Source organism: Rhipicephalus microplus, chromosome 5 (genome assembly GCF_043290135.1).
Source record: "Rhipicephalus microplus isolate Deutch F79 chromosome 5, USDA_Rmic, whole genome shotgun sequence".
Lineage (NCBI taxonomy): Eukaryota > Metazoa > Arthropoda > Arachnida > Ixodida > Ixodidae > Rhipicephalus > Rhipicephalus microplus.
Window position 1 is genome coordinate 42,348,218 of NC_134704.1, and position 121,118 is coordinate 42,469,335.

Sequence of the window (121,118 nt, forward strand, 5' to 3'; positions counted from 1 at the left end):
ACGAAATAAATTATCATTGAGGAGCTGGCTCGGAGAATATCGGGAAAACCTGCGAATCCTCCGTACAAATTCGTCTACCATAATATAAAGACGGCAACACGTTGTTATATTTACACATTATGTAAACAATGTTAAATTACATTAAAATGCACTATATGCGTGATCTTAATACCGTATACCTTAACACCCTTGGCATCACTTCATTTAATATCCGCCCATTTGTCTCCCAGCGAAGAGAAAGGAAGCGCACCAAGAGCGAGTGCTTTATGCGCGCCATCTAGCATTCGTGAAATCAGAATAACAGCTGCGCCTCTAGCGGTCGCCTCTGGAACTAAGGTTACGGGGTGGGACTTCGCCCCAGCCTGGTGAGCCAACTACTAAACGTCACGTGAGTGAGAACAACTTTATTATACTAAACGTCACGTGTTCCCTCATACGTTCGCCTGGGATGACTTAATGTCGAATGTCATTTTCTTTTTCTTATTTCACTGCTACTTTTTCTTCTGAGTCGCTTCAACTGATCCATCTGCACTCCCCCGAAAGCTTTCCGTAACTAACGTGTATCCGCACTGCCTGCAGGGTCGAAGGCATCATAGCTTTCTGCACCTCATGTGGTTTTCCAGCATTGCCACCAAAGTCGGCCACTGCAACCAAGTACCTAAAGGAGTATCGTTGCTCGTTTCTTTACGGAGGTTTTTGAGTTTGTTTAGAAAAACCTCCAGTTCCTTCGATTTTTTCTGGCGAAGTCATCACTGATGTTGACAGAATTGACCGAAGTTTGTCGTGAAGACAGTGCGTGACCACGATAGGACGTCACTACGTGGTCACCAAACAGCCTGTGAACAAGATTCTGTTCAAAGTTGGTGGCCAATTGCAGTCAGAGCGTTGACAGATTGTTGGTAAAGCAGTCTAAAGACAGTTGGTAGATACTTTTTTGACTCTTGGCAGGCTCTAGTAACAATCGTTTTTAGACAGTCAACTTAACGTTACTAAACTTTATTGTAAGGGTGGCCCGCTGCCGACAGGCGCTGCCAGTTTTCTACTGCCATCTTGATTACGCAACAGAGCCACCGAAAAAGCAGAAGAAAGAAAAAACACGTCATGTAGTGCAGCGGTATTGCGCACAGACATCTCTTGACAATTGGTGAGCGAGCGTGGATGCACGCCAACACGCATCAGAGATCCGCGCGTGCAGATGACGTTGGGTTGCGTCAAACCTACATTTAGAACTTGCGAGTCGCGCGCGTAAGCTCGTTCAGTTCGCTTTTATTACAATGTAGTACAAAGTGTCGCCAAGTGAACAGGATGTATCATTATGACCGGGAGATCTAGCCTTGTGAGATTTGAACGGTATTTATGCGAACCCAATTAGGCAACGTACTTCGTATAAAAACATAAAGAAAACGTCCATGGCATCGGTGTTTCCTCTCCATTCCTCAGTGCATCAAAGCCCAATGGGCCCTCTCTGTTGATGATACTGAGGATGATGACCCTTACTACGATGATCACGATGATGATGGCGCTCACACACTAAAGGGTTCGGTCCAAGAACCACGGGTGACAGGACGTTTAAGGCGGCGGTCTATCAAGCAAGCAAGCAATATAAATGGCTTAATCTTAGTGTCGTTTTTAAATCCCTTTGTTTATTCATATTGAAGTACGCAGTATCACTGCATTTTGTCTCCCTTTACTTTGATCTGGTTACTTCAATGTGGCACGAGAGATCGAGGCGTAGTCCGGAGAGCTCCGCACGCAAAAATAAGACAATAAAAATAAACAATACAATACAATCACCATTGGGATCATCAACACGAGTTAAAAAGAGGGATCATTGAAACAAATCTAATTAATGATGAACTTCCCCTTCACTTCACTTAACTATTGGCACATGATACATCTGAGCCTATGATATACACAGCTCTGGTCCTATTTTTTGAGTGGCTAGATGCCAATCATACCAGGAGCATAATGATCATTACTATTAGAGAGATATACTCTTTATTAGAAAAAAAACTGACTTTCGCTGGTATGTCATCACCACTGGACAGAGGGCTTGTTGGTTTGTTTGCAGCCTGGATACTATGGCACATACCCACAATGGGGGACTGGCCAAGAAAACATATAACTGATATCCTAGACATGGTAACTGCACTATTTCTTTCAAACAAAAATAGTGTAAAAAGAAAGAAAAAAAAACATTGGCGAAATGAAAAGCAATTAAAAAGTCTCGGTCGTTTTCGTTTTCTTTCTGTCCGCTCGGGCGCTCGTGCAGCTTCTCCCCACTGGCGTCGCTGATGTTCTGCAGAGAGGTCTTCTCTCTTGCAGGCGTCGTTTCGGCAAGCTCGGTGAGTCAGGCATGTCGGCACTTATCAATGCAGTAACGTCCGTCTCCTCTTCGTTCCTAAGGGCATCAGGTTACACGTATATACGCTCGATGCATCATAGCATTACGCACCCCGTGCTGGGCTGGGTATGCAGCGTTACTGACGCCCACTTAAACGGCATCTTTTTCGTTTAATGCGCAAATATGGACTATTTTACCGTTGGGTTTTGGTGCTGCCATATCTTCTGTTAAACCTTACGGCTTTTGTATCTTCAACAACCAAATGAACAGTGCTATATATGGTTGACGCCTACGCGAATGCAAACCATCGGGTCGGTGGACTCGGTGTTTCACGATCCTGTTAATACACGTCGTGGTACAAAGTGATAGGAAAACATTCGTCTAAACGCCCAAGTTGTTCGCGCCCTGTGTATTATGTGTAATCATTTACAGACGGACTCTGCTAGACAATTTCGCAGGGCACTTGCTTCAGCCTTCTAATCACGATCATGCACGATTAATGAATGTGCGAATGTCTGTGTATACGAAGAGCTGGAAGAGACAAACGAATTAGAAGTAACAACGTGGCTGGCACCAGGCTTTACAGGAAGATGAAACTTAAGTTGCAGATGAAGAATTTTACTTCTATATAGACCTGCTTGACGAACGATGCGTGTTTATTGTGATGAAGCTCACATGAACACGTTGAGTGCATTCGACTGAGGTGCTAAATGTTTTTGGTATACTTATTTCCGTCCGCCCTTGTTTGAGCAGTGATGATGATGTTCCGCGGCTAACGCAAAGGTTGCGGGTTCGATTCCGGCCATGGAGGTCGCATTTCGATCGAGGTGAAATGAAGTCCGTGTATTGTGCGATGTCAGGAGTGCCCGTTAAAGAACACCAGATGGTAGAAATTTCCAGAGCCTTCCACTACTACGTCTCTCATGGACATATCATGGTTTTGGAACGTAAAACCTCGGGTATTATTCTTATGCTTTTATTTCATGTGGAAAACCAGTGGGAGAGAAGGGAAGTGAGTTTGTCTAATATTGTGCGATGTTCAAGCCTTCTGGCGTCGCCGACACGATACGATAGCGCAGAGGAAATGGCTATACCACCTGAATACAAAATATTTTGTCGCGTCAACGTTTTGCATTTCTTTTACCCGCTTTTGTACCACCGCATTAAACCCTACCTGTCACAAGGCGCGACGTACAAAGTCGCAATGTTCACTTAACTTAGTCACCAGGTTCTGCTATAGCTGCCGCGTTGAATGGAGCTGGGTAACTGTAGCGCGTTCAGAAACTGCGTCATTCGGTGCATAGTACGTATACTGTAATTCTATCGCTGCTGTTGCAGTGCGCACAGACGCCAGTGGCTGTAATTCTATCGCAGCCGTCGTGATTCTAGCACGGGCGCCAGCGTCATCCCGACCGCGTGCCTCTGTGACCTAGAAGCAGGTGGCAGTGAATATGATACCCAGGCGTTATCCTGGCGGCCTTGTTATATCTCACGAAAAGCAGAGTGAGCAGCCACGAGCCGTGCAGTGCACGCAAAGCGTGTCAGTTAAATATAGACTGAACACGCGCGCGCCACGCAACAGTCAGGTTCATATGTTCGACGCGTGAGCGGTCACCAGCGATTGTTGGGGAGTATAGAGTGAATGATATAAGTGGCAAGCCAGAACTCTAAAAAAATTCAAGTGTTTCTTGTGTTGGGGAAGTCCTGCTCGGAACGAGAGACGGTACTCAGAACGATAAGCAGGACCATAATCCCTCAGCGGCAAGACTCGCGAGTCACGTGATCCCGTCCGTGTCTTGTTCGCCACTATAGTGTCGAACAAATAGACAGACAATGGAAAACACGCTGAAGCCTATCCGAGTACTTTTGGATGTTTTTGGTTGGAGTTCTGGCACCTTTTGAATTCCACCCAACTGCAACTCTGCATGCTGGGACTTTTAGGGGCGAAGTTCGTTAAGGCGTGGTTCTGTCCACGGATGGATGGTAAAACTTTATTTCGTCAGAAAGCAACTGCGGACGATTCCGTGTTAGATGGACATCAACCCAAAGTTTGCGGTGACCTGTGTGGCCCACTCCATGACCCTTAACTGGACGACTGGGTCTGAGCTGGTCAACACGGCCTCCCAGTGCTCAAGAGAGGGATCGCGCATAATATCCACCAGCGGCGGCACTATGCTGCATTCATCCTCTGTCGTTGTCGTACCTAGCCACCGGGATGCGAGATGGGAGATGGCGGTACTTGGAGTGTTCACTAGATGGACGCACGGGCGGACGGACTAGAATACGGATGGCTGCAGACGCATGAAGGCATGGGTGGACGCACGGATCGTCGCGCGAACGGACGGAAGCAAGAACGAACGGATGGACAAAGCACGGACGGGCTGACGGACGCTTCACCACACTCATCATCATTCACTCCGTGGATATGTTGTGACTTTTGAAGGATGCCCATGCAAGAGAACGTAGAAAAAAATCGAAAAAGAAATGCAAGCAGAGTGAGTCGGCTATTGCTTGGTATAAGAAAGAGGGCGTCAAAGAGAGAAAGGGGGGTTAACATTGCAAAGCAACCTGCTGGATAAAAAAGGTGCAATAATGTGGTGAGCCGGATTAATTTGAAATGCTTGCGAGGTTTATAATGTAAGCCCGAGTCAAGGTAGAGGAGCGTTTTTCATTCTCTCTCTTTTTTCCTCGTCTCATTCAACGGCACGAAATCACCGCAGCCGTAAATCAAGCCAACGATCTGTTAGCTTGGTGGCATGGTGTCACCAAGCCCCAAAACCACTGCCACCACGCAAGCTCTGGTAGCACTGTGGTTAGGGTGCTCGGTTGCAGACATGAAAGACACGGGTTCGATCTTTGCTGAGGTGATCGGATGGGGGTGGAAATACTTAAGGTCAATGCCACTTATTTAGGAGCACCTCAATGAACCGCAGATGGTCGAAATTTCTGGAAGCCTCCACGACGGCAGTCATCATAATCATATCGCGGTTTCGGTACACAAAACATCAGAAATTGTTGCTTTTTCCGCAAAGCTAGCGAGAACACAATGAATTTAGAGCAAATGTGTCAGGTTCATCCATCCATCAGTCATTCAATCATTCAATTGATCAGCGTTTATATTTCACCAAACCTCATACAATGGCGAAACATGTGCAGACTGCAAGAAAGCTGCAGTTTTTGCAGCTCGACTAAGCACCATCTATCCTCGGACAGTATTGACAGGGTGATAAAATGATGTAGAGGGATACTAAAATATTTAAATAACTGAATAAATGACAAGAGAGCATAAATATAGCAGGTTATAATACAAGCACAGGGCGAAAAAAATGGCAAGGCAAAGTTTACAAACGAAAAAAAAAAAGGATATTTGAGGTGATTGTCTGAGTTAAATAAGTGCTGGGGAGATCGCCTCCTCCCGAATTTTTTCCCGTTCCGCTTCAAATTTCCGAGTAAACAGTAAAAAAATCAAATATGGTAAACTTGTTGGCAAGTTTGGTGAACATCTTGGATCAGGAAACAGCTAAACACAAGGACGAAGCAGATAAACGATGACTTGTTTGGCGAGTTGTTCGTTCCTCTTCTTAGGCTTCGTTTTTACTGCACTGTTTCCTTATTCAAGATAGTCAAACCACAGTGCATGAGTAGACTTCCCCTCCTATCTTTAAGTAGATAAAATCCTGGCGCCACCCCAGGTTGAGTGGTGTGCTAACTTTATATAATTGATAATCGCATAGGAAAAGTTGCCTGAGAGCCCATAACTCCATACGGCTACGTAGTACTCGATTTGCAAACTTCGAGACTAGTTTGATCTGAGGCTGAGAAATTGAGAAAGCTAAACTATTGAAGCTGGAATTTCAAATCTTCAAGGTCTCTAACTTGGACAGTTATAATTATCTCAATATTAGCTACCTCAACCCCATGTATAACGCAGCTGCTCGAAAGTGGCTGTGAGCAGGTGCGTTCCGCTTGGCGGAGATTAAATGAGGGAAGAGGATTATTCCTAGCCGACTTCGCTGCTCATTAGGGATTTATACACGTGCATCAACTTTGCTCCCTCTTCCTTATCAAGTCTATTTGGCGTCACCACTTCTTTCGCTCAAATCTTAAATGGAAAAGTAACCTAACAGATTCTCTTCCAACCTTGGCTTCTTTGGTGATTGCGATTTGAACGCCTGCGTGATCCTGCTCCGAACTTATAGAATATATTCTAGTTCGTTTTGTGACGTCACAACAAATAGGCAAATCAATATTTCTGAGCGGACGCGAGAGATGTCTGTGCGTGTCCCCCCCCCCCCCTCGGTTGTTACTGTTTATGAATACACCCATAATACCCAGCATTGTTCCCTGAAACACGAACATGTTGACACTCATTACCATCAATATATATATATATATATATATATATATATATATATATATATATGAGATCTAACAGAAAATATTGCCAAGGAAGGTATAGGGAAAGTTATTAGGCCAATTGTAATGTAAATGAGAAGAAAGAAAAGTGGGTGAAAAGATAACTTGCCGTGGGCAGGATAGAGCTCAGTGGTAGAGCATCGAACGTGTTATTCGAAGGTTGCAGGTTCGGATCTTGCCCATGGCAAGTTATCTTTTTTATCCACAATATCTTTTATTTATCCACAATATATATATATATATATATACACACACACACATATATATATATATATATATATATATATATATATATATATATATATATATATATATATATATATATATATTGTGGCGAAGCCTTCGAACAGTCCTCTCCAGCGCTTTCTAGTGGGTCGCCCTTTAGCAAAAAAGAAGAGCAGCTCGTGCAGAGAGTCGGTACCCGCATTGCCTGTCGCTGTCAAGCATCATCGACAAGTGTCCGCCAATAAACGTCCCAACAATATATATATATATATATATATATATATATATATATATATATATATATATATATATATATATATATATATATATATATATATATATATATATAGCATGAGTTGTTGGCAATAACTTGCAGTTTTGTTCAGCTGAACTCCTGTTCAATTTGGTGTTGTGTACATAACAAACAAGTATTTTAGGGAGCTAGCCATGAATGACTGCATTCATTCCACAAAATCATGCTACCTGTGCAAAACATACAGTACGTCGTAATCATTCTATGAACCCTGTGTTCACTTGCAGATGAAGGTGTGCCCAGAAACTAAATTAACAGTGTGTCCAGCCAACAAAACTCTCCGTCAAACAACACAAATAACTCACATTCACAGGCACGCAGAACATGAATGAAATCCTCCATTGCTATATTTTGCAAGCAGGCGTCATGGCACAGCTGTGGTGTGGAACAATACAAACATCTAATGTATAGAATACGTAAGAACGCCTTGTTCGAAGGAAAATTGTTGTATTTTGACCACGGAATAAGATCTGTTGCCCTAATAGAGTGACGGATTGTTCTGTGGTGACTGTGCTGAAGCATGACTTCCGTGAAGAGGCTACGTCTTAAGGAGATAGTTGTATTCTTGCTCACAGAATTGCTCGGAACCGCTATACCTTCAGCATTCTCCGTGAAAGAGGGTTCTCATTTTTTACTGTGACGCTCTATTTCACACGTTGCGCCGGGTACATTTAACACCGGAATTGTTTAGGGCAGAGGTAAACTCCTTGGGATCCATAGTCCACGCTTCCTAGTCCAGCAGCGAGAGTTATGTCTGAGGAGAGGGAGATTATGGATGAAACTAAGCGGATGAGAGGGAAGCCGAGAAGGGAGTTGAGCCTGGTAGGCAAAGGGTATAGCGATGTGGCGACGGTGAGGCTGAGCATTGAGGACGAGAACTAAGGTGATGTTAGTGATGCTACGGCCGGAGCGAAGCAGGTATGCAGTGCGGAGAAGAGGACCACCTGATAACCACCATCCTGGAAAAGCTTACGGTCTCTCATTCGGTCTGGTATGTTCGTTAAGGGCCAAGATATAAGCGATGCCACCAGTTCCACCGCTTAATCAGCATTTGCGACGCTATTGAGTCAGTTGAAGCAATATTCATCCTGCTTCCTGTACGTGGGTTACCTCTTCTTTTTCCTCCCTTGAGGCAGGACGCTCGCTACAGTCTTTTCCTTAGACAGAGTGGTACATGTCTCAACTCGAGAGTCACAGACGACATAGTTCCCAATACGCAAACGCTGTGCCTACCCAGTTTTCCCGGCAATTTCTGATCGATGTGACATTGGATGGTGTCATAAAATATGTTCGTAGAGCTGAAATGCGCTGTGCATTGATTTAGCTTTGGGCCCAACGGGGCTTCGGAGGTGGAAGGGGGGTAATAAAGTTCGTACAACTGAATAGTTCGTGCAATTGGCGATCGGTCAACTGAGGTCCTAAATTTATAATATAGATACGCTATGCTGCGACTAGTTATCCTCTCCTTCATAAAATGGACGACGATACTCTGAATGAGCGGGCCCCACAGCTACCAGAGCGCGTGTCTCTCCTTCTTCCTTGCAGCTCAGAACTTTTCGCCGACGCCTCCCAGGCCTACGATGCTCGGCGAGCGCTGGCTTACCGCGTGGGTGCTGCTGGCCGCCGCTTTGTGGCCCCGGTACGCGGCGATACCGGAGGTAGACGACGCTGGGGTCGACCAGGGGGCTCCTAGTTTCCAGGAGATCGAGGACCTCCGTAGCCGCTACAGCGCCGTCCAGATATCCAGAGACTCAGAGTACGTCCACAGTCGGCATTAACCACTTGGCTCTAACTATACACGCTTGCGCTTGGACGGGGGTTCGGCACCCTCCCCAGTCATATATGGGGGCCGTGTATAAGCCGTGTTTTTGTTCAGCCAGACCTGTCCTGCCATTGTGTAATGTGCACGCTGCATGGTAATTATGGAAAGGCAGTGTTTTTTTTACGAGGATGTACGAATAGTGATATTTAGAACCGAATGGAATACGAATATCGTAGCGATCATAGCGAATCGAACACGACTATAGATAGAGTACAAGTCTAATAGTTTTCGAATATAAAACAGTAATTTTCAAGACGCGCCTAAAAATGTGTAACTTTTTAATTTGAAATACTGACAATTATTAATGGAATGTGGTGATATATGTTTGGGAATTTTTCTTCCCGAAAATTTTGTGCCTGTGTCCTTGAGGGAAGGGGACGTGTCCATGGTGAAACTCAACCCCTCCCCCTCTACGAAATGGCGAACCCTCCCATCCATCCCACTGCTCAAATTATCCGAGACTCGCGCTCAGTCTGTTGTCGAAGATACATCCGGAGTTCCTTCACCCCATTGGCTGCAGTGTTCATCTCATTCAAGACGCTTCCTGGCACTTAATCCCTCACTGAGTAAGAGTAGTATAGACTCCAGGCTACACAGGTCTTCCCGGCAATGAGGCGGCAAATGCTGCCCGCACTTCTCCCCTCCGGGTCGCTGCCCTTCCGTGTCCTGAGTCAGACTCTGGGAACTCCAGTCTCCAACGCTACCGTGATTTTCTATATTTTTTTCACAGTTCGCACCGACTTTACCCTGGCCCCGCACGCGGTCTGGCAAAAGCGGACGAACGACTGCTACGCCGTCTTCAGACTAACACTTTCCTTAGTCCAGCGGTCGCCCGGCACTTCATACCAGAAATATCTGGCACGCGTCCAGCTTGTCGTGTGTTAACTGACACCTTTCGCGTTGTGGCTTCGTGTCCTGCCACTCCACTCCCTTTCTCACCCCCTTTCCCATCCCAACTAGAGAGGCTTGGGAGGAGTACCTGCTCGGCTGCTCTACCTTGAATGCTCAATGCTCCTTGGTGGCGTGCGCCCAGCTAGCGGCGATTTCCAATGGCGTCCCGGACTAGGCACTGCCACTCAGGCTCACAGGAACTCTCTAGTATACTTCAGAATATGAAGTTACCAGCGCTGCCATGTCTATGGCTATAACCTCTGTTTCTTTCTCAAGGTGGGCTTTGATAGGAGTGCATATACAACTACATGGCACACAGGTGCCTTGGTGCAAGCGCACGGGTGCGTGGCCCGGCACCGAGATCGGCGGACGACGCACGTTGGTATATTTAAATCACAGCGCGCCATTTCCAAGCCACGATGAAAGCGTAGAGTTCTGTCTCAAAACAAAGCTGACTAAGGGAAATAATCACCCAAACGTTTTCGGGAGCTCGAAGAGGGGTGTCAAAAACATGTGTTTTGTGTTGCGTATCTACTTCCATATGCTTCCAGCACGAGCGGGTGGAAAAAAAAGCGTAGCCTTCGAGACCTGGCTGTACAATTCACAGTTACCTCTGGGGACTATTATACAGTCCCCTCTGTATAGTTCACTCTGCTTACCCGGTAACCATGGTATGGTTACCGAATAAGCAGGGAATTAAGGTATAGTTCTCAGGAAATTGCTTAAATTTAGCCCTTCCAACAACCAACGGCTTCGTAACTTTTTAACTTTACAACTTTTGCGTGTTTTTTAAGAATAATAATGATTTCGAACTTTAGAAACGGTGCTTTATAAGTCGGGGCATACGAATGTCAACAGATGCTCGCATGAAGGTTAAAGAAATGCCTGCAACAAAGATTGCCAAATCTTATGACACTTTTGTGGTGCAGCTGAACAATCACGTATTCTGCAGGTTTACTTCTGCCGGCGTTTTATTTTTATCTGTCGCTGAGAGTTCAAACGTGAAACAGCAAGACTCTCTAAGGAACAGACTGATGCAGTCACCAGCTGGACGTTAGCGTATACTTGACCAGCCCGAAAGACGAAGACGAAAAATGCATGTACAAAATGAAGGATGGGGACATAAATACGTAGAACAATACCAGTGTTCACACATATACTACATGAAGGACGAAGACGAAAGACGTATACAACATGAAGGACGAGGACGAAATGTATGTAGAACAGGACCAGTGTTCACACATATACAAGAAGAACGAAGACGAAAGACACATATACAACATGAAGGACGAGGACGAAATGTATGTAGAACAGGACCAGTGTTCACACATATACAACAAGAAGAACGAAGACGAAAGAAACGTACAATAGATCCAGTGTTCAGAGCTGGTTCTATTCTACATGTCTTTCATCTTCGTCCTTTGAGTTATACACGCGTCTTGCGTCATCGTCCTCCGTGTTCGTACTGGTTAACTTCGCAAGTGTCGCGCCAACTTTCCGAGACAAAAGCCCACCTAAAGCAGATGGTGGTAGCCGCGGACCAGGAAAAACAAAGTGTTTAAGCCCGGCGTCGTTGTGCGAGTGACGTCATACGGCATGTTCTTGTTTACATACTCCCAGCTTGTTTATGAAGCCCCACTCGTGCCAGTCTTGGAAAAATTAGTCAGCGGTGCGTCATAGGTCGCTAAGAACGCATCTATTTAATATGCTCACGGCGAAAACTATTTGTGGCTTGAAGTAGGGAGCTGCTGTAAACAGGTGTTTTCGCTTTCTCGCCGCTGGCAGCGTGGCATTAACCGGAGATGGAAATGGCGCGCGCTAACTGGACGAGCTTCTAGTCCTACGTTTTTCGTAGAGTGCAGACCTCGTCGTTTTATCACTTCAGTTTACGAACGTGGTGACGACAATAATAAAAAAAAATGACTAAACTTCAATAATAGGGTCCTGCCGTAACGGCAGGCTGTTTGCTTGTTCGTCTAATGCGTTCCCCACATTTGGTGTGTTTGGCGCTGCCGGATAAATATCGTCTGTAATGCACGAACCATGTTTCCCAAAGCTCTAAGTTGACTAACACCATTTGCTAATATACATTACGCGCCTTGCGGACAGGACTGAAGCGGTCTTAAATGCTTCCATCTTTAAACGGTTAATAATTAGGTCGTCTAAAAATTTGTGGTGATCTATTATCGAAGTGTAAGAATTTAATCGTATTATGAACATTTGCACGTAACTGTGTCAATTAAATGATCGAATATTTTTGTAATTCATGAGCAATATGAATATGTTGTTGGTGTGAGGTCATTTTGACAATAATAATGCGAAGGAGAGAGTTGCATACCGTGCGCATATAAAGCCCAGATAATTAAACAGGGCAGCGTGCAAAGACACTAACAAAGAAGAGCGGCACAGTGCGCTTTGTCCGTGTAATTAAGCGCTGACCTGCTATGTGTTCTCTAACGTATCAAGAGGCCCAAACAAGCGCGTTTCTGTATCTAATGGCATTCGTAGAATGTCTCATACGTAAGGAGTTTACAAGGAATAATCAGCCCCATTAAGTTATCGTAGGCGCCATGACAATATATAAGCTGAAGAAGTGCTTGTCAGTAAATAAACCAATTGATTGATTGATTTGTGGGGTTTAACGTCCCAAAACCACCATTTGATTATGAGAGACGCCGTAGTGGAGGGCTCCAGAACTTTTGACCACCTGGGGTTCTTTAACGTGCACCCAAATCTGAGTACACGGGCCTACAACATTTCCGCCTCCATCGGAAATGCAGCCGCCACAGCCGGGATTCGATCCCACGACCTGCGGGTCAGCAGCCGAGTACCTTAGCCACTAGACCACCATGGCGGGGCGGTAAATAAACCGAAATCGTTGCGTACCAGTAAGGGGATTGTCGTGTTGCTACAGGAAGTTCGGATTGCTTCAAGGTTTTCCAAACCTGGTGAGACTAGCCAACCTCAATGAGCTGCTTTGTCTCAACAGATGCAGCGCACGGGCATGTCCTAAAAGCAAAGTTTTGTTATTTATAGTGTTTATATTTTCTTTTTTTAGCAGATGTATAGTGTACCACGTTCAATATATTACCCAGAGACTTGCGCTAATGGGAAATAACGCCGTTTCTCTTGTGGGAAAATGAGTCTAATATTCGTGTCGGATATTTACGAAATAGGAGTGATGATTTGTTAAGTCGAATATTCGTGTCGGAAATTCGGGAACTTGCCATGGCGATTAGTCTAGTCTAACACGAATCACGTAGCTAGACGCATTCGAGTTGTATTCGAAACATTGAATATTCTCACTTTCCCTGCGGTTAAGAGCTATTGAAAGATGAGCAAGGGTTAATATATCTTTCCTGAAAGGTTAAACCTTTACAATGTTTTTTTTTTTTTCGCTCGAATTCCTTCTCTGTCCAGGCACATCAAGAGAGACCTGTCCCGTGTCCTGCTCTTTGCAAAGGAGGGCAATCTGGACACCGAGGAAACGACTTTTTACTTCATGAGGTTCGTCATTCTTGTGTTGTCGTGGTAATTTAAATTTTTGCTGTGAAAGAATTCGTATTTATATTTTTTGCAGCAAAATGATCGCAAGAGGCCCATTTTCTTTATTGTTTCGTGACTGCTAATTATAATTTGTTGGGTAGGGACTAGCCAGAACTTTTTTTCGGAAAGGGGGGGGGGGGGGGGGTAGAACGTTCAATGGTAGAATGCTATCTAGTGAGGCTAGTCTAGCCGTGATATTTGATGAATGAGGGAGTGTTAAATGGGATGTAATAGGACTTAGCGAAGTCAGGAGGGCAAGTGTGATTTATACAATGCTGAAGAACGGACAGGTCCTTTGCTACCATGGATTAGTTGACAGAAGAGAACTAGGAATGGGGTTTCTCATACAGAAGAATACCGCTGGAAACATAGAGGAATACTGTAGTATCAGTGAGAGGGTGGCAAGCATCGTAATTAAGCTTAACAAAATGTAAAAGATGAAAGTGGTACAGGCCTACGTCAAGCGATGATGATAATTTGGTTAAACGCTTCTACGAAGACGTAGAGAGAGCAATTAATTAAGTAGAGACACAGTGTGTTATACTTATGGGAGAATTTAATGCAAAAGTAGGCAAAAAACAGGCCAGAGACCATGCATTGGTGGAATATGGCATATCGACTCTAGAAATGCCAGAGGGGAGTTATTAGAAGAGTTCTTAGAACGTAATATTTTAGAGATCTCGAATACCTCCTACAGAAAATAGGCTAACCGCAAGTAGACATGCCGGAGTTGAAATGGCGAAGCTAAAAATGAAATATAAATCATTCTGTATGCAAACCCAGGCATCGTACAGGATGTAGAAGTAGTTGGCAAGGTTCGAGCTCTCACCATAGAATGGTGAGAGCTCGAATTCTCCTAGATTTAAAAATAAAAAGGAATAAATTGATACCTAAGAAGCCAATGAATGGGCTAGCGCTGAGAGGGAAAGGACGGGAATTCAGAGTTTTACTTCAGAATATATTCACAGCTCTAAGCGAGGTAATCTTACTTGTATCATCGAAGTATCAGATAATTTTACAAGTATAATTACCAAAGAGAGCGCAATGGAAGTTGGAGGTAGACAGGATACTGGCAAACTAGCCCAGGAAACGAAAAATCTCATTAAGGGATGACAAACCATGAAAGCCTCAAATTCAATCGAGAAAATTGAGTTACTGGAGCTTTCGAGGTTAATTAATAGGCGTAAGGTAGCCGACATTAGAAGGGCAATCACGACGAGCGAGTTCCTTCAGAGAGGCAAGGATGCGCAGACCTTGTGCGTTGTGTTTTAAATATATTTTCCTTTAGGGGAGCGGGGATGGGCGGAAATCTTGAAGAGGCTGCTTTCCCTTGTCCCCCTTCCCCCCCCCCTCCTTTTTTTTTTTTTTTTTGCAAGAGGTGAAATTGAATCTCCCGCTCTGCTGACAGTGGGAGCACGCAACTGTCGTGGTGGCGCCATCTGTTTTGCAGGATGCACGACTACGACGACAACAACCAACTGGACGGGCTGGAGCTCATGCAGGCGTTCGACCACCTTCTCGAGCACAACAACGAGACTTCGACCGAAACGAAGCTGGTCGGTAAGCGACATTAGCTTGACGGGGCACGATCTATTACGGGCACACAAGTCTCCGCCAGCGAAAACGTCACCCCAGTACCGGACAGACAAGTTATAGCTAAGTGGTCAGACCGTAGAGACCGAACAGTGTTACTTTGGCTGGAGTGACAATACCGGTCTCCGCCAACACCACCTAGATCCCTAGGGCCTTTCAGATGGTTGCGTGACGTCACCCCGGGACGTCACGCTGCGTCACGGTATTCCGGAGCGTCGCGCTCGCTTCTACTGGTGTTTTTATAGTCTGTGATGGGTGCGAAATACTCTGTCATGTATTTGTGAATTCTTCTCGGGCACAAGGGAAGCGTTCTGCATATAGTTTTACTCTCAAGAGAGTTTAAGAAACCATACCACTCCAGATAAGCTTTATTCTGTTAGAACATCACTTTTTTTCTTCATTGTTGCCGATTTCCGTGCTGTGGCTTTTTTCTGTGCATTAGAGAGTTTTAGAATAGCGCACCGCAAGCCCTTGCGGTGTGGTCGCTGCCTCTGCGCATGCGTCGTAACGCGAGTCGGCGTTCGCGGCCCGCGCGCAGAAAATCCGTAATGAAATAGCGTGCGGTGATCGCGGCCCGCATGTGGCCCGAAAACGCTGGTTTCGAGGCTACGGTGTCGCTCCGATCGTGCGTTGCGGTTCGCAGCAGGGCAAACGCTATTCTAAAATTCATATGGCAACCGCTACGCCCGCAACGCCCCCAGCGCTTGCAAACGGTGTTCTAAAACTCCCCATTGTCTTGGATGCTGTGATTTTTCAGTAAGCAAAAGTTGTTCAAGACAACGTTGGTTGCTGTGCGAACTACCAAGCGCAAGACAGTTTGTGCGGTGTATGTATCAGTGTTAGTTTGCGATTCCAGCAAGGAAAATGCCAGCGAAGCGATGATACCACGTTGGTCACTGCATGAGAGAGTGTTTGGCGCATCCTCCCAATGGCAGTTTCTGCACAACTACGTTACCGGAACCAAGCTGACGACAGGTGGTTGTGAAAATTTCAGCCCTCCTCCGGTTCGGTTGGCTATCATTGAACTATTTCTACCTAAATTTTCCTGTTTTCTATAACTAGTGCGCAGAAACAAGCGGAGCATGAAAATTTCTTGAAGGAAGCATGTGCAGCATATCCACGAAGTCTTCAAGAAGCATAATAATGAACCTCAGTATTTCTGTGTGTTTTGACTCTTTCCTTATTTCAAGTAGCTCGCTTGAGTGTCTATCGAGCTGCTCCAACGACAACGATAGGGGAGGAGTGTTGCACAATCGACTTGGTACAGTGCTTCCCCAAGAAAGCGATCGAAGTTGCACTCCTTTCAGAACAACAGTGAGAGATCTCGAAGAGCAGTCAATGAGCATTTAGCTTAAGCAGAGGGATTGTTTTCGATGACAAGACACCTCACGCACTCGTCACTGATAGTTACTGTCCAGAAATCATTATTGCAGATCTTTGACAGGTTCATCTTTGAAGTCCGTGTATGAAGTCATCTTGTTTCTCTTATGCTCAAGTTCACTAGACTGAAGTGATTTCTTTACAGCTTCTTGCAAATCAGAGCTCTCCCTCTGTCTCTTGCGTTCTTCTTCGCTAACGATTCACCGCGTTTCCTCGCTAGTGATTCACGACTTTGAGGACAAGTATTTTGGACAGTTTTGAAAGATAGGAGGTACACGTTTGCATCCCTCTCGTTATGCTTCTGTTTACCTTCCTGTTGGTTAATCTTAATGCCACAGCGTCGTTATAAAATCATCTGCATAAAAATGGAGTTCACAAATCTGCGTGCGCAAGAGAAAAAAAGACGGCTGTTATAATTTCGATACACATGAAACACACTACGCGTAAATATAACCTGCGATTAGCTTCTCCTTGTTAATTATTTAACTGTGGTATATGCACGAATCTGATCATAAAAAGAAGAAAAAAAAAACGTCACAGTGATACTGGTACCGTAGCAAACAGATTTTTTTTTTTTAACGTGACACTATGAAGTTTGAGATCAATGGGCCAGGCAAGTATTGCGCCTGCGAAGAATCTTTCAAATAAATAAAGGAAGCAAGCCAAGGAAAAATGAAATCGTCTTCGAAGGCGGGTTTTACATCCGCAATGAGAGAAAATTACATTTTTGTTTCTGACTACTTATGTTTCATTTCTTGCACCGCATCATGAGAATACCATTTTTATTGTCGCAATAATTTGCTACATAACACGCTTGGCATTGGAGGATGGTTGCACACATCAATATGCAGAAAAGAAAATACAGAGACCAAACCAGGTTTAGTTTATGGCAGTGAGAGCAAAATAGAAGTTATTTTAATTATAGTTCTCAGCGCTTTTAATGTATGCACCCCACTACTCAGCGAATATTCACGAGAAATGAACTCTTCTCCATCTTTATGTTGAATTATTCTCATTATGTTCGAAAAAAAGTATTACTTTGCGACAATTACAGCTGTTGCAGCTAAGAAAGAAGATTAACACACCCGATAAAGCAGTGTTAGGAATTCTTTACCTTCGAATACACTGTTGGCATGAAATTCTTCTGTGGGATAGCTCAAAAAGGCGCTTTTTTCTGTGCGTTATCACTTCGGAGGGATTTCGAGCGTACACTTATAACCCATCGTCATAGTTTTCACGGCAGCTGGAAACACAACACCGTTCCATGTTGCACGAATGATTGATTTGTTGGGTTTAACGTCCCAAAACCACTACATGATTATGAGAGACGTCGTAGTGGAGGGCTCCGGAAATTTCGACCACCTGGGGTTCTTTAACGTGCACCCAAATCTGAGTACACGGGCCTACAACATTTCCGCCTCCACCGGAAATGCAGCCGCCACAGCTGGGATTTGATCCCGCGACCTGCGGGTCAGCAGCCGAGTACCTTAGCCACTAGACCACCGTGGCGGGGCTCCATGTTGCACGAACTTGCAGTCGTTGCGATGCTGTACAATTCACACCAAACGTGTACGCCGAAAAGAGAACGCTCACAAGCGCGTCAAAAAAAAAAAAAACACTAAATTGGGCGAGAACGCATGGCACGGAGAACACAAATTGTGCCCTTACTTGCCTGGACAAGCACGCCGAGAACCCACTTGTAGGCAGACTGCAGTATGTTTAGTATGGAGAAATTTATTAAGGTCCTGAGGATGAGTCCAAGACTGATGCTGCTCCCACGTCGGGACAAGGAGATTAAGCCCTTCTGCAGCCAGCACACGGGCCCTCTGGACAGCCCTGAGTTGGTCCGCCAGCACATCACTGTGCGGCATTGGCCGCCGCCACTGTTCACCGTGAGAAGTCGCACCGGCCAATGCCGAGCAGCGCCAGAGCATGTGTTCAAAATCGAGCCAGCCCACAGACTTACTACAATAAATCGAAACCCCGCAGTCCGGATTAATTTTATTCATGACGAACGGGTTGGGGTACGTCCACGTCTGCGGAATTCCTAATGTAACCACACGTTTAGTCTAGAATGTGGCAAAGGTAATTCCCTGTACTCTAAGTAATTATGTTTGGTTATCTCGTTGCACGTTAACGGCTCGTCCCTAAACTCCGGAGCGGGAGGTTCAGCCACCTCAGGGATTGCACGGCACATTATTCCTCGTGCCTCCATGTGCGCCACCCTGTTGAGGTTACGCGGGGTTCCCTACTGACACCGTGTGTGCCGGAAACCAAGTAATGGCATGCGGAGTGATGTACTTACCCTGCAGCAGCGGTCTGTAAGCCGGTTCGGTAATAACTCCCCTCGAGAAGGTGTAATTAATCGTTTTTCCCGTTTTTCTGAGGGGCCTCTGGCGTGACATTGCACGAGGGGAAATCAAGATGTGAACAGGCCTGAAGAATTTTTAGAGGGTGTTGACACCACACTATAGGGTGTCCCGCTACCAGTGAGCGTCTAGTTCAAAACAAGAACATGCAACGACATACATATCTAATAAAAGACACAAAGAGCACAAACAGCTAGGGTAGCCTCTGGTCTTTTTTTTTTCTTTTTCCTCGCAGTTTCGGCGCTTTTTTCCGGATTAGTTCCTCTTCTTTTTTCGTGTGTCAATTAGACGGTCACGTTCCGGTACGTGACCACGTACACCGCTTCTCATGTGTTAAACACAATGTAGCAATGTGGTGAGCGCACTTTCCCACTGAAAATATGAATCTGAGTGGGGCATAGACGCACTCGTTCACGGTTCTCGTGGTTTTACAGGAAAACGGGTATAGAGGGGTGGCTGCATACGTGCGGTCAAACAACAACAACAACAACAACAACGACGACGACGACGACGACAACAACAACAACAATATAATAATAATAATAATAATAATAATAATAATAATAATAATAATAATAATAATAATAATAATAATAATAATAATAATAATAATAATAATAATAATAATAATAAACCCTTGACTTCAATCCTGCCCTCAACACGTTTTTTGGACAATGCAGTGCCGCCCAGCGCGGCTGGGCGGCCTTCCTACTTTTTTCTTCGTTTCTTCCATCGTTTCTTTGTTTTTGTATTTTTCATCTGTTCTTGCCTATGTACTTGTATTTTTCTTTGTACATATGTTTCTCTGCCTCTATCATTGTCGCTTTTAATTTCACTCTTTTTCTATCTTTGCTCTCACTCTCTCTTTCTCCTTATCTATCGTTTCTTGTTTTTTTTTCTATCTCAATGTCCCTATTTCTTCATTTTTCTTTCTTTATTTCTATCTCATTCTTTTACACAGGCGTGAATCCTTAGAATCGCTGCTCTAGGTCTTTCCAGAACGTCGAATAATCGCTGTGTTTGGTAGCGCACGGTTCCATAGTCTCAACTGATAACGGAATAAAAGCACAGTGCAGTGAATGGGTCATAAGGCTCTGTACACCTCCCTATTCTAAGGTTATAGCCTGAGAAGCCTAATGAGACGTCGACGTCGTCCCGTGGCGTCGGCTTCAATGCGAGTGATGAAAAAAAAATTCCGCCATATCCACGAAGTGAATGATGATGAGTGGGCGAAGCTCCGGAGGTAAACCTGGTAAACCATGAATCCTCTGTACATTTTGCCCACTCGATTTTATTACATCGCTCCCCCTAGCGTACGTCGTCGCACTAAATCGAACGATTGCCTTCAACCAATGACACGCGCCATATGTGACATCATTCCTATTTTATAAGATCTCGCGTCTTTCATCAACTACAAGTACCGCTTTCTAGTTTATAACATCTTGCATCTTTTCATCATCAGCTACAAGTACCACCATCTAGTAAACACTACAAGAACTAAACGAGAGGTGGCTACGATGGATGGATGGATGGATGTGGCTGTACCCTTTAGATCGGGCGGCGGCTAACGCCACCTAGCCGTAATACTTAGTGAACTAACCATTACATTTATCTTTTTTTTTCCCTTTAAATAATGAAGTTGAGGATTCGTACTTCGCAGTGAAGGGTTTAATTTTCACTCGTGCCTTGACTTTAGCCACCAATCAGATAACCTTCTTCTAGTTAAGTCTACCCGCTTAAAGTCTATTTTGCCCTCGCTGTCCCTAAATCCCAGTGCTTTGAAAAACTCTGCGCCATCATCCTGAACTATAGGGTGAAGCCCTTTACAGAACATTATCAAGTGTTCGGCAGTTTCTTCTTCCTCTCCACACGCACTGCATACTGTGTCGACCCCTTCGTATTTGGCCCGATATGTCTTGGTTCTCAGTACTCCCGTCCTGGCCTCAAACAGTAGAGAACTACCCCGAGTATTATCATAGATCCTTTCCTTGGCAATTTCCTGCTTAAAAGTTCGATAGATCTCTAGTGCGGACTTCTTAATCATGCCCATTCTCCACATGTCAGTCTCCGTTTCCTTCACTTTTTTCTTAACCGATAGTTCTTTTTGGTTTGGCCACCTGCTGTTTTCTAAGTATTTACCAGTCAACTTCCTGGTTCGCTTCCTCCATTTTGTATCGACATTCTTCATGTACAAGTAGCTGAAAACCTTCCTAGCCCAACGCTCTTCCCCCATTTCTCTCAATCGCTTCTCAAATTTTATCTTGCTGCTAGCTTCCCTGCCTTCAAATGATGTCCATCCCATATCACCTTGTACTCCCTGATTTGGTGTATTCCCGTGAGCTCCTAAAGCAAGCCTACCTATTCCACGTTGCTTAATTTCTAATCTTGCTTGAACTTCTGATCTCATGCACAAGACCGCATTGCTGAACGTCAGCCCAGGAACCATGACCCCTTTCCATATTCCTCTCACAACATCATACCTATTGTAATTCCACAGTGCCCTATTTTTCATGACTGCTGCATTCCTGTTACCTTTAGTCGTCACGTATATTTCGTGTTCCCTCAGATACTCGGTCCCATTGCTTATCCATACGCCCAGATATTTGTATTTATCTGTTATCTCTAGCGTGACCTCCTGTATTCTAAGCTCACTACCTTCGTTGTCATTGAAAATCATGACTGCTGATTTTTCCCTACTGAATCTAAAATCTAACCTATCTCCCTCATTACCGCAGATGTCCATCAATCTCTGCAAATCTTCCTTGTTGTTGGCCATTAGCACTATATCATCTGCGTACATTAATGCTGGTAGTGCCTGATCAATAAGTTTTCCTTGTTTGACTAAAGAGAGGTTGAAGCCCAGTCCACTTCCCTCTAATTTTGCCTCTAATCCTTGTAGGTACATCATGAATAATAAGGGTGACAGGGGGCACCCCTGCCTAAGCCCCCGTTTTACCTCTGCAGGCTTGGATACCTGTTTTTCTCACTTTATAACTACCTTGTTACCTTTATAGACACCCTTTAAAAGATTAGTGACTACATGTTCCACGCCTAGTGTGTCCAGTATTCCCCACAATTCCTCTTGAACCACGCTATCGTACGCTCCCTTGATATCCAAAAATGCTAGCCACAGGGGCCTGTGTTCTTTTTCTGCTATTTCGATGCACTGCGTCAGTGAGAACAGATTGTCTTCCAACCTCCTGTGTTTCCGAAACCCATTCTGCAGTTCCCCCAACACCCCCTCATCCTCTATCCACGCCTGCAGTCTTTCCTTTATAATCTGCATCACCAGCCTGTAGACCACTGATGTCACTGTTATAGGACGGTAGTTGTTTATGTCAGCTTTGTCCCCCTTTCCTTTATAGATCATGCTCATCCTGCTAAGTTTCCATCCATCGGGAACTTCACCATCGATCATTATTGTACTCACTGCCTCTCTCGAAGCCTGCTTAGACGTCGGACCTAATGTTTTTATCAGCCTAATTGGAATGCCATCTGGGCCTGTTGATGTACTACTAGGAACCCTTTTCTCAGCCCTTTCTCACTCTTGTTGTGAAAATGGAGCCATTGCACCACTTGATTCGTCTTTGTCTATTGTGGTGCATAAAGTACTTCTTTGTTGAAATTTTTCTGTCACCCTTGTTCTTATATATTCAATAGCTTTGTCCCCTTCTAGCCTAGCACCTTGGGCTGTAGTTATAAAGTTCTGCTCTAGGCTCGTCTCATTTCTTAGGGAGTTTAGATGGTTCCAAAATTTCGCAGCTGCCTTTCTATCTTTTTTATGTACTTCTGTCAGCCACTGAGCTCCCTTCCTTCTAATCTTTTCATTGATCAGAAGGGATGCATCCCTTCTACAGCTTAGAAAGGTTGCCCATTTTCTTTCCACATCATCTGTCGGTTCACCCCGCTGCTTATGTTAATATACCCTATGTCTGAATTGGCTCGGCGCTCGTGGCTACGTCTATTTATGCCCCGGACTCTACGTATCTTAGATATTGGTGCCACTTTGGAATCGTATCTGTCCATACCACCTGTCGAAGAGTCTCCCTGGTTGTTTTCCTCGTTACTAGCTATCCTGCACCCCGAAGGGCTCGCTTGCCCCCCAAAAAAGCTACTGCGCGTCCTGCAAGTCGCCAACCCACCTCATGACCTAGCCGCCCATCGAAGTGAATTCTGTCTCGTTGAAAACCCCCCCACCTATGCACCTCTCTGTTTATTTCCACCACCTCAAAGCCTTTCTCTCGACTCATCCGCCATATCTCTTGGTTTGCGTTGACCACCGCTCTTTGCAGGTTGCTATCACGCACCGGTACCTCCGGTATCGTGCATATCACTACCTGCACCTTAGGAGAAGTGGCGCGCATGTCATCGACGCCTTTCGCCAGTGTGGCTGCTAGTCCTGCTGCATCTTCATTTAGGACATCGTTTAAACCGCCTGAAATTATCACGAGGTTGCGTCTATCAGCTGTCGTTTTGAGCTTTGCGCTCGCTTGCTTCATGACTGCTTCCAGCTTGCGTCCTGGGAACGCCCCTACTGCAACCCTCTTGTCACCTCTTACCCTCTCTTTGATGGCTTCTGTGCATCGATTTAAATTTGAGTCCCCGGCGATTATCACATGCTGTGACTTTTCCGCTGGAGCGTTCTGCACCTGGGGGCTACTTGCACCTGTGACGCTGGCTGCTTTGTTCCCTTCCTGCCCCACCACTACCTCGCTGAAGCTGGGCCTTGCGACAGTTGAACCGGCTAAACCTGTTTTTTCCAAGCTTGCTTGGTTTTCCTTCTCCACCGTTCTGGTTGCCGGTTCCCTACTGTTCTCTCGGTAGGTCGCTTCTTTGTTCAGCTTCGCTAGCACTTCCTCGGCGGACTTCAGTCTTTCTCCCATTGCCCTCGTTTTTTCTTGCTCTGTCGCCAACGCAGTCTCGAGTTTGGCGATTCTCATCAGCAGTTCACTCTGGGCAACCATCATTTTCTCCATTTTTTCCTCGACCTCACATTGCCTACACTTCGCGTCAGCCTCTTCTCCATCCGCTTCTACGCTTGGGTCCACTTTCAAACCCACTCCACATCCTGAACACTTTACAGTCTTTTTAACCATGCCTTTCTGACACCAATTGTCCCTATACTCGATAATTACTAAACTCGAGCCCTGCACCACGAAAAAAAAAAAGAAAGTCCAAGCTCTACTACAAAAATTTGCGTGTTCAATGTACGCGCACCTCCCCAACGGGGTGGCAAAAAAAAAACAACAAAAAAATTCAAACACACACACCCGCACTAACTAATAAATACCTGGTGACTGGCCCCCGAAAAAGCCGTACCATAAAATAAGTGCTACGAAGATTTCAACCGCTGCCTTATAATTATAGAGACAAGCTCAAAACATGCAAAAACACTTATCTGCGCAGTCGATCCGGAGCGCTCAAAAAACACGTCCATCCACCTTGACAGCCTGAACTTAACTCATACAGGAGACGCTACATACAGGAGACGGTACCACCATCTAGTGAACACTGCAAGAACTAAACTAGAGGTGGCTACATACAGGGGACGGTACTGCCATCTAGTGAACACTGCAAGAACTAAACTAGATATGGCTACATACAGGGGACGCACAGCCCACGCCCTAAGGAGCTTCGCCCCTAAAAAATCACCTGATAATGCCACCAAATACGTCATCCTGTCACATATCGTCGACGTTCGTGACGTCAAGTCATGGAGAATCTTCGCATAGGGTGACGTCTCTGTGACGTCGTGGTGAAATCACGTCATGTGAAGCGTAGTGGGAATAAGGCAGTTTATTACCGTACGATTTTTCACTTTTTATTTTCTTTTTAATTTCTTGTTCGAGCTATCGCAGAACTTCTGACTGGCGGGGGTCGACTTCCGTTGTGTTGCATGAGAAACGAGGTGTCGCTAGGGGCTAGCGCCATAATTAAAGCACATAGAAATCTGTAAACATGTTAATTCCTCGAGCGTGCTTTCATGACAACTGCATTCTCTTACGGTGGTATGCCCGGCTTGCTTATACGCAAGCTCTTTCGTTTCTTTGTATTCTCCTTGGGTGAGCCTCGGAGCATTGATTAAAGGAACGCAAGAACGTGGGTAGGCAAGCGGCTTAGGGTGGCCGGCATGCACTTAAATCCTTTAGTAGAGAACTTGAATGATGGGGTCACAAGTAGGCTTGGGTAAACAAGCTCTTACCTTACTTTGTGCTCTCTTTAGGTCAGGCTTCCCAGCAGAAGTAAGCGGGGATATATACAGTAGGACGCAAGAACTCGCAGACCCAATGACTAGAAGTCCTCAGCACTAAAGCTCTCTATATAACAGAGCTTTAGTACCGAGGTCTCAAACTGGCTTGCGTATACGTAAACCCCTGTGTTCTTTTCGTTCCCGATGGGCGCGGCTTGGAGCACACGGGGAAACGCAAGAGCTGCAGCCTACGGAAGCCGTCCCCGGCACTCATACTCTCTATTTTCTTGGCTTTCCGGCGGCGCTCCAGCGATGGTGGACAACCTGATGGCCGTGGACGCCAACGACGATGGTTTCGTCTCCTTTCCCGAGTGGCTGGCCTTCATCCGGACCGCGAATCCCAAGGGGCAGGAAAACAGCGAACACGGCGGCAGAGTCTCGAGCCAGGGGCAGCCGAAGCACTCTCACTATGGTGCGTGACTCGAGAACAAAATATACCTGCCAGGACCTCGACCACCAACACCGTACCCACCCATGTCTACAGCAAGCTCCGGTAGAGCCCTCTGCACTCACAATGTCATGTGGCTCATTGATGCTGAACAAACCTCTGCCGCATGGTTGATCGTCATAGCGCGGACTGCTGCACGTTTCCTCAAGCTTCGCCTTGCTTATTGTACAGTTTAACTTTCGAGGTGCTGTATCAGTAGTCTAGCATCACCTTGCTTGCGTAGTACTCTTAATCAGCTTCGCAGGGGGCTGAACACTTTTTGAAGCACGCGCAGGCTTCTTTTGACCGCGGTAGCATTTCTGTGTTTTCTCCACGATGACATTTTTGTTTCTTTCCTTCATTAGCCACAAGAGTGCAACGTGTATTGTGGTGTGTGTGTGTGTTTTCTTTTATTCCAGTCAACGTGTACCTGATACGCTTATACCGTGGTCCTGACCGTGTTAGAGATAAAGTGTCAGTGCATCCGCATTTCTTCTATGACTGAAACTTTGTAGCTGTCCGTCTATTATACCCGTGACACACGGGCAAAAGTAAAGTACTTTCAAGTAAACCCCTTTTGTCGCCTAAGGGGACCATTTGCAGAAAGGAGTGGCGCTGATGACACACGGCACCGGACTACTGCTTTAGGCGGTGCCTCAGAAGAATGCTGCAGAAAAAATGGCGCTGTTTGTGGAAGCAGCAAGATTGGAAATATTAAAAAGAATCTACGCATGTACATCACATTCAGCGACGCCGGAGCATAAATCTGTTTTTTTTTTTGTCTGGTGGCTTATAATGCGCATACCTGTAATTTTCTTTCGCTTTTTTGCGTTTTTAGCAGCAACTTAAGTTCGTCTGGCAACTATGAACAGTCCGTGTTTTGCTGTTTTTGTTTTTTGTCGTGCTTTTTACATGGCTTCGTCCAGCTGGGTCAGTGATGGTGTGCCGCGTTTCATCGTGGTCCTGGGATGTCTCAGCGCAGAGACAGAGATAAAGCAACAGTTGAGGTGGACCTGACTCTTGTCGCCCTCGGCTCCATCGAAGATGAGCTAAACGCTGCGAAGGCAATTTTGCTGTGAATTTGCGCCCGTGTACGGGGAATACCGGCGTCGGTGAGGCTCTCGGCAATCGCCTGGTACACTCCGCCGTTGTGCATTTGCCCTCGCAAGGCGTCCAAATGGTCCTCCCATAGCTTTATCAGCGCCTAGGTCTCCTTTTCAGTCCACTGGACGCGCGGTTTTTTCTTCACCAACTAAGCCGACTCCATTGTTACAAGATACTACGTCACCGACACAGCAACTGCCGCTGCCAACCCTAACATGATCACGCTAGTGACGTTATACAGGCGTTTGAGAGTATGGACAGACGATAGGCCTTCACTTTTCAACAAGTCGCACTGCTGCTGAAAATGAAAACATTTTCTCAGCGCAAAAAAATACTGACAGGGCACCGCAGTGTTGCGACACGTTTTCTTCTATTGATAAATTATGCACACTGTATGCGAGAGTACTCCCTTCCTGCCAGAAAAGTAGATGCGGGATCTGCTTTTGCAAAAAGGATCTTTGCCGAAAAGGAGGTACTCCTTTGTCGTGTGTCACTGCGCCCGAACGCCTTTCCGAAAGATGTCCCCTTGTCTAAAGGACTTCAGGGTGCCCGTGTGTCAGGGGCATTACACAGCGCCTTAGCACAAGTACTTGGTTCCACTGCAAAATGGAAGATACGATGGCTGAAACGTCGCGTTAGAAAAGTTCATGCGTGCGTGGTCGCCCATCAGTGATGTGTATACACATTATAAAAAATACAAAAGATAGGCCAAACCAATGAAGTATTGCGTACATACGTGCTGAACGTTGCAAATGCGGTACACGTGATTTTCGGGGACAACAATATTTTAGTGTATTCAGCGAAAACTTTAAAACCATACTACTATCTGTTCGCAAAGGAAGCGTGTGAAAAAGAAAACGGCATTAAATCTGTCGCTTTTTTATTATGAAAAGCAATGCTTCTACCTAGAAGATACATTCGCGCATGCGTTTGTGGGGTCAAATGCGCCCGTTCTTAACAGTCGCACTTTCTTCTGCTAGGTACATCTCTAATATTTAACGGGGCACTAAATTGAACGTGACGATAGTTATAGCGCGAAAACAGAACGACGATAACTATCGTCATGTCATACCAACAAGCCCAAACCGCCACACTACTAAATTGAAGCAATGAATCAGTCAATAATAAATTGCACCCTGAGAGCTCCATTCTCCCTTCTTTCTCCATGATAGGTACATTACTGGAATAAAAAAAAAGGTGCAAGTATTAGGTTTAAATTTTGCGCCTAAATTTTTGCATTTGACGTCATGGATTTAAAAATGCATGATCATATTTCAGCCACATTGTCTCACAAAAAGTTTGCTTGAGCAAGTATGGTATGCTTCCTCGGTATGGCGTGACTGGCACCTTCGGAGGACGAAGTAATTCATATTTACCGATTGGAAATCGCGTGCATTCCTTATTTCGTGAATTTTAAAATCAGGCGAAACGCAAGAAGTGATTGACTTGCGTTTGTAGTCGGTGCTCGCGCCTCGCTCAGCGAAGCTAGAATTCGGATCGCGCTCAGTTATGTCGCTCGGTTGGCGTGGCAACGACGGAAGCCGCAGTGAGCTACGCCAAACAATTCAACCATGCATTCGTCGAAGATGGCTTTATCGGGCAACACATGTTTTCCAAGGCTCTGCGGTGGGTTAACCCGACAATTTCAGTGTTTCCGAAAGGCAACAGGCGAGCACAAGAACTTGGACCCATTATTTGAGCAGGTATTGATTTTGCATGAGTGCATGTAAATCCAGTTCTTTCATGCATACCCGACTGGGCTGACAGAAGTGCAGTGTCGACCGCTTGACTGAATGGTGAAGACAGCAGCCTGTCGAGAAAATGCGTTTATTTAAAGGTTTTAATTCGAGTTGGCTCGGCTACATAGTTTTAGTTCTTCTACTTTTGGCATGTAATTCAAATGATACCACGTAATTACGGGCTGCTTACTGCTCATGAACTCTTGTAGTCGCGCTGTCCAAATTTGTGAGGCTTTACCTCTAATAGTGTCACTCAAATGCACGTGATGGACTGGGAGAGGATTTAGTCTCCAACCGAAAGTTTTATGTGGTCTCCGCAGTCATGAGGAAGGAAACAAGTCGGTTTCAAAACGTCGCGTTTTTTCAAAAGTGTTGGTTGGAGTTTAAATCAGCTCCCAGTTTCATACCCAACCAGACAGACTTCTGTCGAATGTTTACCTTAACGTTTTGAACTAAATGCTTCTAAAGACTTATTCGCTATGTCGATGGATTAAACGTTTTGACAAGTGAACTTTTCTTCGTCAAGGCAACGCTGTTGCCCTGATGAAGACAAGTCAACTTGCCGAAACACTGTTTCCTGCGACGTTCTTTCTCGAAAAACTTCTGATCGCTTCAAGCCTCTCCGTGCCTCTGAACTTCAGTCTCGTTTGGTCCTCACGTTCTGTAAGAAAACTATGCACTCCGCCATAAAAGACGTGATTGAGTCAAAGATGACCTGTCCTAGACGAGATTCTTGATAACATTCGCATTGGTCCGGATATTCAGGGTTGATTCATATGTGCGGTTTAATGTTCCAAAACCACCATATGATTATGAGAGACGCCGTAGAAGAGGGCTTCAGAAATTTCGACCACCTGGGGTTCTTCAACGTGCACCCAAATCTGAGCACGCGGGCCTACAACATTTCCGCCTCGAACGGAAATGCAGCCGCCGCCGCCGCCGGGATTCGATCCCACGACCTGCGGGTCAGCAGCCGAGTACCTTAGCCACTAAACCACCGCGGCGGGGCGGGTATTCAGGGTTCAACGTTTGCTCATTATGTTCGTATGTCAGTTGTAAATTAAAGCTGCTTTTATAGATTGACACTCACGCTATGTGTGTCTGTTTTTATACAAAACATGTAATAAAAACGTTTATTTTAGTTAACTTTCACCTTTTCAAAAAACAGGAACAAAGTTTTAAAAAAAATGCCGCCCGCATCTGGTGGGGGTGTCGCGTGAATGTTGCGTAATTGGGTATGTTTCGGGATTGCTTTATTGTTATTTCTTCTTTATTGTTCTTATTTATTGAATGAAAAGGCGTTGCCCTCAACCAGTGGTTGGACGCTGATGTGCGATCCAGTGCCTATACATATATAGGGTGGTCAGTGAACGGTTCTGCAGCTCGACCAGTCGGTTTTTACTAGCAGACGCTGCTTGCGTCCACCTAGCGAGGCGACAGAGTAGGAGGAGCAAACAGTTGGCACGAGACGCAAGCATGCGCCACGATATGCGAGGCGCGAGCATGCGCAGTGGGAGTCTGGACAACGCCGACGCATCACGCGCGACATCGTGCTACAATGGAATGCTCCACGTTAAAAAAATATATTAACAAAATTTTATGGCCGCATTGCTCGAGCGGCCAGCAGACCTGAAAGTAGGCACGAGCGCATTCCGCTTGCATGTGAAATGGGAAATGTAGGGCTTCCGCGGCAACCCTCCTCCTCTTTTCGTCCTTTCCCTCTATTTGGGGGCCTCACCAGTGACGCCATGAAAGAAATTTCCGTGAGTTATTCGCAAGTTTCGTCGCGCACATTGTACCGGAGTCGCTGAGCACATGTGCGGCCGGCACTTGTTTTTTTTTCTTTTTTTTTGCTTCGCGATGGCTCTACCTATTTCCGTAGTAGGATACTATGCTCCACTTAGACGCTTCAAAAACTCAAACAGAACGCCTCATCGAAGGAGAAGAGGTCCTGAGTGCCAAACACATCACTTGTGGTGTGAAGCCTTCAGCGCGTCATCTGTCGTTGTTCAAGGGCTCTCTATACACCTGCAGACGTCTCATGTCCGCCAGAAGCCTCACGAGGTGGAAGTCACATATGACTGGGAAGGTTCTGTAAAGGGACGTTAGCTTGCTTTTCGTCTTTGTTATGTTTTTTTCGCGCTAATCGTGCCGCTCCGCAAGAGGTGCCTTTCGTCAGACTCACTCGACCCACGCCTCAATCAAAGCCTGAGTAAGTCGACTCACGAGTGAGCTTGCCGACCTCTGCTCACACCAGAGGCGGATCCAGTCTCTCATTTTAGACGGGGGGGGGGGGGGGGGGTCGCCTGAAGCAACACTTGAGAAGGGGGTGTGGTCATGACCCTTTTGTTTTTACTTGAAAAAAAAACTACTTAATAACATCATTACTGTTAATGTGTGCTCACATTGGATTCACTGATTCATCCTGATTGGTGATAACAGATAGACTACGAGCATTAAAGTAAGGGGGGTTGCTGACACAGCCTTTGGTGGAAGGGATAACCCCTACCGCCCCCCCCCCCCCCCTCTGGATGCGCCATTGTCTCACACATGACACTTTGCCCTGTCTTTATTTCGAAGGCTTCACATGTTTCACGTTCAATCCTATTTCTTCCTTTGCCAATGACATTCCCTGATTTCAAAGAAATTCCTTTCTCATGTGGTCATGTCTATAGAGAGATCAAACATGTCGAGGATTTAGTTATACCTATGCTGCATAAACACCTTTCAGGCACTAAACTTAACTTCTGTGCTGGCCTGTGCATCTCCGATATATGTCAGTGTCATTGTGAAAAGAAAAAAATGCGATGGAACGTTAAGTTCTTGTAGTATTCACAATAAAAAACAGGGCAAAGTGTCATGCGTATGTAAGTGATCCCTCAGCTTTTCTTACACTTACATAAGGAATTCACATTGCTAGATAGTGGAAGCACGTGTAGTTGATCATGCTGTTTGTACCACTTTGACACGCTTTTTGGCTTTGCAGTGTTAGGTGTGCAACTGTGGAACGCCTCAGATTGCCTATATTTTTATGCATGCGCTGCTGGTTGATGTGTGTATGAACTTTCTGTAATAAATATTTCGTTGGAAGTCCTGTCTGTTTGATATCTCATGGGCTTCTTCTTCAACTCGATGTCCTGTTGCAAACACGGTTGTGACAAATCGGCATCTATAGCTAGTGGAATTCAGTCTGATCTGGATAGTAGCGGCAGAAGGAAAGGCAGACTACTCGTTTTGATAGCGTGGTGTGGAGCATCGCATGGAGTGCAGGACAAAGCACGCAGGAAATACAGGCCCACACTTAAGTGTTTTGTCCGCGTTCACCTTTCGTGCATTACTTCACACGAATTTAATTTATAGTGATCACCATCTCGTCCAATACTGTCGACCTTCCTGAACCTGCCGCTCTACAATGGGCATCATTGCTATTTGATGTAGCATTTCGTCTATTGTGATTTTTCTTTATTAATTTATTAAAGGCCATGTGTGTGTTCCAGTTTCTTGACTTATTCTCTTTCTAAATGTGCCCTAAACAGTTCCTTCTACTTCCCTTAGGCTGCTTTTGGCAAGTTCAGTGTTGTTGGAAGCTTTATATTGCAAAAATGACTGTGTGTACTTGTATGTGGAAATGTAGCTGCCACCTTGTAATGAGATCCCTTAATACATGACACTAACAAGCAAAAAGAGTGTTCCACACTCACCATAACGGCAAAAGGTGGCGCTGACTGATGCTGCCACGTTTAAATGCACAGTGAACAGAGGGATGGCCGCCACCGTAGCTCAGCGGTACAACATCGGACACGTTATTCAAAGGTCGCAGGTTCAGTTCATGCTGGCTTTATCTCTTCCTCCACTTTTCTTTTTTCCCAATTACACTACAGTTACTTCTGATAACATCTACACATTCCTTGGCATCATTGTCTGTTAGCTCTCAATATTATTGTTAAAAAAACGAGTCCTTAAACTTGCACGTCTTTCCTTCGATGTTGTCTTTGGACTAAGACTGAGAAACTAAACTGGAATGTACATGTCTTACATTTACCAAGGAATAACTGACAGTGCAACAGTTATATAACGGACAGTTAAAGAAAGAGAGATGGCCCATTGCAGATCTTGTGGTTGTGTGCCCTACCTTAAGAAAACAGCAATAAAGTACAGACATCCCTATCAGCACACGCATGAAGTAGTCGAAAACTTTTGTTTTATATTATTCCGTAAAAAGCAGCACCATGCCCTTTTATTCTGCTGTCCGTAATCCAATTCTTTCCCTGTCAGTTACTTCACAATGAACATCTATCAACAAGTGCAACTTACGATTCTTTTTACATTTAATCCAGTGCAGCACTTGCTGTGATACCCCCAAGTGCATCTTTTGCTTCTCACTGAGTATTTGCATAAAATTTATATTCTGTGGGTGCTGTTTCCTTACTCTCCTCGTTGCAGGAGAGCACTTGCATAAAGGCTGGCAAGGCATTAGCTGGGCTGAAGGGTGTGTTAGGGCCGGTCTGAGTAATTACGGCGGCTCAAATATTTGTTGCCGAGATCGACGAAGACATTTGCACGAGGGTGAAAACATGTTTATAATGCACGGGACGACGTTAAGGTTAGCAATTAAGAAGCGATACAAAACGGACTACAATGACGAACACCGTTCACAAGTCGCTTAACGTCCTTCTCCCACTGCACTAAACAAGGCTGGCAGGATTTCACCATGTACGGGTCGAAGGATGTCAGGTCGATGAGTCGCTGCGTTGAGTCTCGCGCCGACAGAAGAGACAGGCACCCAGCAAAATCAACGTGGAAGGAACTTCGTCTCGGGGCCAATAGTAGGCCAGAGTCTTGAAAAACCATGGGTCCCAGCACAAGGGACCGGCGCCGTCTATTGGAACACTAGTCGAGGCGAATGAGTCATGGGTCGACTGCAGGCAGTGGTCTGCTTCGGGACCAAGGCCTGAAGAGCGTCTCAGCTTTTTACTGCTTCTCCGTCAAGTTCTCCAGCCCACTTTTTTTTTCCTACACTTCTCTTCCTGTTCCTCCATCTCTGCTTCCCGATTACGACCTGGTCTTCCCGCCTGTCTTGTCGTCGTCTTTATTGACGCACCACACAGAACAGAAGCACAACTACTGCGCACTACACGAGAGTAACGTGCACAACATGACGTGCACATCAATAACTTTGAAGAGCCTGAAATATCCATTTTAGCACTAACCACTATTGCCTTCACAAGCACCTGAAAACATTTTTCTCGTGGTATGTACATAAGTGATGTGTCTCTCATTACAGTGAATGGGTTTTCTGAAAACTTAGCACTAAAAAGCACCGTTAAGTGTGTTAAATTGAAGCTCAGCCAGATGTCTGATGAACAGGTGAGTGCCATATGTCATACTTCACAGGAAACAAATTCATCAAGTGCGAAAATATGCTTATTAGGAACAACGAGTATGTGATCACTTTCAGCAGATCGCTAACAGAGCTCAACATCATAGTACTTCTCGAACCGCATCTTGAAATTATTGGAGCATTGGAGAATGCTTTCATGAACAAGACGTTGCATGACATATTAGTCTTTAGGGACTTAAACCATGTTGAACATATTATTGAGCAAATCATGGCAGCCTTGCAGAACAGCAATGTCATAATCAAATTCACATGACTTGCACATAACCACAGTGAACCACCATGATATATACTTAGAATCCTGTGGAACAGATTTGCCCTGAACCGAGCAACTAAATTTGTGCCTCGACGCAAAGAAAACAGGAGTGCCGCATCTTTATTTGGCGACAGAGGCGAATGCTCTGTTCAAACGTGATTGCCGTTCACTCAAAGCTTGCGCCATATGGGGAACGAGCCAACAGAGCGAAGCATTTCTGAACGTTGAACGATAGTCATGTACGACATATAGATGCATATACGATAAAAATTACATCTGTTCTGACAAATGTTATAAAAAAGAAACTGGTTCCTAATGAGATAAACTTGCACGTATTTCCTTCATTGTTATCTTTGGATTACAATTCAGAAACTACATTGTGATGTACATATCGTACATTTATCAATAAATAACTGACAGTGCAACAGTTAGATAATGGATAACAGAAGAAGGGGAGATGGCCCGTTGCAGATCCTGTGGTTGTGTGCCTTACCTTAAGAAAACAGAAATCAAGTACAGACAGTCCACTCAATGCATGCACGAAGTAGTCGAAACCTTTTGTTTCACAATATTTAGCAAAAAGCAGTGCCATGCCCTTTTATTCTGTTGTTCATAATATAACAGTTGCGCAGTCAGTTACTTAACAAAACACATCCACCTACAATGCAACTTGCACTTCTTTCTTTTTACATTTAGGCCAGTGCAGCACTTACTGTGATACCCACAAGCGCATTTTTTTGCTTGTCACTGTCTATTTGCATAACGTTTTCCTTCTCTCGTTGCTCCAGGAGAGCACTTCCAGAAAGGCTGGCGAGGTACCACCTCTGGACAAGGGCGAACATCAATAATCTAGAGGAGCACGAAATAGCCATTTTAGCGCCACTATTGCATTCACAAGCACCTGAAAACATTTCGCTCGGGAAGACAAGCGAGACGTCTCTCATTACAGTGAATGATTTTTTTGAACACATAGCAGTCAATAGCACTGTTAAGTCTGTTAAATTGAAGTTCAACCACATGTCAGATGAACAGATGGGTGTCGTCTCTCATACTTCAAAGGAAACAAGTTCATCAAGAGCATAAACATGCATATCAGTGATGAGTACGTGATAAGTTTATCGCTAACAATGCTGAGCGTCCTAGTACTGCTTGAACCGCATATAAAATATTGGAGCATTAGAGAATGTTTTCCTTAACAAGACATTTTATGACATGTAAGTATTTTGGGACTTAGACAATGTTGAACATTATATTGAGTAAACCAGGCCAGTCCTGCAAAACAACAAAGGCATAATCAACTTCACATGACTTGCACGCAACCACAGTGAACCACCATCAGATATACTTAGAATCCTGTGGAACAGATTTGCCCTGAACCGAGCAACTAAATTTGTGCCTCGACGCAAAGAAAACAGAAGTGCCACATCTGCCTTTGGCCGCGGAGGTCAATGCTCTGTTCAAACGTAATTGTGGTTCACTCAAAACTTGCGCCATATAGAAAGCAAGGCAACGCCTCGAAGCATTTGTGAACGTTGAACAAATATGGTCATGTGCGACACAGTATCACCTCGCGGTTACCCAGAGTTTGACGCTATCGAATCCCGGCTGTGGCGGCTGCATTTTCGACGAACCCCAGGTGGTGAATATTTCCCGAGCCCTTCACTACGGCGTCTCTTAAACTTATATGGTTGTTTCGGGATGTTAAACGCCACACATCGATCAATCAATCAATCAATCAATCAATCAATCAATCAATCAATCAATCAACTTGTAATTTCCTCAACCCAGACACAACGCGCGCACGCGTGATAGAAAGGTAAGAAAACGCGCAGACAAGAAACAAATAAAAATCGCAGGTGCCTCAGCGCCTGGTGATTGCTGGCGTTCGTGCAGCTACGCAGGTAGTAAGCATTAACTTTCCCGGCGCGACAAACAACATCTGCTGGAAGTCGTAAGAGCGGGCCCCCACGGCGACTGGCTTTCCGTGCCAAGCCGTTGGACGAATGGAGGCTGTAGCTGCTTCGTGCAACGAGCAGCGGCAGCGGGGACGCGCTTATCTGGCTCTATCCGTCGACGCGCTTATCACGCGGGCTGACGTTCCTCTTATCAGTGCAAGACGTGGCTGCTACTCGTGGCCGCTACGCCCTTCTTCTCACCTCCTCCAACGGGTGAAAGCAAGCCCAGGTTCCCGCAGCTGCCACCGAAACCCTAACGTCACATATTATTGGGGTGCCCAGACAGTTGTTACGTTGTACTCAGTCCTAGGACGCGAAACTTGCGCAAGGGGAAGAACAAAAGCCCGTCAAGGAGCCTCTGTTTGTGCGTTTAGCCGTGCGATCGATCATCTTGTGCGTTCTTTTTGTTTGTGTGCGTGTGTATGTGCGGGATGCGGTCGTCGCTCGTTAGTGTGGCTGCCAGCTCGAGGACACCAGTGCTGGCCGCGCTGGGCCTACTTGCTGTGAGCTGTGCTTTCCCGGTGGCGGCGGCCGACAAAGCGGAACAAATGCGGCATAAATTTGGAAGGAGGGACATAATCCACGATATCGAGTAAGTGTGGGAAGTGAATCTGCGCGTGTATTTGCTGTCGTGCACACACCTCCTCCCGAAGCGCTTACAAATGAAGTTCATATGTTCGAGTCGCTGTCATGTTTTAGAAGCAGGACTTTTAATTAGCTCGCCCGGCTCAGCGGTCAAGTAGTGATGGTGTTCGGCCGGTAACCCGAAGTTCGCGGGATCGAATTCACGCCGCGGTGGCTGCATTTTCGATGGAGTCGGAATCGCATCTCGAATCACATCCTGAATTTCGATGAATCGCATCAATGTTCTGGGCCGTTAACCCCACGGAATTATTAGTGACAAGGATTTTCGACCAATGGTAGTAAAAAGAACAAGGACAGAGCGTTGTTCAGCACGGTGCTTATATTGAATCTTCTAGCTTCTGTGGTATCACTATTTGATCTGTGAATCATAACTCGTGTGCTCTGTATTGAACTTTTGAACTTTTCAAACGCGTAAACTCACGGAAGGAATGCACATAAAAGAAAGAAATGATTTTTACAGGGCCACCGCAGCACTCGCAACCAATTTGATTCGATAGAACTGGGTTAACTATACCTGCACAACCATGCACCACGTGTAACCATGACTTAGACCGTTAACTTAGTGACAGCCTTCGACGTTGATCTTCCAGAAATGAAGCTTCACACTCGTTAAGTGAAAGTGAGTGTTCCTCTGATAGAATTATCTTTCGCCCCTATAGGGAGCCTTCATACCTTGAAGGCTCCATATATAGTGTATACTAAATGCGCTTACTCCTCTCTCTCTCTCTCTCTCTCTCTCTCTCACATACAAGCACAACTTAGTAGTATGAATGAAGAGATGAGCATAAGTGCGGCGGTGGCGAGGGCTCACGAAGCTGCTGTGTTCGCAACCATGAACGTCTATGGTGATGAATAAAGCGCACCTATTTACAGAACTTTAAATCGACCCATGGCTGCTTCGCATACTACACAGCGTTCCCTTTACGGTGAGATGCGTGTGATCTTTTTTGTTGAGATAGCAATAAAACATTTATTATTAACAAATAGGTCGATAGTGAGTGGACTTTTTAGTCCCGAAGACTATTGGCTCGTGCCTCCGTCCTGGCTCAGTCGACCAGGACTTGTCGCTGCACTGGGTCAGAGCATGGAAAGGGTTGCCTCCCATTTGGCTATTGTAGGATTATGATTGGTCGATTTAATGGGATTGTTCTGGCACTCCTAGACCATGTGAAATGATGTGGCTGTCTGGGGACAGAATTGACATTGCGGATTGCACACCGAAGGATTCATCTCTGTAGAGACGAAACCGTTGACGGGCTGTAAAATAAAAAAAAAGAACTGTAAAACTTGTACAGTGTGAAGAACTATACATCGTGGTGGTCTAGTGGTTAAGGTACTCGGCTGCTGACCCGCAAGTCGCGGGGTCGAATCCCAGCTGCGGCGGCTGCATTTTTGATCATCGAAAATCGCATTTCCGCCTCCGGGAGGCGGCAATGTTGTAGGACCGTGTGTCCAGATTTGGGTGCACGTTAAAGAACCCTAGGTGGCCGAAATTTCCCGAGCCTTCTACTACGGCGTCTTTCATAATCATATTGTGGTTTTGGCACGTTAAACCCACGTAACAACAACCGAACTGTACATAGAAAAAATGTCTGCCAGATGAACTTGTTGCGGTAGCAACAACACTTGTGCAAAATAACCCCTCTGCTGGACTCGCCCGTTGCTTAGGCACATTCTTTGGGAAAGTGCAATTTTAGCTGAACAAAATGCACTCTCCCCAGATGAAGCTTAGGCGCGTCAGACGGCCGTGCTGCGTCGCTCCAATCTCAAGGATCAACTGAGGGCCATCCAGCAAGCCCGTGAGGGGGCGAGGATACAGGGCCTAGGCAAAGGCCACGGATTTGCCGGCGTTAATAATAATGTTGTTACCACCACAGGTACACATACAGTTATAGAAAGTCTTCATAAACTTAGGCACACTTTTGAAAACAGAGATTATGACAATGGAAATGGAATTTCGACCAGGAACACACACACACACACACACACACACACACACACACACACACACACACACACACACACACACACACACACACACACACACACACACACACACACACACACACACACACACACACACACACACACACACACACACACACACACACACACACACACACACACACACACACACACACACACACACACACACACACACACACACACACACACACACACACACACACACACACACACACACACACACACACACACACACACACACACACACACACACACACACACACACACACACACACACACACACACACACACACACACGCACGCACGCACGCACGCACACGCACACGCACACTTTAACCAATTTCGATGAAATGTAACGTTATAAATCTATAGTGCACCCGTGGAAAGAATGTAAAGTCACTTTTCATCCAATGTTTTTTTTTTCTCCGTAATCTTTTCACTCAGGCACCTCAAAGAAGATCTCAAGACAATCACAGATCTGCAAATCGAGGGCAAGCTGACGGAAGACGAGACAATGTTTTATTTTATGCGGTAAGTTGAGGGCGCGCTTGCCCGAACGACTACTTAATTGAGTACCTGTCTGTGTATCTTGCAAAGTCAGTGGTATGTATACTACTTTGATGAAAAAAACGGCGCAAAAACGGGATAGAGGGGTAATTTGCATAAAGAAAATGTATTTTTTTCTATTACATTTCTTTACTATCCCTTCAATATCTAAGGATAACTTCAACGGGAATTGTCGTCTTTTTTTAAATGCGAGGCTTCACTTCCAACATCTCTCATTACGCCTGCAGTAGGAGGTCAGGTACACCTGGACCCATGAGCAGAAGTCACATACTAACTTCATCTAGTGTGTCGCGGTCAATAAATGTAGTCCCGCAAAGGACCGGAGCATTGAAGACGGTTGGAGCAGAGCGATGGGGAGGGGGCGGGTGGCTTGAACAACGTGCCAGCTAAGATTTCAACTTGAACATTTCCCATATCTCATATATAGGCCATTTTAGATGCGGATTTTTCGAAGTGAAGGTTTGAGAAACATCGATACCAATTTCAAAAATGACTGAAATCTGGGTGCCGATTATTATAGAGTTTTTATTGCGTGGTTTGTACTAATATGATGATCGCATAGGACACTCCAGGAAAAGAATGTTTGATGATAGTCGTGATAGTGTACCTGTCGTGATTGCGTAATCCAGAAAATAGGAAAAAAAGTTTGGAAAGAAGATAGTCATGTGAGAGCCGGATTAGTTAGCGGCGGCTTGCGGCCCGCAAGCCGCTAACGATAGGTTCGCGGGCCACTGTTATAATGTGTCATTTAGGAATCTGGAGACAGGATTGGACGAACGGAAAAGTATAAAAAGTAAGGAAACTGTTGCTTTTTCGTGGGAAGATATCATTTCATCGAACTCAACCGTCAAACGCATGGGTGTGGAAAAATTGTTTCTTTTTTTTTTTTTACAAACGACTGAACGTTTACGTTACACGCAGTTATGACTGAAAAGAGTACATGGCTGCACGTCGCCTATTGACTACGACGACGATGAATTTCCTTTTAAACGCCAGGCACGTTTTCGCGATGAGGGGTGAGCTGAAGATCAGATGGTAGTGCAGTTGTTTATTAACTTAGTCTCCGTGGCATAGGCATTGCAAGGTCTTGACGAAGTTTCACCGCAACGCACCCCTTCCCCTCCCCATTGGTCGAGTTCGAAAGAAGGCGAAAAGAAAACAAGTATAGCTCTCCTCACAGGATCGGTCGGGTGTGGGGTCGCCCCCTCCCGCCATATTGATCGCATGTCTATGGTGTGTGGCTTTCTTTGTCGAGAAAAATGGAGGGGAAAAAAGCGTAAATAAAACTCGACTTTGCAACATTTATATCGATTGCAGAATGCACGACTTCGACGACAACAACAAGCTGGACGGCTGGGAGCTGTTGACCGCTATGAAGCACATGGTGGCACACAGCGTTAAAAAGAGCGAAGAAGAACCCACCATCAACGAGACGATAGGTGAGCAACTTGATTGTGTACGAAGTGAAAGATTGATTTGATTTGTGGGGTTTAACGTCCCAAAACCACCATTAGATTATGAGAGACGCCGTGGTGGAGGGCTACGGAAATTTCGACCACCCGGGGTTCTTTAGCATGCACCTAAATTTGAGCACACGGGCCTACAACATTTCTGCCTCCATCGGAAATGCAGCCGCCACAGCTGGGATTTGATCCCGTGACCTGCGGGTCGGCAGCCGAGAACCTTAGCCGCTAGACCACCGCCGTGGGGCACGAAGTGAAAGATTCCTCTCCGCGCTGTGTCCTCTTGTATGTTTAAAGGATACGAGAATTCAGCCGAGTGTTCTATGTAACCCTGGAGGCTCGCGCTTCTGGCTTTAATGTCCATACTATAGTGGCTTGCTCCGCGCGTGCCTAATAGTAAATGTATCTGAACGCTCCTACAGGCTCTTGTGTTTCAGCGTCGTTGTAACGCAGACTGATAAAGCAAATCATCGGTTAATAAATGAAATATGAAATTTATTAGGCTATGCTTGTTTTGAAAGACGTTTACGTTTCTTTATAATGAAACGAAAAAAAAATGTGAGAGCCACTGTGGCATCAGTTGCAACGGAGAAATATTTGGTTAGTGCGAAGCTCATTGCTCAAGAGCTTGCATAAAAAAAAAATCTTGAAAACTAATTCACTATCAAATTTCTTTAAATCATGTGAGAAAGCTCTAAACATTTTGACCCTACAGCGCAAAAAAAAAGAAGAAAAAATGCACTTGACTGGTTCTGCCACCGTTTAAAACACAGTTTAAAATGCTCCAGGGAGGCATGTAAGGATTGCCTCGTTCATAAAAATTGGAAGTCTGTAATTAAGCATTTTTGTGTCAAGTATTTTTGCACAAGCCGTAGTGCCGACATGTTAGAGCTGATTTTTAAATCCACCATTACAACGAGCTTCGGATATAACGGACCAATTTATGATTTCGATGCTACTTCGTTAGGTTGAGTATGAATGGGCCACGCGTAGCTGATCAGGTGAAAGCTCAGTTGATCGAGCGTCTAATGCCGGCTGTGCGCGCTTATTTCAGAGGCCGTGGACACGCTAATGCACTTTGACAAGAACAACGATGGATTCCTGGAGTATGCCGAGCTGCGGACCTCGTCCGATGACGAACCGTAGGAGGCAGCACCTTCGTGACGACGAGAGAAAAAGCTACAGTGTCATCGCCATTCCACCATGTTGTGATTTACAGTATTTAGTAATGGTGTGGTCACGGCATACAGTTTGCACGAGTGTCATCGCGATGAAACGCGTCTTCATTGAACTCGGTTGACACATCATCATCATTATTGCGGTGTTAAATATTCAAGTAATCGAAATTCATACCAAACAGGGCCTTTACTTCCAACAATACGATTCCAAAGAGTAACGTTTCTTTTTTTTAAGAACTCCTGGGTGCATATTATCAATACAGTCACCCCTTACCCTGTCACCCCTTCTTGCATTATTGTTTCTACCATTATTTTTCTATTGTTCGACTACAGTGTTGCCGTTCGGCTGCGAAAGCTCCAAAATAAAGTTGTGTCATCAGTACCATCATTTGTCAAAAATAGTTCTTGATCGTGTTCACAGTCCTGTTCATCGTTTTATTTTCACCCTCTTCTCTCTGTATTATGAACCCTCTAAAGTGTTTCATTGTATCTCTTTTGTGTCACACCATCCACCTAAATTTGTGTCGAATTGCAATGATTATCCATGTAAGTGCATTGTCAGTTGGGATTGATATGCCCACCGTATTTGCCCACTTTTCATAAATAACCAACAGCGATTATTCGCGAGCTCAAAATTACCCTCACACAGTAAGCTTCAGGATTGCGAACACTAGGTCGAAACTACATGACTGTGCGATTTTATCGTAACAAATTGCACCAAAGCGCTGATAACACGTCTGGCCCAAAGCGAAGGGAAAGGGACGGATAAACACTAGTCGTAAACACCTTCTATGAACCATCGTGTGGTTATCACAAAAAATTACGAACTAGTTAAGAGCGTCGTAATATACTGTGGGCACAAATGACTGATTGTCATCTTCGTCATCGCTAAATATGATCATCAATTTGAATCACCCTTGTGCGTATGTATAATCATACTTAGTAACAGCGCAAGTTCGGCATACTTTGTGCTCACCACTCTGGTATAGAGATTGTACTGCTCGACCGCTCACGGGACGGTCATGGGTTCGAATCCCCGCTGCACTTGGATGAAGGCGAAATGCTCGATGTCCGTATACTCAGATTTAGGTGCACGTTAATGAAACCCAGGTGGCCAAACTTCCGGATCTCTCTAGTACGGCGTCCCCCAAAATCAAAGTGTGGTTTTGTCACGTAAAAGCCCGACAATTATATCGGCATGCTTCGCGATAACTTAACAACGAGCCCGTCCTACATCGCTGCTGCGTTCAAAGAATTCCGCCTCTCGCAGCCGGAGCCGCGCCCGTATCCAGAGTCGCAGCCTGGGCCGAAGCCAATTAAGCAGACGTTCTCCAGCTGCGCCTACGCTCGCTGTTTTCACAACTGTCGCGACGGCTGGCACCGACGTCATTCCCTATCGGAGGAAGAGAAGGCTTCCATGAGAGATTGTCAGTGGGCTGCGCGGTTGAAGGCCGGAGACACAAGAAAGCGCCGTTTATGCTCTCTTCGCTATCTTCTCCTCTCCTTCATACATCTCTTTCTCTCCTCGCGAGTTTCGTCTTTCGAAGCGCTCCCTCTAAGAAAGGAAGGAAAAAAAAATGACGGTGGGCAGAGAGCCGTCTATCGCTTGCACTCGAAACAGACGCGCGTCGAAGACGCTGACGCTTGTCTTCCAGTGCGTGAACTCCACGTGTGTTTGCCTCGGTGATCGTGTGTGCATATTCCTGCGTGCGCGCACATTTCACCACGTGGCCCGCCCCGATGCCTGCGTGGCGTTCGTCTCTTTAACTTCGGCAGCTGCTGTCAGCGTTGAGGAGCGCGTGAATCTTGAGACACGGCTGCCACGTTCGGGCCGCTTCATATTGGTCGGCGAATCGGCGCTGGCAAAGCGTTCGTGTCCTGGCGGTTGCGGCTCGGAAGCAATATTGCTGCTAACAGTGCGCGATCGTTGCATCGTCGAGCGTAGTGCTGCAGCTGTTTCTTTTGTGTGCGGTTGGGACAGAAGCTGAAAGAGAGAAAAAAAGATGCAGACCATCGCGATCTGGGGCTCGTGCGCGACTGTTTTGTTCGCTGTCGTGGCGGCAGATCTGCCCCCACCTGACAGCAAAGCCGGAGGTGAAGCGGCTGAGCTACGCAAGAAGTGGTCTGCGGTGGAAGTTGCTCGCGACTTGGGGTGAGTGCCACATTGATGCCAGTAGCGTAGTCAGATATATTTTTTGTTTGGGGGGGGGGGGGGGTAGCAAGATCGATGGTGTTCAACCACACTAACGTGTGTATGTGCATGCGTTTGTATATATATATATATATATATATATATATATATATATATATATATATATATATATATATATATATATATATATATATATATATATATATATATATATATATATATATATATATATATATATGCTGAATTGAATTATGAATTATTTATAGGGGTAATGGGGGGGGGGGCGTTGATCTTTCTTACGGGGCAATGTTGTGATTACAGGACGGTGTCGTAACGTGCCGTAACGCAGTACCTTTTCATTCGTCACTGCTACTACTATTTTCATTCTTTCAACCGCGACAATGGTGCTTCCAGTGTATCGGAAGACGTGTCGCATTTCTAGGCGCGGTAAGGAAGACAATCGGACAAAATAAGTGAACGTGAAGACCATGTACGATTGTATTCAGTTGTGTCGCGCTTCAGGTACCTCCTACGATAGGCATGCACGAGGGGAAGTAGGAGGGGGGCGCCCCCCTAGTCACCAAGGGGAGGAGTACAAAGCCAGCGCCATACATTGACAAAATAGGGGGTGAGCGCTGCGGCTACGGGGGGGGGGGCGCAATGTTTACCTCATACATGGGCATAAAAGAGAGGGGTGGGGGCGCTGTGAAGAAGGGGAAACCTGCGCGGGCCTATGCCTGCTATACTGCTAAGATCACTAAGTTATATTGGTGAGAACAGTGGATTCGTGTGTTGCTAACTACAAAATCGTTTGGTTGACTGAATGAAAGCCATACATTTGTAAACTTGGATGCTGCGCAATGTTTACCTCATACATGGGCATAAAAGAGAGGGGTGGGGGCGCTGTGAAGAAGGGGAAACCTGCGCGGGCCTATGCCTGCTATACTGCTAAGATCACTAAGTGATATTGGTGAGAACAGTGGATTCGTGTGTTGCTAACTACAAAATCGTTTGGTTGACTGAATGAAAGCCATACATTTGTAAACTTGGATACACTTGCAGGCTTTCAGCATCTATGTCGAAACATCAGTCCGTAACGGATGATGCATAGGATGTACTAATGGGGCGGCAGTATGTCTAAGTGAACTACGACTTGAAATCGAAACTAAACGAATTAATAGACGCATTTTAATCTTAGCGTTGGCCGATGCGTTCACCTTGCTCGTTTGTAGTTGTTGCAGAATTTGATGGCAAATTACGCGGCTACTATACTCATCGCAGTTTGAAGAAGGTATATGCGTTCACTCTTCGATACATAATTATCGCGTCAGCGATTAATTCTGACGTGGCGCCTCCGTTTTACAAACTCTGCATACAGGTTCTCCGAAACATCGAATCGACGGCCGAACGACGATTTATTCGATATGCAGCATGCCGCTTGTTGCTGCTATTCAGAAGTTTGAACTTTTCAAAGGTTAAAAACAACATAAAAACATCCCATAATTTATAGCCTCGTCTTCATTGGCAACACCACGCAATCGCTCTCGACGTGTCTGACATTTCGATCGCCTACAGAGCCACGCCGCAGGTGGAAGAAATATGGCCAAAGTATGTGTATTCGTGACAGCGTCTGCAGTTTTTCTTTTTTATTCATTGCATGAAGCTCTGAAGGTGAATTTATTTCTTGGTGGCACATGATGTTAAGAGAATAGCACGCAACCTTTAAAGCAGGAGCCTTACTAACCTGGGGTCTATATACAGGCATTGTATTCTATATATATATATATGTATATATATGTGTGTTTGTGTGTGTGTGTGTGTGTGTGTGTGTGTGTGTGTGTGTGTGTGTGTGTGTGTGTGTGTGTGTGTGTGTGTTTGAGGAGTATATGTAATATGTAAAAATTCTAGTTCTTGCTGAATAAGCAAACGTGAAAAACGAATGATGCTAATCTGTTCAACCTGCTCAACTCCCCGAAAAGAATAACGTAACCTTTGTGTACCAGCAGATCATCTTTACCGTTCTCTTAAGGTTATTGTGTCGTTTTTGTTTATAGTCACATCAGAAGGGATGTTGCGAAGATGATTGAGCTAGGAAACGCCGGTGTAATGTCACAAGACGAGCTGTCATTCTACTATTTCAGGTAAGCACCAAAGTACATAATGTTTTTCTAGCATGTGCGTTATAATAATGTCGTTAGGCACACGAGTCATTGAACCGTGTACACAATGTGAATATGTTCCTTTTTATGTACAACCTCTTTGATTCTTCAGTGAGAGTAACTATATTGTTTTCGGCAATTCTTGGGGAGGTATGTGACACATATACGTAAAATATACGGAATTTCCTACGTATTTCAGAAAAAAACATGGTATAATCGAAATTGACCGCGGAAAATTTCAGTTGGAAGTGATATGTTCTATTGGGACGTGTCGTGCGCCAGCAATTCAACATCACTTTAGTAGAAGTCAGATTTAGAGGTAATTAAAGTCAATTCTTTAAAGAAAAAGTTTGAGGTGACCCTAACCTTTGACTTGGATGTTTGTTATCGGTACTCGCACATCGGCGTTTACGTTCCCTGTTGTATTCCATGCGTTAACATTGCGTTCCGTGGCTATGTAGAGGCGAATCTCGGAGACCATGTAAAAAGAAGCACGTGGGTGAGATTTACAAAACCAGGTGGCGCAACGGTTCCACTTATGTAGCTGTGCGCAGATTCTAGCAAGCTCCAGAGCCACTGAATTTGTTTTTTCCCCTCAGTGTACTCATTCAATTCATTTTTAATAAGTATATTAACAGTTAATTAAACAATATTTGGTTAAAGTTGCGCTCCCATATCATATGTATTTTATTTAGCTCTTAACTTGAACCAGAACCATAGATTTTGTGTTACGTTCGTTCTTAGGACACTATGAACGTTCAGAAAACCAAAAGTAAGTGTTAAACCAGAAGTGCTTTACAGATAGAAAAAAAAGGGTACCATTCGGTGATCGTACCATTAATAATCACTTGGGACGAATAATAGTTACAATATAGGATGTTTTATTTATCAAAACTACGATATGGCTGTGGTGAACCCCGTAGTGCAGGCCTCGGGAAGTTTCGACCATGTGGTGCACCTTAACGTTAACTGACATCGCACAGTACGCGGCATTCGGCTCCACCGAAATGCAACCGCTACGCCAGGATCGAACCAACTTCGGATGCTTCCGAATTTCGGCTTGCTTAAAGGGTTTTGACTACAAGTCAGCTAATGCAGCATCGCTCGAAGTCGTGTAATGCGCCAAGTTTGGGAGCAAAGACACATTTCTTACTGCAGTTCTGTGCGCTTTCACCTGATGCACTATCGCCAATTTTGTGTTTTAAACACTGCGCATGTCAGTCTTGCCCATAGGTGTGAGACGAGCCTCGTGATATTAGCGAACATCTAATGATAACAAAATGTGCAGATATGACGTCTCGTTATTGTCGCGCGGCTCGCGTCAAATTTATTTTGCTTTTTGCAACACTGAACGGGCGTGACCGAGAACACGTGTTTATTGATTCGCGCTTGCCTAGCCCCGCATCTGCGTTTGTTCAGATAAAGCTTTTGAGCTATAGCGCTGACAAACTCTGAAGACGCCCTTTGGTTGTGAAATGACCGTTTCGAGTGAAAAACGTATGCCGTAGAAATTGTTTTTAATGGAAATACTCCATGTGAACGTTTCTTTTTTTAGCGAAATAGGTGTTGAATCGATAGCAGAGTTTGTCGTTTAGGGAGCGTTAAATCCGAAAGTTTGCCGATCTACTGGCTTACATAATGAACTGGCTGTTCTCTCTACTGTCGAGGGTATAGGGCCGACGAGAACCTAAGAATTCAGTGCCAAACGCAGCACTGCAGAAGGATTGGTGATATACGGCCATCGTGAACCGAATACTAGTAGTGATGGTCTCGTAGGAGTGGACGTTTGTTATATATGTCTGAAAATTATTAATTTCTTTATCGACACCACGGTCACACGTCTTGTAAGACCCATATTTCTGGTGAAGCCGAATAATTGTTGTGCCTTCCCAGCCATAAATGCCTATGAGGTGTGTTACCTTCAAGATAAGTGATCATGTATACATATCTTTAGTATTTTTATGACTGCTAATAGGTGAACTACCATGTAAGATCGATCAACTTAGATGTGGTTGACACTGTGCGCACGCCATCAAGTTACGTCCACACATTTCCATGACGTCATGGCGGTGGCTTACAAAGTGCTTCCGAAATCGGCCTATCTCTGGAACTATAGTTTAGAGCGCCGATCTAGGAATAACTTATAGCTGTTATGGTGGTGTTTGGGGCTTAGATCGTACTTGATTTGCACGGTGTCATTAAGATTTACACGTGCTCTCATGTCATCCTGCTTTGTTACTGGCCTACCACAGGATGCACGACTTCGACAACAACAACCTTCTTGACGGTCAGGAGATGATGGCGGCCATGTTCCACACTAGCCACCACGATGAAGGCGGACACGTGGATAGCCAGCCGGAAGTCATAGCGGAGGCAGACATCGTCAGTAAGTATAAACACCGTCTGTTCCGCCTAACATTCATCTTACTATAACACTTTTTAAAGGTTGATCTTTCTCATATTCAACAGTTCTTCGGCCCTATGCGGACGCAACTAAAAGTGTAAACATAATTTAAATGACCCGCCGTGTAGCTGATATTGCTCAGGAGGCCATGAAGATGTGTACTCTTCCATAACATTATGAAAGAACAGCCTAAGAAATCTAACAGTGAACACAATGGACACTGCTCTGTCCTGCCATAACGTTCATGAGCCAGCTAGCTTTGTCCACATAAAAACCCTTCTACTGCATAAATTAGCTTTAAGGAAGTGAAGGCTTCGGTCTCGTCTCATTGTATTGTGAACAAAACAGCAATAGCATTCGCATTACTTGTAAAGGGGCTGCATTTTGTGCACAGTGCGAAATTTTCAGGCGTTCTCCGATGCTCTAGTCAACGGCAGTGTCATCAGATTGCGAATGGAGCTTAATGAGAGTATTATTACTTTGCACGCTTCCTCATAACCAAAGCGGTCATTGCTCTAGGATGCTGTCTTAAGTGGTATGACTCGCGATTTTGCCGAAATAGTAGCGGTGTGTGTACTCTCCGCAGTAAAACTCGTTGCTGTATTTTTTACCAAATGCACAAAAAAGCAGATTATTTTTAATCATGTGCGTATGCATCTGGTAACTATATGTGCTGTGGGCACAAGCTTTTTAAATGTTCATGTTGTGACTATCTTCCGGCCAAATGTGAAGCCCTCTAAAACTGCGTTCAGTGTGTTGGGCTGGTCACCCGCGCAACGGGAAGTGCAGCGCTTGAAGGAATTATATGGAAGGCGTATGAAAGGTGTGTTAGGGTCGTATCAGAAAAGTGATGTAATCAGCATGATTGTAATGACACAGTGATTCAGGTTATTTGTGGGGAGTCTGCATCCAAGTTTCTTTTTTGATGTACCCGTGTCGGAACTATACTCGAAGCCTCAATGGAATAACGTGATGTTAGGTTGTACAGTGTGTTATCAAAGGAATGCTGACCTTAATTTTCAAAGCTCACTTTACTCCACCATAGGAGTCTACTATACCATAGGAGTATACAAAGATGGCTCTAGTGAAGTGTGAATCTCGCGAAATAAGATATTTTGTTCTGGCATTGAAGTCACATTTCTCGTGGCGCACCTACTCAGGAGCGTGTCGTCAGGCCACAGTGCAAATTCTGGTGACATCACACGTTAGTGTGGCTAGTTGTGATCACGTCAGGCAGCGAAATATGGAGAATGACCGCTTTTGCGTCACCAATAGAGCCAATAAGTGGAAACGTGACGATATCATGCGTGAGAACGTGATTAGAAGTCCATAACGTGTTATGACGACAGGGTACAGTAAGAACCGGAACTAACTTTCACAGCATTTAACTAAATGTTTATGGTGCACTCACGCTTACTAGCATATTTTCCAGCTTCTCGAGGACCCGGTCTTTCATTTGACGCGAAAAAACTGTTGGAACTTGTTGTGTCAGTATTCTTTTAAAGTCATCCCCTTTAAGAACCTGCTGCTCAGCCGAGATCTCGTTGTGACTAATCAAATCTATAAGGAAGCGTAAACTATATTTGTTTCGACCTCGACCTGTGACACGCTTACGCTTCTTCAGCGTTTCAAGTGCTTAACTAGCCCCGTTGTGGTGGTCTAGTGCCTAAGGTACTTGGCTGCTGACCCGCAGGTCGCGGGATCGAATCCCGGCTACGGCGGCTGCATTCCCGATGGAGGCGGAAATGTTGTAGGCCCGTGTGCTCAGATTTGGGTGCACGTTAAAGAACGCCAGGTAGTCAGAAATTTCCGGAGCCCTCCACTACGGCGTCTCTCATAATCATATGTGGTTTTGGGACGCTAAACCCCACTAATCAATCAATCAATCAATCAAATCAAGTGCTTAACTAAATGAACGTTTCTGGGGATCCAGCCGCCTTCCTGGCCTTCGTTTCATATTCCTAATATGCGTTTTCTGACCCTGTACACGTGACGCGATGAATGTTCCGAAACTTCCTTTCTTTTCTTTTGTTTCAGGTTACGTGGACTCTGCTCTTTTGGCCGACAAAAACCACGACGGCTATATTTCGTATCCAGAACTAAGGGCAAGCGACTTCGCCAATCAGCATACTTAAACATTTGTATATAGGAAACACCACCATGCGCCCATTGCATTTCTACATACGTATTTTATTTAGATTTTTTTTCATGACTCCAAGTGCCTTGTGAGTGCCTTTTCACAACTACTTTACAGAGTATTTTTGCTCACAATAAAGTATTTTGCCATGTCTTTGCCTTTTTGTGTTTTGGTTATATATTACTGTTGATTATTAAAATAAAGATACTCTCAATTAGTGTGGTAGAGTTTACGTTTCGATCTCTCGTTGCAAAGTATAGACGACATGAAGTCCTGTCTGTGAAAGAAAAAGTGGTTATCTGCTCCCCAGAAACTTGCTTGAACCTTATCATCTCGCTGTCGTTATCTACATTTTTACAAGTTGAAGTTGGCGCTTTTAAATTTCAGAAATTCTCCTTATACATAATTCATGAAAAAAAGGAAAAAAATAGATATTAAAGTGGCTAACGCACACATTCTTAAGTGAACGAGTGATCCGTGAAGTATCGTACGAAACTCAACCCGTCGTGGAAACTTGATTACTTAGGATACCGAGTATTGATTCGGTTGCCTCGTGCAAAGTGAACTGTCCTGTAAAAAATAAAATGTCGGGCAGAAATATTTAAAACATACCAATGGTATAACGAAATATGGTAGACTGTACGTTCAATGCACCAGTTGGTATCAGATTAAGTTTTGTTTCTGTGTGAAGGCGTGGCAGCAGTCACACGCATCGCAACTTGAGACCATATTCTGCACGAACTCTACCACGAGCGTTTCGAAGAACGTCCAGGTGGCCGCTATACTTTCATCAGGGCGTGGAAGCGACTGGAACGAAAGACAATTCAAAGGCGTCTTTTGTTGGCCGTGGCGATTCTGTTAAGGCACAGCTGGCTCACAGGCCGCGAGATTTCGATATTCATCTAAGTTGGCGAATGCCTTTCCAGAAAAAAAAAAAGAGAAAAGGAAACAAGCAAACTAAGAAAAGAAAGCAGCAGCAGCTTTGAGAACATCGCTGACAGGCGTTCCGGATATGCACATGGAAAGACCTATATATACGCGTCGTTAGCCGATATGACGTAACATCCACGTCACCTGGCGGACGTGCAGTGCTTCTGTAGCAGCCAGGGAAAGCAGTATACGAGCACTGCTTGAAAGTTCGCTGAGTAAGTGTAGCTTATGTGCTATATCGCGTTCTGTGCGTACCGCTGTGTTCGTGAATGACTTCTCAGATGTATCGTCGGCGTGCCGTAAGAAAGGCACCTGCGGGAAGCTTGGGCTGCAACTGGTTGCTGCGCTGCACCGCGCTTCTGTCCTACACGTGGGTCGTTGTCGCACACGTCGACTCAACGTTCCAGCACTTCCCTAAGCCTTCCAGTGCGGCGGCGGCTGAACTACATAACAAATGGTCTGCAGCGGAGGTGGTTCGAGATCTAGAGTAAGTATAGTGGTTATTTTGATAATTAATTTTAAATCCTGTATTTTGTCTCGTTATATTCCACCGTACGTTTTGGTCGCGGAGTTCGGCTGCTAGTCCCAAGGCCGCACGTTCAATCCGGACTGCAGCGGTTGCATTTTGACAGAGACAATATACTAGAGGCCCGTGTAGTGGACGATATGTGTGCACCTTGAAGAACAACACCAAGCTGTCTAAATTTCCGCAGCTCTCCCCGGCGTTACTCATCATTATATGGTCGTTTCGGCACATAAAACTCTCGATGTTATTGTTCTGACATACTCTTTCCAATAAAGGAAGCGTTAATCTTGACGAAAGTGTGTGTAGATTAAGCGAGCTGCCTTTCCTTCCTACTAAAGTTATCTCTATTTTGCAGAGGTTTCTCGTGAATCGCTAGACGGAACTGTGATAGCAATTCAATCATTGAGATAACAGTAATAGCTGGGGTTCTGCAAGCCGAAACCACGGCGTGATTACTAGGCACGCCGAAGTGAATGGTTTCGGAAATTTCGACCACCTTGTGTTTAGCAGAACGATAGATTGGGCTAGTTAGTGGAGGGTCACGATTTTCGCTTCCTTCATTATTGTTATTTTTTGCGTTGCGGATGGCGAGACAAAAAATTAGGGGACCCAAAACTTCGCCTTTAGGAGTTGAACACGATAGCGACATCCTGTCCCTAGTGCGTGCTTCAAACACAGTGCATGAAAACCTTTTCCAGCTTGCTATGCACCCACTACGTCGCTTTAAGGTAATAGGCGCAGTAGCGTCTGTGCCTTTAGTAGTGGGGTACTGGCTTAAACCACAGAATCATTATGATAATCGCAATTTCGGTGCCCATTGGTAATGGAAACTTCTACCACGCATTATTCCTGCAATATTTCATGTTGCATTGGGAAGCATGTATACATGACGGGAGTGTTTATGGAGTAGAAAGCTACTTTCACCGCACTTCCAAGCAGAGAAAGTTCTTTTCATTGTGTTCACAAGAAAAAATAAAAACAAAAAAAAACCCCAAGAGGCGTGGCCGTGTTCCGGAGTGGCTTCCCGTTCTTGACGCTTGTGTGTGTTTGCCTGAGTTCTGATGAAGTATGTTGTGTGTACTTTACTGGTGATAATTTCATTCATTAAAGAAAAAAAGTGGCGTGGCCATGTGGTCGAGCATCAGCACGCCACGCAAACGTCCTGGTTTCGATCCCCACTTGGACTCAAACAACCATGATTCGGTCCCAACTCTGCTCTATGATTTATTATTTGTTTATTCAATTTGCATCGTTCTCACTTTTTGGTCACGCATAAGATGATTTTTTTTTTCGCTCACAACCGACGACGCCGAAACTGACAGAATTTCTGCGAAAGGAGCTCTTTTACGCTATCGTGTTAATACACAGACTACAGGACAGGTGGTCCTGCAGTTTGGTCCGTGTATAGTCTTTTTCTCGTCATCTGTAGCTAAATTAAATAAAGAAATAAAAATAAATAAACACCCTGTGTTCTTTATCGTGCACTGACATATCGCACAGTATACACTGATCTCTCACATTATGTCTTCATCGAAATGCAAACACCGTGGCCGAGGTCGAACCCGCAAAATTACCGGGTCAGCAGCCGAGAACCATAATCACTGTACCATTGTGGTATTTCAATCATTCGTACATACCATGTCAGCTGTGGACAGTACAAGTACATGCATAATTTTCTATTTACACATTTTTTACACTTGTCGGAACAGCTTAGCAGGAAAACTGTCGCATCGTTGGGCTCTTAGCTGTTCGCAGGTTTGGTTCCTGCCCACGGTGGTCGCCCTTATATGGAAGCAACATCATTGTACGAATAGATTTAGGCGAACGTTGATGAATCGCAGTCAATCAAAATCAATCCGATGTCCCCCTAAGTATGCTGTGCATCATAATTGTATTGTAGTTTTAGTCCTAATAACCCTATCATTAGGTTTCTGTGGCGTACTTCTTAAGCATGATACTTTCACACTTTAGTGAAACTGAAGCTTTGTAACCGCAGCAAAACTATACACCCATAGTTGCATAGATGATCGTCTGGAATAGTTTATGTTAAAACACTGTATACTCGATAGGTTCACGTTGTCAACAAACCATTTCAAAGCAGAATGACAATTTAGGCAGGTCTGTACTAACCTATCATTTGCATACAGTCTTGTGTAAGCACCACATTGACGTTAGAGTCGTGTGTGCTTGCAGCGGTTACGTTCTAGGCATGGTCCGAACCATTTGTTCGTCGTTTCCGGCGCCCAATCGCCGAAAGAATACTTATATATACTACACTTGTGCGGCAATAAGTGAAGTAGTAGGGGTGTTTCACGAAGCAAATATTGGCCATCTTCTTGTCATTTACTCGCTCACTATTTCTGTATTTCTGTGCACAGTGGCACAAATCCTACCTAGCTTACATGCAGCCATAAAGACATTATAGTCCTATCGGCTTTCTACTTTTTTTGGCTGTAAAGTACGCAATGAATGTATGATATGCCTACGACACGTTTCGTCCGATCGCTTTATGTAACCATACTTCGACTTGACATAACGAATTTGAACGTTCAGTGACAGTGGCCACGTTTCATGTTTCCGTTAAAGAAGTTCGTTATGTTAAATACAAGCAGGATTGCAGCAATTGAGCTGCAAGAGAATACCTGTCGTGTAGGTATACCGTACATCTCTCTGGCTAAAAAAAAAGTAGGATTCAGATACGACGTTGATGTTGTTTCTACGGCTGCCAGTAAGCTAGGTGAGATTTGTTCCACTGTGCAGAGAAAGTGTGTACAAGTGAAAGATCAATTTGCTAACATCACCGTATATGCACACATATGATTGCTGAATACATTGCTTTGAAATCTCATGTCTTGACTGTTACGCTAAATTGTGTATTATATGTGCTGTGGACTTCTTACGCTTGGAGTCTTGGACCCTTGCTCTATGTTAGACACCTCGATGGGATAAAGAGTAGCCAGCGACCTATTTGTGCGCCAGCATCTCCCTAAATCACGCAATAAAGACGAAGCCGATGGATATTTGTTTAGTAAATAACATCAACAAATTCATCGATTACCGTACAAGTATAGTATACAAGGCCACTTTCAGCGTGTGCTCAGATTTAGGTGCACGTTAAGAGAACGCCAGGTAGTGAATATTTCCCGAACCCTCCACTAAGACGTCTCTCGTAATCATAGGATGGTTTCGGGACGTTAAACGCCACATGTTTTCACTAAGGTCGCTTTCAGCTGTGGCCGCTCTTATGTAGAGGACAGACGGACCGCTGCATGCTTATTGAAAAATCAGAAATCGCTAACCGTTGAGGCACACCTTCGAATCTTTCTTCACACGTCGAGAGTGTGAATGCATGCCTACATTCGACGAATGCGTAGTTTTACACTGGAGTAGGAATGAAGAAACGCACCTGATGATTGAGGCATGACATATCGATAAATAGCGGTGGCGCATGCTTGAGTTAACCGTCGATTAACATGAATGAAGCTGAAATCAAACGCTTTAACACTTACCTTTCACGTGAAACCAGCACGCGTGATAGATATGTAGTCTCGCATGTTGCGTGGGTATGCGCAGATAAGTTTTTGTGCCGTCTTATTATTTTCGTCGTCATTGAGCGCTTCTTCAGGCGCGCGTGGCGTCCAGACTTCCTTATGTCCATGTTTGCACGGCCTGTTTTTTTTTTCAAAATGAATACGTACCAACTAGACCAGTTTTTTTTCCTGTTTTAGTTCCACTCTAATTATGTATTTCAATCGTACCGCTAATAGTAGCCCGCTGAAAATTCGGTGTGCGCGAATGACAGAAAATTGGTCTTCACACGAATTGTTAATCAGACGTCTTTCTTCCCTGTTTCAGGCACATTAAACAAGATGTGGCGAAATTGCTTCATCTTCAGAGCACCGGAGAGCTGTCCCAGGATGAAGTGTACTTTTATTATTTCAGGTAAGCTGTGACTCGAGTGAAACGGCAGTATTTACGTAGCTGGTAATTATGTAGGACCTACTTGATGTGGGTGACTAACCATGATAAGATAGGCAGACGCGAAGTTTTACTGGTCCCTCTAAAAATTTTACTGGCATTTCATGGCAAGATGTGTTAATCTTACAGTTACTACGACCGTTATAGCTGCAAACACCGCCAAAACTGTTGACGCCATGAATGTCTCGTGCAAGAACTTGTATCCCAGCGGCGCAGCCACCTGCCGTTCACTTTCGGGTCATGTTTGGCTTACACTGTCTTTTAGCTGTAAGAATAAAGTATGTCTGCAGACCACTAGGGCACTATACTATAGTACGTGTCTGCAGTTGCTTGTTCATTATTGTCCCTCTAAAGACGATGCTATGAGCTGAGTTTGGTTCATCTCAATCGATTTGTGTTTACCTCGGTGGTACAGTGGTTAGGGCGCTTGGCTGTCATGATCCTAAAGTCGCGAGTTTAACTTCTATGCGACTCTCGCGGTATGCTAAAGGTTCGCGTGCAGTGTCATGCCAGCTAATGTGAAGAACACCATATTTGCGGAGTCCTTCTCTGCGATGTGCCTCATAATGATATCATAGTTCTGGCTCGTAAGAAAAAAAAAAGGTTATATTATTGCAGGTTTTTTTTTTTTTGCCATCCTTCTCTGATTGTTCCGAGGAAGTCATCAGGTTCACCGCAGATGAGTAGCTACAGATGCACGTCAGCTGACCCGGAAGTAGCGGGTTCGATTACGTACACGGTGGTTGCATTTCGGTGGAGGCGAAATGGTTCAGGCCTGTGTGCTGTGCGAAGTCAGCACACGTCAAACAACGCCAGATTGTCAAAATATCCGGAGCCATTCATAGTCACATGTCGTCGTTTTGGGACGAAAGACCCCAGTCATTATTATTAGGAAGTCGTCAGCTTACAGCCATAGTCAACCTAGTTGTTCTTCTGTAAATAGCTTGCACGCGACAACATGGACTCAGCTTTATGACGTACAGGTCGTGAACGTGGCAGTTTTTTCCCGGCGTAAGGGCAGCACAAATCATGTTGCTCTTTAACTGCTTACATATGATAACGACGCCCCCGTAACATTGTCAACATCGGTTTATGTATAACGTATGAGCCTGCATGTGTGTGTACGGACGAGATTTGCGGACGTCACAACGTTTGCGACCTACTATGCTGTAACCCTGCAAGGCAGCTTCAGTGACGTCAGCCATTCACATATTGGATGTTTGCGAATGTGGTGTCGTACTTGCAGGATGCACGATTTCGACGAAAACAATTTGCTGGACGGCCACGAGTTGAAGGTCGCCATGCTGCACACCATCGCCCACCATCCTGGCGGGCAGACCTCCGTGCCCGAAGAAGCAATCGCAAGTGAGTGTACAAGTGTGACCTTCGAGATCTGTGCCCAGCAAATTTCGGAAACCACAGTAAGCGCATTTTATCAAGTTTGTCGGAGGGAAACTTTGCGCTAATGCGTTCATGCTTCGCCGGTGTGATGGACACCTACAACCAAGGGGATGCTCAGGAGGAACAACAGTCGGCCATGTAAGGCAGGCTAACCTTTCCTGCTGCAACATCGCAACCACCGCCACCACCACCTCAATAGGAACGATAAGTGACTCGCAGATTTGTCTTAATTTAGTTCTTCCATTTACGAACGACCTAACGTATTCTTAAGTGAACCAGCCTTTACCACATTTCTTGTCCTAAGTTTTGGAGTATATATGTTGTTATTCGTTTAGGATTAGCGAAAGAAGGGGCTTGATTTTCTGTATGACACAAGCTATTAAAAAGAACAGATCTTCGCGTAATTTCAAGGTTGTGGGCTCGAATCCCATAAACAAAAAACGGTGCTTATCCTGCTTCTTCCTTCAATTTGTCATAATTCCTACACTACAGTTTAAAAAAATCGGCAGATCCCACTCATTCTGGGAGTCGATGTGATGCGAAGCAGTATGCTATTAAAGGCCTATAACAAATTTTAAATTTTTCTTCGAGTCAAGCGTTGAGAGTTGGACTGACTTCTCCGTGCGTTTTGTATAGTTCTTTGTATATGGTAGGAAGGTTTGTAGCGAGAAAAATATTTTTCCGGTGATAGTGGGAGGTAGAGGAAAAGGAGAGCGCTTGTGAAGGCCTTGGCTATATATATATATATATATATATATATATATATATATATATATATATATATATATATATATATATATTCGAACGCTTGTTTTAAGGAAAGCGCAAATACGAGGCTCCTAAGGCACTCCCCATCCCCCCCTTTCTCCCGGCAAGTGATCAATCCTGGGTTAACAAGACACGTTGGCTACGCTGACGCCAACATGATATGGCCCAACATGACGTCACTACACTAACTTTGGGGCACATATGTGAGCTTTATGTAAAAGAACTGCACACTGCAGTGTGATAATAGGCCCACCGCAAGAAGTGGTATCTGCCGTAATCCTCCGGGTTGAGCAATAGTTGACCATAGCTTGGTGATTCATAAGAAATGTGTTTGTTTTTACAAACACCGATTGAACACTGCAACTGCAGTTGCCGATGCTGCGATATGAAGCCAATAAATGTTTCTTTTTTTTTCAAGCAGTTTAAAGCACTGTGTAGCTCTCAGCACAAGCTCCGCAACATGATCACATATAGATTTTTGAAAGTCGCTCATCAAAATGTCTGGGTTGATACGAACGGGGAATTGCAGGCTGTGGCTCGTGCCCGCATTCCATGGGTTGTGGTGTGCGGACATGTGTCTCACGTGACTGAAGTGAATGGTTTTGTGACGTACGCTACGAGCATTTCATGCCGTAAATGTAATGACCTGTTTATCGCGTTTATCATACAGTCATTACCATTGAACTTTGGTGATAGATAGATAGATAGATATAGATAGATATAGATATAGATAGATAGATAGATAGATAGATAGATAGATAGATAGATAGATAGATAGATAGATAGATAGATAGATAGATAGATAGATAGATAGATAGATAGATAGATAGATAGATAGATAGATAGATAGATAGATAGATAGATAGATAGGAATGGTCAAAGTGCCTGTTTCGCTCAGGAATGCTTCACATTTCATAAACAACAAATATTGTCCCCTTTGATTTTCCTTCGTTAGATTATTATTTTCGAATGGAATTCTATTCGCAGTTTTCTTTTAAGCATGAAGATAAGGCGTTGTGTAGAATTGTTCAAATCACGCGCATTTTATGTTACCGAACATCTATGCTTGCAAAGCTTGTAACACCGTTGCACTATGCTCTTTAAGACAGTTTAATGCGAAATCTACTGCCCTCTGGCGCCCGTCCTGCGCATATTTTTGCTCAAGGCTAAGCTAGAGTGCACTATAAAACCTTTCTAGTACACTCTAGCTGATCGCGGTGCTCATGTGGCCATAGGGAACGTCAAATGTCATGGGAGTATGCAGGTGCGTGTGTCATTTGCATTTGCAATATGACAACGAGAAATTGACAAAGGGCTACTACACTCAACGTTGCACGCGCTATCACTGGCGCGCCGGGTACTACGCAAGCGATGTATCAACATCACGAAATAGTTTGGCTGCATCGTGTTTCTATTCCAAGACATCTATCAGATTCCTAGTGATTGAAAGGAGCACAAACTTTATTCGCCTATATTGTTTTTACTTTACAAGTTTGAAGGCTGTTGGATAAAATACCAGTCGGCACGTATTGTCGGAGCAGTTAACGTGTCTCGTGTACACTTTTTTTGTGTGCTAGATGCATGAATTCTGAGAGTTTCTCAGTAATGATCCTATACTCAGCTGGCTTCCATGGTGATGACAGGAGGGCAATATGTTTAAAAAATAGACACCAAGGAGGCAAAAATTTACAGTCAGATGTACAATTCGTATGGCTGTGCAGTGCCTCTTGTGATGCACGCTTTGAAATGGAGGAGCAGCACGTCCATATTTACCGTCGTTGTGGAGCCTCATGTCGTGCTCTAGATCACCTTCACAATTGTCGTACACTGCTACAGAGGTTCACGCTTGGGTGAGTCGGCGAGCATCCGCACACTATGCCATTGTATTTGGATGGCTATAAACGGTTCACTCGTCCCGCTGAAAACGGAAGGAGCAAGTTTATCGCCTTGCATAATTCTTATTCAGAAACTACCAACTGACGCATGACTCGATGATGGGCTTGAAGCGTCGTTTTTATTATGACAGTTCTTTACACACAAGTGTCAACGAAGTCACCAGGCAATATCGACAGCGCACACAGGTTCTACACACTTCGTCAGCACAGTGTCCTGCGTGCCCACCATCCCGTTTGTGGAGCGTGCTCTTCCCTAATTTACGCACTCGTCTCGCCTTTCTCACTTACTGATAGGAAAGAAGGAAGGAACGGGAGGAAAAAAAACAGGCATGTTAACCAGTCTAGAAGGACTCGTATGATACCCTAAGCTGGGGGGGGGGGGGGGGGGTATGTGTGGGGGAGCTTTGAATATGGAGAAAGAGGGAGCAAAAGGAGGAGGAAACCATGGACACTCAGTCACACCTTGTAGTCGTGATAACACCCTAAGTCTATAACCACCGGTGCCAGTCTGTTGTCTTCAAGAAGTCGAGCAGTCTGTTCGTCGCCTTCTGCCGCGTTGGCCGCTCAGCAATCATTCCAGAATGGTTTTGCCGTTATTCGGTCAGTATTGTAAATCCATACGGTGGTGAGTGAATTTCTCGGCGCATTGTAGGGAGGACAGTCGCAGACGTGCTGTGATGTCTTCTCGCTACCACAGTTATCACAAAAAGGGTTGTCAGCCGTTTCGATTCGAAAGGAGAATGACATCGGGGAATTCACTCCCAGCCTTGAAAGCGCAAAACAGAGTGGCACCATTTCAGTGTGGTCCAGTAGGTTTCTGAAGAATCAAAGTGTTCGGGTGGATTACGATAAATTCAGATCATTAGCAGATGCCAAGCAAACACTTATAGCATCAACATCACTACAATTCGCACAGAAGCCTCCAACATGGTACCGAATCGGTACCTTCGTAAACTACCGAAGGGTGGCTTCAGTTTCGCTGAGGTGTCATATTTAGTCTGAACTCGAAAATGTGGGTTCGATTTTCGGCCTCAACGGGTGCATCCTTGTGCTTAGATTTAGTTTCACACCAGTTGGACTAGGATAACCGAGATCGTCCGGTATACGGCGTTATCTAATGCTCGCTTTTTTTTTTCAATTTTTCAGGTTACGTGGACGCCGCCTTGAAGTCGGATGTAAACCAAGATGGCTTCATTTCGTACCCGGAAATCAGGGCAGCCATGTAGTCATATGGGCAAGTTGTTCACTAATGAACCGAAGCATCGTCATTCACCTGCAAGGTCAATAAATACTCAGTTTAAACTCCGTAATTTCCCCTGATCGAATACATGTGAGACAAAACATCCATGTGCAAAACATCCATGTGTGATGCACTGACGCGTGCACCAAGGGAAGCAATTTTTAGTCCTATAGATCTGTATTTTGTGTGTCTACTACTTTTGCATTGCTCACCTTCTTCTATTTACACAGGTTCTTGTCTTTTTGTTTGAGTATTTTTTCGGGTATTCATTAGTCCATCGTACAGACAGACCGCACCAGTGACTGCCAAAGAGCCGCAGCTGCTTCGCGTAACGACATGTCACCCGGCATTGCCTGTGCTTGATGTCAAAGTATAGCGATAAGAACACTGAGTAAAACACAACAAAAAGCAAAAAAAAAGGGTAAGTGTCCTTACGATAGGCCCATGCTTGTAACCGTAAGGTCCAGACTAGTACACGTGTACGCTCCCTTGTGCCAATGCAGTTAATACTCTCCAAGTCGCTTCTGGCAATGGATGCTCCCGTATCTACAGGGCGTCGCCGTAGCTTCATCTTGTACTGTGCCCTGTGTGTCACGATATTTTCATCTTGCGTTCATGCACATAACCATGCGCATTCACACAGCAAGCTGCCGAAGGCGGTTCAGTTTCGAGAAAAATGGGACGCTACCCGACTAATCCGGGACGCAGAGTGAGTTTTTTTTTTCCGATTTTTTTAGTTGGTGATTATGTTGCGCCTACACAGGTCTTCTTTTTTGAAGGAGTTTATAATAAAGGACAACGTAAAAGGAAGATAAGGTATACAAGTATCTTCAATTTTTTATTCTAGCCAAGAGGCGTAGGCAGAATTTTTTTCTTGGATGGGGGGGGGGGGGGGGGAGGATGCTGCTACCATGATCTAAAGTGGGGGCTGAGCAGGCAGATGTGCTCGAGTGTCACTTCATGTTTTGTATGTCACGGAAGAAAAAAAATTGGGGTGGAGGAGGGGGCAGGGGTCCATCATGGGCCTAGTGCGTTACTCTCAGGCTACGCCACCGGTTCATCCACAGAGATGTTCAGCCACCATGGGAATCATCATCATCATCATCATCGGCATCATCGGCATCATCGGCATCATCATCGTCATCATCATCATCAGCCTGGCTACGTCCACTGCAGGACAAAGGCCTCTCCCATGTTCCGTCAGTCAACTCGGTCCTGTGCTTGCTGCTGCCAATTTATACCCGCAAACTCCTTAATCTCATCTGCCCACCTAACCTTCTGTCTCCCTATAACTCGCTTGCCTTCTCTGGGAATCGAGTTAGTTACCCTTAATGACCAGCGGTTATCCGGTCTACGCGCTACATGCCCGTAGAGTAACTATGGGAATGATGGGTATCAAATCGAATCAAATCAAACTTCATCTCATCTCAGCAAGAAGGTGGAGCAAGGAGATGGATAGTACATATATTTACCAAATCGTCATGATCGCGACCTCATACGAAGTTGTGTCTTTTAGGGCTGTGCTTTGACTTTGGTTTCGGACTAAAAGAATTCATCTTTGTGAACTTCGTGAGCTGATCTGAGTCGGTGCGACTAAAAAGGTCGAGATGGTGAACTGGAGCGGCTGAACGTGTGCTGAACTTCCTATTGCGAACAAAGCGGCTGCAGTCCACACGAAGGCCAATTGAGTCGAAAGAACAAAGCTTAGACCAACCTATTACTGCTCGTCTTTCCCATGCAGGCTGTAGCGCCATGCGTTGCGATTCCCATATACAATAGAGCCATATTTCCATCTAGTGTATTAGTGCGAAACTCGGTGGACTGACCGACGTATCACTTGAGAATCTTCAGAAGTACAATAAAACCTAGACAAAACGAACATTGTACGACCAACAATTCAGTTCAGCGTATCGAAACTTCAATAAAAAACCGTAGTCCCCAACGGCTTTTCTTTCTTTGCGCAGAAAGTGCTGCAGAAGAAGGTTTCAAAAACACCACATTAAAAACTGATTTTAAGCACGTGCAAAGAAAAATTCCTGGACTAGCCTGTCGCGATTCACGGCTCAATGCTTTGCCAGTGAAGTTCATTTTACATCGATCCGACATCAAGTGCCAGCCCTGAAGAAATAAAAGTCCAACGCACTGTACGCGTGGTATATAGATTACGTTTACTGTACGTAAATATGAAACCGAAAGCTTATCTTGTGTTTTCCTACAACCTGGTGGAATAATTGCTGCCATATCTCGGAGTGCGAATAGCTATATATATCCGAAATTCAACCTTCACGTTACTATATGCCATCTACCATGATTCTCATGTTTACGTGATTCGCACATAGTTTAGTGCGAGTTTATTCCAGTTATATATACATATCTAAGTACATGGCTGAAGATAAGATAAAAAAAAATTACCCCTGTTTCCTGTGGAACTAACGAGGGCTAGGACTCATACGTTTAGGCACAGGGACTGCTTTATGTATCGGAAAACGTATTTCTTTTCAATTAAGATTAAAGTCTTCGTAAATGTATTTGCTGCCTTTGAGTATGAAATGGCACCATTCTCTTTCTACCATACCCTGTAAAAGTATGTATGTTGTAATCGACGATGTCCATAAAATAGCATAAAGCGGAAGTGCCTCTGAAGCATGGGTACAGCTCCTTGACTTTCTTTTTGCCTCTTTGTTTTGCAGGCTTACATAAAACATGAAAAGGTAGGCTACATTAGAGCCGGTACCGAACATAATAATATTGATATAAAATGGACACAGATTGCTCGCGTAAACCTGACTCAAAGTCGAACTGGTGGGCACCTATAGGTCGTCCTGACTTGGCTAGGCGATTACCTTCGCACCAACCTCATTCCCACCCATCATTATACTGTATTGTACTGTACAGTGCTGTGCTGTACTGTTCTGTACTGTACATGGCGGTGCTTGCTTTCTCTCTTGTCTGTCTTTTACTCTATCTCTATATGCTCGTCAGCGAACCTTGACCATAAAGATCTGCTGTAAAGAAAAGAAAATACCTTTTATAGCAATTATGTGCCACAAAAACTAGGCATATCCCACTACTGACAACGCGGGTCAACTAAAAATTAACAAGGGAACACATGGGTAGTGAACACTGATGAGGGACCCTGCTTTTTTTAACCACGGGGATTCTACGCGTTGTGGTTCATAAGGGTGATAACTAAAGAACAAGATAAATATAAAATCACAAGTACTACGTATACTATAGCCTTACGGTTTCTGGCGCATAAAAAATTACCTCTAACGGCCGAGTATGCGGTACACGTATGGTGATCGCACAGATTGCGCCGCATTGTGTCCGAGCAAGCAGCTGTCACTCTCTTATACATGAAATGACTACGAGATTTTCGTACTCTGTAACTGTTGTAAATGAGTGCCTCGGCAGCGAAGTGCTGATGTTAATCACTACTCGTAATTCGATCGTATTTTAGTTGAACAGATCAATCGCGGTGAGTAAACTCTAATTACCTCGTTGCTTAGCCACATCAAGGAGGATTTGGCCAATCTTGTGGACATCAGGGATGCCGGAGAGATGACGGAAGAACAGGTCACCTTTTATTTTTTTCGGTAAGTTGCTCTTCGGATCAAATGTCCGTCATCTAGAAGTCACCGCCGTTGTTGGTCAGGCAACTCTATCACTAAGGAAAGTTAGTCTGAATCAACGAAAGGGGAAATTAAGAGTTCTCTCTCTCTCTTTTTTTTTTTGAGACACAAAACATTGAGGTTACCGAAGGTATGGGAAGGTTGTTTGTTGTCTTTTAGCTGGGTTGCAGTAATTATAATACAATTCTTCAGAAAGTGAAGTCGACAAAAAGAAAACTGGCCGAAGGAAGGGACAAAACCCACGACCTTAGGACAACTCCTCCCATGCTCTGCCAACTGCATCTACAACGGAGGTCATCCCCACGTCCACTTCTATCGGATGTTTTCTGTGCATGCTTACCGCACTATCCAAAGGTTGCTGGTGCGGTTCTCGCAGGTGGCAAGTTGTCATTTAGTCTACTTTAATTACGCCACATTTACTTCATAGTTAAAAGGATGCCGTTTAAAGAACACAAATTACGTTCCCTATACCTTCACAAGCCGCGTGGTCCGCTGGTTTTGATTGACCTTATACTGAACGCATGATTAGAATACCAATTTTGAGATGCGTACACTTTATGCAGTAGTAGTTCGCCTCAATGGTACATTGGTTATGGTGCTCGGCTGCTGACTCAAAGGTCGCGGATTCGGTCCTGACTCTCGCATTTCGATAGAGCCGAAATGCTAGAGACTCGTGTACCGTGTTTAGAGAAATTTATTCTCACGGACTGGCTAACCTCCCTGTCCTTCATCATTTATTCCTCCTTATTCTCACGGACAGTGAACATCATTACAATCGAACAGAACATCGTGACAGGACACAACATCCACAGACACACCAAAAGTTGTTACAAGAAGATATGTTTACATATGTACACGGAACACAACATACACAGATACACAAGAATCGTTACAAAAAGGTATGTTTACATATGCACAATACATGGTAAACGAAGAACACATAAATGAAATGTAAAGATCTATATGTCAGATATTTACATAGTATTTGCAAGGTGTTTGTGTGAGTACTAATCAAAGATTAACCTACCAATACCAGGCAGGCCTGAAAACAAGCCTTACACGTCGCTCGCAGACGAACACAAAAGGGCAGCACCAGTGTAGATGGAATTCCTCTTCACCCAGAAAGAAGAGTTCCTCCGACAAAGCAGATAGTATTTCTTTTGTACAGTCGCTCCAATATGGGGAAGAGAGCACGGCGGCGACGACCTGCTGCAACAGCCTCACAACGGTTACGCCAAAGACAGTAGGCACCAGCAACAATGAGAAGGCAGGCAAAGCGGCCTCGAGAACAACGTCCAGAAGAAACAAAGCGGTTTACTCCGAGGCCACGAAATCCTGCATGCACAGCCCTTCAGAAAACACGAGCAACGACGCATTGTCTTGAAACATGCTGATTTGTTTCCCGTAGGGAGCAGTTCGGACACGGAGTATGATGTGAGTGTCCGTTAAGGAGAACGAACGTTAAGGAAGGTCGATATTTCCGGTGCCCTCCTCTACGGCGTGGCTTGTAACAATTTCTCGTCTTTAGCCCATAAATTCCAAGGTATTGTTATCAGTAGTAGTATACAGGAGGAGGCAAGAAGTTCAGGACAGGGTAACCATGGTCAACCACGGCAATCTTTTTTTTTAATCAAAAGCTTCATTTGAAAAAAAAAAAAAACATTGTCAGTCTTCAGAAATCCACGTAATATGCTAGCCACGGAAACTATTGCTGCTGACGACACCGATCAGCGAATAAGCACATGAAACCGAGGGAATAATTTGATTGCCTCCACTTTTGAAATTTTCGCTCCAGGTTTACATGTCTTCTGGTTGATACGTCGATAGCAAATTTTGCGTGTGATCTGACAGCCTTTAAACAATGGTTTCTTTATCTTTCCAGAATGCATGATTTCGACGACAATAGCATGCTGGATGGCATTGAGCTCACGTCTGCTATGCAGCATTCGATGGAGCACTTCCTCGATTCATCTCAGCTGGGGCCGCAAAGCTTTGACAACCTGATTAGTGAGTACTTGGTCTGTGCTTCTTTCTGTTTTGGTCAATTAAAGGTTGCACTGTGAAAGACAGCATCTGTAAGGTGGTACAATCCTGGTCAAAAGTTCCCAGGCCACACTTCAATAGAAATACATGAGATAGTAGTCTAAAAACTTTTGACCCCCCTCCATCCACCTGTACATATTTCGATCCTGTTTTTCACTTACGTTTAGGGGATATTCACGAAATAAACTTAATCATGTGTCTTCGATGCCCATTTCTAACAAGGCCAAAGAGCAAGCTCTTGCAGCAAAAAAAAAAAAAAACGAGCCCGTTCAATTCAGTAAAAGCTGTCGAAGCAGCACAGCGAAGTGCTCCCGTGCCTACTTGCCTTCACCGCTTGCGTAACCATAAAACTTAGTCATCATCAAAATTTTAGGCCACATTAAATAACGTTGATATGTTTGCTCTCACGAGTTTCCTGTCAGGGGGAAACCAGCCAAAGACGATGCTTAAATAACACCCCAATAAAGATGTTTATATTCTGTCCCCGGGTGTGTCGAACAGAGAGGACTCGCGTCATGCCTCGTCTGTACCACGCCTCTCCTCCTCAAATAAAGGAAAAAAAAAAACCACGCCTCTCCTCCTCGCGCCAAGCACGGTCTCGCGTTCGTTAAGGCCTGGCCACATGTGCGCGTTGCAGCCCGTCAGCGTTTGGCTTTCTGACGCGGCGCCGCGTCCTCTACCTACGTGGTGGGAGAGGGAAGTGCAGCTTCACTTAGCCTCGCACCCTCTCTCTCTCAGCACAGGAAGAGGGCGTCGCATCATGCCAAAACTTCATGCGATGACACGCTGCAAGGCGCACGTGTAGCCGGGCCTTTACCGCCTCTACGGAGCGCCTCTCCTCCTATACTATATATGGACACGGTGGCATCGCCGTGACAATGACGCCTGACGTACCGCTGTTCATGCAGGTCCTTTGCGCGTGCCTACGCTTCATAACCGGAGGCGCCGCGGAATCTTTTCAAACTGGAAGCGACGAGCTTCGCTACGATGCCGGCCTGCCGCCATCCTTCTGTGTGGGCGGTGATCCCTTCCGGCTTCATGAGGGTGTCTGCAATCAGCAGCTTGGTCACATCGACGATCATTTCGGACAGCCACCCGGGAGCACGATGACGTCAACACGCATGCCCACAAGGGTCCGCCTGTTTGCTTTAAATCTGGGACCATCGCCTACCTGCTTCAGTGGACACGGTGGCATCGCCGTGACAATGACGCCTGACGTACCGCTGTTCATGCAGGTTGGTGACCGGAAGGATAGCTTCCGTAGCGATTCCATAGCTCTTATAGTGCTGCCGTGTCCACAAGTTTTGGCTGACTGTGTATGTGACTGTTTTTCTATTGTGGGTCTGTTGTTGAGTCTTTCTGGCGATGTCGAGCTGAATCCGGGGCCTATAACGGACGCCGTATGCAAAGAAATGCTCCAGAATCAAAAAGAAATTTTGTCTAAACTAACAGCGGTTCAAGAAAAGCAAAATTCGTTTGAAACTAGAATTCTAGACATGCAAAATCGGCTTCTTGTTATTGAGACTAAGGTGCAAAGCTTAGATGAGACTCGCAGCAGGCTCGCAACTCTTGAAACAATTGTGGCTGAATGTCGTGACAAATCATCTAGTCTGCTTGATCAGGTGGACGATTTGGAAAATCGTTCGAGAAGAAACAACCTTATCATAAGGGGAGTAGCAGAAGATGAGAATGAAAAAGAAGAAACTCTACTAAAAAAAGTAAACGAAGAAATCTTTAGCTCTACCCTAAAGGTAAACATAACGTCTATTGAGAGAATTCATAGGATAGGAAAAAAAAATTCTGGCAAAACTCGCCCCGTCATCCTTAGGCTGGCAGACTATAGGGATAAAATGAAAGTCTTGCAGAGGTGCTCAAGACTGAAGGATACGGGTTACAGTATCAGCGAGGACTTCTCGAAAAGAGTACAGGGAATAAGAAAAAAACTTTGGGACTCTGCTATCGAAGAAAGAAAGGCAGGAAAGAAGGTAAAACTTGTTTTTGATAAGCTGAAGGTAAACAATACTCTTTACTGCTGGAATGAAGCGCGTGCCGAAAGAAGCAAGCTTGGAAATGATGATGCAACACGTGATAAGTGACAGGCACAGGGACAGAAAGATAATTTTAAAATAATCAATTTAAATGCCCGAAGTGTATCAAATAAATCACATATGCTTGAAGCCTTGGTTATCGATCACGAACCTGATATTATTTTAATTACGGAAACATGGTTGCACGAAATTATACCTGATACTGAAATCGCTCCACCCGGTTACTCAATGGTTCGGAGGGATCGTGATGGAAGAGGGGGTGGAGTTGCTTTCTTAGTCAAGAAAGGCGTTAATTATAGTTCCCTGGACGCAGCAGATGGTATTGAGGCCGTATGGATTAAAACAAAACTAAATAATCGCACCGTGTTTATAGGTGGGGTCTACAGACCTCCAAATTCCCCTGTTGAGTACATTTTGCAACTAAGAAGATTCATGGACAGCCACTTTAGAGAAAAAGACAATATCATCTTACTAGGTGATTTCAATCTTCCGGCTATTGATTGGCATTCGCATGTGGCCGTCGACTCACATGATGCTTCTTGTGACTTATTTCTCGACTTAATATTCTCTTTCAATTTACATCAGGTTGTAAATGAGTTCACTAGAGTATGTGCAACACGGTCCTCTGTACTTGATTTAATTTTATTATCCAACGCTTTGACTTCATATGTGAATGATTGCCTTGTTGAAGAGGGTTTATCAGACCACAAGATGATTATACTGTCCATGAGCATGTCGTCGTGCACCTCACAGCAGAAATCGGGCATCACTTATCCGAACTTTCAAGCTGCCGATGATGTTAGTGTTTTGGATTTTCTTGAAAGGTCGTTTTGTAACTTCACTGCTATTTATGAATCAAATGGTAGCTCTAACTGCTTGTGGGAATATTTTCATAATATAACAATGGAATGCATTAGGCGGTTTATTCCTAAAAGCTTTAAAAAGTGTAAAAGAAATAACCCTTGGATCACGAGAGATATAATTCATGTCAAACGGAGGATTAAAAGGAAGAGAAAAGCTTGTTCTCGTGATCCAAGTGCCCAGAACAAGACTGCACTTCATAACATGAGGCTTGATCTAAATCGTCTTGTCAAAGAATCTAAGGAAAGATTTTTTAATGTAACATTGAAAAAATTTCTGTACGAAGCACCTAGCAAATTCTGGAGGTATGTAAACCCGTCCGAGAAACAGAATACACCGGTCGATGGAAAAATTGCCCTTGAACGCGCGGAAAATTTCAATTCTTTTTTTTCTTCTGTTTTCACCGAAGATGATGGTACCCTTCCGTCCCTTTCTGACGCTTCCAATCGCCCTCCGGTATGCGACCCGTTAATCAACGAAGAAGGAGTATTAAACCTTCTTCTACACATTGACATTAAGAAATCCGCTGGTCCAGACGGCATTCCGAACGAGTTTCTATATAGATATGCTCAATGGGTCGCAAAGTATCTTACTATAATCTTTCAAACTTCAATTAATCAAGCCTCATTTCCTGTAGCCTGGAAAGAAGCTAAAATAATACCAGTTCACAAAAGTGGGAACACTTCAGAAGTGGGTAACTACAGGCCTATCTCTCTTACGAGTACCTGCTCCAAACTGCTTGAGCATATACTGTGTAAGCATCTCTCTAATTATTTAGACACTCACAATTTATTATCACCTGTGCAACACGGCTTTCGAAGGGGATTATCTACAGTAACGCAGCTTGTTGTTACAGTTCACGATTTTGCGCAGGCAATTAATCGACGGGAACAGATTGATCTAATATTCTTAGATTTCGCCAAAGCCTTCGATAAGGTCTCGCATCCCAAACTCTTACTAAAAGTAAATGAAATATTCAGAAACTCAAATATTACTCAGTGGTTCATTTCTTACCTCCATTCTCGTACACAGTACGTAGAAATAAATAAAATTAAATCGAAGTCCAGACCCGTTATATCCGGTGTGCCTCAAGGCAGTGTTCTGGGGCCTCTTTTATTTCTTATTTTTATAAATGACCTGCCCTCAGATTTGTCTGTTCCCGTGAGATTGTTTGCAGATGACTGCGTTATATATAACAAGATCACATCCCTGAGAGACCAGGTAGACCTGAACAACAACTTAAACAAAATTTTACTATGGTGTAATGAATGGCAGATGGTTCTAAACCCCGTAAAATCAGTTTGCATGAGCATAACAAGAAAAAAGGTACCTCTCAAATATAATTACAATATTGGTTCCCACGACCTAAAAAGGGTAACAGAATATAAATATTTAGGGCTAATATTCACTCCAGATTTGAGGTGGAATACTCACGTAGACGTCACCTGTAGAAAGGCAAACAAAACTCTATGGGGTCTGAGGCGAAGGTTACATGACGCAACACCCGAAGTAAAAAGTCTTGCGTACAAAATGCTAGTACGCCCAATAATTGAATATTGTAAAATAGTATGGGACCCTCATACCACCACTAACCTACATAAACTGGAGAAAGTTCAAAGAATGGCTGCCAGGTTTATATTCAATAAATATCAACGCATGCACTCTGCTTCCGATCTTTGCAACCGTGCAAACCTACAAGCCTTAGAACTTAGAACTAAGTATGACCGTTTGAAATTCCTATTCCTCATTATTCGTAGTCAGGTTAAAATCAACTCATTAGATTTCTTTGAAATTTCTCCAGATCCGCGCTCTAGACACAAACACACTTTATATATACAGCCACCAGCCACCCGAAACGACGCATTTAAATACAGCTTCTTTCCGAGGGCAATTAAAGAATGGAATGAACTACCAAACAAAGTCGCGATGTCTTCCTCTATCACGGCGTTTTCTGCAGCTTTAGAATCGCTTATTTTCTCCGAAATAGATGCGTCATAATTCACGATGTCAATGTATATTGCCTCTCGCTTTGTTAATTGTTGTTTTCTATGCGCAGAATGCAAGTGTACATGCCTGTGTTTAACTTTGTCTTTTCGTGTAAATACCTGTGTTCGCTGTATGTCTCTATTTTGTAACGTATTTCATGACCATTTCTTTCATTTGTTTTCCACTCCTGTAAAAACCCCAGCTGGGGTTGACAGTATTAATAAACAAACAAACAAACAAACAAATACTTCACCTCATCAGCTCATTCCTTTCGCTCAGATCGTTAACGACAACGGCGGAAAGTTGAATGGGAGCAACTTGGATGCTAATCATGAAAATGAAGTCGAATATTTATTGGCCGCTTTTGCAAGGTATGCCGCAATATCCATGCGAACCAGCTCAGTTTTCGTACAAACACGCTACCAGAACCAGAATCAATTCATACTTGTTCAGTTTTCTATTCTAAGAAGAAAGTATTATACAATTTGGGGGATGTAAATAATAAATATTCATACCGCATACACCCGGCTTTCACTCCTTCGTCGCTTGCGTAACAGTAAAGCTCTGTTCTTGTCATCCCTTCCGGACCAAATCAAATAACGTCAATAATTTCAAGCTTTCACACGTTGTGTTTTGTTTATTGTTTAAAAATTTGCTTGTTTACGAAACAATACTGTTTTTATTATTTATATAGGTGAATGAATTGTCATCCCTTTTCTTGTTTTCTCAGTGATTGTCGACGGGCTCTTGACATTCGACACAAACAACGATGGCTTTCTCTCCTATCCGGAGATGAGAGCAGGCAGCAAGTAGAATCTCATGAAAAAGTACTGTGAGTGTACCGTCAGTACAGACAAAGTGATACTCCACACGTTTCCTTATACTGCCCACCTATAGTGAGAAATAAACGCTTACGTATCTTTAAAGCACGGCGCCCAGTTTCTCGATTTGGACAAACGTTATTTTTCATGCAAACTGATCAGTGCTTTGCTGCCGCCCACTTATACCTTCACATACAGGGCCGTTTATCTTTCATCGAAAAAAAAAAGTTTCACTCTATACCATGCTGAGGACAAAGATATGAGAAGATGTCTACGAGATACCTCTTTCACTAACAGCAGTTTTAGTTCACAAATTACTTGCCACGGGTCAAGAAGTAATCTACGAGCAGTATCGCAAGCCGTCACGTGTTCTCCGACGCTTATTTGCCATCTTTGTTTGAGCATGCCACTGCAATCTTACAAGACTTGGAGTTAGCTGTCATCTGGAGGCTGTTGGTCGATGATTTGCGATGAACACGAAAAGTAGTGGATAGTGAGCAGACGGAGCATTCAGAAGCTTCTGAATGTGCCGTCTCTCTCTCTCTCTCTCTCTCTCTCTCTCTCTCGCCTTTTCTACATTCATGTAGAAAAGGCGAGAGAGAGAGAGAGAGAGAGAAGAAACGAGAGGACAATGAAAAATGATAGATTTAGAACTCGTGACAAGGACGAAAGGTACTCGAACACCTCGTTATGACATATCATGAAATATCCTGACATACCATCAAGCCCATCATGACATACTATTAAACAGCAGCATTACCATGACATACTAACTAGACCAAACCGCCACCCTTTTAAGGGACACGGAGAGCCAGGTATACTTCAAAAGCAAGAATCTCGTGTTCTGGCGTATGAAAGTTGGAAAAGAATAAAATATAAGGTACTATAGTATCATCATCAGGCAGATCAGCATACGTGGCAATAAGAGGGATACTTGACAACAATCTGTTTGTTGCACGAAGCCACGAGGAAATCTATACAAACTGCTCAAAAAGTAAAGACCTTAGTTGAGGAAAGAAGTAGCCACAGTTTGGGAGCCGAACCTATGACCAACGCCTATCTGGGGCGGTCGCTCTGGCAAGTGAGCTAACTAGGAATATAGCAATGTGCAGCACGAGGGCTAATTAGTCAACGACTCGAAGCGCATGGACACAGAATTTCGCAAAGTAGTTATGCAGTCTTTCGCAAAGGGGGGGGGGGGGGGGGGAGACGAAGGGTGGTTATTCAACAGTGCCACAGGTATGAGATGGCTGGCACGTCTTGCATGTGCCATTCCCCACCCTTGAGCTGGAATTTTTTTTTCTGCCGCGGGATATTGATAAAAAATGACACTCAACCATGCTTGTCTGTCCAGCCCGCACTTCAAATCAAGAAGGTTGCGCACCCCCGTTCATAATCTTTACGCTTCTTAGGGAGAATAGGAGGGGCATTAAAGTTTAAAAAATAGGAGGGGGGGGGGTAAGAACAATGGCGTACGACAAATCTTGCTTATCGCTCAGCTCGCACAGGCTCAAATTGCACTAACACTATGATACTGAAAGCCAGTTTAGTCTGACCAACTATTGTTCCTAATTTCGTTACTTTGTCAATAAAGGGGTGCGCTTGTTACTAATCAAACTGAAATCGAAACGGTGTTTTTTAAGTCGTGACTAAGTTCCTGTACTTTACCGTGAGGCCACGTGTTCCAGCACATATAATCTGTTTTCTTATAAGTATTTAGTTCTGTTGCAGGCTTGCATACACAAAAGATTGGCCAGGGTAGAAGAGGCTATAGAGCAGCTTCGAATGCCACTCGTCGTAACTGCGTAGACGTAGATATTGCGGCTGTTAACCCACTCGAAGCGGGAAAAAAAATAGGCGATCGCTCTTCCGCTCTGGACACACACACACACACACACACACACACACACACACACACACACACACACACACACACACACACACACACACACACACACACACACACACACACACACACACACACACACACACACACACACACACACACACACACACACACACACACACACACACACACACACACACACACACACACACACACACACACACACACACACACACACACACACACACACACACACACACACACACACACACACACACACACACACACACACACACACACACACACACACACACACACACACACACACACACACACACACACACACACACACACACACACACACACACACACACACACACACACACACACACACACACACACACACACACACACACACACACACACACACACACACACACACACACACACACACACACACACACACACACACACACACACACACACACACACACACACACACACACACACACACACACACACACACACACACACAGACACACACACACACACACACACACACACACACACACACACAGACACACAGACACACAGACACAGACACAGACACACACACACACAGACACACAGACACACAGACACACAGACAGAGAGAGAGAGAGAGAGAGAGAGAGAGAGAGAGAGAGAGAGAGAGACAGACAGAGAGAAAGAAGAAGAGGAAAGGCAGGGAAGTTAACCAAGGCTGAGCCCGGTAGGCTACCCTGCCCTAGCTATAGTGGAGGAGAGAAAAGTCACTGATTGAGCCGATGCGTAACAGTTTTCTGTTTGACATCACAAGCGACGAATCAGACTGGTGTCCTTGAGAAAACACAACAGCGCCTGTCCTCCCTTTCGGAACTGCGATGGGCAGCGTTGTGGTCCCAATACCTTCTCGACAGTGAAATCACTTCTGTACAATTGATGTAGAACAGTGACGAGGCGAAGACTCTCGTTTGCGTATGTCGGGGAGCAGCACAAAAGGTGTTCAATAGTCTCATCGACGTCACAGTCTTTAACTTCGCGTTGTCAGCCATCTCAATCTTAAATGAGTAATGCGTGAACAGATTATGCACGAGGCTTCCATTCTGAATGCCGAAACGTCAATTCATCGTCTTTCTTTTGTGATCGGAGTCGCTCGCCTCACATGTATGGGGTAGTTTGCGGACATGACGGAGTTCCGCTCGTTTCAGCGACTGGGTTTGAGAGTCCATACTGACACCCCACGCCGGTAATTACCAGAGAGCCACAGCTGCTCCGCCGCAAAGCTGCACATGTCGATGTGTTACGTCGGAACACAGCGCACAGAAACGTCTGGGTCTCATGTCAAGGCTGCATTGAAAATACCGTTTAAAAGCACTGCAAAAAAACAAAGAAATAGCTTGCCGGGGTGTCTGCGTTCGGCTCATGCAGTGGCCCTACTGATACACGTGTGCACTCTTTTGCGCCTGCGCTGTTGGTGTTCTCGGAATCGCGTCTGATGGCAATGGCTTCTCCCTTGGCTGCAACGTGCTGGACTAGGAGTTTGGTATTGTACTGGGCCGTCTGTGTCACCGTAATTTGGACTTCCGTTTGTGCGCACGAGCACGGGCATTCTCACAGCAGCCCATCGTCTAAAGCGGCTCAGTTTCGACAAAGATGGGACGCCACCGATGTGATCCGAGACGTTGAGTGAGTTGCTCTTTAAGATATTTCGGCATTTTTGAGATATTTTGCTTGCCTGCACAAATACGAAACTCTTGGTATGTATAGTTCACATCGCAGGATAAAGTATAAGGGGAATAACTCGTACAAGGGTTCGCAATTAGTAATGCTGTCGATACTAGGTTTTTCCTTTAGTGAAGTTGCCATTCTTATTAGAGCTCGGAATTTATCTAGTACAAGAAGCTTATGTGTGACCTTTTATTGGTTGGCTACCTCGTGACACGTACGTCTTATGATGCACCTAATGCCAGGAATTGGACAACATACGTCTCAGTTTCCCGCCGTGGTGGTCTAGGGGCTAAGGTACTCGGCTGCTGACCCGCAGGTCGCGGGTTCGAATCCCGGCTGCGGCGGCTGCATTTCCGATGGAGGCGGCAATGTTGTAGGCCCGTGTGCTCAGATTTGGGTGCACGTTAAAGAACCCCACGTGGTCGAAATTTCCGGAGCCCTCCACTACGGCGTCTCTCATAATCAAAAAGGTGGTTTTGGGACGTTAAACCCCACATATCAATCAATCAATCAATCAATCAATCAATCAATCAATCAATCAATCAATGAACATACGTTTCAGCTGGGAAGTCAACTTCTGAAGTCTGGCCGAGCAGTTTCCTTATGCACCTCGAGAAACGGATTTCCTAGGTGCTACCGACCAGCTTCAACTGTGAAGCTTTATTTAGTTTCTTGCTGCGCCCTAAAACTCTCAAATTCAAGTTTTACTTTCTTCTATATGGCAGCTGTTGTAGTTCACATGCCCACATTAACTCGTAGATAGCCAAGTATTCAACTGAAATGAATTGCCTTTTTTTTTTGCTCCTGATTGATGTAACGAGGAGGTGCAAGGGAGGCGGCAGGCTTTCGGTGTAAGGTCCCGAGGCGGCTGTATAAGTCAAAACCAATTTTTTAGGCCACGAAGAGCGCCAATAGTTTTCAAGTATATTGACGTATATCCTCTGCCTTTGAGAAACAAATGGCACCATTTGCTTTCTGTCGTCTCTTTTAGTATATTTATTTAACGCGCCTAGATGAAGCAGCAGTACCTCCAAAGCATAGGAAGACCCCTGTAATTTCATTTTATCAACTTGTTTTTATATACTCTCTACATGAAGGCATGCATTGACAGGAAGGTGCTGATGATATTACCTACTTGCAATGCGATCGTGTTCTTTGAACACGATCGCCCGCGTGTACATACTGATTGTTTCACTGCGCAGGCACATCAAAGAGGATCTGGCTACTCTTGTGGACATGCAAAGCACTGGACAAATGACGGACGAGGAGATAACGTTTTATTTTTTCCGGTGAGTTCGTTCCTCCGATCAACGTTCACTTGCCCAGAAGTCAAAATCGTCGTTCAAGTGGAAAGATGCGAGTTCGTCCAAGTAAACTTAATGCGTGAAGAGTGAACTACTTGCCAGACGCTTACACTACGTAGAGAACGCACTAACCTGTCTCTGTCTAATATGTCTTTAAATTAAATTACGTGATGCTTCTAAAGCAACGTTCCTTCTGCTTCCAAAATCCCACCTAAACTGAAGAAGTTCCGGTAATTTTCTGATAAACACTCTCTATAGTAAGTAGCGAGTCGCGCAGAAAAGTCTTTGAGATGAAAATGTCGTTCGAGGAACAAGCGATTCAGTGAAAACAAGGAAACTTATAATTCCGCTACATATGAAAGTTTCCTCGTAGGATCACTCTTATGCAGATGGCAAATATATGGACGATCTAAATGAATTCTTATGGCCGACGTTTATTACACCATCGCCGTGATGTTCAGTATAACGTCCCAGTCTATAGCATCACCCCGTGCGTCACGTTTTGTGTAAAAACGAAAGTGTGCGAGGGCAGCCAGCCAACTATTCCGACTTCATCGAAGAGGAACCCCGTCAGCCGCGTTTAGTGATAAAAATGCCCATAGGTGGTGCGGGGGGGGGGGGGGTTCAATGAGGCTGAGTCACTGTGGCAGGAAATGCCTATACTTCAATCAGCCAGACATGGTCGCGCGCACCGTATCTTGACAGGGATCAGCAGAGGGCTCATTTGTTCGCACGTGTTTCATGCTCACTAGTAAATTTGCGATGAAGCGAGAGATAAGACAGTACGGTGATCGCATTTCCATGAGCCGGCGTTTTGCCGAGTTGTACGAGATGAGGCGTTAAAAGAGGGAGCTGCTAAGATGACTTCGTATGACGCTCCTTTTTGTCGCCATCGCATTCACTGCTTCGCCCTTGCGACCAGACTGTACATTCCCCTCTCTTGTTGCCGCTATCAGTATTGGATAATGATTGCATGTTATGGAAAGCTAGGCATGATGGTTACTTTTTTTTTTCTTTCAGAATGCACGACTTCGACGACAATACGATGCTGGACGGCATCGAGTTTTTGTCTGCTATGCAACACACAATTGACCATGGCTTCGCGCCCGGGGTAGAACCAAAGAGTCTTGACGATATCATTAGTGAGTACCTGGTTCGTGCTTTTTTTTATTTGAATGAGATTTGTGCTGTAGTGGACAGTGTGTCGGGCTGGCACATATACTCTAATACTCTTTGGTAATGAATTAGAACTATGTGGAAACTACGTGGAATTAAAACTACGTGGAAGGGTGCTTGGCATATCGTTTGTGTCAAAGCATGGTGTCGAAAAAAGTTTAGAAAATTATCAGGGTAGCTAAATGAGCATGAATCTTCTTAAATTGCCCTGATTTCATTTTTTTCGTGGCTTGCGTAATTCGTAAACGTGTGTCGGTCACGGTAACAAGTTTATATAACGTGTTTATGACCTTGCTACCGTGAATATTTTAAGTAACATGTGAGAGTACTCAGCGGGTAAAATGTTGGTGGGTGACAGACATTAAGCAAATTTCGATGAGCCGCCATTGGTGTAATATATATAGTAATGCGACAATAGAGCCCTGAATTCGAACAAGTGCCTGTCGTAAAACGCATGTAAGCTCTGAAGACGCGGCTGTATCAAGGACTCGTCTATTTGTGAGACACAACCTAATGATGTCAGATGGCAAGAAAGCCGAGGAAAACATAGGATACATCATTTGTTGTCTTTGACTATGACCTAGTAGTTACAACATAAATGAACATAAATTGAAGTGAATGACAATACAACTAGCAGCTGGTGGGAACCGAACCTACAACCTTCGGAAAGTGAGTCCGCTGTCGTACCAAAAAGGTTTCATTGGTGGTCGTACCCTCTTCCTTTTTATTAGATATTTCTTTGCGTGTAATTATGGCGGTGTTAGCCAGCGCCAGTCGTGGCACTGGCTATTTGACAAAAAATTGTCAGGTTTTCCAGCATGCATGTAGCGGCCAAGAGAGAGAGAGAGAGAATAAAATGAGGAAAAGGCAGAGAGGTTAACCAGAAATTAGAGCATCCGGTTTGCTACCCTGCACTAAGGGAAGGGGGAATGGGGAATAAAGATGGGAACAAAAGCGAAGAGCGAAATAGATGTGCCAAATAGAAAAGAAAAAGTGAGCTTGGGGTGCTATAGTCTATTGAATAGGCCAGCAGTAAGTTCAATAAGGCCTTCACTGAGCAGCCAAGGGACCTAATGCTGTGCCCCATCTAAAATGTCACCTTTGTGACACGATGTACGTACGAGCTCATTTTAATTTCCTCCTTTGTGTAAAGTTGCATTTAAGAAAAAAAAAACATTGAAGAAGCTGCAATTTGAGTCATTTTGTAAATAGGTGATTAACTTCTTTCCATTTTTTTCTCTCTTTTGCTTCCCAGGACTCGTCGATGGAGCCTTCGCGCTTGATACAAATAACGACGGCTTCATCTCCTACCCGGAATTGAGAGTAACACTCAAACAAAAATAGAAGGCCTTGAAAAAGTGCTGCAAGTGTATCGTTGAACACATGCATAGTGACCCCTTGCCCATACTGCCTGCCTCTTTTGAGAACTTCGCTTGCTGAATGTTAGAACACGATGTTCAGTTTCTCAATAGGAAAGACGATATATTTGATAAAACAGGATCAGTGATTTGGTCCCCTCGAGTTTCCGTTACAAACTGTGTCCCTTATTCTTTATCGAAAATAAGTTGAACACCGGCACGTTAACCTAGCGGTGAGCGAATATACGGGAACATGTTTACGGTATTTCCCACTACATCATGCTTCCTCTGTACCGACAGCTCTCTTAGTTCCCAAATTATTTGCTACGTGTCAAAAGAAGATCCAAGAGTACAATATTTAAGGTATAGAAAAATGTTGTAGGTTCGTTCGTTGTTATTCTTTGTTGTCGTCATCTTTGTTGACGTTTACAACACAAGGAATTCACCCTATCAACTAGAGACTATGCAAGGGTGACTTAAGAAGAACACAAAGAGAAAATAGTGAATGGAAAGAGAGCATCGCTGTTGCGCCAGAAAAACGATAGAAATAGAGACGTGGAAAAGAGGAGAACGAGGAAGGTCACGTGGTCTTAGAACAAGCTGTTATGTTTCATTTTTCAGGCGTCAAGATTAAAGAGAGAACGAGACACAATATTGAGACACAATCGCGGATCGTAAATAATGCCTAAGAGAAGGGCCTTGATGAAGAAAAGTAGGTTCTGACGGAAGTGAGTGACGCGACTCACTTCCGCCAGAACCTACTTTTCTTCATCAAAGCCCTTGTCTTGGGCATTATTTACGATATCCCCGATTGTGTCCCAATATCGAGAAAGCTGTCTAAAGCGATCATCTGTGCGTATCCCGTCCACCTCGTGGCGACGAAGTCAAGGCGAGTGCGATATTTAGCGAATGCGACTCCGAGATCAGTGTGCGTGCTCGAGGTGACCCAGAGAGAAGGACCAATCAATGTCCGGGGCCTCCCGACGACGCCGTTGTAGCAACACGAGCTCCGGCGCAGAAACGGCGGGCAAACACACTCCTTCAACTTTATGAAAAAAAACTTCGATTGACGACACGGGACGTCGCTTTCAAGCGGCACGCATTGACCGTGCCGAGCGCCTCTCCTCTTGACCTTTCCCGCTGCCGGTGGTGAGACGTCTGCGAGCTTTCGGGATTTTCGGTTCGCGTACCTGCACAGTGGCGCACCTTGGGAGACAGGGACGTTGTAAAAGGTACGGTTAATTCGAAGGATAACTTCCTGGCACGATGTAATGTGTGATGGCACTCGGTGTAAGTTTGGTTTGCTTCCGGACCTGTCAATCAGTTTTGATTTTCGAGAAATAATAGCATTTTGTTTGAATGACACGAAATCTTGTGGCAACATCTTTTGCTATTAAAAAACAAAATTTGAAGCACAAAAAAAAAAAAAGGACCGAAGAGAAGAATATACAGGACGAGCGCAAGGCAAGTGCAAGTGCGATCTTCAGCGCGTGTGACTCCGAGATCAGTGTGAGTAAAAATCTTCGGTCCTCGTTTTCTGCGCTTCAAATTTTGTTCCTTAATGTCGTACAAACTCGCCCAATCTTCCACCTCTCTTTTGGTAATTAGACCCAGATCAGCCCTCCCGTCTATCCGGTAGCTCCCAAGAATGTGTGCAATCAAAGTAAGGATATATGTTCCTGTCGTTAAACGCAGTAGGATGAACCATCTAAGTACATAGAAATCTACACGGAACGAATTAGAAGGGTTATTAAAGTACTAACGATTCCGTGCAACACTATACATTCGTAAGAATACTTGTCAGGCAGGCCTTTGTTGCAGCGTGTGATATATGCCGATTTTAGGGCATTTTAACATTTTAACTATGTTTGTTAGCTTATGACTGAAAATATAATGTTTTAGATATGTGGCCCTGAACTCTAAATAAAAAAAAAAGATAGCTTAGGATAGCGTTCATTTGTCGCTGCACAATGTTGAGACTTTGTCAGCTTCAGCAGTGGCGTTGTCAAAAATTCGAAAATTTAGATAAATGGGCATCACAGCTGTGCATAGTACCATCGTTTGTTTAGTTTTGTTCTTGAGGGGATTAAAAATTATCCGGGCTTTCTGTGTAGATTAGAACACAATTCACTTGTTACCCGCCGTATTTGTATTTGAATATATTACGTCATACTAGACAATCGTTAGTTCAGAACAAAAAAAAAATGTTACCATAAAATATCGACTTAGCTCCAAGCCTGCTTCAAGAAAACACACCACTTGCTTTTAAGTTTTAATCTTACTAGTTTACCGAACCACATAGAAACCTAAACTCTGCTGAATTCATTTCCTGGAAACCCAAAGAATAGCCGGATATTTGCAGGAAATACAATCTTTCTGCCCTAATTGTTGCTTAACGCACGTAATTCTTTATGCAATGTTAGGAGCAAACGGAGAATACTGTAAGTTTTGCAATGGCAAAAAAAAAAAAAAACGTGTCAACTTTGACGGTACAGCTTGTTTGACCGCGTGTAACAGGATGGACAACTGTAGTGCGTTTGGTGTTTCTCTTTTCAATGTTGTCTTTACCAAAGATAGTGATTCGCATGAACAGCATACAATGCCTAACGGCAACAGCTTTCATATCCCTTCACAGCAATTGTCTTTAGTTTTGGAGATATTGACTATGACAGATAGGTAATACTGTTTAATGCTTACCCTGGCTCATCAACTGGCTTGCTTCAAGTTTCGTGTGTTGAATCTCGTATGTGCAACGATAATACGTAGGATACAGAGGAATAACACGTACAGGGTTGGTAAAAAGTTCCCAGGCTTCTAACCAATGTATTCCTATGGCAGCATAGCTTGGAGACTTTCGACCCTCTCCCCCCATTTTACATTCGCCTATACTAGCATAGACAAGAGATATACATATGTTTGCAAATACGTTTACCGTTCTATCTCTAGTTATTCATTACTTCTGTAGTTTTTAAAGCTACATTTTGCTCTAGAAGGTTGTCTCATGTGCGCGAAAAGCACCGCTGTGTCCTTCAAACGACGGGCGTTTCCGTTGATTTGCAGCCATGTCACAGCACCACGCTTGCATCGTTCTTTTCATATTACTTCTGGCCCGAGTACAAGGCTTCTCCTTCGGTGGACGAAAGGATGAGGACTTCGTTGAGGACCCCTTGATTGAGGAAGAAGACGAAGAAGAACGCTCCAATGAGAAGACACCAGACATGCCTCCCTGGTATTCCAGCAAGGGCTACCCCTACGACTACGGGTAAGAACACATATGGCTGTGCTCATGAACTTACACCTGATTGCCCGCAGATATTTGTTTGATCCGTCGTTGGATTGAGGTTGCTTTATTGTAGAAGCCACACGTTTTACTGATTTATTTTTTCTTGTAATTTTCCTTCACAGTCACTAGCCCTTACACAAGGCCCGCACCTATTTCGCTTATTCTCAGCGGCGCCAAGTTTAATTTAAGGCACCCTGTGACCTCTCACAGGGAGAAAATATGTACTGTATACACAAATAAGAGAGGCCTTGCTTATGTCGAGTCCCATGGTGTAGGGCCGGAAATTGTAACACACCGCTCCAGCCACATTTTCATGCTTGACAAACAATATTTATTGTTCTGCGTATGCAAAGCGTCTAGAATACCCACAGTGTTGGGTTTCACTCCTGAGAAAAAAAATGTTAACATACAGTATTCTAGGTGGTATTGAATGTGGTCCTTCACGCTATCAATGTGGTTCTTCAATCGTGCTCGACAAATGTGTGGCTCGTAAACACGCTTTAGACACGTAACAATGCGGAATAGTATACATAGTGATACGTCACACGCGTGTACTAAACAAGGTAAAAGTTCAGAGAAAGAGTTAAAGAAATGATAAATTATTTAACCGGGGCTGTCGTTGGAGCCTACCTTTTGACAAGTGGTCGTGTCTTCATCTAGGCAGCAACTATTATTGCCTTGATGATGACAATACCAGTCGTCGAAACGTTGACTACAGCGACGCACCCTGCTGAATCATTTCTTCGTCTCTTCAACGCGTATGTACAAATATATTATGTAATATATGTATGTATCATGCAATATATAACTTTCAAAATTACTGAGTTCAGATTGCCTTCTCAAGTGGCTGTTTTACTTTGTTTTCTGCGTGACCTGTTACTTTTGGTGTCTCCCATCTTATTTCGCCTTTTTTTCCCCAAAAACAGAATGGGAGAGGAACTCGGAAATATGTTCAGCCCTCACAACGAGGACCTGTTCAAGGACAAAGAGTACATCTTTGAAGAACCCAAAAAGACTTTCGATGAGATTTACGAAGAAGTTTTCAGGTACAATTTAAAAATAAAATTAATCAGATTGCGACGTCATCAATCTGATAGAATGATTGGAACGGGTCGCTTAAGGTAATTTCCTCATAGTGCGCCCCTGCCGAATTTAGTACAACCGATTTTATCCCAAGGGGTTGAAAAAAAAACACACACACACCAGAGTCTACTAATACAGCAAGTTAGCGAAAATAGTGTACAGTCATGATCTCCATACGAGTGCCATCGCGTATGCGATAAGGAGTTCCCCAACGTGGTAAAAGTCTCAAGGGACGAAAGAATAGTAATTCAAGGAATCATTTTTTGTTAGGCTAAACGTTAAATTGACACTAAAGTCACATCACAATTTAAGTCATAGTGAAAGCTCAATGTATAACAACGCCTAAAAGAACAATATTATTAACAACAGTGCCCTACTTACCGAGAAATTAATGTAAATGCACGAGAACACATGCACCCCGAGTAGGACATTCGCAAAATGATACTAATGGCATGACACCACCTGCAATTAATCATTAGTAATTTAACTAGCTGCACTAAATAAAAAAAACGTTCCTTGCATCAAAAGATGTAATAAAATATTGCTTGTTCGTTTCTGTTTGATTCATGACAAAAATAATTGCCGGACGTTACTGTGGCGGATGGCGCGAGTAGTTCAAAAGTTCAATTTACGCCTGGATAAACTTAACAGGTAGAGCCATCTAGAGGGACCCAGTTAAACCAAGTACGCCTGCCATCTCGGAGGCCATGGCGGAAAATTGTTCAATGGCGTTGTTGCTGCTGTGGCTTTTGCCACTTTCCCTCTGCTGCTACTAGTGTCGGCGGCCACACAATAAAGCCGGGCAACATTGTGCTCGGGAACAGTGACGTTAGTGATTTTGCTGAGGAGGAAATTTGAATTGCACTAACGCGATGCGAACCGCTATGACGTGATTTTGTCTCATAATAAGCCCTTCCTTGACACAAAAGTAACACTACGGGGTTTCCGGACCGCTATTTCAACAATCGACGTCGGCTTATTAGTTGCCGTCAGTGTCCCTCAAAAGATAACCAACAAGCAATAAAGTTCGTTAAAACAAAAGGGTCGTTACTTGTAGCAATTATGATGTAAACATGAAAAAATTAAAGTGCTGGGAAAACAACTTGCTACCGCCAGGGGCCAAACTTGCAACCGCGTCTGATATACTCTAACAATTGAACTGTGGCGTAGGAAACAATAGATTGCACCGTAAGCAGTACTGCACCATCAATTTTCTCGCATCAGTTTCTTTACATCTTTCACGCGTATCTGTATTGCATCTATGTGTTCCTTTGACGAAATGGCGAGATTGATAACAAAGTACAAAGCTTAATATTCTATGTACATTACCCCGCCAGGTTTCATGACTTGGACAAGGATGACGCACTCACGCCAGAGGAAGTGAGACGGGCGCTGCTCCACTCAAAGATCGACATTGTGGACGCAGCGGGAAACGGTACTCACTCTACTGAGACCGCATCTACTGTTCCTAGTCTATGCTTAGTGTGGACGTTGAGAGCAGATAATTGCACACATATTACAGTCTTTGCAGAAGAAAAAAAAAAGTACAGCTTTCACTGAGTCGCAACAAGCTGGGTCACAGCACGGCTGCTGGGCACGATTCAGTTTATCTTATTACTAATCGGTGAATGTTGCGTGGCTCGTCACAAGGGTATGTTTGGCTTGTTCGTGTGGCTTAGTACAGAGTGAAAGTGCAAAAGACGAAGACAGAGAAAAGGCTTGACGCACAGGAGTGCTGACTTACAACAGTATTTAATACGAAAGAAGCAACCACATATAGTAATTTGCGCTTTCCCGTTGTAGAGTGGGGGGTCATTCAGCATCTACTGATTCATGATGATGATGATTATCTATCTAAGACACACGGCAAATCTCGACCATAACAGCTTCTCTGTGAAAGTAATTACGAACTCCTCGTGCGATCAGAAGTAATGCAAGCGAACTATGAGAGGCTGTTGTTCCCACTGATAATGCCAAAAACATACATTGTCTCTATTAAGATATTACCACACATGACAATACTTTGCTCTTGGTGCTAGCACGTGTAAGCGAAAAGCATGAGTGTGAGAAAATATTCAAGAAATGTCTGCAGATGTTGTGTTCCAACATCAGCAACGAACTTTCAAGCTTGAGCCATCAACGGACCCAGTTTTCATTTAGAAGGCTTGGCATGGTTCTCATACGGACTATTACTGAAGACTTTTTCCTGTTACAAGAGGCCCGCCCAATGCGTCAATTCTTAAAATACACGCGTAGGTTACGTGTCTGATGCAAAACAAAACAAAACAAAAATAGATAACTGCTAAAGCTGATGTTTTATTTTTTTCTGCTCGCATTTAGAACCCGCCATTCAACCTAATGCAATATAATGCTAACAAACGTAGATAAATATTCCGAATTCTTTTACCCTTCATGCTGCCATTACAGTCGGAGTCAGAAGTGGGTTTATTTATGCAATTCATTCACGATTGCGCACCTTCTGCAGCGCAAACACCTCAGAAAGTCGTACACTTGTGGCTGAGCCACTATACCTAAATCAGGCTACGACCGCTGGATGCATAACAAATTCCACAGTACACTGCTTCCATCCATACATAACACAGGCCTCAGAGCACTCATCTAAAACACATATACACTTCAAATGTCGTGCTTTATGGGTTAGCCTTATCGCAATAAAAAAAAGTTCCACGTAGGCTAGGAAACTGCTGATTGCTGCTTTATATCCAATGTGTGCTTTTATTTAGCGAGATTCCATAATCTGAAACGATAAAAAAAAAACTTTATAACCTGATGCTCACACTCGAGCGACTGCGCTTGAGTGTGAGCATCAGTTATCTTGGATAGGTCTTGAGCAATAACTCAATGCACGATTTAATTCGCAAGCTTCTGGACCCACATGGTTTGTATTCAGTCGGTTTCTCGAAGGTACTCTAATCACCCATATTAATTAAAACACCGAGGTAAGTAGGTGTCAAAAAGACGGCATGTTTCTCGCTCTTTCTCTCTTTCTATCAACCACAGATCTCGTGGACGATGCTCTTGCATACGATGACAAAGACAAGGACGGAATGCTTTCGCTCGAGGAGTTCCTGCTTTCTCAGAAGACGAACATGAGCGGCCTCAAGAGTCTCGGAAACCTAGAGTTGTGACGTGTCTATAGTTACGCAAGCCATCTTTCTGTCAGCATCGGACATTCCAGGGTTTACAGACGTTGTTGATATCTTTAAGGTCTTAACAAAACCTCACATTGATCTTGGCGTTACATGTTATAATGGAAAGGAGCATGAACACTAAAGATCTCTTAACAGCCATTTGTAATGAATAGGTGGTATTCACGTGAGGTCATCCGCAAGGGGTGCTAGCGTGGCAATGGTCATACTTGCGGTCTCACGTGCGGCGAACTTCATCATTGGTCCACAACCAAAGTTCTCGGCCGCACGTTTTATGCTCATATTTTGCTAAAAAAACGTATTAGTGAGGTGCAGCGCCACCAAACATCAGGCTGCCATGCTGGATCACAGATGGACCACGGCTATGGCGGCGCAACCGCTGGTGCCATTTGGCGGGAATACCTCTTACATTTCATGCCACCACATACTGCAAGAGTGGCCCCATTACGGCGTGAAAAATCCAACACTGTACAAAGAATTGGGCCAACAGACGTTGGCACCATTTGCTAATGTTTCGAACGCCTTTCTCAAAGAGCTTAAAGGGGCCATAAAACACTTTTTGAGCATGGTCGGAAAATACTGCCGATCGGTAGTAAAGGCTCCCGACAACACGCGAGCCAAATGTTAGAGCGCAGCACGCGGCCTGTAATTCACAAATAATTATCAAAGTCAGCTAAATATTGCTTTCTCTTCTCTCGAAAAATCACGGAGGAAGTCCAAAAATCAGTTGTAGTAAGCCCATATATCAGCCATTGGCTGATTTGAACATGGTGCGCTTGGTTGTGACAGAGATCACCGCGAGAGGCCGTCACTTGTCCGCGCGTGCGATCTCACTGAAAAAGCCGCGTATTCGAAGAAACAGAAAGTTCTCAAGGTCACAAGGCACACGTGACGTTTTTCGTTTGCCCCTCCCATCCATTCGTGCTTAGCTTCCAGCACTTTCGCCGGGACGAGAAACGGGGGAATGTGATTGCAGCGTGTGACAAAAATTTGTAACTGCGCTCGTATTGAACGGATTCCTAAAAAATTGTGCAGTGTTTAATTTGTGAGGTAATGAACTTTTCCAGTAAATTGATTCCATGGTTACTCAAAAAAAGTGTTTCAGGGCCCTTCCACTAAATGGTGAATTATTGTAACTTTGTCTGAACTCTACAATGTAGATGTCAGCGAAATCTTCGGCAGAAGAAGGCACTGAACGAGTAAGATCATGGCCTTCGATATGGCGCGCGACCCACAATCTCGGAGACCGTGTATTGATAGTTTGCAGCCATTTTATTCAATAGCTCAGTGGTGCTAGCTTGGATCCACCGAGCGAAGGACGACTGTTGAGTGGAGGGTTGTCGCAAATACGGGGATAGAATTATTAACGGGAACTGAAATTAACTATATAATGTCTGAAATATAAAACTGCTGAGGAAAATATATTTTTTTAATTTTTCAGCTTTAAGTAGCAACCTTTAAATTATTTCGCACTTGAATTATCTAAAATGCAACTTTAATGCGCCTTAGAAGTGTGGCATCTTGGGCTAGTTGGTATGACATGATAGTTATAGCGCGAGAACAGAACGACGACTCAGAGACAAGACTTCGTGTCCTCCTTTTCGTTGTATTTTGATGCACCCTTTTGTGTATGTTGCGATTTCTTCATATGCCACAGCATCGAGGACCTTTCAACAAAAAAATGTACTTCAGAACGTAACATGTTGTGTGCCACCTCTTGAGTGCGTACACATCAAATAAACAAAATTATTGAAGATACATTTTACGTCACCAAGGCGAGGAAAAACGAAGAAGTGAGAGCAATTGCACGCGATTCGCACTCTCCGCCATCAGCTCCAAAACAATTGGTTTTAGCTTAAGATACCTTAAACGAAACAGCGCTAAATTTTTTATGCTGACTGCCACATGCCACGTGAGTACTTGGCAGCCGGAATTAAAGGTGGCATGCATGTCGTGACTTGCTAGAATTTTTTCAGTATGTCTCGAATTCGCAACATCCGGTGGTAAAGGGTTAAAGAGGTGACGCCGACATTATGGTAGCTTTGAGGTCAAGATCGATTGAGCAATGACTATCCCTGCTGTACGCGCATCAGGGTTGCTTCACGGTCTCACCAAAACCTCATCGCTGTTGTTGAAGCAACTAAACGTGTGACATTCGGGGTTTCAATACTGTGCACCACGTGGTATGCCGAGTTGTTCGCGTGCACCTGAATAATTTGATCAACAACTGCCAAGCTACTTTTCTTGGAATTTGTCGGCACTTTCCAAGATATACGCTTGTCTGATTGACTTCTGGTACAGTATTCTGGAAAATCCTACTGTTCTGCTTCACTTTGTTTGTCCGCCAGGTGTGAGTCATTACACTGTCTACAAAAAAAAAAAAAAAGCGCTGTACACGTGAAGATGTCTTTGAGGAAATAAAAAAAAATTACCATTCTTCTCTCAACCTTGTTGAGTATATACTATAGAGATAAAGCTGTGTCACAATACGGTAAATCTTAATTCTGTCTCACGTGAATATTTCTTTTTATGTCTACGTGCAAGCTGAAATGCACATTTGTCAGTTCACTGACACCGGGGGAATCATATCGTGAGAAACCACCTGTTGGAAACGTAGTGCTTCAAGAAGGGTCGACGCCAAGAAACTCAGATGAAAACAGCACGGGAGAATATTGGCAGCTGGAAATTTTCGCTGGAAGAATGAACAAAATGCCCATGGAAGTATCCAGCTGGCTTTTTTTTTTCTTTTAATCGTATGGTTCCTAGTATTGTTGATAAAAATGAATGCTTAGTCGAAGGCAAAGCCTCCGCTTTGTGTTTCATTGCTTGATTTTGTGTTCAACGCTGATTCTAGGTTACTTTGTGTTTTGTGTTTCTGTGGTGACTCTAAGTTACTTGAAATAGTAGCATTAAAGTGGCGTCCATCATAAAAAGCTCACACATTACGATGATCATTCACAAACGGCTGGGTTCAGGCACGCACGAGGAAGTGATCATTGCATTTCTTTTCCACAAGCAACACGTGATTGATTGATTGATTGATCGATCGATCGTACAATTGATATGAGGAGGTTTAACGTCTTAAAACCACTATGTGATTATGATAGACACCGTACTGGAGGGCTCCGGAAAATTTTGACCTCCTAGGATTCTTTAGCGTGCACCCAAGTTTGAGAACACAGCAATTTTGCCTCCATCGAAAATTCAGCAGCCGAAGCCGAGATTTGATCCCGCGATCGTGAAAACTTCAGATGTCGCTACTCCAATGAATAAAGCGTTCGCTGCGATGGTCATTGAGTCCATGCTGTAGCGTAGCCAGGGGGTAACGCGCCGGGCCGATGCATCCCCCCCCCGGAACGTTTTTCGCCATGTCATACAGAGTGAATAACAACCATCTTACACCTCCCCCGCCCCCGTAAAAATACCACCTACGCCCTCAATCCGTGTCCCATTCCCCCTCCTTTTAGCGGAGGGTAACAAAGTGGATGCTACAATTCTGGTTGACCTCCCAGCCTTTCTCTCAATTTATTCTCTCTCTCTCGATCCATCACGACTGTACAAATTATTCAAGAGAGTTCACTCTTTCATGCTATTTAATATTACATGGGATCTTTATTATTAGGCGGGACAATAGCTTTTGTCGCACACGCGATTAGCTTCTAATTTTCGTCAGAGGCAGCGGCTTGTCAATTAACGAAGGCCCGTCAACGTGTTTTACAATGCGAAGAGTGAGCGATTTAAGAATGTATATTGGGTCACAAAGAGAACATGCCTCATGCTTGATATTTGCAGCAATATATTAAATACATGTGTAGCACAGTTTTTAATCCTTCGGTCGCACACAGGGGAACAGGACACAAAAATGCGAATAAGCCAGAAGTTCAGGAGTTCAGTTTTTCATATTCGTGGTGAGTTGCAGCCTTGTAAAACACTGCTGCTTGTTAACTGTCGAAGGTTTAACGCCAGTGACACCACGTGTTCAAGAATTTGTTAGGGCACAAGAAAGGCCGACGAAAATACACACACAGACACATTACATCTCGCTGCTATAAGCGCAGTGCGTCTGTAATCGCGTGCATTTTGTTGTGCCCTCTTTACGCTACCACAGGATAATAAACATGTGCATAAATCTCACTTTCTGACTTCAATAGACAACTGTAGCGTTATTGCGCGTTCACGCAATTGGGGCGGTCAAGGGTTTTGTATGGGTCGGCAAGGGATCTCTATTCTTGTCACGCGACATCTCGGGCGGCCAGCAAACTGCGCGTCACGTGAAGGGGCCGATAACAGCGCGAGCAATTTGATGTGGCTCGGCTTCCACTCTTTTCCTCCTTTTGCATGCCTGATTGCAGGGCCTAGTACGCACCTCGGCGGCGGCTTGCTTAACGGAGGAGAAGGAGGCCTTATCGGGAACCCCACTCTCCTGCTGGCCGCTTGCCACAAAAACATTTGCAGCACGCCTCGCTAGCACAGATATTGCCGGAACATCGTCTTGGGGTACACAAACGTAGCGTCTCCGCTTCACCTGTTTGGTTGGATTTATAAGCAAATTGAAGTTTCATGCGAGTAATACAAGCTAAAAACACGATGACTGTTACCATGTTACCACCCTGGGCTTGACGCTTGAACCTCGAGGAATGGCACCGGCCAGCCCCCACTTGGGGATCCAAGCTCTTGTTGACGCTATGCAAGGTCGACTCTTTCGCCGCATTTGTGTGCCAGCGGCGTTCAGATTTCCATGCAGCGTACAAAGGTAAGCCCCCCGCAGGACATTGATGTGGGTGTTGTGATCACGTAAACGTGTAGATTTTGGTTGTTCGTGTAGACAAGTCTTTAGAGAAAGTATCAGAAGTGTGGGGCCTGCAGAGCCTTCGTATGCGCCCTGAAGCTGTTCGGGAGCTCGCTAACACGCCGCTAGCACTACCGTTGCCTCAAGCGCGTCGTAATGAGGTCATTGGACACTAAGCAGTACATGTATGACTCAGTGAACAACGAAATACGCTCCTTTAAATTCAAGTGAAAATTCTGGGCTCTTGCTCGCCAAAGCCACGATGCAGCAATGAGTTGAGTCGTGGCGGGGGATCCCTGAGGAATATTGGTTATCTGGGGTTATTTCATGTGCGCCTTAATGTAACACAGTCGTTTTCACCGCCCTCGCTGCCCTCGGCGACCTGTTGAACATTCATGGGATTCGTTAAAGGGTTGCATGAGTGCACATTAATCTGTCCTGATGTAGCTGGTCTTACCAGCATTCATTTTAATATTAATATACCTCTTCTGTGTCTAAAGTAGCTTTGTACATTGTATTTCTCAAGTATTTGCGGCAGTGGTCATTGTGGCCCCAATGAAACTGTTTGCCATTGTGGAAGGAGTAGGCAGGTGTCGTTCCGCGTTAAACGGTAGCTCTCAGCCAGTTTTCTAACTGCTTCCCCTGTGTCCTTGTGTCTTTTGTGTATACAAATCAAATGAGGAGGGCGAAAGAAATAAGCGGAAGGACAGAGAGATTAGCCAGTTCCTAGACCGGCTGGCTACCTTGTGTTGGGGAAAGAGGTGAGGCGAATAAGATATGATAGAAAAGAAATGTTAAAAGAGAGAGGGGGGATGACAAAAGATAGAGAAAAAGGAAAAGCAAAATCAAAGACATTACGATACTAAAGTTTGTTTCTAAAGCCAGTTGTCCGCAAAAAAAAAAAACATAAAGCTTTCAAAGTCTTCTGGGCTGAAGATGGACTCTGCCGATGACCCAGAATCTATTGTTCCGACAAAGGCTGATCATCTATTCTATCTAGAGCTTCGTTAAGTTCTTGTCTTGGGGTCTTGAAATGGGTACACTCACACAGAAGATGGGCGATTGTTTCTTCGCAGCTGCAGTAATTGCATGTAGAGGAGCTTGCCATTCCAGTAAGAAAGGAGTATCCAAATCAAATAATAATATAGTTATTAGGTGCGAAGCATTCTACCACCCCGGCTTGACGGCGTCTAATGTCGTCACCGTCACATGTGGCACGTAGTGATGGTTCATCACAAACGGACATGCACCACAAAAAATTGTGTACCGTCCAATCACTCACCACCAGTTTGCTGAGAAAGAAGGCGCCGAGTTGGTCACGCAAATGGCCATCGAAGTTCGTAGAGCTGAAACGTATGCCGTAGAGAACTGAAGTCGGGAATGGGGGGAAGAAAAAGCTTAGGGCAAGCTGCATACCGACGCAGTTAAAGAACACCAGGCGGTCAAAATTTACCGGTGCCCTAGCTTCACTACGGCGTCTCTCATGATCATGTAGACTTCTGAGAGGGTAGACCTCAAAAATTTTTAATTATTATCACAGGGGAAATAGCCTTCCCTGTATGTCCACGTTCAGACTCGGCAACTAGTGCCTCGTCCAAAAAATCTCTCTCAAACACTACGTGCTGTTCCCCTCCACAGGTTTCAAGTCAGTGGAACTGAATACCCTGCATGATTCATCCTTTCCAATTTTTATTAGTAAACTACTGCATACGTTTGCGCTTATAGGCTAAAAAAAAGCAAGACAATCTAAATGTTTACAGATACTTACATCTCACTTATGCTCGACACTATGAGCAATACCAGTTAGGTATCAACAAACTCGTTTGCTTTGGTTCGAGGAAGGATATATCAGTGGCTTGGCAGTGTTTCCCATATCAAATGTCACCACGTATCAATAACTATATTCTGCTTATTCGCGTTTGCAGTCGTATAAGCAGGTAAACTTGGATAGTGTCTAGCTATGGTGCTCGTACGAAAGCGTATGCAGAGCAATCATTCTTCGATGGCATGTTCCACCTTTGTCAGTAGTCGGGTCTAATAGAATATGTTTGTGCGGATTGGGGAAGAAGTTATCTAGTTTGAAAATATTTTCACTTCCGAGTAACTATTTTGTTTGTTAGTAAATCGCACGTTGTGTGCCTCCAATGCAGAAAAAGAAACGGCGTTCGATTTTTGTTGCTTCAAAGAAGCGCTATACTTCTTCAAGAGCATGTAATCAAATACCCTGATGAGGTATTCAGTTGTTTGTGCGTTCTCATATCGAAAGGCAGTCACATGACAGTACAGATACCGAAATAAGTGCGCTGGAAACCTGAAATACATATTTAAGGGAGTATTCATGGATGATATGGTAAATTGACGAAAAACTATTTATAAATACAGATCCTGTACATTTTTTAAGTGGTATCGATGCTACCCAAAGACATTTCTTAGTGAAGCTTAACATTGTGATTAAAGTGGCAACTTATTGAAAGTTGATCCGAAGCTCGCGCCTACGATCCCGGCCGCGTTAGTCGAGTTTCGATGAAGGCGAAAAGCTTGAGCTCCGTGTACTGTGCTATGCTGGTGTACGTATAGAAGACCAGTTTGTCGAAAATTTCTGAGCCCTCAACTAGCGTGCCTCGTAATCTCACAGGTGCATTAGAAGGTAAAACATCAGATGGTATTATTGTTGCAAATCAAGAGTGTCGTCCCGGCCATTAACGACCATTAGGAAATTTTGAACAAATTGTACATTTTATGCAGAATATGTGTTTTGCGGAGACGGTTATAGTGTTAACCAACGTCACTGTGATGGTGTTAACCGCACTTAAGATACAACAGCTTCTTAAATAGGCTGTCTCTTAGAAGGCGCTGGTTGAGCCTCAACGTAAGACTCAAGAACGAAAGGTGTTTTGTTATAAATAATGAGCAGCGCTTTCATGACCACTGTAAAGAAATGAGACCGACGCCATGGCTGTCCCGTCTCGCTCCATTTAATGGAACCCAGAATCCCCCTGATCATGGCACCTATCCCTCGATGCGGCCGTCATTTTCTTCTCTATTCAACAACCACAACGTCCTGCTTGCAGAATGGTCGTATTCAATCCCAGGTCATCTAGGTCTCGAATAAAAAAAAAACTGTGTGGGTGTGCATTGGCCTCGAGAGAGCGGCTTTTGTAGGCAGGGGCCAACAAGCACCACGCTACCTCCGCGATTTCAACATCAGTAATTTTGGTCGCTTCATCAAACTCTGTGCGTCGGGGGAACTGGTCGCTGCTCCTCCGGTGTCGCGCATCAGTGGTGCTCCTTTGCTTGGCTCGGCACAGAAATATCTCTCTCTCCTCTTTGAATATATGTCTGTCAATTTCCGACAAAAAAGTAACGAGATACCTGTCTCCTAAAACGTGTCACGGTACGTCGTAAAATATTTTTAACTGTTAGGATAAAATAAATTTGCAAGTGTAATGAAAAAATAAAGATATACAAGAGTGTATATAACATACTTCCGCTATACTGTTATATCGCAGTACTGCCCAGTCCTGTCAAATAATATCTGGACACACCCTGTTCCTCCATAAGATCGGCGAATGATCGAGCATCTGCCGGCCGCTGTGTGTGGGCGGCAGAGAATTGCTGCCTCCGTGAATACCTGCAGGTAAACGTAATAACAAGTGTAGATGCGCTTTCCACCTGGTGCCCCGCAGAACAAAAATTCAAATTGGTTGCGAAGCAGCCCACTCTGCGGGGGAACCTGATTACACGAGGTGATCAGTCCTGAAGATACGTTAATGAGCACCCGTCACGATAGTAGCGTTGAAACTCCAGGTGAATACTCAAAGAGCTGTGAGGCATTTTTAGTACGTTTTGTTTTTCATTAGACTGTAATAGAAAAATTCGCGAGCTCTATGTCGCATCTTTCATATAGTGACATGCGTTTGAAGCGGGAGCATGCCTACTACTACTAATACTAGTAGTCGGAGTACCACTACTACTAGTAGTAGGAGTACTATTACTACTACTACTGCTACTGCTACTACTACTACTACTACCACTACTAATACTAATAAGAATAATACTTTTAGGGTTCTTTAAGGTGCAAATATGTCTAAGCTTCTATCGAAATTCAGACGCCTCTGCGAGGACGCTATCCCGTGGCCTTCGGGCCAGCAGACGCGTACCATAACCACTATAGAACAGCGTGGCGTGCGAGAGCACGTTTAGCGTAAACATTTTCAGAAAGCATGGTCAGGCTACTTTGAAAGTAGGGCCTTGACACATTTCTCTTATTTACAGAAGGACGTTGACGAAGCTAAGCTACTACCACCGCCCGGGAAGAGAGCGCCTATTTTCTTGCACCGTTGGCGACGTCATTGAGAAGACTGCAGACGTGCGGGGGGACAGTTTGGCGATCGTGTCCGCTCACCAGTCCATCAGGAAGACGTACGCCGAGTATAAAAAGGATGTGAGGGCAACGCATAGTTTTGCTTTCCGTTGCTTTAATTGATGATTATAATGAAAGACGGTTGTTGTGTTTGCAAACATATTTATTGATAAATGGCCTCCCAAGTGCTAGAAAGATTTTAAGAAATGCAGGTTAATGTTACACGATGAGAGCCTCGAACATATTGTTCCCAGTACAATAAATCACCTTTTAGTGATTTGGGTGATAAACTACATTTAATTATTTAAACATTTATTTATTTGGCTCCGTAGCAACAATTGCCTTAGAGGCATCTTTATGCATTCCCATGAAGCGCTGCTGTATGTTCAGCCGCACACTATTTGTAGCTACATTTTTACTGGCTGAAAAAGAAAGACCTCGGAATTCAGGAATCTCCTCTTGACTACCATATTTGTTCTTTACTTTCTTCTTTTTTTAATCCTGGCCATATTTCACTGTGAGCCTACCTGAGGGCCATCCTTTCTGGTGTTCGTTGCTGTGCAATCACGTTTGTTTAATTTATCAGATTTTTTTATCATTCGGCAAAAATTAGCGCGCAAGTAGCACGATTCAGAAAATAACGCCGTTAGATGTCCCTCAACTATTCATTTGCATACATAATCCAGTTTTTCATAATCACGACAGTAATTATCTATTTAAATATCTAACTATTCACAAACTAATGACTAATTGATCGCCATTGACTGAAAAATTACTTGCTTAAACTAAGTTTCATGCTGTCAAAATCACCTACGAGATTTTCTGTACCTAACAAAATCACAATCCATTCCCCTTCCTACCCGACGCACATACACTTTTTTGTTGTCCTTGTAATTTCGGTACATGATAGGTCTGTTCACTGTCATTAAAATATGAGCGCAAACAACTGAGTCGTTTCACCACCATTTTTTTAGTTTTACGACAACTCAAACGAGAAACAGTAGGACAAACTTCACTACATGAAACCTGGTGGCTGTCATCACTCGAAGATTTTTTTACACAGCGAGAGATAACCAGGACTGGCGGAGATTTTCGTTTAACCATGCTGCAAACGTAAATGTCGCGAAACCTTTTTTTACTATTGTTATTTTTTTAGATTTAGTGGTCGCACATAGAGCCTTCTCTGCAGAGCAATGAACTCGTGATACTTCTCACTCTTTACCTCATTCACTCAAAATGAGGCATGAAGATAAGCCTTATTTGAACAAAAGGTTACTCTTTGTTACCCTGGCGGCGAAAAAAAAAACACAGGGGGCAGCGTGCTTTTTTCCGGCGACATTTCTACTTAATATAAAGCCACTTTGGTCAGGAGAGGAAAGTGATAGGGATATAATAATTACATATATTCGAAAGAGATGAGAGTACGCAGACATTTATGCTCTAAAAACAATCGGTGGCTTGCTCGAGTTCTGCCGTGGTCTATGGTTGTTGGCATTCACATTGTGAAAACGGCAATGTTGTAATGTATGGACAAGTGATATGCGCAGAATGCAGGTATATTTATTGACGAAATGCAGGGTGTTTATTGTGACAGCGAAGTCAGACCTAGTGAGAGAGAAAAAAAAACGTGTGCTTTGTAAATATACAAAGGAAGTGAGAAAAGCAGATAAATACTGCAATGAAATAAATATCCTAAACATACGAAAGTTACAAGTGATAATTTATGTTGGCGCTTGACGTCCCAAAACCACGATGTGATAATGAAAGATGCCGTAGTGGAGGGCTCCGGAAATGTCGACCACTTGGGTTTTTTAGGCGCGCATCTGAATCTAAGTACACCATACTCAAGCAATTTCGCCTCCATAGAAATGTGGGCCTACACGGCCGGGATTCAATCCCGCGACCTTGGGCAACCATACAGAAGTAGTGAACCACAATGACACTTCAGTGAGGTTACAAAAATATTTATGTCCGTTACTTCTGATTGTTAATAATACTAATAATTGAAAGTTTTACGTCCTAGTGACTTCTAGTGACTCCTTCTTACGTCCCAAAACCACGATGTGATTATGGGAGGCGCCGTAGTGGAGGGCTGCGGAACTTTATGCCATCTGGTGCTCTTCAATGTGCGCTGACATTGCGAAGCACAGTGGCCTCAACCATTTCGCCTCCACCGAAGTGCTGTCGCCGCAGCCTGGCTCGAACCCGCGACCTTCCTGTTAGCAGCCTCAGAGCATCGTAGCCACTGATCCACCATGGCGAACACTTCTGATGGTTGGCTGTTACAAAGCCAGGCTCCAGCGCTGGTTAATCCTGTCTCCCCCCATCCACCCTCTATACTATAAATTTTGCTTGGGAGAATATTTTGCTCATGTGAATTGGTAATATTGCTTCGATGATTTTCAAAAAAGAGAACAAAAAAAAGGGGGGGGGGGGGCACAAGCGGCAGGCACTGGCTATGTTACTTTGAGTATTTATTGCCTTCCTCGCAAGCTTCACGTGCAAGCAATGACGAAAGCGTTGGCGAAGCTTTTACTTTGTTTTTTATTTGATTTGCAGATTGACCTCTTCGCAGCCGCCTTGATATCGCTGAAGTTGGGAATTGGCTCGAGAATAGCAATCATTGCGCCTAACATGTACGAATGGGCCGTCGTGCTGTTTGCAACTGCCAAGGCAGGATTGGTCTTGGTAAGCCTTCGCGGAGACACAGAATCATAGAATGTTTAGTCCCTCACAAAGAGTTTTGTAACGCCTTTTTTAATTTTTACAGGTCAACGTTAACACGACCTACAAAATTCATGAACTGGAACACTGCCTGAATCACGTAAGCATAAACATGATATATTCCCGAAGATACAGTTTATCACTGTGATAGCAATTCCATGGACCCTATCGATGGGTTTCTGTCATCACCGTCGTCATCCTGTTTCATGTAAAGTCCACACTGATAAAATTCCCCCTCCCATCGTATGTTCTAACCACGGGTTAAAGTGCGTGAGCGGTGGTGACGAGCGCTGTTCAAGCAGAGACCTAACAAGCGAGCCCGTCTCCATCGCTCGGAGGGCGCATGCAATAACATGCCACTTGTGTTATTAGACCTGCCGTCGTAAGTTCAAGTAGAGAACCCGCCCATCCTGAACGAGCATGAAAATATTACAGAGGGGGGGGGGGGAGGGTGTCGCTTGAGCAGCCACTGTGAGCTATGATTTTAGGGACGTGTACGTGATCACTGGCGCTTGCGCCATCTCCGAAGGTGCATGGCCCGTATACCGTGTATGCCTTTCTACGTGCTGCGCCCTCAACGCGACGAGAAAGTGTGAAAAGAGAATTTTGCCACGGAGAGGCCGTATACTCTTACAGTAGCATTTTGTAGAGTTATGCGATGTCGGATCCAAGAGAGTTTAGCTGCCAGCTTTAACTTGTATACCATTACGATTCGTTCATATCACACCTGTTCCTCCACCCTAGCGAGGAAGCTGATATTTTTTTTTCTTTTGAATTCACTGCAGACTGACTGCAAAGTCGTGATAGTGTCGGAGCAGTTTTCGAAACAGGACTACTACACCCTACTTCTTAAGCTGGCACCCGAGCTAGCATCGAGCCGTTTCGGTCATCTCAAGAGCGCAAGGTACGCTAACAGCTGACGTCACAGGGATGGCGCAAGTGAGTTCATTGGAGCATGTCTCACTTGCAGGCTACCCAGCTTGAAGCACGTCATAAGCATCGGAGAAACTGCAAAGCCGTAAGGATTGCTTCCTTGTGTAGCCACCAATAGAGACTTCCGAGTAATGGAGTCCCAGAAAGAGAATGTTTGTCGCGTGATATATGTACTTGGCTTTTAACGCCTACCGTTGAAAACTTAGATCTGCGTGGGACCAAGAGCAAACTATGAATAAGCCGCAAAATAATTTGAATAAAACGAACACTTCAGATATGAATGGAGGAAGAACATTTTGAGGCTTTCTTTTTTGTTTGGCTCAACGTTAAGAAAAATTAAGATTATGAAGCCAAAGAAAGTATAGGAGACGATAGTTGAACTGCTTTCAGCGTATTATAGTAATTGTGTGACTTTTTTCACATCTGCACTGCTATTATTATAACACACTTGAAGCAGTACAGTTAACGTCCTCAAAACATTCTGTGACTTCTTTATATGATGATTTTTATGAACACTAAGAATATGTAGCATTTCGTAAGTTTCTTGGCAGACCTATGGTTTAATCCTGCTCTATCGAAATTCAGCAGCTCGAATTTTCTGAAAACTTTTCTTTGCTCGCATTTTGGTCGCTTCTTAGCCCCTAGTAATGGTAGTAATCGAAAAATGAAACATTTAACAAAACTCCTGCTTTCCACAGGGGCACGGTTAGGTTTGCCGAACTGATGGAGTCTGTTACAAACGAACATCTCCGTGCCCTGCGTTGCACTTCCTCCAAGTTGCAGATGGACGACGCTGTCAACCTACAGTTCACATCAGTAAGAACGTCGCTACCCCACATAATCTTGAACAATGCATAAAGGGGACGAATATATTCGTTATATTCCAATTCTCGACGTAGTATACGCTGCCATTCGTGCTCGTAGGTGTACTTCAGACGAATTTTAACTGGCTGGTCGGGCCATTGTCAGTTAGGCAGTCTTTCACAGTGGCAATCGTTAAGTCTTCAAACACCAACTGTCACTTGCGTGTTCATACAAGCACAATTATGAAACTGTTATTCATTGTTAATAACGGAGGTCTTGCGTTATAAAAAAACCTCTGATTATGAAGCAGGAAATGCTTTCTCGTACTAATACTTTGCCATAAGAGAGGATACGGAAGCTAAGAAGTGAATGTAAACCATTCGATAACTTTTTTTTTTACGTTTTCTCCGCACTGAGCGTTGTAAGAGTCATCGCATTGGTCTGTACGTGTTTAAACACCCTACATTGAGGTTACGTTACATTTATGTACCGAGGCGCACGTTTTTAAATGCCCTGACACTGTTATCTGTGGCAGGGAACTACTGGAAAGCCGAAGGCTGCACAGCTGTCCCACTTCAACGTGGTAAACAATGCCTACCTTGTAGGCCGGAGGCTCGAGTTACACAAGCAGGTATACTAAATTGACGGAATGAATGATGATGAGTGGGGCGAGGCGTCCAAGCGTCTGCCGTCCATCCATCCGCCTGCCTGCCTGCCTGCCTGCCTGCCTGCCTGCCTGCCTGTCTGTCTGTCTGCCTGTCTGTCTGTCTGCCTGCCTACCTGTCTGCCTGCCTACCTGCCTGCCTGCCTGCCTGCCTGCCTGCCTGCCTGCCTGCCTGCCTGCCTGTCTGTCTGCCTGCCTGCCTGCCTGCCTGCCTGCCTGCCTGCCTGCCTGCCTGCCTGCCTGTCTGTCTGTCTGTCTGTCTGTCTGTCTGTCTGTCTGTCTGTCTGTCTGTCTGTCTGTCTGTCTGTCTGTCTGTCAACTGTGTGAAATCGTTAACTATACAGCAAAACCACTAACGTCATCTAGCGCTATTATTTCCAAGAACATATACACACAACGCCATCTCTTAAGCAATTCATAAACTAGAGCTGGCTACATACATACTACAGATGAGGAAACGACCCACACCCTAAGAAAGTTCTTCCCCCCCCCCCCCTAGAGTTCGAGCATGAGCAGTGCATGCGCGCGCAAACAGAAACTTTTCTCTAAGAAAATCCAGATAGATAAATATAGATAAATAACTTTATTAAGCACTGAAAAGGAAGGCTGCATTCACGTCAACAACCTCTTCGAATCAGTTTTATTTTGTGTAATGTATTTTGACAATCAGTCGTTCGTTTAACACTGCCATGGCTGCACTACGAATGTTGTAATCAAAAGTGCTTGCCCCAAGCAATTTCGCATGTGTAGCGCCACTTTTTTAATGCACGAGCAGAGATGCCATTATTCTCATAATTGACAAAAAAAATGAATATCCCCTGTCGGCGGCTGAGTTTGCATTATTCATTCAATTCAATTCAACTCAATTTATTCAACATCTGTAAGATGTTTGGCGCACGAACAAAAAACCTGAAAAAGCTTGACTAAGTCTGTGCACCAGACCATGGCGTACAGTGGTGTGAATTACATATGACCATAGGTCGACAAAACCTGTGTAGATAACTTCGACTCACTCATGAAATAAATTTGGCACTTTGAACTCACTCGGACTCAGGCTCACCAAAATTTTCGGGAGCCAGACTCAGTTGGACTCGCACTCACCAGGATTCTCTTCAACTGAACTCACTCAAGCACCAACTAAACAAATATTACTCATCCGGACTCACTCAAACTCACTTTCATAACATCATCAACACGCCCGAGTAAGTCTACTTATGATTCTGTTAGCCTAGAATTGACTTTGTCAACCACAATGTCAACGCTCTTCAACACCAATACCGCACTTAATCGATGCTTTTCTTGGCAGTGTTTCATATAGTACCTTAAACTACGATATATGAGTACTCGCAAACCACTTAGGTCATTTTTCTTGGAAGAGACGTCTACATAAGATATACTTATCAAAAACTTTTCTGAAAAAAATGGAGGGGGGAGGGGCGTCAAGGCACCCACAATATGTAATTCACGCCTCTGATCAATAAGCATTAAAATGGTGAATGAACAAAACAGCTTTGGAATACCTGTGAACGGACGTGAGTACAAACGTTAATTCAGGTAAGGCTAGTAGTGATGTTCGAAATGGGTATAGATAGGACCTTAGGTCGGAAAAAAAAAGTACAACTCCCTCAGACTCACTTAACAAATATATCTTGAAACTTTGGACTCACCCGGAGTCAGACTCTCCAAAATTATCCTGGGCTGAACTGACTAAGACTCATACTCGTGAAAGTTTTCTTCCACTTGACTTCCTGGGACTCCGACCGACCAAAGTATTACTCACCCGTACTCACTTAGAATCACTGCTTGACTTGAGTATGAGTCAGTCGACTCATGAGCAAGATCATCGACCTATGCATATCACAAAATAGGTTAGACAGCAATACATAAAAGAGAAAGCGTAAAAGAAGTACATAAAGGCATATATAAAGTAAAAAAAACGTACATAAACATCAAAACTTCAAGAAGCCTAACTAGATTACAATTCAAAAATATACATATTTAACGTTTACATATAGAAAAAAAACTACTTTAAGTTCACTCGATTTCAAGTGAAAGTACCAATCACGTCAAATATATTGCATGAAAAGAACATCCACAATTGCATATACATATTTCGTAACTCATTCAAGGTCATTAAAGCTTAGTCCGCACCATTTCTGGCAAGTTCAGTCAGTAAAGTTGGTAATTTGTACCATGACATGCAATAAATGGAAATACAACAACTGGGATCAACATTAGATATGCAAACTTCTAATCTTTATAGCAACGAGGATTTGTCTTGTCTGCCTTCCTCAGTACGCACCTGCCTATAGTTTCCGCCCCAACGCTGATCTGCTTAGAGGGAACGTTTGAATTTTCGCAGGAAGAAGTGATTTGCCTGAACGTTCCGTTAATCCATTGCTTCGGCTGCATAGCCGGTACGATTTCGGCGGCCATTTTCGGGTCCACGGCTGTGATGCCGGCGCCGAGCTTCAACGCAGCTGCTGCGTTGAAGTGCATTGCAGCGGAAAAGTACGTACGGAGTGTCAGTGCGGGACATATCGTTCATTATTTTTGCTAACATGCTTGCCCGACGTTTGCAGGTGCACTTTCCTCTACGGAACCCCGACCATGTACATTGACATGCTACATCACGTGGAGCACGGCTGTTACGATGTTTCCTCTATTCGAACAGGTGCGAGTGATTATTTTTTTCTTTCTGTATTTCCTGTTCCATGAATGTCTGTAATAATAACGAGTTAGTAGAAATGATGAATGATGTCATGTAAGGGCGGTTAAAGGAAGAAATTGTAGAGAAAGAAAGGCAAGCAGGCTAGCCAATTCAGGAAAGCCGGTTTGGTACCATACACGTGAGGACGGGAAGGGGGAGATTAAAACAAGTAGAAAAAAAAAGAACGGAAAGTCAGTGAAAGGTAACGCATAACACTGCTCACACACAAACATGCAGTGGATTACATGTTCATCACACTCGCGCGGCACAAGACATTGTCGTTTGATTGATTGATATGTGGAGTTTAACGTCACAAAACCACCATATGATTATGAGAGACGCCGTACTGGAGGGCTCCGGAAATTTGGACCACCTGGGGTTCTTTAACATCCACCCAAATCTGAGCACACGGGCCTACAACACTTCCGCTTGCATCGGAAATGCAGCCGCCGCAGCCGAGATTCGATACTGTGACCTGCGGGTCAGTAGCCGAGCACCTTAGCCACTAGACCACCACGGTGGGGCCAAGACATTGCTGTCACAGCCGCTTGTTCAAATTAGTTTTTCTTAGAAATTTCAGGAATTCCTTGGTCGCCTTCAGTTGCGATGTCCTATCAAGGCAGAAACGATGCATAAGGGAAACTTTTCGAGCCTTTTTGGTGGTGTCCCTTTGTTCAACTAATTGAAAAAAAAATAACTTTATGTGAATGCTTCTAGGTCTTAGTAAGGCTACAGAAAAAAAGTAATGGAGGAAAGAAGTAGATTTGTCTCAGAAAACAATGTTTCATTCCCTTATGTTGTCTTCCAGATATTTTAAGCGTATGGCTCTAAGGCTGCGAAGTAATTACACCTTTAAACATTCCCGCTTGTTAAATGTGAAAAGAGTTCTTTTTCTATTTTTCTACTGCTTAATTTGTCTTTCCCATGGCAGTATACTTTGTTAAAAACCCTGAGGTACCGGCAATGCTACGTTTCCCAGCTAGTGTGTGAATTGGGTTTTTTGAAAGTTTAGTCGCAGCTACAGCGTGAACGTCCCAGCAAATTGTTATTCATGGTAGTGCATTACCATTCAGAAAATATTTCAAATAATCGTATGATAACTTTATTGTGCAGAGTGGAACTGTGACTATATGTAAGCAAGTGACTTTCAGAGTTGTCCATACATTAAGTATTGAGGTAATATTCAACTATACTTAAGGCAAGCGTGCGGCATCAATAAAAAATATTTTTTAGTCCAGTGGAGTTTCTGAACCAAAGAAGCTTGGCGAACTCGAAAACAATTTGATAACTGAAACCTAACAACTCCGTACACGAATGCAGCTGTCGTGTCTGGCGCACCATGTCCAAACCACTTGACAAAAGACATCATGAAAAAGCTCAACGCGAAACGCATCCACGTAAGTAACCTTTATCATTTTAGCGGTACAAAAAGAAATTCGCAATGACGCTACTCCCTAAACTTACACCGACGATATTAGGGAAAACGAAAGAGTACGCGTCAGGGTCAAAGGGAAGGGGAATCGAGGTATATAATGGCTGTTTGCGGTCAGGACCGCATAGTTTCAAAATCGGAATGAATTGAAATGCCAGGATAATGTTTCCGGGGAAACCAATAAAACACTATCTATCTATCTATCTATCTATCTATCTATCTATCTATCTATCTATCTATCTATCTATCTATCTATCTATCTATCTATCTATCTATCTATCTATCTATCTATCTATCTATCTATCTATCTATCTATCTATCTATCTATCTATCTATCTATCTATCTATCTATCTATCTATCTGTCTATCTGTCTGTCTATCTGTCTGTCTATCTATCTATCTATCTATCTATCTATCTATCTATCTATCTATCTATCTATCTATCTATCTATCTATCTATCTATCTATCTATCTATCTATCTATCTATCTATCTATCTATCTTTCTAAATTCTTAAATATTGGGAGCACAACAGCCACAACATGCAGAACTAGCGTCTTCTAAAATTTGCTACAGAGACTGTACGTCACAATGATAAGCTAAGCCAACTGGTTGCCACAATGATAATTTAGGCCAACTGTTTGCCAAATGATAATTTAGGCCAACTGTTTGCCAAATGATAATTTAGGCCAACTGTTTGCCAAATGATTAGCTAAGCCAACTGGTTGTCACAATGATAAAACAACAACATAGACAACAGCCTAAGACAGTTCTGTCGGAGAAAAGAGACCATCTTGAATCCGAAAAGTTCTAATCGAAGACGCAATTCACATTCTGCAGTCAAGCCTGTTTGATTAATCCCAGTAACATATTGTTCAGCGAATAAATTTTTTCAACCATTTGCTTTGCATGGCTGCGCGTGCAGGTTTTGTATGGAACAACAGAAACAAGCCCTATGATTGCAGCGAATGACCCTAATGAACCTGTAGATCAGTGGATAACGTCGGTGGGAAGACCGTTGGACCACGTTGAGGTAATTATGTATTCACTGTTCGTTATGCGGTAATGCTTTACAATCTACAGTTTTAATGACTTCACATGTTTTTGTTATAAACCAAGCGAGTTAGTACACGCTAAACTTTCTTTTCCGGAGAAAAAAAAAGCAAACTTTTGATGATTGGGAGCAGCAAAAATGCACGGCGACCACATAAAGGGTGGATTGTCAAACACGCCTTGCTGTTTCTGTTGTGGCCCTTCGTGCTGCAGCCCACCACTGTCAAGTTCTCTCAACTTGTCCAGTTCAATGCTATGATAAACGCAACATAATAACGTTCACTGGCTTTGAAAAGCATTTTAATACCTTTACGACAGCGATGAAACCAAGCACAACATAGTTGCTACACGTGAACATAAAGCGAAACCCACACAAGCTCTTAATTCCGGGATGCTTGTGTGGGCCTTTCTTTAAGCGTTCGTGAACGTGTATTTTGCACGCTGCTTCACCAACCGTTGCTCACCAACTAAATAAACATTATGTATTAAGAGGTACTAACAGCATACACGGGTGCAGGGATAGTCAGTTGATAATACACACGCGTCGACAATATAGGCCACATATATGTGATCCAAACACTTGAGATAGCCAATTGAGAGTAAACACATTTCTTCGCTGAGGAGAGGCATAAGACGACATGTTTGGTTAATCATTACTGACGGTGAACCGCCGACCTATAGAGTATGTGCTTGCAAGTACGCATAAGATTTGTTAGGCTAAGTTAGGCTTAGTTAACCCGACAGCGAGGTACCGCTCCCGGGCTTTCTCAGTCCGACTGGATTGCGGCTCTGCCTTTGCGACTGTCATGTACGTGAGAAATACAAGTAAAAATGTACTCATCAGTCACTTTCAACGTGTTTTTTTTTTTACTAACAGCGAAGCTGTTTAAACTTGACGTAATTTGTGTGTGTGGCCTATTAGAAAACTATCATTATCATGAACGGGTACATGCCACATGAATTACGTAAGTCGGACTACTCACTACCTGTCCACTGAAAATGAACAAGCCAACAGTTAGCCCAACAAACGGCTGCGAAGCGACGGAGGTGAGCCGAACACCACGAGTACGTACAACGAGAGAATACAAGGGAACTGGAAAGGCCCTGGCAGCTGCGAGAAAAGCGATGGAAGGTACGCGCCAAAGGTCGGTGTATGAGATGTGTGAACGCTTGGTTAGAGCGCGACCTTGGTCTGGAGTTTGGACATGCGTGTCGTGTCTGAAACTGCGTGAGGCTTCACTCGAGCCTCTCTGCGCTGAGAATCAACGCAGAAAGAACACCTGGCATCACCTTGCTAACGCCTGGAAACATCTTAGATGCAACCAGATCAGGCTTCAGTACGTCCCGTTTAGCCTTTTCAAGCATTGCGTGCCATGGCTTGAAGCAAGCTGTGCCATATTTTTTGTCTTCATAGTGCTTGCGCCTAAATGATGACTACTTCCGAGACAGGGGAACTTTATTAGAAGCGAAAGCTTTGGAAGAACAAGCAAACTTTGAGAGCACGACTGCTGTTACATAGGAATTTTCTGTGCCACCTAATGTCGCAGCATTGCCATAACTGACATTATGTACAAAGAATGAAGGAAAGCTACGGAGCTCGAAATGCTATATTTGAATTTTTTTCGATTTCTTTTCAAGGTAAAGATTGTCGACGATAAAAACAGGATTGTTCCTACCAACGAGAGAGGCGAGCTCTGTGTCCGAGGGTACACGGTCTTCATGGGCTACTTCAAGGAGGACAAGAAGACGAAAGAAGCCATACGCAATGGCTGGTATCACACTGGGTCAGGTCTGCTTAACGCATACTCTATGTACTTAGAGGGGACCGCTAAATCAAGCGCGTTCCTTGTATTTACGTGATGGATGCCATTGTGCAGTCAAATGTCAAGTACACCAAACATTCCTCCAAATCACTTCGGTTTCCATATAGTCAATTTTAATCAATGTACATTAACGGTGATCCATCATTCATGGCGGTCAACCAACCAACAAAGTGGAGCTCTCTATAAGTTACAGATATAGGTGGAGGCGGCGGCATCGTACGCAGAATAATGATGATGATGATGAACCTTCAGCTTTGCTGGCACTCGCCCACAAAGGGGGATCGGCCAAGAACCGGGTGGCAGGATCATCAAGAGTGCTAAGTCAGGCATTCAGGTATTCTCGTAGGCGTAAATAATAACAATAGATTAACAAGGTAATATTTTTGTTGCCATTATGTACTCGCACACAACAGAGAAAACCTCCCTGTGGCTATAACCTAATGTACTCCCTCCGAGGGATAAAATTACTTCCACGTTTATTTTTAAACCTAGTTTCTCAATTAATTCGACCAGGTATCTTTTCCTTTGATAAGAATATTGTTGACAGGATAAAAAGAAATGATCTATTGATTCTGATTTCTTGCAAAAGAGACACAACGGAGATGCTGTTAGTCCAGCTTTATGTAGGTAGTAATTGTACTGCGCAGTGAAGGGCCAAAGCATGCAGTCTTCTTCTTTTTCTATTCTATAGTATACATGCCCGGTTTACGTTTCTTACGGCATGTAGGGAAGGCTGTTTCGGCTTCACAAACATCGTCGGCTATTTCTTGGTGTTACGCCTGCTTTCTTCGTTTTCAGTGAACCCGGGGCGAGTATTTTGAATTACCCAATTTTTGTAGCAAACACCCATTTTGGTGATGGAACATGACTGCGTGACTACACCGCGCCGTCATTAAACACTGACAAGCCGATATCCTAAAGTGTTTCACCACGTGACGCCATCACGTCGTGATTGCGTCACAAATTTTGTCGACCTTGTGTCGTCGTTATGTTGTCATGGCATGACGTAATCCCGGGAAGTTAACGTTATGATTGTCCGTAACAGCAACACATGCTGTGATAACCGTAGATTCCTACAAGCCGAGCCAATGAAGATTTACGTCACATGGGGCCTAGCCGCTGACGTCACGATGACGTTTCAAAATTTTGCGAGTTGTGACATCACGATGACGTCATACGGTGGCGTCATCCCGTGGTGACGATTTTTCGCATCACCCGTGTTGACGCCCACGTCACCAGACGCCGATGGCCATTTTCCGAGCTTGATGAAGGATTCAAGGCTTTCTCCCATATATACCTAAAGATAGCCTATAGCAGATTGTTTCGATACATAACTTCGATGGCCGCGAAAGTGCACGAGTGCGCTTTTTAAAGAATGATGGGTGCAAAGCGGACTCCCCTCGCACTGTGCAGGGACGGCGCCATGATGACTGAAGACGGCCGGGTGTCCATCCTGGGTCGCATGAGGGACGTTATCGTGCGCGGCGACGAGCACGTCTATCCGCAGGAGGTCGAGCACTTCCTCTACACCCATCCCGCCGTCCAGGAAGTGCAGGCGAGTGACCACCGAATGCGAGCTAATTACATCGCTTGTGTGGCTGCGAAGTCGCAAAGACGCCGCACCAGATAAAAACTCTGAAAAGTGACACTGTTACCCTGTCTGCGTGGGGATGTCGTTTAAATATTATCATTTAAAACAGGCCGTGTTGCCGAGTTCATGTGACCATCGTGTGCTATATTTATGCTGATAAATATCAGGGCAACTATTCGAAGGACCCATTTCTTATTTGTTAGACTCAAGCAAGTGAATTAAACAGACAACTAAGTCAAGGATATCAAAGGGGACGTTGTATGTAGTTGTTTAATTGTACTGCAGTATTAGTCACATAAATAGAAAGAAATTAAATTATCACGCACGCCACAACCACGATACAGGACAGCTCATGAAACAACTGCAACGGCAGCAGAGCTTGCAGGGCTTCGCACTGCGCTGTGTTTCATTATTGGCCAAAGCACGCAAAGGTGGGCCATCTTCTGAGACTGTAAGGCGGCACGTCAGTTACTTCTGTCAAGTCTACGCCATAATCCGCACGATGAGTTGCTTTTTTCAGACGGCAGAAATGCTACACCACATAACAGAGAAAGGGCACCACATTATATTTCAGTGGCTGTAAAGTCACTTGAACTGCTCAGAGGAGCAGGAAAGAACTTCATTCAAAGTCCGACGAGTTGGTGGGGTGGGCAAATGGCCCCGCCTAGGCTACGGCCAGGGATACTGAGAAAAAAAAATTATACAACAAACACAATTGTATCTAGTGTTTGTTGTCTAAAACGTTTTTTTTTACGCCGAGCAGTTTAAATATTGAAATACAAACTAGTCCAATCCCACACTTGCTGTCGGGTCACTGTAGAATTATCGGTAAAGAACGGGCCGATCAAGGAGCCCACTCAGCCCGTACAAAAGACCACGACGTGTCAATAACTTAACGACGTTTCGCGCTCGAGAGCACTGGTGTGGCCGATGCGAACCTCCCCCAAATCGTCCATATATCGGCGGCTGCGCAACATCGCTTGTGCATGCAGGTAAAGCGGCTGTACACGGCAGACGAAAACGGGTCACGCTTGCTTCGGTACTTGCGCACAGCGATCAGATTCTGAAATGGCTTCCAGCGTTCATCGCGAACCGAAAGAAGAACAGTGCGACAATGAAGTTGCGATGGCTGAGGGAGGTTCAAATTGTGTATCTTTATAGTCGAGGCTGTAGGATGTATGAGAAAGTAGCGAAACTTTGAGTTACAGCAGCAAGCTATGGCAGAGGTGGTGCACAGAAACGTACTGGCCGGACAGCCTATTCTATTCTTGCGCTTGTATAAATGAAAATTACTAAATTCTTTACAATACAACTTGCGTTTCACACTTTTTACGCGACATCTGAGGTGCTGCTCCGTACTCCGGTGAATGTCCGTTTCAGTGAACTTCAAGTTAAGTGAACGATTGCTCTGCTTTCCCCGAAGTTCTTCTAAATGAGAGCTCAATGTATGAAGCAGACCTGAATGGTGTTCTGCGATAGCATGTCACCGCTCGAGGAGCTATGCGGGCAACCGACGGGGAAGCGTCACGGTCACGCTAACGCCTGCGCTGCGCTGTGATGCGGCATCGGCGTTGCTTCCAACCACAAAGAAGGGGCGCAAAGAAACAAATTGGACAGACTTATGACTTGATAAGACAGATGCTTGGGCTAGTTGGCGATTGGTAATCAACTTATTTGCGCAGTGCAAGACTACGAGTAGTTACGACGTAACTACAGAAGAAGAGACAAGGACCGAAACAGCGCTGACTTCAACTGAATTTTTTTTAGCTAGAACGCTGAAAAAAGATATACTCGTGACATAGTTGCCATGAGTATATATTCTCAGCTTTCTCGCTAATAAAATTTCAGTTGAAGTCAGCGCTCTTTCTGTCCTTGTCTCTTCTTCTCTAGTTATGTCGTAGCTACTCGTAGTCTTGCGCTGTGCAAATATGTAGACTTATGGCATTGAAGTTGGAAACACGTCTGTCGCACCTTCAGGCGAATGCTCTCGGAAGCACGTGTGACGCAAGCAGTGCTCCGTCCTCTTCCTTATTTTATGTTATGTTTGCTAAGCTATGCTACAAAAGGTAGCCGGTGGCCTACTGAAAATGTCAGCCTTGTGTAGTTATCATTTTAATAGAAGAAAAGATCGTGGTAGTCCTGATAGTTTTTTTTTGTGTGATTGGTGCTAGTTTATAGACACGCAATGGTTGTCACTCCGGAAACTTACCACCTTGTTCCAACTGCGCCCAGGTGGTTGGTGTCCCAGACGAAGGACAGAGAGAAGAAGTTTGTGCTTGGATTAAACTGAAGCCCGGATTTAGTCTGAGTCAAGAAGACATAAAAATATTTTGCAAGAAAAAGGTTCGTAAATCTTTCTGAATTTCTTAAAATTTCGAAAACTGCTTACGAGCTGAAGGCTTTTTGATATCATTTATTAGACTCAATGTTAAAATAAATTATTATTATTATTATTATTATTATTATTATTGTTATTATTATTATTATTATTATTATTATTATTATTATTATTATTATTATTATTATTATTATTATTATTATTATTATTATTATTATTATTATTATTATTATTATTATTATCTCAGGTTTTCATTCTCAAAACTACGGTATCATTATGACGAACACCATAGCGGAGGCCTCCAGAAACTGATATCATCTGATATTCTACAACGTGCAATAGGCCTCCATATAGCGTTCTGCCACCATCAAAATGCAACCAACGCTACCAGGATCGAACCCACCACCTATGAGTTGGCAGCCAAGCATCGTCAGCTTATTATTCAGCACCCGTGCCGCAAAATTGACGTTCGAACTCGAATTCGAAGTTTGTGCTCTTCGACTAAAATACCTCCCTGACAAACCGCACTTGGACGGCGCATTGTCTAGAACACGCAATCGAGCAAACTCCAAGCGTCGCATTGAAAAACCTATACCTTCTTTCGCAGATGAGTCACTACAAGATTCCGAGATATGTGCTGTTTGTGAGCGAGTTTCCCAAGACAGTGTCCGGAAAGGTACAGAAGCACGTCATGAAAGAAGAGAGCCAGAAGATACTCCACTTATGATGTCCTGCGTAATATTCATTGTACAGTAAGAATTGTGAAATATTACGTTAGTGTGTTAGTAGCAGAATATGTAAATAGTATCGCTCTTCTGTGTACGTACTTTCTAGGCCTAAATTAGGAAAATGTTAGAAAGAATTTTCATGCTAACAATCCTACTTTTACAACCAGTAAAGCCGATGCCACGGGATAAAAGCAAATCAGAATTAAGATACGCGAAAGACACCCATATGGGCTCGAGGCATACCCAAAAATAAATCTTAGTGGTCTCCTATATAGACAATGCATATTTGAACTCATAAAAGGTTTCCTAGCATAACTGTAGGAATTTTACCGTTCGTGTACATTTCAATGTCCCTTTGGACCCTGTGAAGTATTTATTGTATAAAAATTGTGTCAGTATAGTAGAAAAAAAAAACAGGTGACGGAACACCGGATAGGTCTATGAGCCTTTGCTATAACACTAGAGTTTGTTTGCTGTTTTCTCAAGCTTTGGTACCTGATGGAACACTCCATGCGGTAATTTGCTCAAAGAGATCACAGTTCACCCACGCAGAAGAAGGCAGCGATATGCATACTATGTGGAAGCATCAGTGAAAGTTCTCTAATTAGTCAACATTGCAATACGTGTACGCACATAGAAGTGCAACCAATTTTTTTTTTAACGAAGGCCATATTTAAGCGCATAGCCCCACCTCCACTCCATCCTTTGATCGATAGTGAAAAAAATGAATGATTAAACAAGTTTCGCAATGGATGCAGAAATTAAAGTGGGGAGGTGATGTGCTTCTTTGGTTTTCGATTTCTCGAACCTGAAGGTGGAATGCGAAACAGTCGTTCGAATGCAACATGAAGCCATTGTCGTTGAAAATTTGCATGGCCCTAGCTCTGCACTTTGACGAGTTGCCTTCGAAGAATGGTCGGACAAGTCCTACCGTATAAAGGAATGGGATTGATTTGGTGCCGTTTATACGTCTTGGGAGCCTCCACCCCTTCTCCCACTGCCCACCTGAGTGCAAGCACAGGAGCGGGTGGGGGAGTATACATGAATGGGAAGTAAAAATTCGTGTGTATATGGGAACGATAAGACAAATGTACAGAAGCACCAGATTAAGAAAACATGGCTGGTATGAGGAGCACAACACCCTGTGGGTGTGCAATACGTAGTAATTAGTAGTAATATGGTTGTGCAAACACGAGACGCATCCACCAATGCAAATGCAAAACCTGGGCTGCATGGAGTATTCAGAGGCCCCTGAATATACAATAAAAGTCGCATAAAACACTGGCCCCTACCAACCTATCTGATAATGCACACGCTTGTTTTAAAATGTCAGCTGGTCCATATTTGGCCGCAGTTCGCACTGGTCCCTGTAGTGTCCACCTCGTCACGAGGCATTCGGGAATGAACAAGTAAAATAACAAAAGCTCACACAGAGATTTCATGACAGAAATATAGTTGCTTATAAAAGCTTCAGAAATTATGAACGTGGCTAACCATCCTCCTTCTTTAACTCGTTTTACAGTAAGTACTCGAAAACTAAGGTTCCCATCCCGCTGTAACCATGTATTTTAGTAAAGATTTCCCTTCAAGCAACGGTAACAGTGTTTATGCCCATTAAAAGTTAAAGAAATATTTCAAATGAGAACGAACGTTTCAATTGTGTGTCACTCTTTTGTCACCTATACTTACTGTACTAATATAATGCAGAATAAAAACGCTGCTGAACATTAGCTCGATTGACTCCTTACTGCGAAGTGACATTAAATGGTATAAGCAAAAATCATACTCGCTTTTCTTGCCTATGTATAACTTGTACACAGAAATCCATTTTTATGCACGCAATGGGATGACTCGCGATGCAGCCTGGCGCGAAAACTCCCATTCATTCGACCTTTCAGCATTCTCCTCTCCCACGTGGAAATCGGCAGGTGTTACACAGCTGGTCCCTAGGTTACAGCGTTGTGCGAATGCGCACAACACTCATGGTGCCAGTCGACAGCGACAAATTATGCACTTTTAGGGGCGAAGCTCCTTATAGCGGCACCCGTTCGTCCCTCGTAGTATGTAACATGTATAACATTTTGACCTCCAAGGTGGTGCCGTTGAGAGACTTCTTCTGTGAGTTGTTGAACAATAAAAAATAGTGCTCAATGTACATGTCAATGACTGCTAATGGGGAATGAGAGACAGGGCTTTTAGTTAACGCGCAGGCTGCGATCACCATTAGCAGCCATTGGCATGTACATTGAGCACTATCTGACAAGAAAGGGTTGCTACGTTATACTCGCTGGGTGTAACCTCCTTAGCTTTAGAAAGGTTTAGCGAGCGTTGAGCCGCAGTGCCATGAATACAGTGAACTTGTATATACCATGAATGAACTCGAGGTGGTTAAAAATGGGAAGTAGATACGAAGCGCAAGCCGCAAGAAAGTAAAAGCCGAATTCTCCGCCTCTCATTTCCCATTAGCAGCCATTGGCATGTACATTGAGCACTATCTGACTGAAAACGTTTGCTACGTCATACTCGCTGGGCGTAACCTCCTTGGTTTTCGAAAGGTTTAGCGAGCGTTCGGCCACAGTGCCACGAATACAGTGAACTAGTATATACCATGAACTCGAGGTGGTTAAAGGTGGGAAGTGGACCCGAAGCGCAAGCCGTAAGAAAGTGTGCGTGTGCCACCTCTCGTTTAGTCCTTGGAATGTCCGCTGGATGGAGGTGCTTCTATATGGGGAATATATGATGAAAAAATGCGAGATGGTGGTACTTGTAGTGTTGAATAGATGGACGAACGGACACATAGACAGATGCATGGATGGACGCATGAACGGACGCAGGGGCGGCTGCACGGACGAACGCAGGAACGGACGCACGAACAGACGCACGCACGGACGGGCTGATGGACGCATGGACGGTCACACTGACGGATGCATGGACGGACGGAAGCAAGAACGAATGGACGGACGAATTCTTCGCCCCACTCTCCATCATTCACTCCGTGGATATGCTGCCATTTTTTGAACAAAGACTTCGTGAGCATCATCGCAATTCTCTCCGTTGTTTTAAAAGATCGCGTGACTCCACAAATATGCACTGTCGAGGCATCGGCTTCAGCGTTCGTTACAACAGCTCAGAAAAAGGAGACGCTCCTTCTCTCCGTTGTAAAAGTCTATAGCTATAGCAGTGGTCTAACACAGGACATTGTATTATCTAAGCCCCAACATTGCTTGATACTGTTTCGAAAAAAAAAAAACGCTAAGAATTTCATCTAGTGGGAGAGTCTCCTTAAGCAACTCTTCCTTAATTTCCTTCAATGCCAGTCCAAACGCACGCTTCTCAACTGGAGCCGTCGGTCCACCTTAGTTCAGGGAGTGGTCGTTATGTGACCGTACATGATGGGTAACGCTGCTGGCGTGACACGTGCTTCTAAGTGTTTTCCCCCGGAGATGCGATAGACGTGTTTCCCACTCCAATGGTATACTCTCTGTAAGATTTTTTCCCCCACGTTCCTTCATTGTGGCTAAAAGCAATGCCAATGCTGCATCACAGCGCAGTGCAAGCAGAAGCGTGGCAGCGACGCTTCCCCATTGGTTACCCCCATAGCCCCAGAAACGGTGAGACACTGTCTCAAAACACCGTATCTTTCTCTCAGCCAGCGCGACCGCCAATATTGTGAACACGAAGAATGCAAGACGCCACCCCAGTGGTCTGTACACAACTGAACAAAAAATTACTTCACATGATTTCCGTCCTGAGGCGCTGCATGAGGAATTTTCCATATCAATCCAATCTAATCCAATCCAATCTACCCCATGACCGCGAAGCACACGCGAAGGCTAGGTGATGAGCGAGAGCAGGAAAGGGCTAAAAGAGACGGTTGTGAACGGCTGGATCGTGCACATCTTGCAGATTTTGGTGAAAACTAGAGGAGGCGTTGCCTCAACGCATGTAATAATGCGTGACCGAAGTGCAAAATCGCACCAGGCACGCGTGAAATGCGCGGGCGAATTGCGCAACGAGTGGGTGTTAAAATTAAACGATCACACGTTACAATGTGCTCAGACATATCGAATCATCTTCAGCAGCAGCATCAGCGGTGGCGGCAGCTGGAAGATGATACGAAGTAATTCGCAACAGTACTTGCAAAAGGCATTTTAGGATAGTTTTGAAGGGGCAATGTTAGGCTCAGACACGTTCGTTTCCCTGCAGCACGGTTGAGGCATCCACCAAGAAGGGAAGCCTGTCTAGCAACTCAGAAGGCGATGCGTCGGGGCACAATTATGTTATCGCCTTGTACTTCTGAAGGCGAAGCTCAAGCATCCTCCAAGATTTTTGTCCGTTTTTTTTTTGTGTTGCGGTTATGTCTCAACATATGGTGACCGCATCGCATGTGGTGCATCTCACAAACACACTTCTTTTGTGTGTGTGGGGGGGGGGGGGGGCATCCATCCGTTCGAAACAAAAGGGATGGCCGAGTCAGTTTTGTTTTACTATATATCTTTACTTCAAGCAGACCACGCTGTGTGGATGTGTGGATAGTTACCCTAAACGTAAAATTGTTTGTCTTTAATTGTACACGTGAGCTGGGAAGGGAGATCGTAATACACTCGGCCATAACTCCGTAATGAACACTCTACCGTGGCGGCAGAAGAAGCACTCGTAAAACATCGAGCTCAACTTTCCGAGACAACGACTTTGACGACGTGGCCCTCCCGTCAAGGAGTGCGTTGAGGGACGATAAGAAGGGGTCGCAGCGGGCGGCTGCGTTTTATCTTTTCACAGTGTCTTGGCATCTGTCGCAAGTCTGCTTTCTTGCGGGGATGGACAGCAATCTCCGAAAGTCTGCAAAGACAGGCAGCGTGTAGTGTCTCCACGCGCTTGCTTTTACTCCATTTATACTTAATATGTAATGCATAATAATTTCGAAGTAGTGCCATTACCTCGCATGGGATGAAGTGCATAGGTAAACACAGTGCGTGGGAAAGGATGCTAGCCCTAACATGCACCCACACACAACAACAGCAAAAAAAAGTACAGGGAAGCCATTTAGAGCAGCTTTTACACGGCCGATAGTTCAAATCAATATATATACAAACAAAAAACAACAAAAGTAACAAAACAAAAGTACCATCAACGACAGGTTGCATATGCCTGTGCTAAAGAACATTTTGCACGAGTACACCAGCCGATGCTAGCGTTCATTGAACAACAGCGAATTCGACTTAAAGATGCCACTCGGTCGCTGCTCGTGGTAACAAAGAGAAGTGAGACACGTTGTTAGTGTATTACATTTCCTATGTCTTTGTGTAAGATAGCTTAAGCAGTCTAAAATGCTTAGGGCTTTAGCTTGCAGCAATTACGTAACACAAGATACAAAGGTAAATAATAATAATAATAATAATAATAATAATAATAATAATAATAATAATATAGCTAAATGATTATTATTATTTTTTCTGTACTTCTTGCGCTCGACACAGAGCAAGGTATATGTCGTGGTATCAAATTATAGTAACTGTCGGGGTGTAACGTTCCGAAACGACAATATGATGATCAAAGACTCTGCAGTGGAAGACTCTGGAAGTTTAGTTCATTTCGGGTTTTTTGCACTTGAACTGGTATAGCGCATTACGGGTAAGAAGAAACGGCCGAGCAGACCGACACAAGAGGACAGAGCGCTAACTTCCAACTGAGCTTTATTGTCAAACTGCATCAAATATGTAGACCGGCGCAAGCATACAAAACCACCCTAACGCAACGACAAGATAACACACAATATCGCACCGTCACATATCACAGATTCATAGGCGGTTATCCTGATTAAGGAAGGCCACTTCATGTTCAGATAAAACCAAAGAAGGGGCGCTAATACACGTGCTGCCAGCTCTTGCTATACAATGCGCTTCTATAATTTCTCGAGTTAATTGTGACGGGTGCTTTTTTACCACTTCACATTGATCAAACATGGGAGTACATCCACAATCGCGGCAGTGCATTCCTATGTGGCCCTGGATTGCTTTGTGAACATTATAATGGTGTTGTTTTAGCCTTTCATTAAGGCATCGCCCCGTTTGGCCGAAATACCACATACCACATGAGAATGGAATCGCGTAAACAACCCCCGCTACACACGGCACAAACCGAGTTTTGTGCTTAGTTGCGCAACCAGTGGTACGTGATTTGAGAGGGTTGACTGCTTTGCAAAGCCGCTGTAACTTATCCGGCGCTGAAAACACCACTTTGACGCTGCATTTCTCCCCTATCTTTTTTAGCCGGTGGGAAATGTCATGCACGTAGGGTAAAACTACGGGTCTTTTTCGGTCGTTAGATTCCGGCTGAGCCTCGGAGTTGCAGCCTTTCTTTATCTGTTTTAAAAGCTTTTCAGCTATAGATGCCAGTAGGATAGCTGGGTACCCAGCCCTCAAAAGCCTTTCAGCTTGAGCTGCAAAGCTGCGCTGCATGATGACACGATTTCCTAAGAGGATTGATGAGAGAAAGATTTGTGATGCTGCGCTTAACTAACTTGGAATGGGAAGAGTCATAGGGTAAAAGGGGTTTTGCATTTCTAGGTTCAAATAGCCAGCACACATGGTCAGGTGAAAGAATTAAATTCAAATCTAAAAAGCGTAAGCTATTGTCAACTGGCAACTCATGAGTCAATAAAAGCGGTTTAAAACATTCTTTAAAAGTCATTACAATACCGTCGGTTAGCTGCTGGCAGGCAGCGTCGCTGCAGTCAATGAAAATTAAAAAGTCGTCTACGTAACGACATATTTTGGTGACAATATTTTGGTCCAGCATGCTCATCAGCACCCGGTCATGATATGCAAGGTATATGTGACTAAAGGTCGGGGCGAGGCATGACCCGATGCAGACACCACTATTCTGTATGTATTTACGATCATTAAAAGATACAAAAGTCGAATTGATGTAAAAGGACAGAAGCTCTAAGAGGTTACTGTTATGGACACCCGTGAGATTCTGGAAGGCTACAGCACCAAATGAGTCAATGGCATTGTCAACACACTGTAACAACTTCTCATGCGGCAAAGAGTAATACAAATCTTTTATATCTACCGAAAGTGCTTTTAAGCCCCTGTCGTTATGTTCCAGAAAGTTAACCAAAATGTCAGAATTCCTAATTAAAAAGGGGTCATCGATGGTGAGCAAATTGAGTTTTTCTTGCAGAAATAATGCCAGAAAGAAAGAAAGAAAGAAAGAAAGAAAGAAAGAAAGAAAGAAAGAAAGAAAGAAAGAAAGAAAGAAAGAAAGAAAGTGAATGCTGCATTCGGGAGGTGGTTTCCTTATGCATCGCCGTGTACACTGAAGTCATTAAGGTACACATTCTTGTTG

The 121,118-nt window shown here is 44.2% G+C and overlaps 8 protein-coding genes and 1 long non-coding RNA gene across 13 annotated transcripts; 8 read left to right on the plus strand and 1 right to left on the minus strand.

Moving 5' to 3' along the window:
• The first annotated feature begins 2,283 nt into the window (after positions 1-2,283).
• Positions 2,284-26,095, plus strand: LOC119173461 (longistatin-like). The gene is made up of 5 exons (XM_037424275.2): positions 2,284-2,345; positions 8,844-9,054; positions 13,432-13,518; positions 15,008-15,117; positions 25,400-26,095. The coding sequence occupies exons 2-5, from the start codon at positions 8,879-8,881 to the stop codon at positions 25,567-25,569; spliced, it is 543 nt and encodes a 180-aa protein (XP_037280172.2). The 5' UTR covers positions 2,284-2,345; positions 8,844-8,878; the 3' UTR covers positions 25,570-26,095.
• A 10,149-nt stretch (positions 26,096-36,244) lies between these two features.
• LOC119174658 (longistatin) lies at positions 36,245-42,252 on the plus strand. Its single transcript, XM_037425651.2, has 4 exons — positions 36,245-36,620; positions 39,104-39,190; positions 40,544-40,665; positions 41,744-42,252. Exons 1-4 carry the CDS (start codon positions 36,451-36,453, stop codon positions 41,833-41,835), a joined length of 471 nt encoding a protein of 156 aa, XP_037281548.2. The 5' UTR covers positions 36,245-36,450; the 3' UTR covers positions 41,836-42,252.
• Positions 42,253-43,500: 1,248 nt separating this feature from the next.
• On the plus strand, positions 43,501-50,872 carry LOC119174657 (longistatin). Its single transcript, XM_037425650.2, has 4 exons — positions 43,501-44,019; positions 46,074-46,160; positions 48,431-48,564; positions 50,620-50,872. Exons 1-4 carry the CDS (start codon positions 43,871-43,873, stop codon positions 50,715-50,717), a joined length of 468 nt encoding a protein of 155 aa, XP_037281547.2. The 5' UTR covers positions 43,501-43,870; the 3' UTR covers positions 50,718-50,872.
• An 893-nt stretch (positions 50,873-51,765) lies between these two features.
• On the plus strand, positions 51,766-61,527 carry LOC119173459 (longistatin). The gene is made up of 4 exons (XM_037424273.2): positions 51,766-52,136; positions 56,031-56,117; positions 57,400-57,518; positions 61,364-61,527. The coding sequence occupies exons 1-4, from the start codon at positions 51,919-51,921 to the stop codon at positions 61,441-61,443; spliced, it is 504 nt and encodes a 167-aa protein (XP_037280170.2). The 5' UTR covers positions 51,766-51,918; the 3' UTR covers positions 61,444-61,527.
• A 143-nt stretch (positions 61,528-61,670) lies between these two features.
• On the plus strand, positions 61,671-72,953 carry LOC119173458 (longistatin). Of its 2 annotated transcripts, none has more exons than XM_037424272.2 (4): positions 61,671-62,166; positions 64,967-65,053; positions 66,972-67,096; positions 72,758-72,953. In XM_037424272.2, exons 1-4 carry the CDS (start codon positions 61,955-61,957, stop codon positions 72,838-72,840), a joined length of 507 nt encoding a protein of 168 aa, XP_037280169.2. In that variant the 5' UTR covers positions 61,671-61,954; the 3' UTR covers positions 72,841-72,953. The 2 variants fall into 2 exon arrangements, with proteins under 2 accessions (XP_037280169.2, XP_075751425.1); XM_075895310.1 differs by lacking the exon at positions 72,758-72,953 and adding an exon at positions 68,041-70,494.
• A 3,128-nt stretch (positions 72,954-76,081) lies between these two features.
• On the plus strand, positions 76,082-80,458 carry LOC119174656 (longistatin). Its single transcript, XM_037425649.2, has 4 exons — positions 76,082-76,401; positions 77,646-77,732; positions 78,768-78,889; positions 80,179-80,458. Exons 1-4 carry the CDS (start codon positions 76,211-76,213, stop codon positions 80,265-80,267), a joined length of 489 nt encoding a protein of 162 aa, XP_037281546.2. The 5' UTR covers positions 76,082-76,210; the 3' UTR covers positions 80,268-80,458.
• Positions 80,459-81,045: 587 nt separating this feature from the next.
• On the plus strand, positions 81,046-90,263 carry LOC119173900 (uncharacterized). 2 transcript variants are annotated; one of them, XM_075895313.1, is made up of 5 exons: positions 81,046-81,513; positions 83,342-83,543; positions 84,491-84,610; positions 85,985-86,082; positions 87,669-90,263. In XM_075895313.1, the coding sequence occupies exons 2-5, from the start codon at positions 83,344-83,346 to the stop codon at positions 87,794-87,796; spliced, it is 546 nt and encodes a 181-aa protein (XP_075751428.1). In that variant the 5' UTR covers positions 81,046-81,513; positions 83,342-83,343; the 3' UTR covers positions 87,797-90,263. The 2 variants fall into 2 exon arrangements, with proteins under 2 accessions (XP_075751428.1, XP_075751427.1); XM_075895312.1 differs by having other exon boundaries at positions 81,046-83,543.
• A 2,011-nt stretch (positions 90,264-92,274) lies between these two features.
• LOC119173899 (medium-chain acyl-CoA ligase ACSF2, mitochondrial-like) lies at positions 92,275-115,498 on the plus strand. Of its 3 annotated transcripts, XM_075895314.1 has the most exons (16): positions 92,276-92,570; positions 96,882-97,050; positions 99,529-99,657; positions 99,740-99,793; positions 100,479-100,597; positions 100,664-100,711; positions 101,325-101,442; positions 101,966-102,061; positions 104,457-104,605; positions 104,677-104,768; positions 106,125-106,201; positions 107,161-107,268; positions 108,927-109,072; positions 110,525-110,666; positions 112,935-113,045; positions 113,648-115,498. In XM_075895314.1, exons 1-16 carry the CDS (start codon positions 92,455-92,457, stop codon positions 113,765-113,767), a joined length of 1,794 nt encoding a protein of 597 aa, XP_075751429.1. In that variant the 5' UTR covers positions 92,276-92,454; the 3' UTR covers positions 113,768-115,498. The 3 variants fall into 3 exon arrangements, with proteins under 3 accessions (XP_075751431.1, XP_075751429.1, XP_075751430.1); XM_075895315.1 differs by lacking the exon at positions 96,882-97,050; XM_075895316.1 differs by lacking the exons at positions 112,935-113,045; positions 113,648-115,498 and having other exon boundaries at positions 92,275-92,570; positions 108,927-109,077; positions 110,525-110,663.
• On the minus strand, positions 98,386-104,527 carry LOC142817751 (uncharacterized). The gene is made up of 3 exons (XR_012895336.1): positions 104,397-104,527; positions 103,762-103,942; positions 98,386-98,574 (listed from the first exon to the last, which is right to left on the minus strand). It is a non-coding gene; the product is annotated as an uncharacterized LOC142817751 (long non-coding RNA).
• Positions 115,499-121,118: the final 5,620 nt, after the last annotated feature.

Excerpts from the sequence above, each read along its gene's own strand:
- LOC119174657 (XM_037425650.2), top strand. The coding sequence starts at position 43,871 with ATGCAGACCATCGCGATCTGGGGCTCGTGCGCGACTGTTTTGTTCGCT. Across the intron at positions 44,020-46,073 it reads GAAGTTGCTCGCGACTTGGG|TCACATCAGAAGGGATGTTG; the intron begins GTGAGTGCCACA and ends TTTTGTTTATAG. Across the intron at positions 46,161-48,430 it reads CTGTCATTCTACTATTTCAG|GATGCACGACTTCGACAACA; the intron begins GTAAGCACCAAA and ends GGCCTACCACAG.
- LOC119173461 (XM_037424275.2), top strand. The coding sequence starts at position 8,879 with ATGCTCGGCGAGCGCTGGCTTACCGCGTGGGTGCTGCTGGCCGCCGCT. Across the intron at positions 9,055-13,431 it reads CAGATATCCAGAGACTCAGA|GCACATCAAGAGAGACCTGT; the intron begins GTACGTCCACAG and ends TTCTCTGTCCAG. Across the intron at positions 13,519-15,007 it reads ACGACTTTTTACTTCATGAG|GATGCACGACTACGACGACA; the intron begins GTTCGTCATTCT and ends TCTGTTTTGCAG.
- LOC119173459 (XM_037424273.2), top strand. The coding sequence starts at position 51,919 with ATGACTTCTCAGATGTATCGTCGGCGTGCCGTAAGAAAGGCACCTGCG. Across the intron at positions 52,137-56,030 it reads GAGGTGGTTCGAGATCTAGA|GCACATTAAACAAGATGTGG; the intron begins GTAAGTATAGTG and ends TCCCTGTTTCAG. Across the intron at positions 56,118-57,399 it reads GTGTACTTTTATTATTTCAG|GATGCACGATTTCGACGAAA; the intron begins GTAAGCTGTGAC and ends TCGTACTTGCAG.
- LOC119173458 (XM_075895310.1), top strand. The coding sequence starts at position 61,955 with ATGCAGTTAATACTCTCCAAGTCGCTTCTGGCAATGGATGCTCCCGTA. Across the intron at positions 65,054-66,971 it reads GTCACCTTTTATTTTTTTCG|AATGCATGATTTCGACGACA; the intron begins GTAAGTTGCTCT and ends TTATCTTTCCAG. Across the intron at positions 67,097-68,040 it reads AAGCTTTGACAACCTGATTA|GTCCTTTGCGCGTGCCTACG; the intron begins GTGAGTACTTGG and ends CTGTTCATGCAG.
- LOC119173899 (XM_075895314.1), top strand. The coding sequence starts at position 92,455 with ATGGCACCGGCCAGCCCCCACTTGGGGATCCAAGCTCTTGTTGACGCT. Across the intron at positions 97,051-99,528 it reads ACGCCGAGTATAAAAAGGAT|ATTGACCTCTTCGCAGCCGC; the intron begins GTGAGGGCAACG and ends TTTGATTTGCAG. Across the intron at positions 109,073-110,524 it reads AATGGCTGGTATCACACTGG|GGACGGCGCCATGATGACTG; the intron begins GTCAGGTCTGCT and ends CGCACTGTGCAG.
- LOC119173900 (XM_075895312.1), top strand. The coding sequence starts at position 83,344 with ATGTCACAGCACCACGCTTGCATCGTTCTTTTCATATTACTTCTGGCC. Across the intron at positions 83,544-84,490 it reads GGCTACCCCTACGACTACGG|AATGGGAGAGGAACTCGGAA; the intron begins GTAAGAACACAT and ends CCCCAAAAACAG. Across the intron at positions 86,083-87,668 it reads TGTGGACGCAGCGGGAAACG|ATCTCGTGGACGATGCTCTT; the intron begins GTACTCACTCTA and ends TATCAACCACAG.
- LOC119174658 (XM_037425651.2), top strand. The coding sequence starts at position 36,451 with ATGTGCGGGATGCGGTCGTCGCTCGTTAGTGTGGCTGCCAGCTCGAGG. Across the intron at positions 36,621-39,103 it reads GACATAATCCACGATATCGA|GCACCTCAAAGAAGATCTCA; the intron begins GTAAGTGTGGGA and ends CTTTTCACTCAG. Across the intron at positions 40,666-41,743 it reads CACCATCAACGAGACGATAG|AGGCCGTGGACACGCTAATG; the intron begins GTGAGCAACTTG and ends CGCTTATTTCAG.
- LOC119174656 (XM_037425649.2), top strand. The coding sequence starts at position 76,211 with ATGGCAATGGCTTCTCCCTTGGCTGCAACGTGCTGGACTAGGAGTTTG. Across the intron at positions 77,733-78,767 it reads ATAACGTTTTATTTTTTCCG|AATGCACGACTTCGACGACA; the intron begins GTGAGTTCGTTC and ends TTTTTCTTTCAG. Across the intron at positions 78,890-80,178 it reads GAGTCTTGACGATATCATTA|GACTCGTCGATGGAGCCTTC; the intron begins GTGAGTACCTGG and ends TTTGCTTCCCAG.